The sequence below is a fragment of the Phocoena phocoena genome, chromosome 16 (genome assembly GCF_963924675.1).
Source record: "Phocoena phocoena chromosome 16, mPhoPho1.1, whole genome shotgun sequence".
Classification (NCBI taxonomy): domain Eukaryota; kingdom Metazoa; phylum Chordata; class Mammalia; order Artiodactyla; family Phocoenidae; genus Phocoena; species Phocoena phocoena.
Window position 1 is genome coordinate 54,091,314 of NC_089234.1, and position 141,203 is coordinate 54,232,516.

The following is a 141,203-nucleotide window of genomic DNA, read 5'->3' on the forward strand; positions in this document are numbered from 1 at the left end:
CCTGGGTATCCTTGCAGCCGCGGGCACCCTTTGACACAGCCTCCTGGAAGCCTGCTCTCTCTGACCATAGGCTGTCCTTGGGCCGTGTCTCCTGGTTTCCTGTTGATCTCTCCAACAACCCATGTAGTTCTGCCCACCCAGCAGGAGCCCCATCGGGCTCAAGTGGTCAGGCCGGCGTATCCCACTGTGCACAGTTGTTGCTGCGGCTACCTAGAGGAGTGTGGCCTCCCAGCTCACCCCACTCCTTGCCAATGAACCGAGAACTCTTTCCTGAAGGGAGAGCCCGGGGCACCCTCCATGGCTGCTGGATCATTAAGACAGGCTGCTTTCTGGTCCCTCTGCCCAAACTGCGTCTGGAGCAATCGTTCTAAAACACACATCTCTCCCTTGTGAAATCCACTGATAATTTCCGTCTCCTCCAGGATAAGGAGCAGATTTCTGAGTTGACCGTCAAGGTCTCCACCCTCCCACTTGACACCGTCCAAGGCTGCACCCACTATTTAGGGACATGGGATCGGGAATCAGGCAGCCTGAGCTCACACCAGGGCTCCCTGCTGACTATCTGGGTGGTCTCAGGGGACTCAATTGACATGGTTCTTATTAGAACAGGAGGTTAACGATGGTTCTGCTTATGAGTTTTCGACTTTACAATGGTGTGAAGTTGATACACAGTTGGGAGAGACCGTACTTCTAATTTGAATTTTAATCTAGCTATTTATATGTGTTGTGACCGTCTCTTGTGACGCTGGGCAGCCACAGCTCCCAGTCACCCACGCGATCACGAGGGTAAACAATCGATACACTGACAGCCATGCTGTATCCATACAACCAACTCTGCTTTTCACTGTCAGTACAGTATTCAATAAAGTACATGAGATTCAACGCTTTATTATGAAATTGGTTTTGTGTTAGATGATTTTCCCCAACTGTAAGCTGATGTAAGCCTCCTGAGCACATTTAAGGTTGGCTAGGCTGAGCCATGATGCTTGGTAGGTTAGGTGTTTTTAAATGCCTTTTCGACTTAACGATATTTTCAACTTAAGATGTGTTTATGGAGACATAACCCCATCGTAAGCTGAGGACGATCTGTACATCCTCTGCAGGTTGTTGTGGGGTCTGATGAGATGCTGCAGGTCAAGCACTTAGCGCCCTGCCTGGCACAGAGAGAGGGTGGAAATGATCTTTTCAGCTCAGATCTGCCTCTCAGTCAGCACGGCCACAGAGCCCATGAAGGACTGACTTCAGGTCAGGGGGTCTCTGTCACCCCTAAGCTCTGAGTGAAGAATGAACAGAAGGGCCACCCTCAGGCTCTGTCTGCCTGTTGAGGGATCAGAGAGGCGGGTCCAGTCACCCCCGGCAGGAGTGGACGTGGTCCCCTGAGCCAGACTTGGCAGAGTCACCTTGAGGGCTGAGCGCCGGCAGAGAGGTGGAGGGAGGGAGAGGGAGGGGGTCTGTGTGCCTGCGGGTGTGTGTCTGGGGAAGGTCGTGTGGCTGGGGCTCGGGGCTGCTCGCCCTCCCATCCTCAATCCCTGTTCCAGCCCCATCAGGCGCCGCGGTTGGACGGCTGCTTACTGCCCAATCCTGCCCCCGGCCCGCAGGCCACTCTCTAGGAGGCCTTGTTTGCTGGGGCCCCCGAGTCCCGCCTGGCGCCAGCCTGGCCCGCTCAGCTGTGCCCCTCCCCAGGGCTTTCCCCACAAGCCATCTCCTCCAACAAAGAGCCAGTGTCATCGGGAGGGCAGGTGCTATGCAGGCAGGATGGCAGCCAGGCCTGCAGGATTCTGGGCAGTCAGATCACAGAGGAGTGTGACCAGGGTCTGGCTAGTCGGAGCTAGGGCTGGCAGGCTCTTCATTGTTTTCGCTGGTTTTGAGCCACTGCCCCAGAAAGAGTTCGGGGAGGGAGGCAGGCATAGGCTTGGGCTGGGGAGATGAGGTATATTTGCCAAGTCGTTGGCTACAGGTTAGATGAGGGCCCCCCAGGACGGGTGCAAATTCTCTACCCTCCCCACTATTGGCCCCAGGCCCCAGCTCAACCCGAGACCAGCAGCAGAGAGCTGGAGTCCACCCGCTTCAGCCAGGAAGGAGACCACCCGTCTGCACAGCAGACTATTGAAACTCCTGCTTGGGCCCGCTGCCCACTTCTCTGCTGCTAGGTTGGGCCACCTGCTGGGCCCACAGGGCCAGACTTCAAATATCCATAGCTGGCCTGTCAGCCCTGGGGAAGGGGTCCCCACCCACCGACAGGGGGACGGTTCTCTGTGTATAGGCTGGCCACAAACAGGATTTAAGCCAATGGTGGGCCGGGGCTGCTGACTATCTCAGGCCATATCAATAAGGGCCAAGTACCTAAAATGAGGGAGGTGAGAATCACCTTTGCTATTTGCAGCTCACACTCGTGGGAACAGAACTATTTCCAGATATTAGAAGTGTCACAGAACAAAGACAAATAAATGGACGTTTCAGAGAGTAATGAATGAAAGCTACAGATTTTAGGACAGCGTGAGGATAAATAGAAATCTGTCAAGGATTTCATGTAGGTTGTGTTTTTCCCACCAGATTATAAGCTCCTCGGGGGTCTTGTTCATCTCAGTAATTCCACCACCATCTCAGTCTCTCACTCCCTGTCATCACTCAGCTCACAGTGATGGCAAGAAAAACAGGATAGACCAGTGGGTGGATAGATGGAGGGGGATGAGTGGGTGGGTGGATGGATAGGTGGGTGGGTGAAATGATAAACAGCCAACTTCTCAGACAGGGCTGGCTGAGTAATAACTGTCTGAATACTGCCCTGGGAGGAGGCCAGAGAGAAGCTGCCCTTATCAGCACAAAACCTAGGCTTCTCAACGATTTCTTACAGAGGACGCAAAAGGCACTAAAACATAAGAGATGGATAACTTAGGCTTCGTTAGCATTAATAACTTCTGTTCAGCAAAAGACATCAGTAAGAAAATGCAATAAAGAAGTGAAGCCAGGGCTTCCCTTGTGGCGCAGTGGTTGAGAATCCGCCTGCTAATGCAGGGGACACGGGTTCGAGCCCTGGTCTGGGAAGATCCCACATACCGTGGAGCAACTGGGCCCGTGAGCCACAACTACTGAGCCTACGCATCTGGAGCCTGTGCTCCACAACAAGAGAGGCCATGACAGTGAGAGGCCCCCGCACCGCGATGAAGAGTGGCCCCCGCTCGCTGCAACTAGCGAAAGCCCTCGCACAGAAACGAAGACCCACCACAGCCAACTATAAATAAATAAATAAATGTAAAGATCTTTAAAAAAAAAAGAAGTGAAGCCATATCTATATGTGATGATGGATGTAGACTAGAATTATTGTGATAATCATTTCATGATATATGTAAGTCAAGTCATTACTCTGTACACCTTAAACTTATACAGTGTATGTCACTTATATCTCAATAAAACTGGAAGAAAAAAACCCACAAAATTCAAAACTAGATAAACTAAAGAAGTGAAGCCACAGACTGGGAGAAGATATTCACAATGCATACAACTGACAAAAGTTCATATCCAGTAATATAAAGAACTCTTATAAATCAACACAAAAAGGCAAACAGCCTGGCATACAGTGGTCCAAAGACTTGAATAGGCATTTCACAGAAAAAAGGTACCCAGGTAACCCATAAGCATATGAAAAGACACACAGTATGATGAGTCATTAAGGGAAAGCAAATTAAAGCCCCAGTGAGATAGCATTATACAGCCGCTTGGATGGCTAGAATTAAAAGGTTGGTGAGGATGTGGCATGGCTGGAAATTTCATACATTGTTAGTGGGAGTGTATAATTGGTACCATCACTTCAGAAAACTGTTTGGTACTTATCTACTAAAGATAAAAACGTGCTTCCCTATGACCTAGGAGAAATTCCACTCCTAGGCGTATATCCAAGAGAAATGAGTATGTACATCTGCACAAATACTACATTTGAACGTTCATAAGAGCCCCGAACCAGAAACAACCCAAATGCCCATTAACAGTGAAATAGGTACACACGTTGGAATACATCCATACAATGGAGTACCACCCAGCAATAAAAAAGAGCCAACTACTGATACATACAACTACATGGGTGAATCTCACAGACATTATATTGAGCAAAAAAAAAGCCAGAGTGTCTACTGTATGATTCCATCTGTAGGAAGTGCAAGAGTAGATAAAACTAATCTAAAGTGAGAGAAATCAGATAGCGGTTACTTTTGGGGTCAGGTTAGCGGGAAAGGGGTGTAAGGCGCCTTCTGGAATTCTGGAAATGCTCTATATCTTGATCTGGGTGGTGGATGTATGTGTAAAATTCATCAAACTCTACATTGAGGATGTGTGTTTATATTATAGTCATTATATTATTATGGTACACCTCAATAAAACATTAAAAAAAATACATCCAAGTTTCCTTGGTTCTGGAAGAATTCAGTGCACCTGCCTGGACGCGGGGTAAAGGGAGAAACCCAGAGGGAACCCACTCATGGTCCTTCAAATATGCACAGTTCTTGGGACTCAGTAAATCATCTCAGAGGAATTTTTTGAGAAGAGACGGAGTCCTTGGTGATGCAGAGGCTGGATCAGATGACAAGGAGAGGATACTCTTAAGGGAAGTCCAAGGGGTGGGGGAGATGACGACAGAGTGACACACAACTGGGACTTTCCTGCCAGCTCCGCCCCAGGCCATCACACACCTCACCTGCTGAGGCCCACAGAGGGAGGGGGCTGGGTTTCTGTGCCTCCCCACCCTCCTGTACCGTGTTCCGAGGGGTAGGGTAACTCCTCACCAGCTTCCCATCCACGGTCTCTGGGAGGGAAGTGTCTGTGTTGGCCACTGCACCAGCAGCTGCCTACCCAGCTGAAATCAGAGGTGCATGAGAGTGTAACCGAAAGTGGGGTCCGGCTGCTCACCACTCGAAAGCCAGTAAAGAGGCAAGGTTAGTGGAAAGGAAAGTTTGCTTTATTTTGGACGCTGGCAACCCGGGGGGGTTGGCGGGGGAGGCAAACGCCTATCTAAAGGCCAATTCTGCCCCCACTGACAATCAGTGGGCAAGAGCTTTTATAGGCGGAGGGAGGGGGCTACATGAAGAAGAAGCGCAGTCAGCTCTGACAGTCATCTTGAAATTGGTCATCGGTGGCCTGACCGGCAACATCTCGATTGCTTTAAGTACATTTAGTCTTCAGTTCCAGGGTCATTCTTTTCCCATTTCTTTGAGGCCCGTTCTCAGAATTGCGGCAGCTTATGTCGCGGCTACAGTCTGGTCGTCACGTAGTTAACTTCTTCCACCTGGGGGCGGGGGTTTCAGTATCTATAAGACAGCTCACAGGATACGGCTCAGAATATTATCTATAGCCCTTGAGCAGGAACTAAAGGTCCTTGAGTGTGCTTACTGACTAAACTGTTATTATTTGGTCTCTTTTGAGTGTTTTCCTTTGTTTCTGCATTTTCTCACTTCTCGGATTAAACTTATTCTTTGGCTAAAGTTTTCCCACAGACAAAAGGCAGCCTGAGGACATGGGGGGCATGGACCATAGGGTCCTGCTTCATTTCAGGAGGAGGTGGGAGAAAGGCAGGCCTTGAGCTACTCCTCTGCCCTCTGGGACTTTGGTTGTCTCCTTGGTTACATGGGGAGGTTGGGCTATACCTCTCAGGTGTACCCTGGAAGTTCTGATGGTTCCCTGGGCGCCCCAAACCACTCATGAGCCGAGGTGGCCTGCCAAGCCTGCACCCTCCTCTCCACAGTGCAGCAAGCACATCTGAAAAGCCCCAAGGGCCCCCCTCTGTGGACCTCACAGAGCTGAAGTCATCTCCCGTGAGTCAGGGAGCATCGCAAGATGGTAACACAGGTGGCAGCTAGAAGCCCTAGGGGTGGAGCGGGAATAGGCTGATGGCCAAAGCGTCACAGGTACAGAGAAAGGAACCCAAGAGTCACACTCGTCTCCTTCCTCTCCCCACTGCCCCCTCCTGTCAATCAGGGGTGTCCTCTCCATCCTGCTCTATCAACCTCCTTAGCATCCCTCTTGCCCACCCTCCCTCCTCATTCTACGACCGCTGCCCCGGGTCCAGGCCACAGCCCCTCACCTTAGAGACTGGAGGAGACCTCTCTACGTACTCCAGCCTGAGCGCCTCAGTCAAACCTCCTCAGTGCTTCCAGGAGGTGCCCCCCACCCCACCCCCAACTTTATTCAAGTATGATTTACATTCAGTGAGATGCGAGGATCTGAAGAGTAGTTTGAAGAGCTTTGACAAATGTGTAATCCTATGCAACCAGAGCCCCAATCAAGGTATAGAACATTTCCATCCACCTGGAAAGTCCCCTTGTACTCTTTCAACCAGCCATCCCACACGCAAAACAATCTCTGTTCTGATGAGTTTTGTGAGTTCTTGAATTCCACATACAATGGAATTTCATAGTAATTATGCACAACTTATTCCTCTATGTCAGGCTTCTTTTATCCAACATAATGTTTTACCCTCATCCATCTTTTGGACTAGTTGGATAAGGTTCCATTTTATGAACATAACTCCACCTGTTTATCCATTCTCCTTTTGATGGACAGTTAGGCTGTTTGCAGTTTTTTCTTTGTTTTTTACTATTATGAAAAATTCTATAAGTTTTTGTGTGGACATATATGCTCATTTCACTTGAGGAAATGTCTACAAGTTGAATTGCTGGGATATGCAGTAGATATATATTTATCTTTATAAGAAATTGCTAAACTTTTCTGAAGTGGTTGTACCATTATAAACTCCCACCTGTAATGGATGAGTGTTCTGGTCACTCCATATTCTCACCACATATGATGTTGTCAGTCTTGTTCATTTTAGCCATCAGAGGATCTTTTTAAAAACCGCATCTCAACAACCCAAATGTCTGTCAACTGATGAATGGATAAAAAAATGTGGTAAATCCATACAATGGAATATTATTTGTCAACAAAAAGAAATCAAGCACCAATACATGCTACAACACAGATGAACCTTAAAAACATTATACTAACTGAAAGAAGCCAGTCACAGGGGATTCCCTGGTGGTGCAGTGGTTGAGAATCCGCCTGCCAGTGCAGGGGGCACAGGTTGAGTCCTTGGTCCAGGAAGATCTCACATGTCGCAGAGCAACTAAGCCCATGCACCACAACTACTGAGCCTGTGCTCTGGAGCCCGTGAGCCACAACTACTGAGCCCACGTGCCACAACTGCTGAAGCCCATGCGCCTACAGCCCGTGCTCCGCAACAAGAGAAGCCACCGCAATGAGAAGCCCGTGCACCGCAAAGAAGAGTAGCCCCCTCTTGACGCAACTAGAGAAAGCCCGCGCACAGCAACGAAGACTCAACACAGCCAAAAATAAATAAATAAAATAAATAAATTTAAAAGAGAAAAAAACAAGAAGCCAGTCACAAATGACCACATATTGTATGAGTCCAATTGCATGAAATGTCCAGAAGTGGCAAATCTATAGAGACAAAAAGTGGAGTGCTTACCTAGGGCTGAGGGGATGGGAGGGCTGAGGGATGATAGCTAATGGGCATAGGATCTCTTTCCAGGGTAATGAAAATGTTCTAAAGTCGATTGTGATGATTCACAACTCTGTGAATACACTAAAAGCCATTGAATCGCACGCTTTAAATGGGTGAATTGTATGGTCTGTGAATTGTACCTCCATAAAGCTGTTTACAAAACCCACCACATTTAACTAGCCAGCTACCCCCTGCAGTGCCCCAGTGTCCTCAAGGTAAAGACCCAGATTCTCAGACCCAGATTCATCAACATCCTCTCCCTCTTCTACAGGCGCAGTGGAAATTCTGCCATTTCCAGATGTGCTGTATACTGTCACACCTCTGAGCCTGTGCACAAACTGTGTCTTCTTCTTAATCCTTGTTCCTCCTCATTCCGACTCATTCTTTATGGTCCAGCTCACCTGACAGCCTTCTCTCACCCCTCTTCTGATTGCTTACCCATTTGTTCATTCACCCACTCATTTATTCATCAAGTAATTATTAGGCACCTGCTGTAGGTGGAGCTACCACTCCTTCCTACTATGAATTGCATTGCAACACATGTCTTCTGTTAACTTGGCAACGACAATGAAGGGCATCCTGTCCAAATCACTTCACTTAATTCCTCAGTTTCTTCCTAGACCACAGAACCGATGGGGAGACATCTCAGTTTGAAGACAGGCACACACACACACACACACACACCTCTGTCACGTCTGGCCTCCCACAGTTCTTCCCCTTCCTAACAACACTCTGACTTCCTTTGGAGGAAATCTTTCTCCCACTACAGCTTCTGAGTTTGTAAATCAATGTGTCCAGGTGCCTGAGCCCTACCGTGTAAGCCAGGGGTCTGCAAAACTTTTTTTCTTTTTTTAAGATTTTTTTGATGTGGACCATTTTTAAACTCTTTATTGAATTTGTTACAATATTGCTTCTGTTTTATGTTTTGGTTTTCTTTGGCTGCGAGGCACGTGGGATCTCAGCTCCCTGACAGGGATCGATCGAACCTGCCGCCCCTGCCTTGGAAAGCCAAGTCTTAACCACTGGACCGTTGGGGAAGTCCCTGCAAACTTTTTCTTAAGGGGCCAGATAATACATTCTTTATGTTTTATGGGCCAAGAGGCAAAACTGAGGCTTTGACGTGGGTACTTATATTCTGGTCTTGAATCACCGTAAAGCATGAGGGATGGAGAGAAGACGTCAGATTAAAGAGATATTTAGGAAGTCAAGTCATCAAGGCTCGGTTGTTCAGGTCATGGGTGGGATGAAGAAACTGCTGACGAAGAAAGGGCACAAGAGTAACATCTAGAGAACCCAGTGTTTGCTGTGTTAGGTGGGGCTGTCCAGAAGCAGAGCCTGAGATTGGGATCCTTGTGAAGTTGATTTATTGAGGGATTGCTATTCAGAACAACCGGCAAGACAGGGAGGGGTGAAGCAGGGAGAGGCTAGCGTTGGCCTGGTCACAGATCAAGGACTTTGGAGCATAAACTATACCACAGTGACGTCTTCCCTTAAGGCAGAGGGCCAGCATTTTATACTCTGTACTAGCCATTGTTTGTGGGCTGCCCCTGAGGGGTGTAAGTTCCCAGATGAGGCAGCTCTTGTTGCCTCAGAACCATCTCTTTTCTAGAGAAAGGGGGGATGTAGGCTGAGAGCCCACATTCATGGCAGCTGGGGGTGGGCGCCTCGACCCTGAAGAGGGATGCGGGCAGAACACCACAGTGTTTCCTACAGTCCTTGCACTGCTCAGACCCACCTGCCGCTCAGGTTAAGTTGATCTCACCTGCCTGTTGACAGACAAGAATTATCCTTGGTTTGGGATGTATAGGGCAACCCGAAGGATAGCATGCAATCCTCACAGGGTGTCATCTCCAAGCTGGTACCTCAGCTGCATCTTTACGAGGCCATTCTACCATCTTTCAGGTCTGCAGCCTTTGCGTGGTGCGGAACCTAGGATTATGGATCGATGGTCACACAACCTTTTCTGCAATTCGGACCTCTGTTCTGCAATGATATTGCATGAGAGCCCATGCCAGTGAATCAGACACTCTGTGAGCCCTCAGGTAAGGGTGCTGTCCTCAGGTTCCATAAGATGGAGAGGCAAACCCATACCCAGAAGATGTATCAGTTCGGGTCAAGGCGAATCACTGCCCTCCCCATGATAGAAGGGGTCCTATGTAGTAAACTTGCACCGGGTGGCTGGCTGGTCTCCTCGTGGGATGTTATTGTATCAGGGGCTCATCTTTGGTCTCTGTGGGTGACAGGTTGGACATTCAGCAGTGGCAGTAGCTAGATCAGCCCTGGTGACAGGGAACCCAAGCTGTGGGCTCATATCTAACTTGATCTCTGTCTTCCTGATACTCTGTTCTCCATGGCACTCCCTGGAGGCCCACATTGTGTAATCACGAGATGGAGAGCAAGGAGTGGGGACAGAGTCTGGCCAAGTCACCCTGCCTCCTTGGTTGTTTGGTGCCTCTTCTGCACTGGACACTCCCTGGCATCTGTTAAAATGTGCTACGTGGATCCTCACGTTTTGCCCACTCCCAGAGGTCTAACCACATGCCTCTATCCCAGTCCTCCCATCCCGGATAGGCCATTCTTGCTCTTTCCAGGCCTCTGACCAGCTGGCTAAGCTATTTGCCCTTGCCCACGAGCACGTGTACATCTTTTCTCAGTGACTTCTCTCTCCGTGCAGAATAGAAGACCAGGCTCACTGTCCAAATCTCTGCCCATTGGAAGAACGCCCTCTCACGGGAGTCTTTCAGCCCCTTGAGTGGGGCTGTAGTGCAGGCTCCGTCCACACGTGGTTGGCACCAACATACAAAGTGGCCTCATCTGTGAACCACGCTCAGGAATCTTCCTTGTCTGCCAGCTGGTTATAATAAGCCCTCCACGCGGCAATAGATACCTGCCAAGGGGAGGTGCTGGGGCACCACACCATCTCGAGTCTTGGGGTCTCACTTCTTCCCTACTAGGGGCCTGACTTTGGTACAGGAGAACGGTCTCGTTGGAGCATCCAGCCTCTCTGAGTTTCTGCCTATGATGAAGTCTACGCCTCCTCTTGCTCTTTCTGGCCTCCGGCTGCAGAAGATAAGCTCAGCGCTTCTTGCCAAGAGGCTTCCGTGGACTCTCACACTTCGGGTTTTTTTTTTTTTTTTTTTTTGCCCTTGCCACGTGGCTTGCAGGATCTTAGTTCCCCAACCAGGGACCGAACCTGTGCCCCCTGCAGTGGAAGTCTGGAGTCCTGACCACTGTACCGCCAAGGAATTCCCACTCACACTTTGTTTTGAATGGCTGATGAAGAGATCTGGGACTGTCATTTCCTTTTTTTCAATGAATCAGTGACACTTGGCAATAGTCACTCAGTTGCACAGTCCTAATAGTTATTCTTTCCTCCCACCTCTCAAATGCCAGAGACATTGCATCAGCTGGCACAGCCCCCTGACCCGTGTGCCATCCCAGGTCACTGCAGGTGAAGATCATAGCAGAGGCACGGCTACCCCATGCCCGCGACTGTCACCAGTGATGGCACCTCATTCACATCTGGTCAGTGACCCGCCTCCAGCATCTTATTCTCAGAGGCTGCCTCCCAGGCCCCCTCCTGGCACCCACTATCTTAGTCTGGTTCCCTAGGAGCAGAGCCTGAAATGGGCCTTCAGATTCTCGTGATTTACTGAGGGAATGCACTCAGGAGAAACCTACAAAGGAGACAGTGAGGGTGAAGAGAAGGGGAAAGGGTAGGGTAAGCATCTGGCCTCAGGTGAAGTCCAGCCCTGACCTGATCCACAGGGAACGCTACCCACACTGCAGCAAAGAGGCTGTCATCTGGTGGCTTTTAACAATCAGTCTTTGGCTGCGGAACCCTCGACAGGGGTGCATGTGTGGGGGCAGGAGTGGGTGACGTCCCAGGCAAGGAGGTCCCTGTCTGCTGAGGACAATTGTCTGGTGAAGAGAAGTGAGCTGCTGACAGCCAACACCCTCAGCCTTGGAGGGATGGGCGCCAGCCAGAGAAGGAGAGCCTGACGGACCGCCACTGTACCTAGTGACTGTGGAACCCATGAAGACGATTAAGAAGGCATGGTCAGGGGGACTTCAGGAGCGCTGACCACCCAGAAGAGGGGGCTGTCATGGAACCCAAGAGAAGGAGGTTTCCAGGCAGAACTGGCAACCGTCAAAGGCAGCTGTGAGGTCCAGTCTCCAAAAGAGGCACGGACTTGAAAAACCAAGGGGTCGTAGGTGAGCTTGCAAGAGAAGTTTCAGAGAACTTCAGAGTCGTGGGCTGCAGGGTGTCAAGGATGATGGGCGATCAAGGAAAGACGGAGCAGTCTCCATGAGAAGGAGCAGAGAGAGGCTGGACAGCAAAGGGTGTGGGTGCGGCTCTTAGACCCGAGGCCCAAAGCTCCAGGCCTGCGGAAGGGGGTGGGGGAGGGTAAAGGGAAGGGGCTGAAATCCCTCCCAGAAGAGAAGGAGGTGATGGTGTCAGGGGCTGGGGAGGGGCTTTCCCTGACTGGGGAAGGGACACCACATCCTCTGGGCCTGGGCGGAAGAAGATAAGGCCGGGGCAGGATGGAGGTAGGTTTGTGGGTGGGGGAAAGTTAGTGGGGGTGTGTGTGATGGGGGTGTAGCCTGCTTAGAGCAAGGTGGGCGTGGTGGAGCAGGGTGCTGGAACAGAGGAAGAGGGAAATGGGTGGACAGGTGGAGACACCCTGCCCTGAGGCCTCAGTGAGGCTGGAGACCCTAATTTGCCCTGGCAGCCACCTGCAGGCTGAATGACTTTCCCTGCCAGCATCCTATGGCCTTTTGTGGCAGGACAGTCATTGGATTCAGGGTGAGGGCTTTGCAGGGTGTGTTGGGAAGAACGGAAACCCAAGACCCGTGGGCTGCAGCATGTGCTGCATGGTCCGAGTGAGGGGAGGGAGGGCGGGAGGACAGCGGAGGGCGGAGGGGGCGGTGGCAGGAGGCTGAGCTCCAAGCCGCCTTGAGCCAGGCCCTTGCTGGGCTTTTCCCACGGGCTTTTCTCATTCTAGGCCCACAGAAGGAAGTAGCTGGTCTCAGGAGGAGTTAGTGGGATGGAATGGGCGGGTCTCCATGCAGCCTTGCTAGGTGGCCTGTATTCAGCTGTATCCCTGGCTTCAGGTTCTGAAGCTAGAATAGCAGGAAGGTTTGCATTTTATCGTGAATTTAGGGGAGATACGGCCCTGCTTCTCCCTCTCCACCCCCTGCTCACTTCCTGCCTTTAAGGCAATGGCATTCAAGCTTTTTGCTTTTAACCACAACCCACAAGTAAGAGTTAATTTTACATCATGATTCAGCAGACTCACACACACAACTGCAACAAAAGTTTCACGATGCAATCCTCACCCTTACTTTGTAGGGTACTCTTGATGTTTTCTGCTTTATTCTCATCTATTCCTTTAAAAAGTGCTGGTCACAACCCACCAAACTGATTTCATGGGCCACTCAGCGAGGCCACAGGGAAGCATTGCTCCAAGGCAGTGGGGAGCTGGGGGCCCCTTTGGGAAACCGTCATTGATGCTACTCAGCCCTCTTCCAGGAGTGCCTGTTCTCAGAGAAAACACCTCTTGCCGGCAGAGGGCAGTGGCCACGAGATCCCATTTTTAATGTAAATTCTCCTTCTCCCCTCCCCTTCCATCTCCCCCCAAGAAGGGAAACTGGCCACCCCAGAGAAGGCCCCCTATTCTCCACGGGCCGTCCCATGGCTGATGACACCCTGCTCCCCCCGCCACACGCACATATTCCAGGGGATATATTTTGGGGTGCCTGCCAGACCCCACTTCCTTCTTTGGACTTGTCCTTACCCGGTCTGTGTGGAGGGAAGGCTATGACAGCCACATTTGCTTATGTCCTACGGCCCGAGGCCAGAGCTGAGTAAAGGGGGGGACAGTGGTTGGCTGCTGGGCCCTGAGAATCATATTCACTTCCCCTAAGTTCAGGAGGGGACAAGGAAGGGCAGTCGTTTGTGTGCCTGAGGCTGTAAAGACAGTTAGAACCAGGGCCCGGCCAGGGGCTGTAGCAAAGTAACCTATGTAAATTGCAGTCATGGGCAAGAGGAGACCCAAGGTCCCCTTCAAGGGGAGGGGGGCAGGGGTGCCGAGAAGTGGGGTGGCCAGAGAGAGGTGGCCAACAGGAAAGCGTCTGTATTAACTTGACAAGGTACCTGTTCCTAACTCCAGAGAATCCACAAGGGCTCGTCATCTGAGCCCGGCCAGCATCGTACACCCGCCCCGAGTCACACTGGGTCTGAGTCTCCAGCACCCCATATAGGGCCTGGCACCGTTCAGGGCCCCCTCCCCAGGACCAGGGCCTGCTGGAGACGGGGTCCACCAGGAGGTGAGGACACTGGGCTCTGAACATTCACCTGAGCCAGGTTCCAGGGCGACTTCCGGGACCCCTGTGTCAGGGGCTCCTCCATCTTAGCACCCGAAGCACCTGACTGCACAGTTTTTGTTTTGTTTTGTTTTGCAGGGTGATCGGGCAGGGGTGGTGCTAAAAAGCAAAATCAGAAAACACCCAAACCGCCCCTTAACATTCACAAAATCGCTAGTTGGCCGAACCTTCGTTTTCGTCCATTTATTTAGAAAAAAATTAACATGGGCAAATGAGATACCTCAGTGTTACAACAGAGTATAGAAATGTCTAGCAAGAGTCAAATAATTTGATATTTAAATACAAAAGAACCACATGAACACCTAATATACAGGTTTCATCTGAATACATATTTATTAGATAAATATTAGAGGTTGTCACATCATCTAACTACATACAGCTTTGCAAGACTAGAAATCACAATTAGTTTTCGGACCAGTTTAAAGTATGAAATGATTGCATTGTACAGAGATGTACAGAGACGATGACGGTCGCAGTGGGAGTTACTTCAGGCTGCACGGTGGGTGTGTTCATGTGTGTGTACGTGTGAAATCACCTGCGATCATGATATCAAAAATTATACAAAGTATGAATTTGGTTACAATTTTCTTCTGAAATCCCCGTTTCTTTTCATTATTTCCATAGCACCCTAAAAATACACAGGTGGCAGGACTAGTACACTGAAGCTAAGTAGTACATGTAGGTAGAATAAAAACAAAACGGAACAAAAAGAACTCCTTTCTACACAGAGTCAGAGTATATTACATGAGTGAGACAGATGCGGAGAGAGACCTCACAGACGCTAACAGACAGGGTCTAGTTTTTCCACGTGAAGATGGAGTTCCAAGCCTTTTTTTTTGTTTTGTTTTGTTCCGGAAAATAAAAACAATACACATTCCGAGGGAAATGAATGCATCTGTTAACATGTCTCTATTTCTCATTTACATATGTACACACGTCCCTTGAGTGGCTGCTGCCCACGTCGCCCTGTCTGGATGGGTCAGGCCGAGGGAGCAGACGTGTAGCTCTCTGGGGGTTCAGGGCTTCCGTTACGGAGAAAGCATTAGAAGTTTCTTAAAAAATAAAAATGGCTACAGGAACAGGATACATGGGTAAAGCTTCAAACCAAGAAGATGGGGTCGATTGCTTGTACTTGGGCCTTCCCACCTGCCCGCCAGCGCCCTGTCCGTTCTGTGGAGTGGAGACAGAAACATGCCTATGGGCTGGGTGGATGCTTGTCATGGAGAAGTGGCTTGGCTGAGGCATTGTTTTTGCTGAGGTTACTTATGGCTCCAAGTAGTCATCCGAAAGGATCAGGGAAGCATCTCCCCAGAGTTCAGAACCGCCCCTGCTTGGGGAGGCTGTCATCACCTGAATGTGTCACCAACTGGGGCTCGCTACAGCCCCGGACGCCTTGATGCCTCCCCCCACCCCCCGACCTGGCTCCAAAACCGCTCTGGAAGAGGACACGCCCAGAGCGCGGGCTGCAGGCACCACGGTTCTGGAAAGCTCTTTGCTGAACTTGCTGGTGGAGGCTCGCTTGGGAGGGGACCCAGGAAACCTGCCTCAGGTGCCGAGCCCATGGCTTCCTCAGAGATGGCTGAGGCAGGTGCCTGGAGCCTGGGCTGTGGGGAACAGATTGACCCTCTGTGCTAGAAAGCTGTGGATGGGTCAGTGAGCAGAGGGGGACACCCCGATAACAACCAGAACGGACCCCAGGCCTTTCTGAGAAAAAGTTGCAGAGCAGGAAGTGGGAACTTCCAAGGAAGGCATCTGTAAATCTGTCTGGGGCAGAACATTCCCAGAAGGCCCGACACAGCTGGGGCCTCTGGCCGCTGGGCAGAGACGGCCACATGCTACCTGGCGTCGTCTTGTCCCCACCAGCCAACTGGGGATGGCTCCAAACGGCGGGTGGCCTGGTCTTCTAACTCACTGTACAGCCACCCACGCTCTCAGTCCCTTCTTCTGTACAAATGGCCCTGGTTGCTTTTTTGTTTTTGTTTGTTGTTTTTCTTAAAAAAGGGACTCGGTCTTTGTCGTTGAGTCAAGGTATTTTAAAAACACCAGCAAAGGCTATAACCAGGTCATGAAAATGTTGAATATTATCAAAGACGATACTAAAATATTCACAAAGATATTTACAAAAGCAATTCTTAAAATAATTGATTTGTATACGGAACACCACGCTGTTTGAAAAAACCTCTGACAACGGGACAAAGGAAAAGGGGTGGGGATGGGACGATGGCAGCTTTCCTACAGAAAACCTTGGGCCGGGCCGTCTGGTACAGCGACTGGAAGTCAACAGCTGGGGCCAACGTTCCGGTCACATCCAGAGGAGTGTTGGGGGTGTTCCCCCAACCCCCAACAGAGAGGGAGACGGAGACTGAGAACACAGACAGTGGACGGGGGAGCAGGTGAGGGCCTTGGGCAGCAGCAGGGGAGGGGCGCGATGAATTTACAGAGGGGACGCAAGTGACCCAACGGCCCAGCGTCACCGGCCATGCGGCTCGGCGAGCACAAGGGAGCCTGGAACAAAACAGACTCACAAGAAGCTACCCGGGAGACTCCGAGAGCTAGCAGTTAGCTGGATGGAGCGAAGCGTGGAGGGGAAACCAGAGGCTGCTTCTGCTGGAACAGGAGTGTGGGGTGAGCTTTCGAGGCCAGAGGGACATGGAGGGAAGGAGAGGCTGGCAGCCAAGCGCGGGGTCTGAGACAGCCACACAAACACCACGCGACGCTCGAGGGCACATCCTGGCACACGCGGCGACAGACTGGGCTGGAGCTGGGGGCAGCCTCGAGCACAGGGACAGGCCAGACCAGACAGAGGAGCCGGAGAGAGAGAGTGATGCCCAGGGTTCCTGCTGCTGAGCCCCTGCATCCCCTGCCTTTCCACCACTCACCTTGCCGTCTGGGTAGACATAGGGGCACTGGGACAGAGGGAAGAGGGTGTCCCACGTAACAGTCTTGGAGAGGTGGGCGAGGGGGGAGCAGAGGAAGGAAACAGGACGCATGGAGAGAAATGGGTCGCTTGCTGTCCAAGTCCAGTGTTCCTTTTCCCCAGATGACTTTGCAGCCTTAAGATGCTGTCGTTTAAGAACAGGGGGTGGCTTGGAGCAAAGTTGTAAGTTGGCCATTTCTGTTGGACTCCAAATCCGGCTGGCGGCACTCCCCCCTTCCCCAATTAAGGGCACAATAACTTCCGCTGGATTCTTTCTCTCTCTGGCCCCCCTAAGGCTGGGCCCTGGCCTGAGTCAGAGGTTGTGGAGCCATCCTGGCTCTGAGGAGGCCTTGACTCCCTTTTCCACCGGTCCCCAAGCAGGAATGGCTCACCCTCTCCCAAACACAGACGCTTGTCTTTTTTCTCTCTGCTCTCTGAGAGTGTTTACAGGGTATCCTGGCTTAGAGGTCTGGGGTCAAAGCGATAACCTTGGCCCCTGAGAGAGTTCTCTTTCCCAGAGGTTTGTGCTTTTCTGTGGTGGGTGGTAGTGGTGGTGGGCAGGCCGCTCTCACTGCCACCAACCTCTGCTGCTCCTCCAAGGCTCGGGGCCGCTGGGATACGGGGGCCCCTCCCTCAGGTTCACAGTCACGTGGAGGCGGCTCTGGGCCAGGAAGCAGGGAGGCCGGGTTACAGTTTAGAAACTGGAAGAACCTGGGGGGCACTGGAGGGTCATCTGGAAGCCGCTGTCAGCGTGTGCCCCCTCCCCGAGCCAGCGCCCTGTCTCGAGGGTCATCTTTGGGGCCTGCTCTGGGCGTGGGCTCCAGACCTGCACCGCCTTCACAGTGCACCCTCCCGCCCCTAGGCTCTGAAGGCCGCAGCAGGGGCGGTCCGAGGGCACGGGCTCCCGGCAGGAAAGTGTGTGGGGCAGATGGGGAAGGAGGCCGCGTGGGGAGGGGTGGCCCCGACAGAGGGGTGGGCTTCAGTTGTTCTCAAAGAGAGACAGGAGGTCATCATTACTATTGCTCGGCAGGTCAGGGGGATCCAGGTACGAGAGGAGCTCATCAGGGTTTGTGAGTTCTGGAAGGAGCTGGAAAAGAAGTAAAGAAGCTCAGATGAGGTGTCGGCTGAAGGCTGGGCCGGCCCAGGGCGAGGAAGCAGGGCACCCTCGGACCTGTTCGCTTGCCCTCTACCTGCCTCCTGGGGTCCTGGTTCAAACAGGGGAAACTAACATTGCCGGTGGTCCCTGGATGCATCCAGGCCACCGTGCTAGTCTGGGGCACACCCGTGCTTATTTCAAGTCTGGAAGAGTGGAGCCCTCGGCCCACCAGCTGGGAAGGCTCCTCACGCACAGTGTTCCTGAGACCCTGCCACAAGGGGCTGGGGGTCACTCATGCCTCCCAGGAGAAGCCATGTGGCTTTGCATGTAAGGCTGGTGGGTCTCTGCGGCTCCCAGCACCCCACACCTCCCCCAAGAGCTCCCGGCTCTTTGCTGAGCCCGCGGCTAGCTTGGCAGCACTGCTCTTCCCTGTAGACTCCGGGAAGAGGCTACAGACCATCCCTACCCTCTACTGTGAGGTCCTTGAACTCTTTCGGTCACACAGGGGACCCTCATCAATCTAAAAGCACCTGCCCTGGCCTGGCATGGGGAGGAGAGTTGGGCAAGAATCCAAGATGGCCCCAAAGCTGAGTGAATCCCATTCACCAGAGACTCTTGCTGGGACCAAGGGTGACTCTTGCTGGGGCTGGGACGTGACCAAGGAGAGGGCAGGCCTCCTCTCTGGGAATCTAGAGCCTGGGGGCGAGGGGTGGGCGGGGCAAGGGCCGTGTCCCTCGCTGGCAGCCCTGCCCAGCTACCCAACACCCATCATTCAGTGTCCCCCTCGCCCACCTTCCAGACCATTCAGTTCTCAAGGGGGGTGATCCCTGAATCTCAGCTGCCCGCTTCTGCCTCAGTCACACGACGCCCCCCGCCCCCGCCCCCCAGTGTGACCCGAGGCCGAGCCTTCTGTCACCCCACGTGGGGGCCTCTCAGAGTGAGCGATGGAGTGAGCAAAAGCACAGGGCATGGACAACACACAGACTAGAAACTGGAGACACACACCAGCGAGACAGACAGAGGGACCTGTCCCTCCAGCCCCTCCCCTGCCTTGGGCCAGAGAGCGGCAGATGCAGCGATGGCAAGCCGATGTCGGGGAACGGGAGGTGGGAAGAAGGGGGGGATGGACCCTCCTGTGCTGCCTCCAGGACCGGCCCAGAGGGACTCTGTGAGGGCCTGGGGGAGGGAGGGCAGGGCCGCGCGGCAGGACTGTGGCCAAGGGGACGGGGGCGGGGCCGGCAGGGTGGGGCAAGGGGTGTGGCACCCTCGCTGAGGCTTGCCCACTGTGGGGTTCCCCGGTCCTGGAGCCACAGGGGAGGCAGGTTGGCGGGGCCCACCCTCCACCCGCCCACCCGCTCCTCACCGCTGTATCTCTCCTCCACCCCGGGCCTCGGGCCCTCGACACCCGCCCCTGCTCTCGGGCAGTCCCGGCCCCAGGCCAAGACACGTGGTGACCCCAACTTACATCCAGCGAAGGCTCCGGCATGTCGGACGCTCCCTGCGCTCCGGCCTGACCCTCTAAGGCTGAGGAGGGGTTAAAGGTCAGGTCACTGTGTGGATGGTTGCCGGGAGCGGCCTGTGGCGGTTGCCGGGGAGGCTGGGAAGGAGGAGGAGCCCCACTGTGATGTAATGGAGGCCCTGACTGGCTGCTGGGGTGTGGGACGTGCAAACCTTGTTGCATGGAGGGATGGGGCTGGTCAGAACTGCCAGCATGTGGCATCTGTGGAGGAGGAGAGAGCAGGAAAAAGAAAGGTGAGGTGACGAGGTACAGCGACGAGATGCCTGGAGAAATGAAAACCAAACAAAACCAGGAAAATAACGAAACCCCCAAAACAAAGCCACCCCTCTACAAAGCTGAATGCTTTTTTTTTTTTTTTTCTGCAGAGAAACAAACAAACAAGCAAACAAATCCTCCCCCAAAAACCGCCAGTCAGGGAGGCTGAAGCCATGTGGGGCAGGGAGGGAGGCGGCCAGGGGCTCTGAGACTAGCAGAGACCCTGAGATCGGGGCCCAGGCCCCTGGGAGCCCCTCTGTCTCCCTAGCCCGGACACCAGCACAATGAACAACAGCAAGGGCAGGATGGAGAAGCGAAATGGGCATGTTTCCGGGGAGCAGGGAGGCGGGCGGGAGTGCTGCTGGCGGCGTGGTGCAGGCCCGAGCCGGGGCGGCGGGGAGCAGACAGACGACAGCGTGGGGCAGGTACGCAGCTCATGGGGGCCTGCGCCTCCACGCGGGCCCTGGCCTGGGGGCGACACGAGGCACGCCGGCTCCGGGGCAGCGGGGCCTCGGTGTACGCTCTGCCTGCTGTCCCGGGGTAGGACGGAGCTGTGCCCAAAGTAAAGGAGGCGACCTGGGGCTTCTGAGTCCTGCCAGACCTTCCTGCTGGCCACCCGCCTAGGCAGCAACAGGCGTGCTTCTCTCGTAGATAACCTAGGCGCCCCCCCCCCCACCCCGCGCGTGTCCTGAACCGTCGGGGCTATGGGTGGGCAGGGGACACGAGTGGGTGGGACTTAAAACTCGCCCTGTAGGTCTGTTTGCTGCCTCAAGCCACCCTGCCTTCAGAGTTCAGGTCTCGGAGTGAAAGGCCAAGTCTAAGTCTGGGGCCCCACCCACGGCATCCCCAACGGTCCCCGGGCCCCCCTCACACTCTGCGAGTGAAGGGAGCTCACTGACTGGCCAGGCCTCTCACTTGAAATGGGCAGCCAGGTGACTAAATGTCTCCCTGGTCACTACCCTCCTCCCAGCCCTGTCTTCTGGGCCACACAGAAACACTGACACTTCTTTCGTGGGTTTGCAGACTGCAGTGACACCATCCCTGATCTTCTCCAGACACCAGTTCCTCTTCCTGTTTCTCCTAAAAGCTGCTCCCCAAGCCTTGCTGTGGGCTGGCCCCTGCCCACGGTCCAGGTGGCCCTCTGCAGCACAGTGCCCCTCCGGCCCGGGCCTTGAGAATGAGGGATGACCATGTGACATGAAGGCTGCTGACCCTGGGGGAACCACTTGTGGGGTGCACACAAAGTAAGAAGAACCAGAAGCGGCAGGTCAGCCCTCACAGCTGTCGGCGAGGCCAGCCTGTGACGCTCCACAGCGACCATTCTGGGAAGTGGGGGGGCAGTGAGGGGCTCCACACTCCTGGAGCAGCCCAGCCCCAGACAGTCCCCAGATCTGCTGACACAACTAACGCCCTCGGCCCTGACATCTTGCTGGATTATCTCAGAACCTAGAGGGACAAGTGCTCTCTGGGACCTGCTGACACACCTGTCAACCTCCCACCTGGCACGGGAGAGCCTTGGGTGGGCCAGCACCTGGTTGGAGCCCTCCCACCAGTCCGTGCGCCTGGGAATCCTTCCTGGCCTCGTGCTCAGCCGGGTCAGGCTGCTCTGGTTGGGCAGGTGGGTTGTTGACCTGTGACCGCACCACACCACCTTGCACAGCTGTACCTCTGGGTCCAGTTCTCATCTAACAAAAGCCCAGAGACGGACAAGGACAGTGCATATCTGAAAAGCTTCCTGGGGGGGCTGTGAAGTCAACTCAAGGGCTTAAGTCCCTCTGCGAGGACCCTGGTGGCAGGGCTGACAAGGCAGGAAAAGGCCTTGTTGGACGCAGAAAGCACACAGCACCCCTGCTGCCATCTTCCAGTGCTGGGAACTGTGAGGAGACAGAAGGTGCCAGATCAATGTGGAGCAGGGGTGTGATCTGGGTGACTCCTGGACATGGAAGGCTGACGTCCTGGGGAGCAGGGCTGGGGAAGGGGGCCAGGAGAGACGCCCCCCGAAATTGGAAGCCCCGTGGGGCAGAAAGTAACTTGCGAAAACATGGCAGAAGGCTGGTGAAAGCAGCTATTTCCAACCTGGCATTCGGGGTTCCTGCAGGGAAGCTGCTGCAGTGCCCCTCATTTAGAGTCCTTCTGGTTAATAGTCACTCGTGCTGAGCACTGGTGGCTCTGGTGCACAGGACAGTCCCTGGCCCAGTGCTGGATGTTTCCCAACTCCATGTCAGCTGTGGGTAACACAGTACAATCCATAGGCCCCTTCCTTCCAGGCCACATGATGGAGACTGGGAGAGCTTGGAGAGGTACCTTCGGGTGTAGGCCCAACTCCACTGCCAGGCATCGGCGAGACCCCTGGACCCTTCTCTCTGGCTGCTGTGGCCCAGGACCCACGGCCAGGCCCTCAGTGACTGCCCCTCCTGCTAAGATGAGAGACCAGGGACAGAAAGAATGACTGAGGCCTCAGTCTCCAGCCCTTGGGCCTCGGTTTCCTCAAAACCCCAAGTGTTCTTCCTCCATCCGGGCACTGCCAGAACTTTTGCTCCATTAGCTTGAGGCCTGTGTCTGTCTTGCCTACACCTGGTACAAGGCACAGCCGGGAGACCAGGCTCAGAAAACGTCTGCTAGATCAAGTGCAATCATCCATCGCTGCCTAGGTAAGGACTCGGGAGGCGGCCAGGCCTCCCACCACTGCTGTCGGCGCCACAGGAAGGGAAGGCCTCTGGACAGCACAGGCCACCTCACCTGAAGGGGCTTTCTCAGCAATACAGTGTGCGTAAATACGTGAAAGAGGACGAGAAGTGGATACTCTTGGGATAAGTAGAAATCCTAATGTTTCTTTTTGCAGGAGGAGGGGATACCCTGAAGATTCAGACCCCTGGGGAATAAGTGCCTGGGTCTGGGACTAAATTCTAGATGGTGGATGAAGTAGTGTGTGTAAGAGGGGGAGAAAGGGGATGGGGCTGTGCGTGTGTGCGTACAGGATGTGTGCCGGGTGTGTGGGGGGTGTGGGCCTGTATGTAGGGGGTGTGCGGGCATCTGCATGTGTGCACGCAATGTGTGTGCAGGTAAGAGCTTGAAGCTTTCCCCATCTGAGAATCTGATGTCCTGGGTGAGACGGCCAAATCCAAGGACACTGATGGGCCACGACCCCGCCTCAGTCAGGCCTCCCACGCCCTCCTGGGTCCCGAGACTCAACTCTCAGTCCTCCCCTTTGCCTGGTAGGGAACTAGGCAAACATCAGAAAGGCCCAGGGGAGCCCTCTGTCCCCGTCAGCCCCACACTGGGGCTGGGGGCACCGGGGAGGTGGACGGTCAGCGGCGAGGAAGAGGTACTCACAGTCTCCTGCATGGGGTGACTGAGGGGCTTCTCAAGGGCGGCCATGTTGTTGGGCATGTCCGGGGGGTGGGAGAGCTGGGGGGGTCCGTGCATGAAGTCGTTCATGGACGTCCCACCGGGATTCCCGTGGGGGAAGTCAAAGTTGCCATGGCCCTGGTAGCTGTTGCCTGGGGAGGGAACGAGATGGGGAGGGATGTGACCCAGAGGGAAGACGGCCACCCCAGGAAACTCAGAGTGTAAAGGAGGAACCAAGGCCCACCCTCCTGAGAGGCTAGAGTCGGCTCCTGCAGCCGGAGACCTCAGGGCCGTACAGCGGGGCAGCGATGCAGCCTTCTCCTGCGGGCCTTAGTACCCCAGGGCGTGTGCCGGTGTACAGCCACAAGCAGGGCTAGCGTAGGAGGAAAGGGTAGTCGGGCTCCTGTGGCGGGACACATGGAATGAGGCCCCAGTCTGAACTTTCCACAGGATCTGCTGAGCGAGCCCCCCAGACCTGCTCACCCACAGCCCCCATGAGGCTGCCCTTCATCACTGGGACCACCCAGGCCCAGACGGGGAGGTCGGAGTCTGCCAAGTCCATAAAGAAAGCTGTGCCAGATTCAAGATGACACCCTCAGAGCCAGCTGTCTGGCCTCCCAAGCCGCTGCTTCCTCCACCACGTGGCCGCGGTGAGAGCTCAGAGGATCAGCACACTGGAAAGCTGGGGCGCTCAGCATGCTGTGGGACTCTGGCTAGGTAGGCTAACCTCTCTGGGCCTTTAATCATCCAGGACCCCTAGGAACCTAAGAGCAGGGGTTCTGCAGGGAGCTGCCATGTCCAGTGTTTGGGGGGCGGGGGGGGGTACTTTCTGGGAACTGAGGGCAGTGCAGTGCAGCTTGCTCTGGGCAGCAGGAAGTGAGGGGGCAGTGACAGTGACCTTGGTGGCCGAAGGCTGGTGGCTCCAGGCCCCTGGACCCCGTCTCTGGAAGGGTGGGAGAGTTGCAGGGACAGGGACAATACGTAGATGTCAGAGGGCAACACGGGAGGGCCAGGAGCGCCAGGAGGGGTGTAGTCTTAGTGGCCCCAGCAAAGCAGGCTCTGAAGCCCCTAAGCTTGGCAGCTGCCGACCAGGGAGATCCAGCAGTCAGGAGGGAGGCTGGGCAGCGGGGGGTGCGAAAGGCGGGAGGCCGGCTCTCGGGGCAGCTCCTCACTCATGCCTTCCCAGCTGGGTGCCAACCCACAGGGCTGGCTGGATGGAGTGGGGGAGGATGGCATCGCACAGGCCGCTGTATCCCCAATTTCAGCGACGTGGTATTGTTTTTTGGGGGCGTGCATTACCTCTGCCTCTTCACACCACACCCTCCCTGCACCTGCCACCATCCCCAGAAATCCTGGGCCCCTGCTGGGGCTTCTCCCTCCCTCCTTGTCGGCCATCACCCACCTTGGCTGCTGTAGTCGTTGGAGTTGGTGCCCCCGGGAGGGGGCGGGAGTGGATAGGGGGACGGGCCGGGGCCCAGGGCTGCGATCATCTCCATGACATTGGGCATGATCATCTGGCTGGGACTCATGGTCTTGAACCGCTTGGACGGGATGCCGTCAGGGTCATCCTTAATGTGGAGGTCCGACTTGATGGGCACTGGCCGCCAGCTGCATGTGGGGTCAATGGTGACCTCTTCAAACTCGGAGCTGGGGGGAGCAAGGGGGCAGAGCTGAGCCTCTGGGGTACCGGGCTTTGGACATGAGGGCCTCCAGCTCGGACAGACACTGAGATGTCCTCGTCCAGGCTCCCTCTGCCGCCATTCCCACCACGTTCTGCATAGGACAGAAGTGTGATGGATTTTTATAACTTTTGAAAGATGGGGAGACTGAGACTAGGAAAGCAAGTGGCTGGGCATGGGGCAGCGGGCCCCAAAGCCTCCACCCGAGACGCGGCCATGTCAACTTCCTGCTCTGGCTGAGGTTGGTCCTTTCTGGAAAGTTCATTTGCCCCCAGCTACAGAACCCCTTAAAGTGGCAGAGAGGTGGGGGATGTGGGAAAATGGTCTGCCGGCCAGTGGGGGATAGGGTATCAGGGGTGATCACACACTCACCTCATGCAACTCAGGTCAGCATCCCGCCCCCCCACCTCCTCCCCCACCCCCTGCCCTAGTGTGGGGAGGCCCACTTACTGTTGGATGGCATTCAGGATGCCCCACATGTACTGATCTACCTCCAGGCCCTCGAGCAGAGCGGTTTTACTGGAAAAGGAGAGAGGGGGCTTGGCCTTTGCTCCTGGACCCTAGCGGGTGAGGCCACAGCCCACTCCTCCCCTCTGTGTCCAAGAGACTCGGGCCCTGCCACTGGTTCCTACTTGGGGGCACCGACAGGAGAGGGCAGCCTTGTGACCGCTTGATACCAAGGGACTGTGCACAGCCCCCGTGATCTGAGCCCCTCTGCTGTGCTTGGGTTCTCTCATCCGTGTTTAGGGCAGGTGGAGGTGGCTGGACCCCACAGAGCAGGGCCTCAGCTCCTCCTGGAGCCCGGTGACGTAGCTTATGCTGAGGTGGGCATCACTCACTTGCACACAGGACACCTCCAGGTCCCTCTCTCGCAATTCAGCTGCAGGTACGACTCCAAGTCAAAGCACTGTGGAGGCCGGGAGACACAGACAGATGAGAGCAGGGCTCTCAGAAACCTGTTAAATGCAAGTGCCACTGCCTCCGGGACCCTCATGAAGACGTCCCACCAGGGAGGGAGACAGGTGATGGAGAGACCCAGGGTTGAGAGGGGTGATGACCTTGCCGATTTTCTGCTGTGCTAACAGTTTTCGGGCCACGTGGAATCCCTGCATACCTGTGTCCAGCCCTCCTACCATCCCTGTGCCCCAGAGGACCCATGGCCTCTGAGAAGCCTTCCTGGTTCCCCTGCAGCCACCTCTCACCGATCCTGCCCCATGACAGCCCCTCTCCCTGGCCTGGCCCAGGCATGGAGGACACACCCCATCCAGTTCATCAGTGCGTCAGACAAATAAAGCGACCAGACCTCTGCTGCCCCCTTTTTCCCGGGGATGGGGGTTAGCAGGGCTGGGAGGCTCCCGACCCACTATGAAGCCCTCAGGGCCAGTTGTGAGAGGGTGGGGCTGAGGGTGCGGCTGGCCTGGCCCCACGGCAGCCCCCACCCAGTGAATCCCACCCACCTGGGCTGCCCGCATTTAGCCACCCAAACTGTGACAGTCACTCATCCCACAGCCACTTCCTGAGTACCTGCTCAGGGCAGGGCCTCGGGACACAGCAGTGAACCAGGCAGAGGCGTCCCTGCTTTCAGGTTCCCTATCAGCCGTAGTGGCCGTATGCGCAGAATTTCCAGCGGGCATCTCACGTCTGCCAGGGCTGGGACTGTCTAAATCCAGCTCTGTAGCCCCCTGGGAACCTAGCTCTGAGCACACAGAGAAGATGCTCAGAGGATAAATGATGGCAGGAGTGAGTGAGTGAAATCAGCTCCTGATGGTCATGGCATCCTTCCGGGGTTGCAGACAGGCCCTGCTGCCCATCCCCCCGCCTACTCCTCGCCATCGCAGCCAGACTCCGGGACGCTCTCCCTGGGACTGCTCACCTGGACGTGCTTGCAATCGTGGCCTCGAGCAGGCAGCTGGATGCGCCGGAATGTGATGGGGCACTTCAGAGACACCTTGATGGCTGTCTGCTCCACGCCGTCTTCCCCATTGAGGGTCGTGTTGCCTGACGAGGCAGCCACGCTGCTGAAATTCCGCTTGACTGTAGGGCGGAGGCACAGGTGGATAAGGAGGGCAGGGCCGTCCTGCACACCCCCCACTCCTTCAAGTGGCTGATACACACTCTGATTCTCCACGCCCCCCAACACGGGGAGGTCTCATGAACAGGGGCAGGGCACCCCCACCTGGGCAAAAGGCAGCTCAGCACGCCGGAGGCCCTGGGCCTCCCAGTGCTCTGGAATGACACTCTACATGTGACATGTGTGAAGTGCCCCTGGAGGTGGCTGCATCAGTCCCCCAGTCTCTGCAGTTCATGCCCTGTCTTCACTAGGAAGGCAGGACTTTCTGCAAACCCTGCAGAAACCCAGTCTGGCACTTCACTGACTTTCTGGGTCAGTGGGAGAGCCCCACAGGCACTTTTGCACTTAATTCTCCAAATGTGGTAATGGCCTGGCCGGATTCTAGGGCTCAGGACGTGAAGAAGCACATTTGAAGGGGGGAGCAGTGATGCGCCCCCCTCCCCCGCCCCGGCCCCCAAGTGTCTGCACCTGGGAGTCAGAGCCAAGTCGCCCCTTCTTGAGTTAGGCCTGGGCTTTTGAGGTGGAATCCACCCCTGTGCTTTTCTCCTGATGAAGAACCCCCTCTTCCAGTTCCTCCCATCCTTCCAGGTGATCACCTCCTCCAGGAAGCCTGCCTGGCCTACCTCCACCATGGCGTCTTGTTTTAATCTGCCCTACATGCTGTACTCACAGTACTGTGTGCTCATCTGATCATCCCCACAGCCCCAGAGGAGGGGCATCGGAGGGGGACGGGCTAGTGCCAGGGAACACTCAGGGCCTGGTGGTGCCAGGCCCAGGGGACAATGAACGTGGTGGGACTGGGGTCTGGTTCCAGCTCCCGAGCCCCCACTCACTTTTCGTGATGCAGTGCTCTGCGGGCAGGAGCCGCTTCTTGAGGAGGCCTTGCAGCACGGAGCGCACGGAGGGCCGGTGGACCAGCTGCAGCACGAAGAGGTGGGACTGCCGAGAAAGAGCAGAGGCTCGGTCACTGCCGCATGGCCCCCACGCCTGCCACCTGGGCCTCCGCAGGCCTAGGCCGCGGAGGAAAAGGGCCCCACGTCCATGGTGATGCCCCGTTAGGAGAGGGTCCCCTGGGACCTGGGAGAGAGCCCTTGAGGCCCAGGATGTGTCCTGGGACCTGCGAGCTGGGGACCCAGACCGGGGTCACTACCCGGGGGCAGCTGCTGCTGTCTATGCCAACAAGGCTGACTCTGATGCTGATAGACCCCTGGGATGTGGTTATGGGACACAAGGCATCAAAATCCGGGCCAAACTCACTTCCTAGCCTTGGCCCTCCTGCCCCTTGCCCCGCTGTTCCCCATCATGCCTCCTCCACCCTTCCCGCCAGAGGATGTTGTCCTGTCTTCATTCCTCCAGGAAGCCTTCCAGGACTGCAACCCCCAACAAGCCCCCGCAGGCTCCTCACTCTGACAGCATCCCCAGTCCTGTGACTCTTATCCCCGGGTGGTCGTGGCGCCCCAACCCTCATAAGGGCAGGATCAGAGCTCTTCCTTCTCCTCCAGGGAGGCCAGCAGAGTGGGGCAGGTACTCTGCAAATCCCCGGACAAGCCCTGAGTGTCAGGCCCTGATCTTGGGGGACAGGAGTGTGGCTCAGACGTGGTCCCAGATCAGTGAGTCACAGGTCAGGGGACACACATACACAGTTCTGAGACAGCATGGTTGAGTGACAAAGGGAAGGAGTTAACTCCAGACTTGGTGGAGTTGGTTCTCAGGGGAAGAAGTGATTAGAATATAAAAATTTCTTGCAAACGAGGCACGAACGGAACCTAGCTTTGAGGGACACACAGAACTTCCTCAGTGGAAGAAGGTGGTGGGCACGGGGGATGGTGTCCGGGAGGAGAATCTACACGAGCAAAGGGAGGTGAGTGTGTAGACCAGATGGAGGCTGCGGTAGGAGAAAAGGCCAGGCCCTCGGACCAGAGCACGGCGGCTTGAATTTCACCCCACGGCCCTGGGGGGGACTGTGGCACGTTTCTGGGGTACTCCTGAAAGATCACTCCTGGGGAAGGGGGATGGAGACCCCTGACGCAGCTGAGGCCCAGAGGAGGCTGAGGATCTCGGGCCCGCCCGCACACTCACGCAGCAGCAGGCGGTGACGGTGATCTGGATGGTGTTGCGGCCCGGCTGGCACACGTGCTTGAGGTGCAGGGGCTTGTGGGATGTCTTGTTGTCGCCACGCTCGATGGTGAGGGGCGTGGCGTTCACGCTGACCTGCACCGAGGCTGGCCAGTTGGTGTTCATCTGCCGGTCCTCGTGGTGGTAGCACTTGAACTGCAGCTCCAGGTCAGACCTGGGGGCGGGGCGAGGCTCAGGGCGGCTCTGCGAGGGGGCTGCCCATGGCCTCCACGACCCCTCCCTCACCAGAGCCCCCCACCGAGTCACTCGGCACCCTGTCCTCAGCCACGAAGGCTCCCCCAGCCGCCTCGAGCTCTCCTCCTCTCTCACCCTGGACGTTCCCCCTGCCCAGGCCTCCCATCAAACCCCATCCCGACGACCCAAATTCCCCCCATGCCTCCCATATACTGTTCAACCACAGCCCCACAGCTCTGGCCACAATCCGCCTCAGTCCCCTGCACGGAAGTACGCCTCCTGTTTCCCCAGGACAGAGACAGACGGACAGACGCTAACTCAACGAGGCCAGCTGGAAGGCTGATTATGCCCTGAGCTCCTGTGGGAGAAGCAGCCCTGGCCAGGGGCTGCCTGGCTCAGTTCCCGCCCCCCTACCCCTGCGGTGGGCCCCAAGGACACGGCACCGAAGGAGTCCCCACAAAGCCAGCAGGGCCAGTGGCCGAGCCACAGAAGGTCTCGCAGGCGACGGTACTCACGGCTAAGGAGCAGCGGGTGAGCAGGGCCCCTGCATGCGGGTCCCTCTACCCTTTTGCCTGAGTGCACTCCCGTGCCCTCCTGCCCACCCCAGCTGCCTCTGGCCTGCTCCAGGCAACGGGCCAGCTGTGCGCGCACCGTGGTGTGTGCGCACGTGCCCAGCTCAGACACGTCTCGTGCCCTCAGGGTGCTCACTGGGCAGCTGAGGCCTTTGGTCACTGACACAGTGAGGCAGTGTGAGTCCTGCCCGCGGAGGAGGAACCGAGGGTGGAGACACCAATGCGCTCTGGTGTCTGAGAGACCCGGGCCCGAGTCCCAGCTCTGCCCCTTGCTAGCTGCGAGGACCCATCCAAGCTAATCACTTCTCTGGCCTCAGTTTCCTCACTGTCAACGGGGCAAGCGATGCCCACTCATAAGATCAAAAGAGATCAGGTATAGGAGGCTCAGGACACAGAGCCTGGCCCAGCAGGGGGCCTCCAGACCCCTCACTCCAGCGCCCACTGTTTGAGCAGCAGCCCCACCCGGTGGCCAGCTGCTCGCCATCTGCAGGAAGGACCCGGCCCTGTTCCTGCTCCTCTCTCTATATTCCTGGCTCTGACCACATGAGCCACGTTCGGGGCCAACCCGGGGGCCCTGCTGGAACATCCTCTTGCTCAGCCTGAGCTAGCCACGTTTTCCTCTGGGAATCTGTTCTTGACCACTGTCTCATCAGGACCGGGGTGGGTGACAGCAGCTCCCTACCCTCAGGCCACGGAGCCAAGGCAGATTTGTCTGTCTCCCGGCACCCGCGGGTTCGCTTTGCCACCCCCAGGGCCTTGCACACAGCAGGGCCCAGTCAGCACTGGGGCCACCTCCACCCGGCTCGGGCTATGCTGTGCCTTGACGCTCACCTCCACATCAGCGTCTGGTGGACTGTGGGCCTCAGGTGAAAGACGTGGTTGCTGACGGCCAGGTTGTGCTCCAGGCGGAAGGGCTCCAGCACCACGCCATCCCGCACCGGGAACGTGAGCCGCAGCTCGTCGTTGTGGTTGGCTGCGTGGGGGAGGGGCAGGTGAGCCGCACGGCCCTCGCCCCGGCGGCACACGACACGCACCCTCGTCTGCACGCTCTGGGCGCGCGGGAACAGGGCCACGGCAGCTGGGCTGTGTGCTCAAGGGCATACCAGGCAGCCCCTGGCTTCTTCCGGTCCCTCCGACCCCATCCTGACCATCTCTGCCTCCCACTTCCCACTCATCCCCCCGCTCTGCATCCCCTCCTGTCTCCACCTGCCCCCTGCTCTGGAAGCCCCGGCTGGCTTCTCCTCCCAGCCCTTTGCCACAGCTGAGAGGTGCTTTCCCTCCCAGCCTCCAGCCGCTCAGGCAGGTGGAAGGAGGCCTGCTCTCACAACCCCCGCGCCCAGCCCCCAGAGGCAGGCAGGCAGGCAGGCAGACTTCCAAGCCCCCTGGCTCCTGGCACACTGTGGCTGGATGCGGTGGAGCTGGCTTGACGAGGGAGGGAGGAGGGAAGGAGAGAGCAGGGCGCTCACCTGGGGGTGGGGGCAGAGCACTCATATTTGGCTTGATGTCCGGTGGGAAGGGGGGTTTAACGTCTTGGCTGGGGGACAGGTATGGGGGGATGCTGCTCCCGGGGGTCATGGGGGGCGTGGGGTTCCCTGGAACAGGCGAGTGGGGGTAATTTGCCACAGGAACCGGCCTGGGAGGCTGGAGGGAAAGAGAAACCACATATAGGTTATGGGCTCACGGGCATAAGGAGGGACCACGGCTGCGGACACGTGCCCCACCCACCCTAGGGTCCTAGGGCTATGGCCCTTGCTCCCCCGAGGGAGGAGAGCCCCTCAGGAAAGCCCCTTCCTCCACTCTGGCCACACTCAGGCCTCTGACCCTATGGGAAGACAGGTGGGCCTGGAAAGGTTCTCCCCACCCTTCACTTGGGTCATGGCACCAGGGGGATTGTAGGGTCCCCAGCCCATTTGACCAATGAGGACACAGGCTCAGGGTGACGGGGAATTCGCCTAATATAATCTTGGGAGAAGAAGGATGCTAGGAACAATGCCAGGTCTCCCGCTGCCCACATCATGGCTCCAGGCCGTGTCCTTCATCGCCACCCCACCCCACTGGGGTCCCCAGATGGAGTCAGGCGTGAAGCATCTCCAGGAGTCCCTTCCCTTCCTCTCTCAGTCCCCACCTTGTTTTCTTCCCAGGACTGGCCAGATCCACACTCATCCCTGGCCCACCCATCTGAGATGCAGCTCCTCCAAGCATCTCTGGGCCCTGGAGCGGACGACCCCACTAACGTCCAGAAAGGCTGGGGCAGGAACGGTGAGGCCCCCTCTAACACAGTGCATGTGGGTTCTAATTCCCGAGATGGAAACTGAAACATACCCTATTGACGTTCCCTTGGCTGTAGCTGCTGTAGCTGCTTCCAGAGAAGGTGTTATTTTGTCCATTAAACTGCTCTGGCTGGTAAAGCAAGATAAACAGTGCCGTGAACGGAAGGCAGAAAAGCTACCCAGCTCTCCCTCCTGAAACGAAAACCTTCCAGGAGGACAGGGGATGCTGAAGAGGCCCGCCCAGCGCTGGGGTGGGGAGTGCGGTGGGGGCAGAGCACACCACTGCCACGGTCAGTGTTCCGCCTCTCTCTGCCCATAGCTACTAATTGAGCAAGTTTAAAAAAATAGCAACACCTCGCGTGCTGCAGTCGGGCTAAAAATAGTAAGCCCATGTAAGCCAAGGGCTGGGTAGTCATGTAAGTTGGCGTGATTCATTGGCAAATAAGTGTAAAATATTTCCAGAGTCTTCCTCACTCCTGAGAATGTACTTTATAATGATCCCAAAGAAGGAAAGAGCTATACGCCTGAAAACACTGATTATAGTACTATTTCAAAAGTGAAAACTCAGAAAAAACCCAGATGTCCAACAGAAAGGATAAAATGTGGTGTGGCTCCCCGGAGAATGTCAGGCAGCCATGAAAAGTGACAGCCACGGGGACTGTAGCGATAAGGAACAGGCTGTGTTCAAGTGAAAGAAACAGATTCAAAATCACAACCGTAATAACATCTATACAGCACGGTTGATGCCCACACGCGCGGGGACAAAGTCTACAGTCAAACGTAAATATATCGGGGTGGGTGCTTTTACTTAAAAAAATATATTTCCTTCATTGTTATTATCTCGTACGTGCTATAAATAGTAAAAGGAGAAGGAAAACCATCATCTGAGCCCCACGAGAACAGGAACCAAGAAAAGCCAGTCTGTCATTCTGGCCGCTGCATGCACAGCTCTGAGCACATGAGATCACATCCAGAGATCTCCGCCTGCCCCCTGGTGACCCCAGGGGACAGCCAGGGTCAGGATGACACAGGCAGGGGTGGGGAGGTGAGGTGGTAAGGAGGGAAGGGGCCCGTGGGGTGGTGGGACTCACCTTGTAATACTGCCCCATGTTGACTGTGGGGGGCGGGTACTGCCCGGTGCTCGGCTGGCTGGGCATCCGCTGCCCGGGGTAGCTGGGAGAGGTGAGCGGCCGTGGGGGATTGGGGGTGGGGTACTGGCCTGGCTGGGTGGGGAACTGGCTGTTTGGTCCATATTGCTGGTTTCCGTAGTTGGGCTATGGTGGCAGAGAAAGGAGCGGGGAAAGGTCATCAGTGTCTCGAAGCCAAGCTGCCCACCAGATGCCAGGACGCCCCACCTCCTCTCCTCTGCCCCTGCTGTTTTCCACCCACCCAGAAAATGCCCACCCCACCCGCAAAGGAGACCAGCTGAACCAGATGGTGCCGGGGGCCCTTCCTGCCCTGACATCCAGGGACATTACATCGGCCCGTCTGGCTCGAGGGCCACCTCCCCATGAAGCTGTCTTTCTCAAAACTCCATGCCCCTTGAGCTTGGCAGTGCTTCCAGAGCCTCTTGCTCTCGCCATCATGAGGGTGCTTGATTCTGAAGCCCCCTTTGGGTCTCCCCTAGTGCTTAGGATGTGACAGACAACAGGATGCACTTCCAGAAAGGTGATCCCCAGCCCTTGCATTCTGAGGCTGAACCTGGGAGGCACTGTCCCCATACCCCACACGGAGCACAACACACTGATGTTTAGTTTTGGGCTACTGGTGCAGAGGTCGGGAGAACCAGGCTGGTGAAGGGACAAGGCAGCCCCTTGGGGGGAAGCAACAGCTCCAGAGAGGGGCAGGATCGCTGTCCTGGGAGAGCCACTCCCACCCTCCAGTTGCTTCCCTGTCTGTAAAATCAGGTGACCCGCAGGGCACCCCAGGCCATTACATCCTGCAGAGGCAGTGCTTCTTCCCCATCTGTGAAACTTCTTGTCTATTAACTCTCTCCTGCCCTCTAGGCTCAGAGGTCCAGGAGACAGGTGTGTCTCCGTGTCTGGCAAAGAACAGGCCTGCAGTTAATACTCGCTCAACGCATGGGGTAAACGGCAGAAGAGGGCGAAGTCTGCATCCGCGCTGAAGAACTGCGGAGCTCCCGCTGTTGCGATACGGCGGCTGCTCTGTGTGATGGTGAGGTTCCCATCACATCACTGCAGGACAGGAAGGGGAGCTGGGGCCTGTCCACTAGTCCCTCTGCGGGACCAGGTGACCTGAGCCCCGCTCCCGCCCCCAGGTTCCGACAACTTAGAGGTTCTATGAGTGTGTACTGAGAGTTGAGGCCAGTCTTCCCAGACGGGGTCAGGACGTGCAGTCTGTGGCCACCGGTGTCACAGCCCAGCGTCGGGCATTTTGTAGCTGGGTAGTACCAGCAGTCTATTGAGGACTTAGTAAAGATAACTGAGAGCCTTTGGTGTGCCCTGCTGTGACAGGTAAGAGCTGGGGAGCTAACACCGGTACAGGCACAGGGCTGACGTCAGGCCAATGACCGGAAATTCTGACCTTTTCTGTGATCGCCTCCTTGGGTGCCAGCAGCTGAGGTTGGGCCTACAGACGCATTCCCAGCCCAGCCAGAGGGAACGCCGGGAGTCTGAGCACAGAGGGGGCTGAGAGGGCCCAGAACTCATGTGGGGGCTGTGCGTGGGAGTGAGGCCCACGGGTCGAGGCCCTCCACCCCCAAGGACAGCCAGGGCCTCGGGAGCTGCCATCCTTCTCCAGCTTCTCCCTGAGCTGCTGCCCACCTGGAGGGGGTCTGGGCCTGACCCCGGCTCCTGGGTGTTTGAGGACATCCCTGACATCTCCCCTCTTGGACCGAGGACATCCCCATCAGTGTCCAAGCTGCATTCTAGCCCAAGTAAGGGTGGATGCTGAGGGGAAGCACATAGACCTTCAAGGAACTCAGGGTCTTTGGGCTCTAAACGCACTGGAAGCCCAAGCAGAAGGCACAGTTCTGAGACGGGGTGAAGCCAACCTGAGAAGAGGTGTGTGCTAGCAGAGCACCGGGTGATGCTCGGGAAGGGCCCTGTCCAGGTGAGGAATCAAGGTGGGCCTCTCGAGGAGCGTGTGCAGGGGCCACGATCCTGGGGTCTCTGTGCCTTCTGCAGGTGAACTACATCCTTACCCAGGTACCCACATGGGCCATTTGCTGCCAACCCGTTTTCTGGGTGCTCGCTGAAGGCTCTGTGACACCCCCTCCAGGAAGTCCTTCTCCTGACCTCACGCTGAGTTCCACACACCCCAAGGTGCATCATTCCTTTGTGAGTTCCAGCTTAGACCTTATCTTTCCTGCTTAAGTCTTGGTTCCTGGAGGACAGGAGGTGTGGGTTCGCTTCCTTCGATCTTCACTGATCTCGCGGCTGAGGTGGCTGGGCACCCCAATGGGCAGCCTTCCTCCCGACAGAGCCCCAAGAAACATGCTGTCTGCCTTCCAGTCACTTCTCCCATGTGCACGGCCTTTAGATCTTTACAGGGTTTTGTCTCATCTCTCGCTCTTGGGTGTGAGGTGCCCTCATGTGGGTGCAAGGAATGTGGACCCAAGGAGGCTTAGTTCCTTACCCAAAGTCGCCCAGCTAGTGTCTATGTCAAGACAGAAGAGAATCCTAACAGCGGCTACTGCTTGTTAATAAGTGCCTGCCCATGCCGGCCCAGGGCCAGGCGCTTCACGTACAGCCCCCCTCACTCAAGACTCCCAGGCAGCCCCAGGAGGTGGGCTGGATCGTCACTGCCTTTTGCAAAAGAAAAAACGGAGGCTCCAGGAGGTGACGTCACTTGCTCAGGGTCTTCTATATGGGAAACGCCAGAGCTGACCTTAACCTCAGGAGCACCTGACTCCTAAGATCCTGCCTTCTAGTCCAGGCTTCCCGAAGGTCAATCCATGCCCTTTTCAAGGGACTACCCACAGCACCCGTGTCCTCCCCACCTCCCACCCTGCCCACCGGCTGCCAGCTATCACACTCACCTCTCCCGGGTATGGCCTCTTTATGCTCTGAATGGGAAGGGACTGGGGCCGGGGGCCCGGGTAGGTCTGCTGGGGCATCCGCTGCCCATGTGTGCCAAAGGGGCTGATGCCGGGTGGCCGGGGTTGGTTCATGCCCATGGGAGGGCCACTCATCCCCGAGGGCGTCATGCCAGCCGCCATGCTTGCAGGGTTCATGCTGCCCCCCATGGAGGCAGGCCCCCGAGGCCCGGGCTGGTTCATGAATTGGCTGTTATACGCCTGGGTGGGACCCATCTGGAAAGAGGAACAGACCTTCAACGGGAGAAGAAGAAGAAAAAAAAAAAAAAAAAAGAATAAAATGCCACATGCATTGGAAGTGCAGGGAAGGAAGGAAGGGCGGGGGAGACGTGGGGGGCTCGGGGTTGGAGGCTGGGCACTTTCCTGTGCGGCTGCAGCTGGCGACCAGGTCCCAAAGGACCACCGGCCTCGTGGGCTCGCTGCTGCCCTCTGCAGGCCATACAGGAAAGGTGCAGCCCGAGGGGTGGGGTGCAGTCACTCCAATGCACAGGCAGCGTTTCCAGGGAGGCAGGCAAGGAACGGGAAAGAGGGTGCAGGGGTGGGGAGGGGCATGGGAGGATGGAGGTGGATAAGGATGGAGGCAAGGGCCCCTTTCCTGGAAGCCCCAGCCCCGCCCTTGCTCCTCAGCCAATGGACACACAACCTCCATCTGCAGTCTGAGGCGGCCTCGGCTCCCACCTGTGCCCACCTGCCCTGCTGTCCCCATCCTGGACTTCCCACCTCCAGGCCTGTCCTGCATTTCTGCGGGGGAGGGGGCTCCCCCTCTCCTCACACCCCACCCCATCCTTCTGAAGGTCAGGGGAGCAGAGCTGGGACCTGGGCAGGATACACAGATGGGATGACTAGGAGAGCACTGGTCTTCAGAGGCCACCGGGGGGGACAGACTGGTGACAAGGCTACTTTAGACATAGCCTGCTCTTTGGTGAGGAGAGGCCCAGACTGCAATATGGAACATCTTTCCCCATACACAGACACACACGAGCCACCAACCCACACAGAACAAACACAAGCTCCCAAACACACCCCCACCACTCTCAACCACACCGATACGCCCACACCCTAACACACGCCCCTCCTTGTGCTTCCAAGAAAACCTAAGTGCACCCTGACGCCATCAGCTCCCCTCGGCACGCAGACACCAACACCCCGGCTCTGATCCCCGGGGCTGTCTGCCTGGCGTGTAGCCCTTACCGGTCCGTACTGGTTTATATCCTTATTCTGTGTTTCTTGCAAGGCTGCCACAGTGGCCGTAGCTGTGGCCGTGGCCGTGGCTGCTGCTGCTGCTACCGCGGCTGCCGCAGCGGCGGCTGCCGGCTGAGTGAAGTCAGCGGGCGGCCTGGTGTGCGGAGGGATGCCCATGCCAGCAGGGGCATTAGGACCCCCAGGGTAACTGCGAGGGAGAGAAGAAGGAAGAGTTAGATGCTGCCTGAACCTCAAGATGAACCCATGACACGCCCGCCTTGGGCGGGGAGGGAGAGGTCAGCCCGTGCCAGGCCCTTGTGTCCACAGCTCACAGAGGGGGGAGGTCCAGATTAAGAGCCCGGCGGGGACGGGGGCCTCCTGGGGGTTGTCAGCCCCTCGTGCCACTTGGCAACCACCAAGCCGCCAAGCTGCCGTGTTCCTGGAGCCCCACCCGGGTGCTAGACAGCCACTGCTCCTAGGCACTAGGTCATGGCGCCCTCGGGCACACCCGTCAGCCCACCTTCTGGAGGACACCTAGCCTCAAAGAACCCGAGCAACCGGCCCAGGGCCTCTGGCAGGGGAGGGCAGGGTGGGGATGCAGCTGGGCTTCACCACGAGGCCCTACTGCGCTGACACGTGGCAGGGCTGCGGTTGGCCCCAGGGTGCCTGGCAGGGGTGAGGCCACAGGGCAGCCTTGGGCAGAGCAGGGCGGGCGGCGAGAGGAGGAATGGGGTGCCTCTGCCCCACCCCATGCCCCTCCCTGCCCTCCCCCTCCCTTGGACCGAGGGACCCCAGCCCTGCACCTCTTCCTCCACACCAGCAGAGCAGAGCTGACCCTCCTGCCGCCCAGCTCTCAGCGTCTCCCAACGTATAAAGACATGACACAGAGAAGGGGCATTTGAGAAATGCAACTGCAGCCCTTCAACTCCACGGGCTTGACGGCTCTCAGAATGCGCCCCGGCCGTGCAGCGTCTGGCCTGCCGCCGGCCCCCACAATAAAGGATGACTGTGCCCCGCAGGCAGACGGGATACCTGAGAAGAAGGGGAGCGCCAGGCTCCCCATGCTTCCCAGGCCAGGAAGCCCGTGCTGGGATTCACACTTGACTCCTAAGCCTGCCTGGAGGGGAAGGGCAGGGCTGATGTGCCCCTTGCGAAGGCTGCTCCCTGCTCACCTGGCCCCGAAGCCCCCGCTGCCAGGGTAGTTGGGCCGGCCGTACATGCTCTGCGGGATGTAGGGCTGAGCGGGGCCGGCCTTGGCCGAGAATTGCTGCTGCTGCCCAGCAAACTGTGGGGAGTTGAGGCCGGGGTTGCTGGTGGTCATGCCCGACGCCATGGGGTTGCCGCCTGGATTCATGGGGTTGTTGGCATTGGCCATAGGGTTCCCGAGGACCTGTGGGCAGAGAGAGGGGCTGTCACCCAAGTGGGTACCCCAGGTGGCATGAAGATGGAAAAGGAAAAATGGCAGGGGTGGGGGTGGAGACAGAGGCAAAACCGGAAGGACGACTGAGGAAAAGGAGGGGGGCGTTCATTTCATCTGGGCACGGATGGTTGCGATGGTATATACATGATTAGAAGGGGGTAACCCAGCCCGGAAGCAGGCAGCGGAGATGAGCAGCCTGTGATGGAAGGCGGTGAGGCTGGTCCAGCACCAGGTGGCAGGTGGGAAAGCTCTGGACTTCTCAGCCCTCCTGCCCTGCAAAGCCGCCTGGATGCCCAAGGGTCAAGCCACACAGAGGCCCTGGGCTGCTGCTCTGTGAGGGCAAAGAGAAGCCCAACCTACCAGCTCTAGAGGGCGGCAGGGTCCTGGCCGAGGGGCTCCCTGTGGCCCAAGACCACAGGTAAGTGCACTGGTTCCCTCCAGGGCGGCAAGCGGCCCTGAGCCTTTCACGTGGCCATGGCAGAGGCCCAGCAGCAGGGAGAGGAAGGAGTGGAGGAAGGAGGAAGGAACAGGAGCGGGAGGCAGGGTAGACTAGGGATGTGAAGTGGAGTTTGTCACAAGTTTTAGGCTCAATCTTTTGAAATCTAACCCAGGCCGTCCAGGGTCAGAGACCCCAGGTGTTGGAGCCCTGAGGCCAATAACACAGGAAGTTCTCCTATTTATCCAACCAAAGTAAATGCCGGCCAGGAAAGAGCCCCTTGCTGTGTGTCAGGTGAAAAACATTCCCTCAGGAAGGCCCTAAGGTTGGTTGGGGCAGTGCACAGGGGCCAGGGGCCATCCTCCTGGGGCAGGTGTGGACCCATCCTGGGTAGAGCTGTGTCCACAGCTGGGTGTGCCCTGAAAGCTGGTCTTTCCAGCTGGGGAGAGCCTGGGAGAGTGACCAGGGCTAGCATAGCATGGTGACCCGAGGGCCTCAGGGTTCGAGGGATGACCCCGCCTGGGAGGGGCTGTTGCTGGGGGCAGGACAGGCTCTTACCTGGCTCTGGGATGTGTTGGTCACTCCCCAAACCGTGGTGACCACGGAGAGGGAGCCGGGAGGCTGGTTGGTGTTCTGCTGCCAAGGGACAGAGTCATAGGGGAACGACCCATCACTGCAGAGGGAGACAGGGTGGGGATCCTCAGGGGCTGCAGACACAGGCGCAGACGGAGGCATGCCCCATCTACTAATCCCACCATGCTCTGCGGCTCCCAGCCAAGCCCAGGTGACCCCCATTCTCAGTCAGTTCTGGATCCCCCTGGCACGGTGTCCAATGCAGAACAGGTGCACACTGTAAGGTGACCGATCGTATGACAGCGACCTCTCCCCCCATCACTGTGGACGCGCCACCCCCATGGCTGTCTGTCTCATCTTAGCCCAAGTCCACAGGCCATGCTATGGAGGAAGAGAGACCTGCAGGCTCACTCTAGGCTCTGCCTTCGACCACGCTCCGCTCTAAGTGGCTCTCCAGAAACAGCTCTGGTTCCTCCGCACCAGCTTCCCCTCAAAGCTTCCCCGTCCTTTCTCAGCAAAGGTCAGAAGGGCTCCAGTCTAAGTCTCGGTTCTTCCCCTTCCTCCTGACCCCTCAGAGTGAGGTGGCCGCCCTGCCCGGCTGATTTGGTCTTTGCAAGGAGCCTCCTTATGTCAGGTTTTCTTCCTGGATGACAGGTACTGGCCTACCTGCTGTGCTTCCTCCCCTGCTCCCACCCCGATCTCTCGCGCACCTCCCTGCCAAGCCAATCTCCTTCAAACACCTAAGACACTCGGCACAATCAAAGACCTTCCTTCAACGGCTTCCAGTGTTTACACACAGAGTCCAAACTCACACAGCAGAAGGGTTTACCCCATTGCTAATCCCACCCTACCCTGCTTCCCATCTTGGTTCCCACCTCTCTGGGAGCCCCTGGCCCCAGCTGTTCCCCCAGTCTCCTCTGTACTCCTCTGCAGTACCCACCTTGTTTGATGACATCTCCCGAGGAGCCCCCAAAGGTCAGAAGGCCCGACGCCCAGCCCCGCATACCCTAAGTGCTCAGAGGTGGCTTTCTATTAGCTGCCATGGTACAGATGGAGAGTGAGGTCCAGCAGACCCCAGGGAGAGGAGCAGAGGCACAGGCTCGAGAAGGAGCCAGCGAGGTCACGGTATAAAGAACCTGCCAAGGGTGCCACCCCAAGGAGTGCTGGGCTGGGGCTTCCTCTTCCCTGGAGCCGGTCCTGCACTGACTCTCCAGCGCCTCTTACTGAGAGAAAATCCCAGACACGGCCCCAGAAAGGGCAGAAGAGCAGAGCACTCACATCTGCGCTACCACCTCTGCCCACGGCATCCCGCCGGGGGTGAGGCCTGCAAGGTAGCACTGCTGGGTAGCCGGGGAGTGGGGGCAGGTGGGAGACGGGGCTTCTGGAGGAGGGTGGCTTGGTCGGAAAGCACCTCATGCCTCTCTCTGTCTGGCTTGTGCCTTCAACACAGGAAGTCAGCAGAAAGCAAAAGCTGACTCATACCCCAGCCGAGCAGCCAGCCCAGGCCCTAGAGGTTGGGGCAACTGGGAATGGAGGTGTGGGGAGCCAGCCCAGAGGTCAGACTTCCCGGAAGGAGGCGCAGGACTGCATGCCAGGTGGGCAGAGGGGCGCCGGGGGTCTGAGCCTTGTGCCCTGCTCTTTGCCAGGCGGGGCCCTCGGTCGAGTTGGGTCAGACTGGAGGGAGGACCGTGTCACTGACTGCCCATGCTGTCTGTCTCACCTTGCTGCCCCCTTGCCTGGCCACCCCCTCTGCTTGGCCAGCCCCTGGTTTCCTTCCTGTCCCTGCTCAGAAGTCACCTCACCGGAGCGGCTGTCCTGACCTCCTGGGAGAAGAGGACCCCCCCAGCCCCAATCCCTTTTCCTCTCACTCTGGCCTTTTTTTGGTACTGTGGGTACAAGTCCTGCACCTGCCCCTCCCTGGCTCAGGGCCCCGGCACAAGTTTCTGAGCCTGTGCGCACTCAGTCTCCTCGCTTGTTAAATGGGCGTAAGAACAACACATTCCCACCCCCGCTCTACTCTGTGTCTTCAGACTGCAGGTCATGACACAAGAGTGCGCTGTGACACTGAACCATGAGGGGGAGAAAAGAGGGAATAAAACAGAAAGTAATCAAGTGTGAGCGCATAGTAAGGAAGAGTATCATCCCTTGAACTGACTTCTTGATGTTACGCACCAGCACACGTGTGCCCGGGGTCTCGGGGTAAACGTGTGCATTACTGTGGATCTCAGGCCGGCTAGTCTGAACATGGGCCCCCGTGGCCTAAGTCTGACGCGGCTCAAAGAGGAGACTGCAGACAGAAAGGCTTCCTTAACTGGAAAGTGACACAGGCTTTAGCATTACTCATGATTTCTGGGGGGAAAACAGCAGGTCTAGAACTGCAGGGAGAGGAGCCGTCCTCAGGGAACCAGCCTGACGGCCCCCTGCCTCTGCAGGCCAGGTGTGACGTGGGCCAGTGGAAAGGGTGTGAGGCCCAGATGCACAGGCCAAAGGTGACCGACAGCTCACACGCGCTGCATCTGGGGGGCACCGCTGGGGGGTCTGGGAGCCCAGAGAGCCCGGATGGGGCAGAGAAGCAGGGGAAAACAAGCAGGGCCTGCCCCTCAGCACAGCTGGGCTGGAAGAAGCCCCGCTCTCCCAGGAGGTCACTGGGGACCCGGGGGCACCAGCTGGTCCCAGGGCTGGCACGCCAGTCTCACAGGGAGGCCCTGCAGGCTATGGTTTTAAACAACAAAGAGGAGACCCTGGACACCCACCCTCCTTCGGGGCCCTCACCTTAGGTGTGCCTGGACTCAACACAGGACCCTAGCAACCGAGCAGAGCTTAGGCCCGAGTCTGTCCTCTCTCCCCAGAACTCCTGCCCCATAAGCTCCCACCAACCCTCCAGGCTGAGGTCTGGTTCTGGCCGAGGTGCACGCCTGGCAGGCTCAGGAAGTAAAGCCCCCAGGGAGCCCCTCCGAGCCTGGCGGGGACCCACAGCTGCTGCCTCACCTCCTCAGGCGGGGAGGTCCCGGCTCCCTGGGATACAGGCCCTCGAGCAAGCTCCCAACTGCCCTGCAGCTCGTGGGTGGACCTTGTGGGCGGAAACCGGCTCCTTCCTGTTTTGTCCCCTCCGCCCCAAGCTCAGTGAGAAGCAAACTTAACCAAGGTTCCCAAACTGGGCATTCCGCTGTCTGGCTGGACGGTTCACCCCAGAGCCCAGGCGCACACCTGGCGTGTGCGGGGTACACGTACGTGTGCGCGCGCGCACACAGGCCCTGCTGGCACGATGCTCTCCACGAGTGCGGGGGGGAGACAGGCACATGCTGTAGGGTGGTCTCGGGGACCCGCTCGCCCCCACTCGCACCTGCTACAAAAGCAGAAGTGGCAGCCGCACCGACAGGGCTGTGACTCATCTCCTGGGGAGACGGCTCCTGCTGGCGCGGAAAAGGCACTCGCCCCCATGGGCCCACGGTGGCAGTCAGCCCTGCCGACGTCTCTGCCCAGACTCAGACACTGCTGTCGGGGCGGGGGGCGGGGTGCTGCCTGGCTCCCAGTGCCCGAGGGTCAAGGACCAGCCAGGCTCTTGGGCCCTACCAGGGTGGGAGGGGCTCAGGGTGCTGAAGAGGAGGCCTAGGGGCTTGGGGATGGCCGGAGGCCGCGTGCCTCCTCTGCAAGCACTATTTCCCCAGCAGACATGCGCAGCCCAGGTCAGAGGTCCCTGGCATTTCAGGGCTGCCCACTGGGAACCACTTCCCTCCACCTGTCCATACCTGGTTCAGAGGGAGGCCAGCACCCCTGGGATCTGAGAACCCACTCTTAGTAGTCCTGCCCAGCTCTGCACACCTGCAATCCAGCATGGTCTGGTCTCATGCCACAAGCCACCCGCAGACACAGTCCTGTCCAGTCAAACCTGCCCCAAGAATCCTGTTCCACCTACAGAGGCACCAGTGCCAGAAGCCACCAGCGTTCTCAGCAGTGCTCTGCCAAGCAACTCCCAACACAGGGGCAGCTGCTTCCCTACCTCTGTGCCTCTTCTCGGACTCAGATGCTTCGTCCTCACCCTGAAAGATGCCACTCATCCTTTCCAGGCTCCTCTTCCAAAGGCTACCTCTTCCAGGAAGCCCTCGCCCCATCCACTGGCCTGACCTCCACTTTCTCCTCACATTTCTGGGGCCCAAGTGGGAGCCTGAGCGAAAGCCCTCCTGCCTTTTTCCTTCTGCCCCGGGAGCCCCAGGTTCTCCGGCTACCTGTGCCTGGCATGATGTCTTCACACACCTGCAGGGCTCAGGACGCTTCTAATAAAAGTGCCAGAAAGAAACACCACCTCTCTGTGCTTGGCCTCAGAGGGACGCCTTAGAATGAATGAATGCATTCATTCATTAAGCCTGACTGCTGGCCACCTACAGTGTGCCTGTGACCACATGGGCACCCGGCACCCAGGAAGCGAGAGGTCCTGCCCTCCGGGGGGCGGGGACAGAGGCCTCAGTGTGCCATCCCTCGCCACACCCAGGGATGAGAAGAGCCCCTCACTCAGAGGGCGGCCATGAGGATTAGGTGACCTCACATGGGTAAGGCAAGGCCTAATACAGCCGGGTACCCTCGAACTACTGGCTGCTGTTACCACTGTCATGGTCCATTGAGTGGTTTCTACATGTAAGGAACCGCGTGAAGTGACTTTCACACAAGAACTCATTTAATCCCTTGAAGTGGGCTCAACAGACACATGCCTTAGGATCTGAGGCTCCCAGGTTCCCAGAGGTAGTCAAGGGTAAGGTTGATAGTGGGCCTGGCCACTGTCCCAGGGAGCTTAGGGTCCAGTAAGGTGGCGCTTCCCTGTACAAAGATGGCGATAATGCAAGGAAGCATCCATTACCAAGGCCATCTAGAAGTCCATGAGAACTCCAAGAAGGGGCATAACTTCCTAAAAGTTCTTGGGGAAGCCAGCCAGTGAAGGCACACAGGAGACGTAAGCTATGCTTCAAAGACTGGCCGCAGACAAAACCCAAATAGTGTCCCAGGAAAAAAACACTTTATACATCAAATCACTAGCTTTGGCCTGGACTGAGTATATTGGCAAATATTCAAGGACTCTGACTAAACATTTTTTTAGCTAATAATCAAACGGCAGAGGGAGGCCTCAAAGCACAGTGGTTAACTATCTGGGCTCGGAACTTAGATTCTTTGGGGTCAAACCTTGGCTCTGGTAGGCCACTGATGATTTCTATGACCTGAGCCGTGTTACCTAAGTCAGCCTCAACTTTCTCATCTGTAAAGTGGGACTAATACTAATATGCTTAGGATGAGACATACAAATACAGGTAAAATTCTGCACAGTGCCTGGCAGACAGTCTCTGCTCAACTGTACCTATACTTTTCTCTCCATTTCTCCAGCTCAGTTGGGGTGTAGGTACCCGTATTTACTTGATGATATAGTGATGGTGCTTGGAAGTTTTGCAAATAGGCTATCAATGGGAGGGGGTGTTATTAACATTCCTGCCTGTTGAACATATGTTCCAAGCCTCTGAGGCTTTCCTTAGTGTTCCTCTGCCTTCCTTTCTCTCATAAACTCCCATCTATACTTCAGAGCCCAGCCTGGATGCCTCCTTTTGTGACTCTCCTAAGCAGACCACCAAGGGCATTTTACTTTGTTCCCTGAGCACTTCTTTTCATATATTTTACAAAGAGCTCTTCACACTGTAGTTACAGCAGACGGTTTACATGTCTGTTTGCCAGCCCCATGGGCACTGACCAATGTTTGCTAAATATGAGAAAATGAGTAAAGAGGGAGTGATGATTCCTGGTTCCCGGGCACCTCCTGTGAAAGTGTCTACACAGACATTCATGGAGGGAAGCGGGAGGGAGGGCTGCATTATTTCTTCCCTTGCAGTTCTCACAGCCACTTTATTTGGGAGAAATAACAAATTCCTATTAAGGGTATCGCCAGACCTTAATTAATTTCCCTCATCCGGCTCTATGGGTCCCGTCTCTGCGCAAGGCTGTAGTGTTACCACTAATGACACACCAAGCCAGTGAGGAGCTGACGCTCCCACCATCTTTAATTTAGGGGGACCATTAGCAGCTCTCTCCATCATCACAATTAGTGGGGGCTGCTTCCTTCCCTCCCTGCGGTGAAACTCAGAGAGGAACTGCTGCAGCTAACTGCGTATTAGAGGGCTTTAAATTTTTTCAAGAGGAAGGAGAAAAGGAAAAGATCCTTGCGTCTTGGCAATCTGGAACTGACGGATTTACAGATCCTTCAGTCTCCCTTTCATTGCTTTTTTCTTTTTTCCTGGGGGCAAGAAGAGGGGTCCATTACAAACTGAGCTTTCGGTGTGGCTGTACAAAAAAGAGCTAAAAATGAAAAGCGGTGAAGGTGGTGTGATGGGACCAAGGAAAGAAGAGGACCGGCAGTCAGTTTCGCTTGATCCCTTCTTTGTTGGTTGACCGTGAATGAGCACATCTGAGTCTGATGGCCCCAAGCTGAGGGTTCAGAGAATAATGACTCGTCCACGGGGCTCCCCGTGTCCAGGCCTGGCAACAAGCGTTAAGTCCTCTGCTGCTGTCATTCCATTGCTACACGTGAGGCAACGGAGGTAGAGAGAGGATACAGAGCTGCTCAAAGTGACCCAGAGAGAAGACAGCAGAGCTGAAACTCAATGCTGGGCAGCTTGGCTCCAGGGCCTGTACCCCGCCTGCTATACGGCGTGGAGCTAAGGGCCCTGCTCAGGACTGGAGGGGAGCACAGGGCCGTGCCCAGAATCCGAGGGGAGCCCCAAGGCCCCTCCCAGGAACCTCTCCTCTGGGGGTTGCAAATCCCTCACCTGGAGGGGAAGGGTGGCACCCCTTGGTCTTGGAGGCTTCCCCAGCTCTAGTGGACGTTGACTGTAATCAAATTAAGAGTATACACAAGGTTTCTGAGGCTTTCCATTACTGCTGTAGCACATGGACAATGTGCTCATCACAAACGGCTTTTTCAGCCACTCACTAAATATCTGGAAGAAGACAGAAATATTTGTTGGCAACAAGTCTGGGTCACTGCCGGGACTGTGAAGGGATCCTGCTGCCTGGCCGCAGGCCCGAGGCCCCTTCCTGCCCTGGGCTGGCCTCTCCCAGCCTCCCTTCTCCTGTGCGGTGCTCTGCGCACCTCTATAAAGTGGGAGGACTGCACACCGACGGCTCAGTGGTCAGGACCAGACGGGGACGAGCCCACAGGCTGCTCCACGAACCACAGCGCGAGCCAAACGTGTGGGTACCCAGGATTCCTCCTAACCGCTGGCACGCTCAGAAGCTGGCTCCAGGGGTCCTGGGCACAGGCCCCAACTCACAGACTGATGCTGTGGGGCCGACCTCCATGGCCTGTAATGGATGTGACCGTGACACCTGAACTACAGAAATACAACAGTCACAGCCTCCTAGCCCACCGGCCTGGGGCTTCAGGCCTCCTGGCTCCCTCACGCTCTCCTGTTTGCTTGTCCTCAGAACCTTCAGACAAGGACCCCTGCGTCTTGGAATAGCCACACACCTCTGAGCACCGAATCCTGAACACGCAGGGTCCCTAATCTCACCCCCCGCCTGAGGTCTCCTTAATGAAAGGGGAAGAGAAGCTTCCTTCCTCCAAGTCATTCAATACAGCTGTGGAGGAGGGCGGGCAGAAGACTTTCCTAGCTGTGACAGTATTTGACTTTCTCTTCCACTTTCTTTCCTTCTTGTTTGGGAAATTACATGAGGGACTTAGAAGGTGACGCACCCCATTGGACTTTCTCTGGAAATAAGGGACTCCCCACCTTGGGGAAATGCATGAAGTTATAGGCAGAGAGCAGCCGATCTCTAATCACAGGCCACAATGTGCCCTAGGAACAGCCCTGGTCGGAATGGACACGGGTTGGGCCTTGTTCAACAGATGATACTTCCTTCTGGTCTCAACTGTCCCACTATAAATCGGGAAATAGGGCGAGGTGTGGCTTAGGATCAGGTTAATGACCAGATACCACGTCACTGGTCTTGAATGGCTCGTGGGAGGGTGAAGGGCAGAGCGCTGTGTGTGGTTCGGCGCCCTGCCCCTTCCTGGCTGTGTGTTCTTAGGCAAGTCATTGTCCTGCTCTGGGCATTTCCCTTCCAGTTCTGTCCTTGGGGTGTAGGATATGGTCCAGAATGCCTGTCACCTTGCTGTGTTGTTACCCATCAACACTTAGCACGTCTTCCAATGCACACAGCTCTCCCTTCTCTGAGGGGCTGCCTGCTTCACCCTCTCTAGCACTCCATGGGCACATACAAGGGGCTGAAGAGGGGCGTGTGTGTGTGTGTGTGTGTGTGTGTGTGTGTGTGTGTGTGTGTGTGTGTGTGTGTGTGTGTGTGTTTAGCAGGGCACTGGGTACCAGCCAGTGGCTCTTTAGCCCATAGCACTTCTTGGGAAAGCCAGTTCGAACTCATAGGATGCTATCTGCCCAGCTTCCAGCCCAAGTCCTTCAAGGTCAAGGCCCATATCCTCTGGGCCTCTTGACTGTCTCACCCTGGCCATCTTCCTCCTAGAGAACCCCAAAGTCACTCACCCTAACCCTGCCTCCACCTGCCAGCTCCCAATTTTGCCTCACTGAGTCTTATTTCCCCAACCAGTGAGAGTCAGCTCCTGGAGCAGAGACACCCTTCATCTGTTTAACCCTAGGACCAGGCAGTCTCATGCTTTCAGCTCAACTCAGCAGAGACCTGGCCAAGGGCTGGCTGCGGTCACGGCCAAGCGGGTCTGTGGCAGGTCCCCGGAGGGGCTAGCCTGCCATCAGAGGCAGCTTTACTGAAATGACCTGGAGAAGGGATGGCTGAGAAGGACATGCGACGTGGGATCATGAGAGGCAGGACGACTCTGGCAGGATGGAGAGTTAAGGAGGTAAAAGGTAGCAAGGGTAAATGCAAAGTGTGTAGCATGGGTTGCACTCAGCCACAGCCTGTACCCAGCGGCTGAGCAGCAGTTCAGCTGGAGAAGACCTGTGGCTTTTTAGCCGAGCGGGGGGCAAGGGGGGGAAGGTGGACGGAGGAGGGTTTTGCCTCTCTAGAGCAGTGGTTCTTAACCACAGGTGATACCTCCACCCCCCAAACATGTGAGAGTCCTTTAGCAATGCCTGGGGGTCCTAGGAGAATCGAGTGGGCAGGGACCAAGACATGACATGCTCTGCAAACCCCTGCACCATAAAAAACTACTCTGGCCCAAATGCCAACAGTACCCCGTCCTTAGAAACACCTACAGAAGGGGGCTGTTCTAAGCATCAGAGCTGTCAGAGTCCTGACCGAGGGCGTAACGAGGCAGTGACCCTGAGAAGGGTCTGACCGAGGCAGGGAGCCAGCCACATGTTGGGGGCCATCCTGCTCGGGCAGGTGCTGGACCGAAGAACTCTAAGTTCCCTTCTGGCTCCAGGAATCAACTAACTCTAATTCGATTTACAAAGCGTGGCCAGTACCAGACTTCCCGGCAGCGCCTCAATGGTGGGACCCAGGTGCCCTGCAGCGCGCTCTGGGCACAGGGAGAGCAGACAGCACGACAGGCCCTGTTGTTCCAGGGTCAACCCGAACAGCGCTCGCAGAGAACATCCCCAGCTCAGCGAGGGACGTGGAGATAATGAACTGGGGCACTTGCCGGTCCTGACCACGCGCTCCTTCTGAGGCTGGTGAAGGGCAGACTGGACAGTTGCTCAGTGCCTGATGGCCTCTGGCAAGCCCAGTCCCACCTGTGATGCTGGGTTTCTGGTGGCCCTGCCCAGTGCTGATGGTCCAGCCACACAAGGCTCCTGTCTGGAAGGCCTGGGCTGTGACCACCAGCCCGGTGACCTTCCTGAGCCCCTTCCAGCCCTGCCTGAGACTTTGCTTAGGAAAGAGGGGAGGCTCTGGGTTCAGGAAGGCTAACTTTCTGCCATAAGTCTAGAACCTGAAGAAGAGACAGCTCTCCACCAAAGGGACAAAGCAGTCAGGCTGGGTAAGCCCAGAGCTTTCAGCCTCTGTTTTGATGGGGGAGAAACAGCACTCACCCACGAGGATTTCAAACATGACAATTGCATTTAGAAAACATACTATCCTCCCGGCTGTTCAGGGGCACCCACCCCAGTTCTCCCACCTGAGGCACATTTCCAAGGAGACCTGGGGGCCTGAAGGGGGGCTGTCCAGCATCCACCCAAGCGGGCCCCGGACCCACCCCTGGTGGCGCATATGCCCACTCACCTGTGTGACAGAGTGGGTTTCATGGAGCTCATGGAGTTGAGGGGAGGCTGCATGGGGAGTTTCCCAGGGGGGTCGCTCTGGCGGCTCTTCTGATGTCGGAGCAGCAGGAGACGGCCGAGCTCCTCGCACCAGGAGGACAGCAGGGCTGCAAGGAAGGGCGGGATGGTCAGCGGGCTCCTCGGCCACCTCACCCACCCAGACTGGGTGCTCCTGACGCTGGCTTCGCCTCCACCTTGGTGTGACACCAGGAGAGTCACTAAGCCTCCTCAGGAGGCCTCAGTGTTCTCGCCTGTATAGTGGGGCTACAGCACCTAAAGGAAGGAGGACTGAAAAGCTGCTGTTACTGTAGGAATGGATCAGAGGAGGGCTGACCACAACGGCAAAGAGGAGAGAGTCAAGACGACAGAGCAGACAGCAGAGGTGGGGCCAAGAGGAGACCGGAGAGGGGCAGAGGGGCCAAGCACAGACCTGTGCCCTGGGTCCAGGTCAGGAACTGCTGGCCGCCCCCGGCCGTCTCAGTGAAGCCCACCCCCCTCGGACTCTGGACAATGGGCTCAACATGGCTTCCTCCCCATGGGTAGGACCCCAAATCACAAGGTTTAAACAAAATCCGGATCCTTCCTGGAACCTGTTGACGTTTTCCCAGGAGTGCCTGGGTTCTCCCTCACACTCCTCCCCCAAAAGTGCCCTGCCCGCTGAGCACGCGTGCACCCACCTTCCGGTCAGGACTGCGACAGGTCCCTGCCCTGCTGGGCACAGATGCTTGAAAGGACAAAGGATTTCCAGGGCAGAGTGGCCCTGGGGCTGAGCTAGATAGAGTCTGCCAGGGGCACCAAAGGCAGAAGCACAGGAGAACCCTCCACATCCAGGCTTAAGGAGGCCTCGGAAACCAAGAGAAAAGCAACCGGAATGAACTGGGTGCTGGGGGACTTTCTTTCATCCTGAACTGTGCCGGTGCAGCCACCAGAGGCCAAAAGCACCCTCAGGGTCAGTGTTTCTGGCCAGTCCTTCCAAAGCGCATAAAGGAGCTGGGGTTTGGGGAAGTCAGGAGTCAGGAAGGCTGGGTTGTCACCACCTCGCAGTGTGACCCTAAGGAGCTCACAGACCCTCTCTTGGCCTCAGTTTGCCAGCAGGGAAAGAGGAGTAAGGACCCCTGCCCTGCCTTTCCTCCAGGGCTGTGGTCAGGGGCAGGAGGGGAAACTGCGGAGACCGTGGAAGCAAAAACGGCCGATCACAGCCCAGCCAATGCCTCACTCCTGCCACGAGTAATCAGCCAGACTGATGTGATAGTTCTGGAACGCGTCGACCTGGTCAGGCAACCAGGAGCCTTTTGAACCAGGACTGCTCAGCCACTTGGCTGGATGCAGAGCCCACTTGCTTGTTTCCAGGGTCTCCCATGTGGACGCCGTGCAACATGCTTCTGTGTCCTTTTCTCGAATCCACCCCACGTGATGCAGGATATCAGCTCTCATCCCCATCTACAGGTGAGCGGACTGCTTCACTGCTCAGGCAGGTGAAGTCATTCGTTCACAGTAATCACAGTCAGAGAGAGGCAGACACACAGATGGTGCCCCTGCTGCCCATCCTGGTGGTGAAGCCCAAGGCTGAACCAGAATGTGGGGGAGGAGATGAAACTCTTCAAAAGGCCAAAACCAAGAGGCCAGGGCCTCTAGCCCCTCTGATTCAATGAGAAACGCTTCGGGCCTCATCTGAATCACACCCCTTACCTCGTTCAGCAGGCACTGGGGGAAGACGCACAGACACACAAGGCCCCGGGGTGGTAGCACAGGGCTGCCACTTCAAGCCACTCAGATCCTGGATAGGCTGCCCCATCAGCCCAAGGCCCCGAGAGGCAGGGCTGGGGGCCCTCTGAGACCCTGCCAGGCTCCGCCCATGCCCATGGCCCAGGCAATCTCTGTCAGGAGTGCAGAGTGAGTGGGGCCCAGCATCTTTAGGAGCAGCGGGAGAACCCCCGTCCATCGAGTCCTGCTGAGAGCTGGCTGGGAGGGAGGTGCCCATGTTCCCAGGGGTCTGCTGGGGACCAAAGGACAAAAGAAGGGCAGTGGTTTTTGTGAGAATGGGGTGGGGTGGTGAAGGGTCCCGCCGGGGTCACCAGTTGTGCAAAACTGCTCGACCAAAGAGGAAAGCGAGGCCGAGATACAGCCTGTGCCCTTCCCAACAGGGCAACCGTCTCTCCCTCCAGGAGGGGGTGCCAGTGGGCGAGCTGCGTCTTAAAAGCTGTGTCCTGCCGCTCTCTGGGGGCCTCACCATACCACCACCTGCACAGGGAGGAGGGTGCCAGAGAGGAGAGGCACCACCCCCCCGGCGTGTGTCTACCCAGAAACCGTGGCAAAACGCCCCTGAAGCGGGTGCCCAGCACACATCTGCCTCAGCTGGAGGGAGAAGCGGTCTATTCAGCGAGGCTGGAACAAACAGAAATGAATTTCCAGATTGCTCCATTCTTCTCCCAGGCCCCTAGTTACCGCTTCTTGTGCGGGGGGGCACCGGGCATCTGGAAACTCATTTGCACGCCAAGCACGAGGCCCGGCGGATCACAGCGATGGAGGGATCGCTCGGCTGCCAGCACAAAGGATGGCCGCAGATGGTGCCGCCTGCTGCCCGCCCTACCCATGGCCACCCCTCCCAGCCCGCGCTCCTCCTGGGGGCCAACACGCCATGGGAGGGGATGGGGGCACAGCGGGGCATTCAGAGCTTTCCTCCTGTGTCACAAGCCACCCGCCTACTTGGTCAAGGACGGCCCTTGTCTTCCTATTGCTAGTGGAGTGGTTTTCTGCAGACAGAATAAAGGGAGGCTGGTGGTGTAGAGGGGCCTGGCTGGGGAGGGTCTGGGATGCTGTGAGCAGATGTGCTGTGGGTATTAGGCAGCCAGGACACAACACAGATGCCAGGACAGCCACAATCCTACAACCAAGAGGGAAAGGACAGGGAGCGAGGGAGGCACCACCTATCACCCCCTTGGCCCTAGTAGCCAGCTGGCACAGAGGCCACGTGGGCAGACGCATGGCGGACGGACGCAGGGCAGGCTCTCATCATGGTGCAAACCAACACAAGCTGTTCTGAGGCAAACATCGGTCAATGATAACACATGGGGATTTGCAGCCAAAAAATCAGAGACCCAGGAGAACTGACAGACAGAGGCAGGTAGAGGATTATGCAAGGACAGAAAGACAGCCTGGCGGGGTAGGTGTCTGGGTGTGCATCTGCTCTGTCTGTACACGGCTGAGCCAAGCACGCCTCTCTGATGAGGTGGCAGCAGTGTCTACACCACCCCAGGAGAGGGGAGGAGAGGGGACCGTGGGACAGTGGTGAGCAGGCTGTGGGACACGGGGACTAAACGCCCTGGCTTTGGAGTTCCACGGACTGAGCTTGAATTGTGCCCTGACACTCTTTAGCTGGGAGATTTCACACAGGCTGCTTCACTACTTGGAGCTCAGTCTCCCCATCTGTGAAATGGGCTTAACAGGGGCTTGCCTGCCTCAGAGAGTGGACGTGAGCTGTAAATTGGTGCTGTCAGTCAACCGCATGGGCATCCAAGCAGAAGCCAAAAGGGAGGGAGGGTGGGCGGAGGCCCAAAGGATCCTGTAACTCACAGCAGCCCCAGAAAAGTAACCCCTCCATCATACACCCACCTCTGCATTCACAAAGCACCCGAAGAGCTGGTGAGGCACGGACTCCACAACCCATCCCAGCTCAGTCTCTACCACCCATGTGACGCCTTGAGCAAGTCACCTAAATTCCTGTGCCTCAGTTTCCTCACCTCTAAACTGGGGGGGGGGGGTGGTAATTCTACTCCCCACGTCACAGAGCAGCTGTAAGGATGTGTTGTGTTACCACCACAAAGCACAGGAACAGCGTCAGACACGGAGTAGGTGCTCTACGTATGTCTGCCACTGATACAAGGACGATTAGCATTTTTGACCTTGGTTGGTAGATAAGTGACCAATAGGATGGCCTTTGGTGTCTCTGCCCACTTCTGACCACACAGCAGCAGCCCTGAGGGGTCAGTGGAAGGGAGAGGGGATTCCAAGCCAGGGAGGAGACACGACAGTTTGACCTCTCATGCTCCCACTACCTGCACTTGTCTGCAGTTTATCCAGGAAGCTGCAAGGGACACCAGGGTTCCATGGACTTAAACAACGAAGTCATCTGCTAGCAGCATGATCAGATGAACCAGTATGGGGCTGCTAGCCTTCCTTGAGAGAGGCGGCAGACGGAAGAGGCTGCACGGCTGCCTCTGGGAATTGCCTGGGCTCCAGGGAGGGAGGGTGGAGCTGTATCCTCCAAACCAGCAGAGTAATCGGCAGACAATGAGCCACTTGTGGGTGGAGGGGTGGCAGAGCCTGGAGTCTGGGAGTCGGAGCATCAAAGGGGCAGACAAGCTCGCCCGGGCATATGCAAAAAAACTGCCCCTTGCCAGGCAGGACTTGGGCTTAAGAAGGAGCCAGAAACCAGAGGCAGCCATGTGGCCACACACACACACACACACACACACACACACACAAAAATAAGCAGCATTTGTTTCCTATGGAGGTGAGCATACAGATGTCAGACAGTGAGAGGCCTGGATACTCCCTCCCGGTAAGGTCTGGGAATCGGGAAGGGATGGGAGCATGGGGGTGCAGGGAGGATGAAAGGCAGTCTGGGGAAGAGGGTACAGAGACCTGGGTGTAAGGGCCGGGCAGGAGAATTATCAAATGTGCTGCAGCCTGGGGAAGCTACATGCAAAGTGAAACAAGTGAAACAAAGGCGTATTAAGTATCAAGGGCATCTCAGCAGCTAAAAGGCTGCTGGAGAACAGAGGAGCTCTGAGTGTGGGAGTGTGTGTGGGTGAGAGGGTGCGTGTGTGAAGAGGGAGGGCGGGGGAGGAAGGGATGAGGGCTTCTGAGACCCAGGGATGGGGCAGGACCCAGGGGGGGCTCAGGAGGTATGCCTGCCAGGCGGCGGGCCCTCAAACCACACTTCTGGGGGAGATGGCGGAAAGGAAGTCAGAGTGAGGCAGAAAAAGCCCCTGGGAACATGCAAACGGGGTTCACTGGTCAATGAAATATACTAATGACACATTTTCAAATGCTTTCATACCATCAGCTTACTCTATCCATACAAGACCCTCTGAAGTGGTAGCAGAAGCTTGGTGGTCCCCTTTCCCAGCAGGGAAGCCTGGTACGGGCCTTGCCCGGTGAGTCAAGGCAGAAGAACCAGTCCTCCACGCTGGGCTCCTCCCCCTTTCCCCTCCTTTCCTCCCTGGCACATCTGAGTTCCTGTTCCCATATCCACTCGAATCCCCAGGACCACCTCAAGCCACCTCCAGAAGATGGGCACTGCCCCCTGCCCCACCCATGGGTCACTGCAGCCTGATCGTCTTTGCAGTCTGTCCCCTCTGCTTCTTGCCTGCTCGTATCACCTTCTGCAGCTTTGTCCTTCCTCTCCTGAATTATGACAAGCACGTCCTATCATTTATCTCAGTCTCCAATCCCGCCTCCTGCCAACCTGCCCTCTATAAGGCAGCCAGAGGAATTTTTCCACAAATGTATCCTGTTCACCTCTTTCCAATCTGTGTCCCCAGAGGCTGCACAGGGCCTGGGAGACGGTAGATGCTCAAAGGATGCTGAAATGAGTGAGAGATGGGCTACCCCGGGTCAAGCTGGGGGTTCTACAGAGAGAGCATGAACCCCGAGGGCCACAATGGGATTCGAGGGGTTCACTTCTGCAACCCTGGCACCCAGCACAGGCTATGCAGCCAACACACGACTAACAGATGGAATTGCAGCTACGTAACTCAACGTGCAGAAGAAGACAGGAGAGATGGACAGACACTGGGCACGCTGCATCTGAGACCCAGTCGATCAGGGTAATACCCTGGGCACCCTGTGGCTTTTAAACCTGACAGCAGCTCCCCACTCCTCAGGGGTAGGGACCCGGCCCCTCAAGACCATCAGCCCTGAATGGAATCCTATCACCATGTGTCCAGGTTGGGGCTGTCATCAAATAAAATCTACAACCAAGTCAAGTGACACCCATCAGTGGGCCACTCACTCCAAACTGGGGAATGAAAGGTAACAAGCAGTTTACGGAAACAGCATCCATTCATATAACCTGGAAGGCCAGCTGCAGCCCTGGCTCTTCTCTACTCATGGGTTGGCACTGGTGTTCCTATTGATGCGTCAATCACAGGGATGACCCCAGAGCACCTCACCCAGGGCTCCCTGGGGATCCTGCTGTTGCTCCTCCTCCCGCCCCCCCCCCGCCCCGGGCCCAGGCCACACCCTCCTATCCTCTGACCTTCGTCTTTCATCTCCTAAAACATGGGGTCCTGCCTGGGACCACTAACCAAGGAAGCTTGTTGGGGGGGGGGTGGTCAGAAACAGTGAAGACTCCTGCCTGTGCCTGGATACCAGGGTTCTACTCTACAGATCTAGCAGAGAAAAGGAGGAATGGTGAGGGCCCAAAAGGGGAGGGAGAAGGGGGTTGCCGAGATGACACAGGCCTGGGCTCATCTCTCCATCTCATCTGTAAAGTGGGGAGACAGTAAGAGGAACCTCTCTTCACAGGCCTGGCGTGAAGAGCCCTAAGATGAAGGAAGGGCCTGAGCTTCAAACCACATGTGAGAGATGGCAACTCTTGTGCCAGAGTCTCAGCTGGAAACTCGGAAGCTGTGAAATGTTGACTACCTTCTGCTTCTAGAAGGCAGAGTGGCCAAGAGCACAGACTCCAGCCAGGCTGCCTGGGTTCAAGCCCCAGCTCAGCCACTTAGCAGCTGTGTGACCTTGGGTAAGTTAGTTAACCTCTCTGTGCTCTGGTTTTCCCTTTGGTAAAATGGGGATAATAAATATTACCTACCCCCTAAGCCATCAGGAGGATTAAACAAGCTAATACACGTAAAATGCTAGTATGATGCCAAGCATACAGGAGGAACTGTAAGAAAGAACTGTTGTTTCTCTTATTAGGAGGTTTCTCTGTCTCCCCGTCTACATACTGCTGCTCAAATAAAATACAATTTCTTTCACCCATGTCCAAGAGGATCACAAAAAACGCTTATACGTCTTGGGCCCAGGCTTACACCACCTCCTTCGCACCGGGTGCTCTCTGAGCGGGCAGTGTTGCTTCCAAGCACCCAGTGGTGCCCACACCCAATGTTTTTTTCTGCCAGACACTCTGTGTTGGGCAGACCCGAGACCCCACGAAACTGAGCCCCAGTAGCTGCTCACTCTGACTCGGCTCTGAGGTCACACAGTGCAGGCGGCCAGCCTGGGCAGACTCTTGCCTCTGGAGTGCCTGGGCGGCGGGAAGACCTTCGGCCCCTCCTCAGTCCCCATGCGCCTGTGTGTCCAGCAGGAGGTGGGACAGGAGCCAAGGTCAGGATTCCTGCTGTGATCCATGACCCCTGAGAACAGAGCTGTCCACGGAACTGTTATCTGCCCATCCTCCTCTGTGCCCACCAGCGCTGGGTGCCCCAGAAACAGAAAGGGGCTCCTCCCTGCTGGTTCTCTTGGACCATCTCCTCCAAGGAAATGGTACAGGATGCACATGACCACAAAGGGTCAGGGCCAGGGGCAGCGACTCAGAGCCCTTGGGCCAGGGGCAGTGGCTGTTCGGCCTCAGGAAATCAGACATCTGTTCTATGTGGCCACCGACCCAGCGGGCAGCCTGGGGCTACGTATGTATCTGCGAAATGGGGTGACAGCACCCCACTACGGATGGGAGGACCTAATGGGATCGTGGGGGGCACACAGACAGGCTTTTCGTTTTCCCAGCCATCTGGTGCCCTCTGCCTCACTGCACAGCCTCACAAGCCCCAGCGAGGAGCTGGCCAAGGATGAGTCTGTCCATGTGTTACGAAGCAGAAATGGAGGCCCAAGAGGAGGTGATTCAACCACAGTCACATCGCAGGACAGCGGCCCCACTGCTGGTCTGGGATGGTTTCCCTTTCATCCCCAGTCAGGATGTCACCTATCTGAGAGCAGACGCATCCCCGGGAGACGGCCGCGCGCCTCCTACCCACCTCCTACTCCCATGAATCAGCACCACCCCAGTGCATTGTCCCTGGCCTGCTACCAACTTCCTGTGTGACCTCAGGTAACTTCCTTCCCTCTCTGGACCCTATGTAAAAGAGGGGCGAGAGCTTGTGCTTTCTGAAGTCTGTTGCCCCATGACTCGGCCCTGGCCTCACAGCGAGCTCATGTCTCTCGAGGCTGAAGCCAGCCTCAACCCCTTCTCAATCCTGCAGGTGCCGTGGGTGGGATGAGCTGCTCATCCTAGACCCTCCCCCTCCCCACCAGGGTGGGCTATAGACAGAAGGGATTCCAGAGCTCTCACCTTGCCCAAGGACCCCATTTACTAAGGCCTTGAGCCCAGAGCAGCAAGTGGATCTGCTGAGGTCCAAGAGCCAGTGTGTGCAAGACGCAGGTGTGACAGGGCCCAGTAGGTGGGCAGCCTCAGCAGCTTGGGCAGCTGAGGGGTTAGAACTTCCCCCTGGTTACGGGAAATGTCATTCCCTGGGGGGCTGTAGGTTGGACTTTGGCGGCCCTGACAGGTGACCCCTGGAACATAAAACCAAAGATGTTTTCCTTGGGGGAAAATCTCGCTCTCCTGCAAAACAGCCGTATCACTGCTCCAGCAGCAGCAGAAGCAGCGGCACGCTGTCCTGAGTGTCGGCTCCTTCTGGCTTTTCTAGATCGTTCCCACGCTTTTCTGCCTGTCCTGTCACGTCCCATCACCGTGGGTGAGAAAGTCAAAACAAGGAAGGATCGACTGCTGGCCCTTTGGCTGAGTGACCCTGTTCCTCTCCATCTCTGCCTGCCCCCCTCGCCCACACACAAGCCCCACAGGCAGGGTGACCACCAGATGAGTGGTGCCTGGTCCCAGGATTCACAGAGAGGCCCACGGCCTGCCCCGCCCAGCCCTACCTGCTTCTCTGTGCTGGGCAGATCCTGCCATCTGCGGTCCTATGGTCTGGGCCGGCAGGAGAGGACCTCTGGCATGCTCCACCAGTGTTCCCACACCTGTCCCCCAGGGCTGGTTGGGTTGGCAGGAGCTGGACGTCTCCAAGCTTGTGAACTCACCCTAGGAAGTGAACTCTGGGGGATCTCAGAGCTGCTGCTGGCAGGGCTGATCCCCAAACCAGTTTGGCCGTCCCTCAACCCTGCGGAGCGACCCAAGAGATGTCAGACGGGTTGAGCCTGTCCGTGGACTTTAGGAAAATCCCAGCCTGGAAAATTCCTTGTCCAGGTCACACCACCCTCTGGGCCTTCCTGGCTAACTCGGATTCAACTGAAAATACACCCGAAACAAGCTCAAGGGGGTGTTTTCATCAGAAAAAGAATGCCCCTTTCTTCTTGGGGGTGCCCCTCAGAACTGCCAGCCTGAGGGATGGGCCTGGATAGGGGCACTGGCCAAAGCATTGCTGTCTGCAGAGACCAGCTGGCAGGGAGCTGCCACTGTGTACTGCAACCCCGTGGGGGGCCGGCTCACACACCCCTTGCCCCCTGGACTGTCATAAGCCACCTGGCGGTGGGGAAGTCACAACTCCCATCTTAAAGATAAGGGGCGAGCACAGAGAAGCTAGGTAACCTGGCTCAGGACACACCTGAGTTTGTGGCTGGCCAGGACCAAGGGGGGATTTTCCCATCTTACTTGGACATTTGCTGGTGGTGGGGTGAGCGTGGGACTCTAGACCATCTCAGCTGGAAATTACAGCAAAGCATTAATAGCTGGAGAGGGGAGGGGCCCCGAGCCACGCCCACAACAGATCGAGGCCAGGAGGCCTCCGTGCACCTGCACCCCATATGTCAGAAGAACACGGGTTCCAACAGGACTGACCTCTTTGGCTACCCAAGGATGGACAAGAATATCCATGGGGGTTGGGGGGCAGTGCGTGCCTAGAGCCAATAGTCTCCCCACCTCCATCTTGCTCCGAGGCAGCAGCTGAGCAGGACAGAGGAGACCCAGAGGCCCAGGCTGGCGAGGATGGTCCCCCCACGCCACTGGCCCTGGCGTGACACTCCCAGTGCGTCTGCAAGACAAGACGGGAGCCACACCGTCTGCCTGCCTGCAGAGCTCACGCCCCGCGTTCCAGCAGGTCACCTGGGCAGCCTGTTCTCTCCTCCGTGGCCAGTTTCTCCTGGGGGTTAAACACTACTGCCTGTTGCTCCCTCTCAGGGAGCCCGAGGGGTAAGGAGGGATTACGGGAATCAATTTCTTCCCTGGGTACTTCACTTTTCTGAGGCTTCCCAGCTGGGTACTCACAATCTGGCTGTGTCCTCCCGCTCCCAGTGTAAAAAGGAGTGGTCGGTGTGAGGCCAGGCCCTTCCCAGGGTCAAGCAGACCCCCGAGAGAGACCAAACACACAACCACCCACCTTTGTGGAGGGCCAGAGGGCTGTGAGTCTGAGAGCTGAGAGGCCTTGCTGAGCACTCCCTCCGTCCGCTCCGGCCCCCACGTTCAATCTCAGGACCTTGACTCTTCCCGTGGGAGCCAGGAGCCAGTGACAAACCCCAGGACCCTCAAATGGCAGTTTCCTTGCACCCAGCCTGGACTCATAAAGCCAGGGTCAGAGCCTTAGGGAGGTGCGGACCGATCCCAGGGCAGCCTTCTTTCTATAAAGGAACCACCTGGAAAACTTACCAGCCCTTAAGAGTGGCTAAGGGGATGTGTGCTGTGGTGACGGGGGCAGGAGAGAGATTTGGGGCAAGCGGCACTTTGCTGGTGATCCTTGATTATTGCAAATTGGGTTCAGGGCACTCACTGCTCTTGGAGAAAGAGCAGGTTCAGGAGAAACCTGCTGACCAGACCCCCAGCTCCCCTGCCTCTAACCATTTGGACCCCAACCCTCCCACTCCTTCCCGGCTTCCCCTGGTTGAGTGACCTGGTAACCTCCAAGGATCTCAGGTTCCCGGCACAAGAAATGCAGTCAGTGATTCCTGCCCCTGACTCTGGGCTTGTGAGGGTGAGGCCTGAGCACTGGGCAGGCGGCTTAGAGGCGGAGGCAAAGCGCCGCTCCACCTACAGTCACTCTGGAAATCAGCTCAGGGGCACATGACCTGGCCCCATGGGCAGCATTTGGGGGCCGATTCAGATGCTGCTTCCGGACCCCGCATTGTGGGAGATGACAACCTTCCGGTGGGTTCCCTATCCAGAACTGTGTTGCAGGGTTTTCTCTCTTATCCGCTTATCTAGCAAGAGCAGCTGAGAGCTGCGCATTTCAGGTGTCTATGTCTTGGCTTCCTAATCGGTCACTCCACTCCTTTTCTGAGAACCCCTGAGTGTGAATGTTTGACGGAGCCCTGGAAACCACCCGTGCCTGGCTGGCACAACCCCTCCAGGTGCCCAGCAGGGGTTGGCGGTGGATGACCCAGCTGCCCAAAGCACCAAACTGGCCTCCATCTGTCCCACTAGGCTCTCCTTCTAAACTGCAGGGGTTCCTGATGTATTTTGGAGACTATCTGCAATGCTTTTAGCAGGCTGGCTACACGTTTTAGTTATGTATAGGTAGACACCATTCGAAGAAAACCTGACATAGAGACTGAATTTCTAGAACACTTAGGGGGGAGGGGGCAGGAATCGAGAGAGGAGTTTTCTCTTTGCAGAAGCTCCTTTATGTGATGAAATGATTCTCTGTGAGGTTCCGTTCAATATCCAGCTGCCTTGTTGCAATGAAAATAAGAATTGTTTATACGAATTCCATTTACATCTACTGCTTCCTGGCTGCACCTGTTACTCAGAGTGTAGCACACCTGGGTGATGTCTGGGTGACTGTGGCCTGGACAGCGAGGCCCCGGGGCAGGACAGAAGTACTTGGGTTTCTAGGCCAGGGGTTCTCGACCTTGCCTGTGCATCAGAAGCAACTGGAAGGCTTGTTCAAACCCAGAGTGCTGGGTCTCACTCCCGGTGGAGTTTCTGATTCAGTGGGTCTGGGGTGGAGCTTAAGAATTTGCACTTCTAACCAGTTCCCAGGTGATGCTGCTGCTGCTGGGCCAGGGAACCCCGCTTTGGGAACCACTGCTCTAGACCGAGGGGTGAGCTCAGTTGCCATTTTCTGCATGAACAGAGTGGGAGGGCACCATTCCTCCCTCGCCCCTTCACGCAAGCTCTCCGGCCAGGAGGGCCGTGGGCCTGGCAGATGGCCTCTCACCCCGCTGCTGACTTCCCCGTTCTTTGTGTTCAAGGCTCTGGAGGTTTGACTCTCTTCCCGCCGTTGGTCCACGAGAAGGAACTCTGGGCAGGGAGTCAGAAGTGGGCGAGCCTGGGTTTAATCCGCTGTGTGGACTGTGTGGTCCCGGGCAACACCCTGGTAGGTGTGTGCACCCCAGTTTCTTCACCCGCACGGCAACCTATCTCACCCAGCTGTTCTAAAGGTGTAACGGGGGCAACCTTGACAGTGGCTCCCGCGGGCCAAGAACTTGATTCAGGCCAGGTGCTGTTCTGGGCACTTTGCATGCTCTGTCTCATTCAGGCTGGTACTCTAGAAGTAACTACTACTGCCCCTGCACACCGTCTCCGCTCTACCACTCCCTAGTGCATTAGCCGTGTGGCCCTGAACCCTCTCTGCCTCGGGGCCTGCCTCACAGTGGCCCTAAGGACTGAGCTGGCTCCTGCAGGGCTCAGCCCACTGCGGCTCTCAGGAAGTAGCCCCAGGGCAGCTCCAAGTAGGCAGGCGGGGGCAGACAGCAGCCTGGGCCATCTGCAGTTCAGGCCGGCTCCGGCTCCATGTTTCTCTCCCAGAGCAGCTGGGGGAGGGAGCCGTCGTTTGTTTAGGCCTCTGCAGTGTTTAATCACCACTCAGCTCTCCCTCCCTCCCTCCTCCCGCCCCCAGCGCCTGCTCTCTCCCTGCAGGAAACAGCTCTCTGCCTTCTGCCTCTGAGGGAAGCCATGAAAAAATTAACACAGCGCCCAGAGAGGAGGAGACACTGGGGCAGGGAGGGTGTCAGAGCCAGATGACCAGCTGGTGAAGACCAGCTGGTCCCAGCCGAGCAGACACCAGTTGGGCAGGCTGGATCCTGAGGGGGCTGTGAAGGGCCAGCAGGCCACAGCGTCTTGGATGGCCATCAGCCTGGGGGTCCAGAGCAAATCCATCTGTCTCTGAGGCAGCTGGAATGCAAAGCCTGGGCCTTCCTGGGGTCCCAAGCCGTTGGAGAACTTGAGGACAGGGATAGATTCTCTGCCTCTGCCCTGCAGAGGGCCAGGTCATCCAAGGACATGCCCTCGGGAAGGTCAACTCCAGGCCGGGCAGAAACTCAACACACTCTTTTTCTCTGTTCATTTTCCTGACAATCCTGTGATGTCAGGATCACTACCCCCATTTTCCAGGAGGAAACGGGTGCTCAGAGAGGTTAAGGAACCCACCCAACGACAACCAGCCAAAACAATCAGCAGAGTGGGATCTACTGATTTTTAATTAATAAAATGACTTTTTATTCACCTAAGTAATGCACAAATAGTCTCCTTAGAAAGCTAACATTTCAGACAGAGGCCAGAAGAGGGATCAGGACCCACATTTGCTGGCCTCCAAAGCCACAGTTTTGCTAGTACATCTGATGGTTCCGCCTCACTGTTACATTTCCCCACCCTCCCTGCTTTACTTTTCAATGGTAATTTTTGAAGACGTAAGGTGTGTATGTGATTAAAAATATACAAAAGTAGAAAAAAGGTATGTCCTGAAAAATGCAGTCTCCCCTCCCCAGTCTCGTATCTTAGTTCCTCCCGCCAGGGGAATCAGGCTAGTGTATTTGGTTTTCCTTCCAGAGTTATTCCACCATTTACATGTATCAGAGTCTTTGCAACATCTGTCTGGAAGTTTCTTGCCCTGGATATCCACGTGGTTCAGCCCTCACTGGCTTACTCAGTGAGGGCTTCCCTGACCTTTCCAGTTTGTAGATGGCAGTACCATCCCCGCCACCTGACTCCCTCTATTACCCTCCTCTGTTCAACCCATCTCTATGGCACTTACTACCTTCTACTTTTTATGTCATTTCTCATCTGATGCCCCACTGTGTGGTCCTGGGCAAAGAGCAAAAGCTCTTTCCAGTGCAGGGGTTTCCATGTACTGCAATCACTGCCACATCCCCGGTGCCCAGAACAGTATCTGACACACAAGTGACACTCAACGTTACCAGAAGCCCTGGGCATGGCTGGTATGGGCAGACCCCACCGTGACACAAAGCGTGGCGCGTTATACATGCTGGGCTCAGCCTCCTTTTTAAGAGCACAAGTTTAAGCTCAAACTGATTGTCATTCCTAGAACACAGGACTGTGCCTTTTCTACCTCCTGTTTCTCCGGAGGACCCAGCCTGGTCTGGGGCACACAGCAGGAGCTCAGAGCTCACAATGAGCAGACCAGAAACTTGATCCCTACCTCACACCACAGACCAAAAAAAAAAAAAAAAAAAAAAAAAGCAAAATAATACATTGTCTGGAATATGATATAGGTGAATACCTCCATGACCTTGGGATTGGGGAATATTCTCAAAGAGGACACAACAACCACTAACCCATAAGAGGAAAGTTGAGAATTTTCCAACATAAAAGGGAAAAACTTCTGGTATACCCCTTGAAGAGAGTGAAAAGGCTAGCTAGCACAGGGGAGGGGAGAGTCTGTACGAGACAGAAGGTACATAGTGTGTGGTGAGGCCCTAGTTCAGGGGCTCTGGGGAGTCATGCTCCCCTAGACTGTCTGCAGCCACCCAGGAAGGCTTCTCAGAAGAGGCGGAAGGTGACTCCATCTCACTCCTCCCCCAGCTCCGGCCTCTTCCTCCTCCTCCATGAAAAACAAGAGATTTAAGACAGACGCAAGAGCCCCCCTTCCTTGCCCCACTCAGAGATAACCAGGCAAGAAAAAACAAATGAGAGCTCCCAGGAGCCAGCCAGGGCCTTGAGAAGCTGGGTTTGACAGGGCAACAGCATTTAGCAAAGCTCACATCATCTATCACTGAGGCCCGGTCATTTAGATACTAGGCATTTGATTAAACTAATATGGGCGGCTGGGGCGAGGCATGGCTGGGCGCTTCCTACCCTCGCCTACAAATGAGACTGTCATACACAATCCGATTACCTTGACTGCCACATTTATCTCGGGAGAGGGGCCATCCATCACTCCTCAGCAGTTGACTCTGCGCATCCTCCTGGAGGAGGGGAATGAAGCGTGCCCCCAAGTTTCAGCAGGCAGTGTCTGTTCGGTCATTCATTCCATCGCCCTCTCGGCAAACACGGCCCCAAATGCTTGCCCTGGGGTAGGTCTTAGGGCTGGGCACTGGGATGCAGAGCAAACACAGCCCTTGCCCTTGAGGGTCCCACAGAGGGTGTGTGGGGAGGTATGAGATCTGGCAACAAAGGAGAGCTCAGTGTGTCCTACAGCTGAGGGGCCCAGGCTTGCACGCCAGCTCCCACTCCTCCAGCTGGGACCCTGAGTGTGACGTGTCACTGATCTAGTCCTCAACTTCGCACCCGTGAGAGGGGATGATAACACAGGGCAGCCTGTCCAACAGAACTCCTGCAGTGATGGAGATGTTCTATCTTTGTGCTGCCCAAAACAGGGGCCACGGGCCACGCGCGGCTATCGAGCACTTGAAACGTGGGCTGCTGTACTACGAGCTGAGCTTTACGTCGTATCTAACGTTACTTCATTAAATCTAAGCGTGACCGCCCACACGGGGCTCTGGCTCCCGTGTAGGACATCGCAGATACAGTGGTGGCTGTCTTTTCAGGGTAGTGGTGAAGGATCAAACCAGGCAGCCTTAAAATGCCCAGCGCAAAGCTCTGCACATGACGCATGCTCACTGAAGGGTGGGCCCCCTCCTTCTCGGAGGGAGGGCTGGATTCCAAGGCCAAGGATGACAGCAGCTGCTATCTGATAACATGCTCACCTCTACTGTCCAGTCGTCCAGCAGGGCGGGCACAGTCCCGTTTTAAAGAAAAAGAAGCAGAACTCAGAGGTAAGGATGGCACAAAGCATGACGTGGCAGACACAGAACTTGAGTGCAGGTCTTTGCAGCTTTGAACTCCCCTTCTTTCCACCGGACACCTGACTACCCAGGAGACATGCAGCAGGAGCAAAGGCTCAGGGACGGGGCACGTGAGGGCAGGTCGGCTGGGCAGGCGGGGACCGCCACGGTGTGTGGATGCCACGTTGAGCAGCTTCTTCTCTGGACTGGTTTCCTCTCAATGTCAGCGCGGAAGAGGTGGGTGCCAGGCACACAGGGGCAACTCAAGAGTCGCCCCAGCCCCTGCCCAACTCACCCCAGCCCTTCAGGCCAAGCCCAGGGCAGCCCTGAGGTCCCTCCCAGTGCAGGACAGAGCTGGGGCAGCCGACAGAACTTTGGGTTCTAAATATACCAACTCTAGATGGGGCTCTGTCCCGAGACTTTGGCAGAGAGCAACCAGACAGGGAGCCTCGGTGATACCTGGACCAGTGAGAGAGCCCGGGGAACCCCGGCTGCCTTCTGCGTTACAGGATGCTGGGAAGCACAGGCTGGAAGGCTAGCAGACATGCCTCAAACTAGCTTCCGTACCAGGAACCTGAGCTCTGAGTGGGTCAAGTGTTCTCAGTGGGGGCCTGACCATCCCTTACAGGGCTGTAGTGGGGATGAGAGGCACTAATGGACGTGTGAGCAGAACTCGGCACCCCCAAGTGTCACTCACTGGGACCTGTTCAAATCACTGGTATTGTCCGAGCTCTCAGAGCAGGTCAGAGACCAGGTGAGACCCACCCCACCACAACCAGCCTGCATCCTGTAGGTCCGAGAACGCTGGAGAGATGGCGCCTAGAAACAAGCACTCCAGCAGGGGCCTGAGACCTCACCCCCACTGGTGGGCTGTGTGACCTGGCGCCAGCTGCATCACGCCTCCGTCAAAAACGAGAATAAAATCACCAGCACGCGCTAATCCTTCCGCGAGGATCAGATGGAACATGCAGAAGCACTTCTAACCTGGATTTGCACAAATCTGATAGAATCTAAGTGTGCCAGTGGGCAGGCTTTCCCGGTAACTTCAGAGCAGCCTGACCCTGGAGAGAAATCACCTCCCAAGCAAAGACAAGCCCCCTGCAGAAACGGCTGGCGCTCAGGAGTCCAGTCTCCAGACATTCAAGAGACGGCCTGCTGGCAGAGGACTTCTCATAAAACCAGAGGCTGGAAAGGGGCGGGCCCAGGTCAGTGGAGGCCTGCTTTGCGAGCCCCTCCTGGAACTCGCTGCAGGGGTGGCTGGCAGACTCCCAGGAATGGGCTGCCCTGGTTCATGAGGCCAGGCACAGGGGCTCCAGCTGGCCTGGGAGGCTGCGGAGGACGCAGGGGACACGCTGCAGCTGTAGGAGGGAGTAGGCCGCCCTGGACAGAAAGCAGGAGCCTCCTGGCAGGAGACCACCACTAGGCTGGGAGATGGGGAGGGAAGGCCGCAGGGTCGGAGCCAGGCCAGAAGAGCCTAGCGGGATGAAGTGACCTGGAAGAGGCAGATGAGGTGGCGCTGGGGAGAGGGGAGATCAGGGGAGCTGAGGAGGCCTCCCCGGAATATCCCGTCCCCCCAGACTCACCCGTCTCCACTCTCCCAGTCAAAGGCATGCTTGGACGCTCGCACATTAGTATAAATGAGTTTATAACAAACGGTGCCAAGATGGGCAAGGAGCAATAACTGAAGCAAAGAGAATGAGGTGGGGGAAGGCGGTGGGCAGCTCGCCCTCGCAGGTCACCTCCACAAAGGCAAGGAAGACAGCAGTGGGGACCCTGGCTGTCAGGACCACCAGCACTCCCCCTCCCCCTCCCCAAAATGCCAAAATGCCAACACTCTTTTGTTGCCAGTTAAACCAATTTGGGGGTAATTCTGCAGGCAATTGTCTTCCTATTTACAATGCAGCTCAGTGATTGCATGGAGGCTGATGGTTCAGGCTGTAATTGTATGGTAATCACTTCTGTTTATGATCAATGCGGAAATCACTATTGTTTTGCAGCAGGCTTGTTAAATCAAAAAAGTGCAGGGGTGGGGAGGGAGGGTTTATTTCTGTGAGTTGGAGCCCCGGGAAAATGAAATTAAGCAGAGCAACCCAACGTGGGGGGAGGTGGCTCTGATGGCAAAGGCACCCTCACCAGCTCGGATCTGAGAGAGACAGGCAGGGACGCAGAGACAGTGAGAGAGAGATGCAAGGTGCAGGCGGAGAGACACAAAGGAGTAGAGACACAGGGAGGCGGGTAGGGATATGCCATGGGAATGGCCAGGCTCAAGATAGGGACGGTCAGGTGTTCAGATACACACAGAGGGGCCAGACAGACCCTACAGCTCATACATGCAAAGATGCCAAGAGAGACAGGAGGACCCCTTAGACACACCCATACTTTACCAGACCTGCTCTCACCTATTCCTAGGCAGGTGGGGACAACCCAGGTGCCAGGTAGCAGGCCAGGCACTACCTGCCCCATCTGGGATCCGCCTGCGTGCTCCTCGCCCTGCCCCAAGGCCGCCTACCTGCCGGCTGAAAACAGGGTGGCAGATGGCACCTGGGGGGCTCAGGTGGCAGAAGCAAGGCAGTGTTGCGAGCGGTGTGCTGTGGAGAATGGGGGTGGGGGCGGGAGGGGGGAGCCGTCCACCTGGCGGGCAGAAACCGGAACCTCCCGGAAGCCGCAGGGTACAGGCCTGAGCTGGGCGAGGGACAGCGCCTCCCAGGGCAGCCACGGGCACTCCATGGCACCCCAGGGCCGAGCCAGCCCAGGCTGGAGGCCAAGGCCTCCCAGGGAGCGAGCAGGCACCAGCTGTGTGTGCAGCTCCAGCTAACCCCTGGGCTGCAAGCGTGTTTATTTTCTACTACACGCTCTTCCTCCCCAGCAAAAGAGATCAGGCAACATATTGAAAATCACGACTACGGCCTAAAATACTAAGTGTTTGGTTTCTAAAGCCTCCAGGCTCGATGCCCCTTTTCTCTACCTGTCTGAACCGCCCTCTGTATTTCACGGTTCAGCCTCCCCTCTCCAGGGGAGCCTTTCCTGGGCCCACCCGGCTGGACGCTCTTCTCCTGGGCCCCACGGTACTGAGTGTCACACGGACTGTGATGCAGGACCGTGGTGGCCCACAGACCGGGCTCTCTAATCAGCTAGGTGAATCAACAGTGAACGGGTGACAGGCAGGCTGGGCCCTATCACAGGTGACCTCCCAGTGACTAGTGCAAGAACAGCACTCGGCAGCCTTCCCACCAGCATCCGTGTGGGCATGAAGGCCACCCAGACCCGATGAGATGGCTTCCCTCAAACCCAGGGTGCCTCGACTCTGCTGTTGCTCCCTGCATGCTGTCCTCAAAGACAGCCAGGGCCCTGGAATGAAGGGCAGTAAGCCTGGCCCTCCTTGAATGGAGGAGAGGACCGTCCCCCATCCCTTTGAGGGACCTCCTGGGCCTGGGTTCAGGCCCTGAACTTGCCCCGGCCCGGCCCTCAAACAGGCTACCCCCGGCCGGGCTGGGCCCTGAACTGGGGCGCCCTGGCTCCTAATTAGGGGCTCAGCAGGGCATGCCAGGCAGCCTCTGGAAAACCTTAGAAGTGGAACAATCACTCGTAATTGGGCTTCCAGGATTCAGCTTAAGAAAACAGACTGCTTCTCCCCTGGGGACTTTGCTTCTGAAGTACATACAAACAAGCGATAGTTGTTCAACATTAAAAACGAGGTTGGCTAAAATGAGAATTTAATCTACAGTGAAGTTGTCTAAATGGAGAGGGACCTCGGAGGGCCAGGAGTTTGTGTGTGCACGCGTGCAGGCCTGCACGTCCACACAGGGCATGCTGGGTGATCAGCAGGTGGGTCGCCTTGTAGGGTCACAGGATCATCTCAGGAGCCCCTAACCAAGCCCCTGATCCTATGGTCTGGACCCCACACCGCCTCAGGCACTGCCAGGGAAATGGAGAGGAGGGTCTCTGGCGGGCACCAAAGACTCACACTCTGAGGGTGGAAGGCCAGGGCTGGAAGCCTCAAGGCCACCCTGACGACCCGCCCGCCCTCAGCCCCCCTGTCTGCCCAATGTTGGCAGCGACTGTATCCCCCCCACCCCCCGGGAAGAGATGGTACCACACAGGTGGAAGCACTTTCCTGGACCCCGAAGAGCTCTAGAAACATCAGAGAAGTTCTACTCCCTGCTCCCACTCGTGACCTCAGAGCAAACATCTGACCTCTGTTTACTTAGTACCCTGAAGTCAGGACCTTGGGTGGGGAGTGTAAGGTAAGGCCACCTGGCCGGGGTGTTCTCCCTCCCCACATAATCCCCCAAAGAGGCAGAGCGCTCCAGGTGCGTTCGCAGAGCCGGTGACAGGAAGCTGAAGCTCAGGGGGAAGGCGCCAGGCCAACCGAGGGAGATGCTCCCTGCCCAGGAGCTGTGCCCGGGAGATGGGACTGTGAGGGTTCAGAGACCCAGCCTGGACTCTAGTCCCCACGCCAAGGAAGACAGGAATCAACCAACCCATTTTTCAGATGGGGAAAGTGGGGGCCCTGAGAGGCGAGTGACTTCCCGGCAGTCTCCCGACTCTACAGTGCCTTGATACACTGACCATCTGAAAGTCTCTCTCTGCAGGAACCTCTGAGAATATTCACAGAATTCTTCTGCCATCCCTGAGACAGGCAGAAAGGAAGCTGTGGATAGCCTGGGCTGATTTCACCAGGAAGCCACGAAATGCCCTTTCCTGAGGGTCTGGGAGGGCCCAGAGTCATCTTCCCAAGGATGGGAAGGGCCTTCTGGGGTCAGCTCCAGCGAGCCTTCCCAGACCCCTCCCCCAGTCCCTGGAGTGGTGCGGTGAGAAAGGCTGCTGGGCCAGATGCCCTTGGCCACGTCTGAGGAGGAAGAACATCCTAGAGCCTTGGAGATGCTCCGCCTCTCAGAGCTCCACGTCTGCCCTCTGGTTTGAGTGGGCTAAGGGCATGCCTGCACGGGAGAAGGGGCAGGACAGGGCCAGGCGCAGTGACTGCCTTTGTCCTGGGCCCCCAGGCCAGTAGGAGGACCGTCCCTCCTACCCCAGCATAACACCAACATTTATGAAACACATCCCTTGTGCCAGGCACACGGACTTGGTGGGTCCTCACAGCCATCTCAAGGTCACTGCTATTACCATCCCTGTTTCTGCAGAGGCTGAGGTAGCAGAGCTTCAGAGCCCGAGGTCACACAACTGCTAAGTGGAGGGGCTGCCCAGCATGGTAGGGAGGGGTGGTGCGGGCGCCTGAACGCCCCAGAGGGATCAAGACGTGTTCATTCTTACACACATAAGCCATCTGGCTCCCAAGGTGCCCCTCCCACATCACAGACACTCCCAACAACCCCCGTGTTCATGAAGCTACACAAACCCACGAGAACACCGTCATATACACTCATCCAATAATCGTTCAGCTTGTCTCGTCCCGTGCGTGTCCACACGAACACACGCGTGTCCAACCGCAAGAATACACGAGGTATGTACGCAGAGGCAAAACCCACGTAACATTTTCCAATGTTCCATCTTATGCTTTGCTGCAACATACCCTGCCGGCCCGCCGCCCTGCAACAGGCGCACTAGCGCTCCACGTATGTTTCCCGCACAGCCGGGTGTCTTCCAGCGCTGCCATCTTCATTTGGGGACTTTAAGCTCCCAGAGGGCAGGGACCCTGTCTCTCTTCACATGCCCCACAGTGCTCCACCCAGAGCCAGCTCTTCATTTGTTCATTCATTCATTCAAAATATATTAGTGTGGGCTTCCCTGGTGGCGCCGTGGTTGAGAGTCCGCCTGCTGATGCAGGGGACACGGGTTCGTGCCCCGGTCCGGGAAGATCCCACATGCCGCGGAGCCGCTGGGCCCGTGAGCCACGGCCGCTGAGCCTGCGCGTCCGGAGCCTGTGCTCTGCCACGGGAGAGGCCACAACAGTGAGAGGCCCGCGTACCGCCAAAAAAAACAAAAAAAAAAAACCCAAAACCATATTAGTGTGTAATTTTGTCCATTTGGATGCGGAACATACAAACGCGAAGGAGCTATAGCCATGAGCTTGAAGAAATAAAACATTCCCGTGCAAACCGAGGGCTATAACTACGGCACAGTGAACCCAGGGAGGGCACAGGCGCGTGTATGAGTGAGCGGACACGCGTGGAGGGCGTGCGTGCAGTGCCTCGGCAGGACACCTGCTCCAGGACTCCTGTTGCTGCAACAGGCCTGTGAAAGAAGGGGACCCGCATTTTTCAGAGGAGGCAACTCAAGTGGCAGAGTGGAATCACAAGCTCCAGATCACCTGGGTGGGGTGCCAGCAAGGCTTCAGGTAACAGGTTTAAGACCAGGGAGGCATCCAGCGAACCCAGCCTCTGGGTGGCCAGGCCCATCCAGAGGCTAGGGTCTGTCTGGGCCAGAGGGAGCACCACAGGGAGCACCGCACACTCATCAGGATGCCCCAACTTGGGAAGAAATCACCACTGCGGAGGCTGTAACCTGAGGACAAAGATCCCATCCAGGTCATCACACGTACTTCTCAGAGAGGGCACAGCACCGCGCGGAGCTCTGAGAGGATTATCGGCCCCTGACAGGCCTGACGCTGGGAGGCTTATTTCCAGGCAGGTGGGTTGCAGGGGTTTGGCTCACAGGGTGCACGGGCCGGTGTGGGGTCAGGAGGGCGGCCGGGCGGTGATGATCCCTCTTCCCCACCAGGCCCGTCTGTTGCTCACTGGCGCCACGGGGCACAAACATGGAGAGAGAGGAGGAATCATTCCTGTTTCAAGGGTCAAAGCGGCCTGGACAGGAGAAGCCAGGGCCTGTGCTCAAAAAAGGAAGCGATTGCTTGGCGCTTTGCCCCTTTCCCTGTCCTGATGCTGACCTCTGGGTGCCCCCTTCTGTGGGCTGGGCTGTCTCCCTGGGGCAGAAGTCACTAGAGACCCAGTGGCAAGGCTGCCTTGGGTCCAATAAAGTGGGGGTGGGGGCTTTCTCTGCTTTGGGTGCCACTGCCCTGAGCCCCCCAGGATGGTGGTATCTGTCCTCCCTGCAGGGGCTTCCCCAGGACTGCCCAGGAGCTTTGGGGACCTGATGTTGGCAAATGAAAAGCAGACACACCTGAGGGTTGAAGCCACAAGCTACTCTCAGCAGTGAGGGAGTCCTGAGCCCGAGGCCAAGAGCTCTCAGGGCCCCAGGGGAGATTGGGGGGTGGGGTGGGGGGCTGTTGACTCCGGGGTTTCTCAGGCTGGGGGCAGGGGGTGGGCATTCCGCACGTTTGCCAGGTCACTGGTGCGGGAGGAGAGGCACCCCTGTGCAGGCACAGGAGCAGGTGAGATGGGGGGGCATTTGGATACTCTTGGGCTGTGATGGAAGATGATGAGGCAGGGAAGCAGGAGGATGTGTCCCCAGAGGAACAGGCCTAGCACAGACACAAGGAGACCCATGACGGAGCAGCAAGGACAGCTCATGCTTACTCAGGGCTGACCCGGTCCCAGCACCGTGTTCCAAGCTGTGGCTGGAATATGCTCTTTAATCTTCCTAGGACCCAATGAGATGAGTGCTAGTCCCCCATTTTACAGATGAGGAAACTGAGGCTTAGAGAGGGTTAGAGAACCATTGTGTGGAGGGGACAGGAGAGGAGGGGGAGAGATGCTGGTGAGCAAGGCTGGGGAGAGGGGCCTCTGAGGTGTGAGGGTCTCCAGCCTCTAACAGGGGGGAGCCACAGGAGGGCCACGACCTCCCCATCTGGAATGCACCCCCCCCGCCCACCTCTCTGGGAATGCCCAGCCCTCACCTCAGCTACTTCCCCCCATGGAGACAAATCCCTCGGAAGCCACGTGGCCCGGCCCCCCAGCCCCAGCTGCCCTTGCACTCGCATTGCTCGCAGCCTGCTCCCCGAGACTGTTGCCGCCTCACTCTCCAAGGCTGGGCCTGAGTGCTGTCCTGCTTCCCGAAGCCCAGCACCCAGCACCCAGCACCCAGCGGCTGTCAAGCCCTGGGGTGAGAGAGGAAACAGCGCACTGGCTCCTGTGGCTCTCCCCCAACTCGGAGAATTTCCTTTCACTGAGTGCCTTTCCGGGAGTCCTCTGGACAGCTGGAAGCCAGGCCTGGACCCACGGGCCTTATCCTGCCAGCCCAACTCCTTCAGGGCTACTGGGCCCCGGGAGGCACCTCAACATGACGCGGCTCACAGGCCCTCTGCCCAGAAAATGCACTCCACACGTGTTGGGGGGGCTCATGGACCCAAACGAACTATCCGTGGACCTCAGAAGGGAGAAGTTCTTGGGCAAGTTGCCCAGAGGGCTTCAGGAGTCCAAGGTGTAGATGTATATATAGGTCCTTCCCCAAGAAGGCAGTGAAAGTGGGCGCCTGTGCTGGCCCACTCACCCTTCCTCCAGGGCTAGGACACCAGACGGCTGCCAGCAGGGAAGCCCTGCGGCTTCTCATCAGGACAGAACAAGTGGCCGGCGCACTGCACCCTTCGCTCTCCCCTGGCCTTCTCAGGCTCTCCTGTTAACAGCAGCCACGCAGGAGGCAGCACGAGCCCCTGGACAGCCCGCCCTCCACCCTGCGCGGCCAGGTCTCTGGTCACAACACACAGTGCAAGGGGCACCTTACAGACAAGAGAACTGAAGCCCGTGGTGTGGCCGAGACCCAGGCTCTTGGGCTGGGGAATTCAAGAGAAACCGAAAGCCCAGCTGGTCTGGGAGCTGATCATACGCTGCGAGGGTATGAAGTCAACCTGATAGTAATGAGAGCTGCCACTTACTGAGCAATTACTATGTACCAGACACTAAGTGCTCAAAGCCCCATCTCATTTACCCACTGCCGCAACCCTGCTGGGCAGAGGCAGACACAGGCAGCTGTGTTTTATTCATTAGGAGACAGAGACTTGGAGAAGTTAAGTGACTTGCCCAAGGTCACCTGGTAAACGACAGATGTGGGTTTCATAATTACTCCCCGACGCTGTCTCGGGAAGGACTCTGGGCGGCCTCACTGAAGAGCCCAGGGTGTGGGTGGGAGTGGGTGAAACAGGGAAGTTCTGCGGGGCCCTGTGCTTCACAGAAAGGACAGCGGGGAAAGTCCAGGGCCCCGTGCACGGAGAGGGGTGGGACCTGCTAACAGAGAGGCAGGCAGAGGCCCCGGGACCCTGCCTCCCTACAGATCTGTGATGACAGAGCTATGAGGCTCCTTAGACACCCTCCAGCACTGTCCAACAGAACCTTCCGTGATGACGGGAACATTCAACCACTGCACTGTCCAATATGGTAGCCACCAGCCCCACGGGGCTACTGAGAACCTAAAATCTGGCTAGTGTGATTGAGGACCTGGCATAGAATTTCATTTAATTGTATCTAATATACACTTAAATAGCCACCTGTGGCTAGTGGCCTTTCGATCAGACAGCATGGTAAACCCAGTGATTCTTCCTACAGGTGGGGTCCCCAAGAAGGATGAGGGCTCCCTCACGTCACATGTCAACTTGGGAAGCCAGAGCTGGCCCAAGAGCTCGGACCTCTCTGTTTCTTCCTGGGTGATTGCTGCAACCCACCTAAGCCCGGGCTGGTCATTTAAGAGATGTATATTGAGCACCCTGCACCGATGCTAGTCAGGGGCGGCCTGTCCAGCGATGTACAACCTAGTGGGGATGACACCCGGTGGGCAAACGACCACATGAAACAGACTGATGTAAGGTTGCGGGTCCCAGAAGCACAAAGGAGTGGAAAGGACTGCCAAGAGATGGGGTCCTGTGTCTGTGTGTGTGCTGGGGTCAGGGGACCAGGGAAGGCCTCCTGGCTGGTGACGTTCGAGCTGGGCCTGGTAGCAGCAGGGTGGAGAGGTGACAGAAAGATGGGCTCCTCCCTGGGCTTTTTTCCCCTCCCCTCGGAAATGTGGCCCCCCATTTTCCACAGCCCTCCCACACATAGGGTCTGAACCAGGGGCTGTTAAGTCTCCTCTGCTCGACTACAAAGCTGCCAATCGGGTCACACTCTTGGGAGGTGGAGCGGGAGGGTGGGTGCCTGTAAGTCCCGGGCCGCACGGGAGGGTGTGCGACACCTGTCCCCTCCAGTCCCAGTCCCAAGGAACCACCCGCATGGATTTAAACCCTCCGGGGGCGTGACCGTAACACATTCCTTCCGCTCCCCCCACCCCCCCGCCCAGCCCCTGAGGCACTAGGGGCAGAGTCTACAAACAAGGCTCTCTCTTCCCCAGGAGAGAACAGAGGGGAGGCCTGGACAAGTTCTACCAAGTTCCTCAGAAGAGCTCCTCAGAAGAGCTGGCTGCCCTTGCCCCCCACCACGGGCGACCGCAGGACAGGAACCCTGCAACAAAACGAGCTTTCCATTGTGTCAGCAGAGACAGGGACGTTCCTGCAGCAGAGCTCCAACCTCGCAGGGCTCCCCCACTTCCCTGGATGGATTCCTGCCTCAATCCAACAGCATCCCTGCTCCCAGAAGCCCTTGGAGTCCCAGGGGCCTCCCTGGCTGCCCCCTGCCCCGGGGATAAGATCCGGGCTCCTGGGATAAGATCTGTTTCAGCTATGGCCCCACCTCCCGTGCTCACCTCTGCCGCTTCGCCAGGAGGGACCGCCTCCCTAGGTGTGCCACCTGACATTCATTCCCCTTCTCACCCCAGACCCCAATCCTACCCATTTCCAAAATCAAGGGCCACCTGGGAAGAGTTTCAGGCTACCCCAGCCCCAAGGGTACCACCTTCCCCTCCTCCTACAGGTCCTAGGGTGTGGAGCGTAAGACTATTCATTCAATTCTCCTGGCCACCCCCCCCCCACCCCCGTGCACCTTACTGTCTCCCGCTGCATCCTCAGATGCTGGCAGCAGGGAGCACCCAAAGGCAGGGCCAGACCTCCTTCAGTCTCCTGTCTCCTCACATCGTACACACACCCCCTCTAGCCCAAGACTCCAGTAGTTCAACTCCTGGAGTGGAGTCTACCTTTCAGAGATGAGACAGAGGGCAATGTTCTCAGTACAGAGATGAGGACAGAGGCCCCCCACCAGAGGGGAAGTGACTTGCCAAAGGTCACACTAATTTGGTAACAGATCATAGATGTTATCACTTGAATGCTAGGCCCTGGGAGCCATGCTGCCACCAACAGTATCAGAATTACCTGAGGGGGCTTTACAAAACCAAAGGCAAATCACAGAGGCTGGGCTCTACCCCACAACTACTGAAACTCCAGGGTGACTGGGGAGCCTTGGCTTCAGGGAATGTGGGTGTCCTGGCCAAAGTCCAGACCTTCATTCACCAAACATGCACCAAGCACCCACTACTGCCCCAGGCCCGGCACTTGTAAGGCCTGGCCTCCCCCCAAGGGTAGGTGGAGGCAGTCGGAGAACCCAGAGGGCCTCGGGGGCTCCAAGCAGGAGTCCGTGCCATGTCTACAGCTACTGAGAGCAAGGGGGCAGGAGGACAGCAGAGTGCTTGGCAGGCCCTGCCTGGCGCTCTGGGTGGTGGGGTCAGGGTCTGGCTCTGTCAGTCAGTTTTGAAGGGCACACGGCACATCAGACTCTGGGGATGAAGCGTGCTGTGAGCATCCCCAGGCGGCCCACCTTGGCTCCAGGGAAAGGCACGGTAAGCAGAGGCCCTGAACAACACCTCCACCTCACTCAAGGGGACTGGAAACCTGGGACTGTCCCCAAAGATCCTCTCATCTCTCAAGCTCCCCTGGATGGGCCTTGAGGACCCCCGCTTGGGGGTGCTGGGGTCCCTGGCAGAGAGCCAGCCCCTACTGAGACCTCCTCCTTTGGTCAGCTCAGGGCCCAGGGGAGCAGGGGGCTGCAGTGAGGCCTGCTGCAGGGGGGAGGTGGGCACCTCAGGACACAGGGACAAGGCCAGAGACAAAGTGACCTCACAGGGATGGAGGAGGAAAGTGAAACAAGGCACAATTAGATCTTATATAAACCCCAAGTTCAAAACGGCAGACTGGGATTTGCAGTGGAGCGTAAGAGAGCATCAGTTCCACCCCAGGCCTACCCTGCCATATGACCTTGGGGCAGGAAGTCACTTGGCCCCTCTGGCCCAGAGAGGTTGGAAGTGCTTAGAGGGTAGGGGCCTTGTTTTTCCCTGAGCAGGCTCCCTCGTGAGGCTGCCGCCTCTCTGCCAGGCCCTGGGAGAGTTTCCTCCTGCAGCTGCGGCTTCAGGGAAAGCAAAGGGGAGAGTGGCACCTCGAATGGCCCGTGACATGAGGGGCAGCAGGCCCTGGCAGGGCGGGAGCGAAGGGCATCTTGTGTCCGTCAAATGTCCCCCACCCCTTCTCCCCTCGGGCCTGGGGCCTGCACACATCCCTCTGCGGTGGTGCTAATGAACCTGGCCACAGGCCCACCGATGGGGTCCTTCCCTGTGGAGAAGAGCCAGCCTCTCCCTTGGGACCAAAGCCGCACAGATCAAGGTAAACACCTCCCTCACCAGGGAGCCCGTCTCCCTCTCCTTCCAGCTCTGACAGCTCAGAACTCTCTGTTCCTGGGGACACGAGGCTGAGCAGGCCCTCCCGCCTGATCGATGGATGACTTCACAAAGACTGACGCCTACCGGGCACCAAGACGGTCCTCAGGGAGGTCTGAGGCTGCTCCTGGGACCGCTGCCCACCCTTGCCCCCTGGCTGACCTCTGCTGGGTGGTAATGCACTGGCGGAGGAGTCGGAGACCTGGGTCTCACGCCGCTCGCTGGGTGACCTTGGGCAAAACTGAATCTCGGCTTTCTCCCATGCTACGTGGGAGCACCTGGCTTGTCTATACTCTCCTTACTGGGAGGCTGTCAGAAAATGCAGTGCTAAGAAAATGGAAGGTCCCTGTATCCAATGGACTCTTCCTGCACTGTCACACCTGTGGCCTCTGGTCTAGTGTCCTCACCTCACTTCTGTCCTAAATCTCCATCGTTCTCGGCCAGAGCTGCCCAATGGAACTTGCGGCCGCAGTGGAAATGTTCTATGATCTGAGCTGCCGAATCTGGTAGTCACTAGCCACGTGTGGCTGCTGACCATTTGAAATGCGGCTGGTGAAAATGAGAAACCGAACTTGTAATTAATTTAAGGGTATAAACAGCCCCATGCGGTTAGTAGCTACCATACTGAACGATGCAGTTCTAAACACAGCTCCGCCGTCCTTACTCCCTGGCACGTGACCCTGAAAGAGCCATGAGCAAGCTCCCAGGTAGGACTCTGGGTGAACATCTGTGGGAGCTCTCAGTCTGCCTGGCTAACATCAGACTCGGAACTCATCTTGGAGTTCCCAGGGACTGAGCTCAGCCTTGTTGCTTAGTACGGAGCCAACACTGACTTACAAGCAGAAGCGCTCTTTCAATCTCTCCATCACCTCCCCACTCCCACAGGGAAAGCAGCACGCGGCCGGCTTTCCGCTCCTGCGGTCACTCAGTAGTCGCTGAGCACCTTCCGCCTGTCAGGCACGGTGGCCGGCACTGGGGTATATACTGTGACGAGTAACACATGGCCCCTGCCTTCAAGGAGCTCACAGTCAAGGCCACGCTCCAGTCGGAGCTGACTGGCTTCCTCTGTCCCCTACTGGGTGTTCTAGAGGACATCAATTTTGCCATCTGAAACGGTGCTACCAAGTCTCTGAGTGCACAGACTGTCGTGAGAACCGGGAGGCAAAAGAGAGAGAGGTGAAGGGGCTCTTGTTGACGAGGAGGCTGTGCAGGGAGCAGAGACAGCACTAGAAGCAAGTCTCAAACTCCGTGCAGGCTGCTGCTTCCGGTAAAGACCCAGATTCTCACCAAAGCATCGCTGTTCGGTGGTTTCTCACTAAGGAAGTTCAGGGTAAAAATAGCTCAGGAGGGGACTTGAATCCTGCTAGTTGGGGGGTAGTCACTGCCTGGCTAACACACAAAAAAGGGGAACAGGCTTACCAGTAGCCACGTGGACTTCAAGACTCACCCCCCACCACCACCACCACACACCTCCTGCTGACGGACAGAGCTTTCTGCTCTGTAGCGGATGGGAGATGAGCTTCCGGCCCAGAGCTCCAGAACTGGAAGGGGCCTGGTTCCTATACACCTTCTGGGGTCACCCTGATTTCAGGGTGCCATCACCTTGCCCACCCCAACTCATTCCCCAATCGAATTTCTGGCCCATTCTCAAGGATGGCCCATTAAGAAGCTCTCTGGTACCAACTCCTTGCCAGCCGCCTCACAAGACCTTCCTGCTGGAGGGGCTACCAGCCATGCCTAGCACCCACATGCCAGTCCAGCCTGATGGTCAAGGACAGGGGACCCAGGCCCCCATCCTGAGAGTGATGGCCTCCTGAAGCCCGTCTATGGAGGTTCACTGGTACAAAGGGTTAGGGCAGGGAAAGACAGCCTGATATCTCCTAGTCTCACGCAAGCTGGCTTCCAGCTGGACTCAAGAAGTGGGACCTATCTAGTGCTCCAGGCACCAGTGCCTGTTAAGACCCCAACACCAAACCCACGTGCTCCTGACCACCAAGACAAACCTTCAGCCCAGGCAGTCCTCTGAGAAACCCTCTCTCCAAGGTCTTAAACGAGGTCTCCACAGCCTGGTGTCAGGCACCCCAGAAAGGCCCCTTCCTGCTCTCTAGTGCAAACCCATCTCTCCTCCTCCTCCTCCTCCAGCCGGCCTCCCAGCAAACACTTGTCAGAAGTCTGTTCTGCACCCACCACCTCTCGGAAGGGCGCTCTGCCGCAATGGTGTCACCACCAGCGCCCCTCGGGGTCTCTGGGCGCTTTCAGCATTAGGGCTGCATCCTGACAAAGGAGCAGCTTGAAGTTAAGAACCCTCGGCCGCTGCCTCCGCGGAAGGCTTCCTGGCCGATTCTTATTTTTGCAATAGCAGCCGACTGAGGACGGAGCCTTGTAAAATGTCTTCTGGAGAGCCAACACTTCACCTTCGAGAGTAGGGGCCGTAGGGGAGCACCCTGGCCCCGGGCCCCGAAGAGAATGAGAGGCCCCTGTGTGGGCGCACAAAACGGGCCCGGTGCACGCCGGTGCCACTCTCGCGGCCAAGCCTCGGGCTGACACCATGCAGCACACGGCGCTACCCACAATGCACCGGCCCTCCTCTGTCACACACAGGCACGCACACTCATCCCCGCTCCCGGAGGGAGCCCGGGCCCGGTCCGCGGGTGCCCCGGCGCCGGCCCCTCCAACCCCGCACTTACCTGTAAGTTGCACCGGCCGCGGTACCGCCCTGGCGCCCGCAGGGGGCTGGGGCCCAGCCGGGGGCGGCCGCAGCGAGCGACTCCGGGCAGGGTTCAGCCGGCGCCGAACAAAGGCTGCACGCAGGCAGCGGGCGCCGCCTGCATCCCCGCTCCGCGCCGGGGCGGCGGCGGCGGCGGCGGCGGCGCGGGGGCCCGGTTGGCTCCGGCGCCCGCTCGCTCCGCGCTGCCCGCTCCGAGGGCGCTCCGGCTCCCGCGCTCCCGCTCGCTGCTGCCCGCCACCGCCGCCGCCGTCCGGCTACCGCACAGCACACATCAATTATTCATCGCCAGTCTCCAGCTTCCCGGGCGAAACCAATCACAGGCGGAGGCTCCGTTAATGGGGCCGCCGCCGAGGAGGCAGCCAGCCGCGCGCCCGGGCGCAAGCGACAGCCCTCCGGGGACGGGGATGGGCCGGGGGCGCGCGGGGGGCGGGGGTGCACTGGGCGCGCCAGCGAAACTTCCCACGGCCAGCGCCCTGCGCCGCGCGCCCGTTCCCCGCCGGCGCGACCACCCACCCTGCGTGCGCCCGCGTGGGGCTGGGGGCTCGGGGGAGGCCGGGCGCGCCGAGGCGGGGGGAGGGGAGGGAGGAGGAGGAGCGCGGAGAGAAGATGAAAGGCTAGCAGACCTGCCTCGGCGTCTCCAGGGAGCCCTGGCTCGCGCGCGCCCTCCCCGCCCCGCGAGCCTCCCGTCCGCACCCCCGCCCCCCAGCCCGCCACCCGCACTCACTCGCGCGCGCAGACCGTCGGCCCAGCCACTTTGCTGCGAGGGAACGCGAGCGAGTATGAATCGGAGGCAGCTCACATTTCAAACTTGCACGCAGGGGTGGTGCTGGTGCACGCCGCCGCCGAGCGAACGCACGACCCGACAAGCAGCGCTCCAGCCTCCGGGCGGGGGCGGCGACCAGGCCCCCTTCCCTCCCCCGCCCAGGCAATAAATTGGAAGCAACACTTGTGCAAGTGGGTCTCCCGGAACGCTGCCGCCCGAGGGGGCCGCCGGGAATGCGCAGGCGGTGGATGACTTCGGGTGTCTCCCGCCCCCCAGAGAATCCTCCCAAGTGGCCATGCTAATGAGGGTGGAAGGCAGGGTGGGGGCGGAGGAGGGAGCTGGCCTGGAGGCGGCCTCTGCCCGGGGGAGGAGAGGGGGCGGGGCGGGACTGGGGCATCCGGATTGCGACCTGGTTTAAAGGATTTTCGGAACGGGTTAGGGGGCGGAGAAGGCAGGCGGCCTGGCATCTTCCCTAGCACTGATGCCCCTGCCGCCCCTGGGATTCCCCGAGGCAAGGTGAGCGGGCGCACGTACGCTCGAGCTCGCTGACTTCGGGGAGTTCCTGTGCCCTGGAACCAGCGGCGGTAGGGAAGCCGGGGGCGGCTGCTGAGCGCGGCACTGCCCCGCCCCGGGAGCTGCTGCCTTCCTGACATTGCATCCTGTGGTGGCCACGGCCTCTTCCTTCCAGCCTGTCTGTCGCAAGACCTGCTGGCGCTGAGCTGAGCAGACACACCTGGAAGCCCACCCGCCGCCCTACCACCCCAAAGGGTTCTTCGCTCCTTCCTCTTTCGTGGGCACTTCCCATCACCACGACCCTCTTGGGAGAAACTTTGTTTTAAGCCCCTTCCCCCAGCCCACCTGCAGTGAAGGTTTCTTGAGTGTCGACTTAACTGCCCAAACAATTAGGAAGGTAAGTGGGGCCCCATCATTCACCCTAATGAAAGGTAACCAGAACTACCTTGAAAAATCTCGTCTGTATTAGACTGCCCTGCACTGCTCTCCTTGCCATCGTGGGTAAATGACCAGGTCAGCTAGCCTTTGACGTTGCTTCTCCTGTTCTCCTTCCATCACTCCCGATGACACCCCCCCACCCCCGCTTTTCAGTCTGAGCTCTGGCTGGCCCCTGAACTTTCGTGTCTGTCCTACTGCCAGCCCTGGAAGTGCCTGAAACAAATCACATATCTAGAAATCATGTTCTTGCGCCTTGTTTGACATAAATCGTTAGCAGGCTCTAATCCCACCCACTGCCACTTGAAATATCACTTTCAGAGATGGCATTTGGAAATGCAGTTGTCATGGGCTTTCCCTCAGAGGAGCTGGTTAAATGGATTAATTCATACTTTATAACTTGCTGCCTTTTGGACAAGAACTAGCTTCCTGCAAGAGAGATTAATTTGCATCGCCTTCCTGCAGGGCCAACCCGGGGGGCAGCCAGGGTAAGGACTTTTCTGCTCTGCCCAAATTCCAGGCTCTGCTCAGTCTCCCCTCCTCGGAGGAGCCTTCCCTCATCTTGGGTTACAGTGGCTTCTTTAGGGACAGTCGTTTATTCACTGAGACATCCATTGGGGCCCTGCCCTCCCAAGCAGCCCCACAGGGGTTTGGGAACCCATGAGGGAAGAGCCCTGTGGCCAGTGAAGACCCTCCGTCTTTCTCTTTGGTTGGCCCAGTCCCCATTGCAGATGCTGCGTACCACAGACTCCAAAGCCCAGTGCTCAGCCAGTGACACCCAGAAACTGAGGAGGCACGACAACTGGGTCCACGTTTCAGAAGAAAACACTGAGATGGATGTCCCTAAGACCTGTTTTCTATCATAAATCTGGTTTTACCATGATGTCAGGGCTCGGACCTCGATTATACAGAATTCAAAGCTGCCAAGACCTCAAATAACCAGAACGCCGTTCTTCTGGATCCTTCCCTCCCAGAAGTTCTCTGCAATGATAGTTCACTATATTTGTCTGATTCTTAGTGCCTTTGGAGCCACCAAAGACCCAAATGTTTGGAACTTCCAGGTTCATTCTTGAAATACCTGGTATGTGGTCGTACCATGTGGCTCCAGGCACTGAATTCAGAAAAACCACTCCTATAGGTTGAACCAGAATTTGGACTGGAATTGGGCAGAGGTTTCCATCAGAGGAACACAGACCTGGTGGCAGGGCCTGGGAAACTAGTGACAGCCCCACTCCTCCCCCACCTCCCAGCTCTCCCTGGGACCTACTCTGGAAGGAGCCCCAAGGTGGGGTGAGAGAAGAGTAGTGATACACTTATTTAAACTTCACAGGCCTGGGACCAACTGACTTTCCCCAGGTGAGAAATAAAAAAAAGGTAAATACTGTCCACTAGCAGATTTATGTAATTAGGAAAACAAATTGTTTTCAAGAATCCATTCACCAGCCCTCACAGAAGGCCTCCTGGCTAAAGCGCGCGTTTTCACATGCTAATTCCAAGGCCTGTTCGGTCCCATTCAAGCCCCAGTCCGGCTCACTAGGTTAGCAGGCTTTTAATACTACAAGCCCGGAGTCTGGAGAAATATGGGTACTCCAACCAGTTCCTGCTTCAGAAGGGTTTCTCTCCACTTACTCCACGTTCCAACTCCACTTTTCCAACTTCCAAAGATTTGCTCAAAAGCCTGAGGCCCAAAGTGGCCCGCTCCACCCCCTGGGCGCCTGCCTTGATAAGGATCTATAGGAAAGCGGCCGCAGACAAAGGCACTCTCCACCTCCGAGCGCACTCGGGGAGCTCTCCGAGTGACCTCAGTGAGGGGGGCACAGCCCGGAGGAATGACTTGGGAGGCAGAAGAAGGAAGAAGAAAGGGAGAGCTGCGGCCCTGGTGCCGTGGCTCCTTGATGAATGTCCGGGAGCCCTTGGGAAGCGTGATTCAGGGGATCAGTAGCTGGTGGCTTCTGCTGCGGGTGTTTGAACTCCTCCTGCCGTGGGCCCTGGCGAGAAGGACCCGCCAATAAATCACAGCACTGCAGCCGGGAAGGCAGCCTCAGCTTGCACTGGAGGGAGCGGGAGGGAGGATGCTTCACCCAGCTGGGGAGCCTGTCGTGCAGAGCCTACCTCCTCAGGACCAACCAGGCCATGGAGGCCCCGAGGTGGGGGCAGGGGGCAAGTCTGTGGTGCCTGAGGAGCCTCCTCCAGGCCTCCCCCAGCTCACCTCCAGAGGGATGGGCTCCTGGATCCTGTCCCAGCCCAGGCCAGTAAGTATGAATGAGCAAAGCCACCAGATGTAGGTCCCCCTGGGGGGTGGGGGTGGGGGTGGGGGGGGTAGAAAGTGGTTCCCAGGCTCAGGGCTGGGTCACCTCCTCTGTAAGGCGGGGGGCTAGGGGCATACACAACCCCAGCTCCCTCCAGCTGAGACTGAGAGGCAGAACAATGAACCCCAGAGCCACGGAGCCAGGTCTTCCTCAAGCAGGGCTTGCTGATTCAGCAGGTCTCAACAAGGATCCCTGTGACTCAGAGATGTCACCCATGCGGGCTCCAGCACTCAGAGGGAGAGTGAAGAAGACAGCAAGGCCCCAGGTGGTGTCCACGGGAGTGTGGCAGTCGTGAGCTCAGGCCTTGGGAGCTGCTTGGCCACCTGTCTCCATTCAACTGATCCTTCTCAGGGAGCATGGAAGCGCGTGCAGGGCATAGAGTGGGTTCAGTAAACACACGCACACATACTGGAGGATAACCGGCCATGAAGCATCTGTCTCACTGCCAGCGCAGCTGCCCCGGGAAGGCTCAAGCAGCTGCACTGGGCGTGAGTTGATTCAGGGGCTCTGCCTCCAGGGACCTTTTTCTGGGGCTTCTGCCCACCTCGGAGGGGTCAGGACACAGACTCCCGTGTCCTTTGATAATACTGTTCCCTCTGCCTCTTTCCCTTCCTCCTTCACCCTGGTCAGCCTCCTTAATTCTACATGTACAATCTCAAAGAAGGAAGGCGCAGCTGACGTTCAGCTCCCAGCCAGCCAATGCAGGTGTCTCTGCCAGGCCTCGGGACCCTACCCGCACATGGGGACAGTGGGAGGGCACACTCCCACTGCGGACACAGAGCTGGGAGCCCCAAGCTGGATCCAGGCCTCTCCTCTGTCCACAGTAATAGCTCCCACTGACACAGTGCTTGCTGGTTGCCAGGCACAGTTGTAGGCGCTTTCCAAGTATCAACATGCCATCCTCACAGACAGCCCTCTCTGATAAGGTGTGATTATCATTTCCGCTCTGCAGAGGATAACTGAGGCACAGAAAGGTTTAGACGACTTGCAGAAAGATTTAAACTACCCAGCCATCTGGCTCTAAATTCTGCACCAGCAACCGTAATACCGTATTCCCAAGATGGGACTCTAGAGAGAGTGGCCATCAAAGTCACACAGCGAGATAGAGTTGTGATGAGAGTCATGTTTTATATTCTTTCCAGCACACCGCATTGCATATATGGAAATGTCTTCTCTCTTTGTGTTTCTTTTTCCTGTTTAGCCTCTGTGCGATTTAACCATCCACCTGACATTCCAGACTGTCCAGGGCTCCACCTGAGGGGGGGCATGGGGGTCACGGTGGAGAATGAGACCTATCTGGCTCAGAACCTCCTGTCACTGCTCCCCACCCCCTTCCCGGATGTATCCTCCAGCAGGGCCCTCAACCCACACTCAGGCTGCGTTCCCAGAAGTCTGCATTTGGCATCGGCCCAAATCTTATAATCATTTCATTAAGAAAACAAAACCAACCCCTGCCCCACACGTCCACTGGCACCACCAAGAAACCCTAGGGTTGTGAGGTTATTGGGGATCCAGGAAAGCTTCCTGCCAGGCTGGAGGAGGAGAGAGGATGGGGGAGGGAACCCAGGAACCAGGCATGAAATGGTCCCTCAGGTGGCTTCCGTATTTAAGAGCTGCCTGCCCCTCCATCCACTCAGCTGGGAAGGCAGCTGTGCCCAGGCTGTCTGCCCATGCCACTAGGATGCCCACAGCCTCTCAGCTACACAGAGAGGCCAGAGGGGTCGGAGCGGAGACAGGAAGGAACTGACCATGTCCCTGCTAGCTGAGGAGTTGTGGAGGGTGGGGATGTGCCTGGAATTGGAGGCTGAGCCTTAGGAAACAAGTACTGACTAGCTGGTGGCCTTGGACAAGTCACTTTGGCTTCCTTGGGCCTCTGCCTCATCCTTTGTAAAATGGGAGCGAGGCCAGTTAATACCAGGTGCCAGGGAGGATCCAAGGAGATAACAGCGATCATTCTCAAGAGGCTGAGAGGCCGTGGGGTTGTGCGTCCCCCCTCCCCCAAAAGGTGCTGAAGGGCTACCCCCCAGTACCCGTGAACGTGACCTTTTTTGGAAACAGGGTCGCAGATGATCAAGTTAAAATGAGGTCATTAGGGTGGACCCTAATCCCATATGACTGGTGTCCTGATAAGAAGCAGAAATCTGGACACAGAGACAGACACACACACAGGGAGAGTGCCATGTGAGGACTGGCGTTCTGCTGTCATGAGCCGGGGAACTACCAGAAGCCAGGAGAGATGCCTGGAACAGGTCCTTCCCTGGTGCCTTGCGAGGCAGCACGGCCCTGCCACCACCTTGATTCAGGCTTCTGGCTTCCAGAACCGCGAGACAATGCAATCTTGTTGTTCAGGCCACCCAGTCTGTGGTACTTTGTTATGGCATCTCTAGCAAATGAATACCCACAGCGATGCTGCCAAAACCGAAGTCGCAGCTCATCATTCCTCTGCTTAAACCGCTCTGGCTCAGTCAGTGTAAAAATCCACGTCTTTATGATGCCCCCACAAAACCCTGTGTGACCTGGCCCCTGTCACCTCCCTGACCTCATTTCCTTCCCGTCTCCCTGCCTGCAGGTTGCGGACGCCCCCATGCCCTTCTCCAGGTGGCCAGGCTCACTTCCTACCTCCTGCAGGCCTCCACCCAGGGGACACCTGAGTCTCAGGAAGCCTTCCTCAGCTGCATTGCCCATATCTGCAGCCCCTCCTGGCGTCTGCTACCACTCTTTCCTGACTTAGGCTCCTCCTTGGCACTGATGACTGATGTATTTCAATTATTTCTCTTGCTAATGCTATCTCCCTTGCCAGAAATCAGGCTCCCTGCCAACAGCGACTTTTGTCTGTTTTGCACATGTTCTATCGACAGGATCTACAATATGCCAAGCAGATGCTTGATATCTGCTGTGTGAATGAAGCACGGACCAGCTACCTGAATGAATAAGTGAATCAAGGAATGAATGAGTGAACAGTGGGGTCTGCAGTGCCCTGCTCCCGCCGCTTGCCAGCCCAGAGACTGGGTCCCCAACGTGCTGTCTGCAAGAATGTGGGTTGCCTCTCAGTGGAAGCAGCCTGTTCAGACAGGAAGCTCAGGCCAGCTAACAAAGGGGCTGCCAGAGGTGATGAGGAGCTCGCCACCCAGGACCCTCATGAATCTCTTCCCATTGATTTCTGGAGTCGCCTTTGAAGGGATGGGATGGGACGGCCAAGGCAGCGCGAATGTCTGTGTCTCAGCAGTCCTGGGGCTTTATTGCTTCTCCCAGGACACAGCTTTGACGGGGGACTTCCGGATGGCCCCCAGTCGGACTGACATAAGCTCCCTGCAGATGGAAAGGCAATTTCCCTTCCTGCTGAAGCTGTCAGTCTGTCTGCCTGCCTGGCTGGGCGGCACACCTCCCTGTCTGGCCTGGGGAGGCCAAATTTCACTCCTGTTGCTGCTGAGACAAAGGCTCCTGCAGGTACCAGGAGGATGCCGTCCTCCTCTCTGCAGAGGAAGAAATGGCGCTCAGCTGGGGGAAGGATTTCAGGCCACACACTCTGATGCTAGGCTGGGGGGCCCGGCAAGGCTGAATGCAGGCTGCTCCAACAACCACATGACCCCAGTGTGCCCCACGACCTGCAGGGCCTGTTACGTGCACCCCTTTTCCTTTTCCAAACAGGGTCTCTGCTTGCCTATTTGGAACCCCCAACTCTCAGCACTGAAGTAAAGAGAGCCTAGTCTTAATTTTCGGATGAGGAAACTGAGGCTCAGAGAGGGACTAGGGCTTCCTCCAGTCACACAGCAAGTTAGTGGTAGAGCCAGGACTAGATCCAGGTCTTCTGACTTGTTCCAGAGCCCCAGGCCATCTCTCCATGTTTCCACCAACGGTAATGTCAAGGATGTGCTCTGCAAACTGTAAAGTCCTAAACACAGGAGGACTTACTATCCTAAAGGGCTCTTGTCCATCCACTGTCTCTTTCTATGAGCTGGGGTTCACATGGGGAGGGTCTGCCCCACTCTGTTCTTCCCCCTCCTCACAAGGAGGTCAGGGGCCAGACCCTGGACCCTTCAGTCCTTTTCTCATCCACAGTGGGAGTCACATGCATCAGAAGGAAGGATGGCAGTGTTGAAAAAAAGACGGGTTTGGGCTCAAAAGAAGGAAGGACCTCCTGACAGTCAGGGCCGCCCAGGGTGGGGGCACCTTGTCACCTGAGGTATGTAGGCTGAGGATGGGGAGTTGTAAAGGGGATCCCACACTGGTAGGCTTATGGTTTCTGAGGCCCTTTCTGTTTTGGGGTGCTGTGATAGGTGAGAGGAGAGGAAGGGTGCTCGAGAAGCATGCCCAAGCACCTCAGCGCATCCTGGGCAGCAATACAGCCGTTTTATGAACTTCCTAAGCCCATTAAGGCTCGCCAGGAATCCAGTGTCACCTGGTGAACTTCCCACCCTCCTCTCCTGCAGTCCCGTGTGAGAGGACACGCTCCCAGGTGCCTGCTCCCTTCTAGCCCTGTACTCACAGCCCATGGCAGCCCAGGGGGTCTGGTGACTCCCCTCACACCTGCAGTGTGGTCCCAGGTGTCCCCCACCCCCGGGGGGCTCTGGACGTGAGCAGACAGGCCACGAAGGAATGTCTGGGGAAAATCCAAAGTGGCCGCCAGGGCAGGGCAAGGAGTAGGAGGCCTGATGTTGAAATCAGGATCCTCAGAGCTGAGCCTGGCAGGCGGGAACAGCACACCCCTTAGCCTGGAGGTCAAGGTGTGCTCTCCCCTCAAATTCACACACCAGTCAAAGTGTTGAATAGTGGCTGGGTACCAGTCTGCAGCTGGGAGGAGAAACTGCCACAAATCCAAGGGTGGCAGGGAAGCGGAATCCCACCCTCGGTGGTGGGGGGGTGGGTCTTGTCCAGGGGGAGAGGAGCCAGGACCCCTGTGATGAATCTGAAAGGTGGGACAAGCCATGGGCTCACAGTTTGGGTTGGGGCTGTCAAGGAGGGAAAAAAATCAGCCCTGGGGATCTCAGCCCTGAAGTTTGGGGCTAAGCACACTGCCTCTTCCCTGCCTCAGTTTCCCCATCTGAGATGCATGCAGTATTTTGGGATGCATGGTAGGAAGACACAACTCTGAGAGCAGCACTGCTACTGCTCCCCCGCCAGCAAAGGGAGCCCACGCCCCCGTCGGGCCCCGGACAGACCCGGGAGTGTGGTGTGTAATTGAATTTGGCCTAATTACCTAATTGTCCTGAGGAACAACCAGGACCGGCAGAAGCCTCAAGTGTTGGGGGTGCTTGGAAGCTAGGAGCCAAGAGGCAGCCTCCAGATTCCCTAGGCGTTCAGGGGGGCAGTGCCAGCATCACCACCTTCACACCCCTTAACCTCTCAGTTGCTTGGAGCCCTGGGGAGCAGGTGGCAACTGTTCCCATTCTACAGGTGAGGAAACTGAGGCTCAGAGAGAAGCATTTTGCACAGAGCTACCGAGTCGGAAGAAGTAGAGAGAAAATTTGAACCCACATTCCTTCTGCACCTGGGGCCTCTGAACGTGCTGTTTCCTCTGCCTGCAATGTCTTTCTCTGTCCTCGTCTTCGGGCAGATTTTCTCCTTGGAGCCTTCCTGCAAGGGTCATTTCCTCGAGAAAGCTTTCTCTAAGCTCCCAGACTCACGGCCCCCTCCACGTGTCTTTTTGTAGGGCCTGTCACAACGATTACATCATCGTCGGAGGGCATTTATTCGAAGTCTGTCCTCTCCATGGAGCCCTGAGCTCCTGGAGGGTGAGGACCACATCTACCTCACTCACACTGTCCAGGCATCCAGCATAGGCCTGGGACGCTGTGGTACTCAATTCACGTTTGCTGAATGAATGGATGAGTAATCTCTAAATTCTGTGTTTTTTCTAGATGCAATCTGCTGGTTTCCTGCTATCACTGGACTGGGCCTTGGGGGTGGGGGTGTCATCTGCAAGGACTATTACACCTGGGGCTATGACAGGGGTCTCGCAGAGTCGCAGGGGAAGGACAGAGGGGCCACTCTATGAGGCCCCGAGCTGGGAGCTTCAGATCTGACATCCCACCACTGGGAGATGAAGGGACCGGCCCACGGTCACCCAGGCTACAAGCAGCCAGAACTGGAAGCCAGGATTCTGAGCCTGGGACCTGGCCTCACCACCCCCTCACCATGCTATTTTCAAATGGCAGACTGAATGAACGAGGCTAACAGACAGAGACACGTGAAATTTAAGCCAAAGAAAATCATGTGAAGAGTGGAATTTCAGGTCTTGTGAAACAAGGCAGGAGAGAGATTATTAGATCCCTCCACAAAGGTAGCTGCCCATTGGGCTAATTCACAAGGCAGCCCTACTCCTGGGATGCATCCAGGCCTCCATTCATCCAGGCTCGGGGTTGTCAAGCCTCCTTCCTTCTTTTGGGAGGCGGTCTGACCTGGTACCCAGGTGTGCAGGAGCGGGACTGCCTGGGTCGAATTCTAGCCCTGCCACTTGCTAACTGTGTGGCCTTGAACAAGTAATTAACCTCTCTGAGTCTCCGTTTCTTCTTAATATCTTTATAAAGATGAAAGGAGAGGAAGTCTCTGCAGTAGTTTTGCCCGGCACCTGCAACATGGTAAGAACTCAATAAAACTTCACTCCTTAATTGATTCATCGTACTAGGAAAGTAATGGTAGTATTAGAAGCAATAGGCCAGTGTGAGTAATAGAAATAGGAGTAACAGTAGCTGGCATGGGAGTAACAGTGCTACTGGGAGTAACAAGAAGAATATTAGTGGTAAGTACCGCATCAGGCCGGTCCTACTGCTGGTATGATGAGGGATGCTGGAAGATTGCTCCCTCTCTCTGTGCCAGTCTCCTCTCAGATAAAAATAGGCCAGGTGATCCTGAAAGGCCCTCTGCACGCTGACATTCACATCAGAGAGTAACAGTAGCAATTAAAATGATACTACTACGGATACTTACTATTTATACTTATTATATACCCCCTGTACTCCAAAAGGGCACTGTCCTCCTTCTTCCCCTTCCCTCTCCACTACACAGTATCCTCCGCCCCGACCCAGTCTTCTTCCTCTCGCGGCTGATTTTTGGGGACAGGGTACTCTTCACGCACGTGTTTTGCCTCAGGTACTGGGATATGGCAAATGGACACCAAGTCCTCACTCCGTGCGAGGCACAGCTTCCCCTGCACCATCTATCTAATCCTCAACATCTCAAACACCACAAACAACTGGGAGGGATATATGGTTATCATCCCTTGTTCCCTGATGCTACCGCTAAGGATCAGAGAGGTTATGTCAGTTACCTGAAGTCACACAGCTTGAAAGCAGGGAACAGGATGCAAACCCAGGGTGGCCTACCTCCGTGGCTGGACATGCCACGTGGGTGATTTCTATGCTTCAAAGGTCCTGTCGCCCCACTGCCACCCCATTCAGGTGCCCCTCACTACCAACCCTCCCCTGCTGACACGGCACGACACTTCTTTCTGTATTCTATGAAGATGACACACTCCCATGTACTCCACAGACAGACCCTTCCTCTTCCCATCAGTCATGCATCCATCTGTCCCCGCTTGATCCTCAATGATTTAAGTTCCATGCCTCCACTGGCCACCTGAGAGCCAGCCCTCAGGCACGGCTGGACTGGCCAGCAATGGGTCTTCAATAAGAGGTAATCGATGACATTAAAAGACTCGGGAGAGTTCTCGCAGAATTGGAAGCCCTGGCAGTGGCGGGTGTGTGTCTCACACGGCCTCAGGTGGCCCCCTGCGTGGTGGCTGCCCCGCTGGGGGTGCTGGGCTCTCTGATCCCCCAGGGCCACCCTGTAGTTTCCGCCTCCTGGCTGTGTGGACATGTGGGTCTTCCAAGCTGAGGAAGCCCCTTCCGCACAAGCAGGGGGCCTGGGACCCAGACCCCGAAGTCTAGCCTTGGCCAGTGCTTGGGAGGGAACAGACCCCACAGATGGGGTTACCTCCCCCCTCCCTGTCCTCTCTCTTTAGAGGGGCAGTGCCTTTCTCCTCTGTTGTTTTTCTCCTCCCACAGTTCTGTCTCCACTTGGGGTGGGAGGAAAGAACCAGATGCAGAAGCCCTGTCCCAGGGGGTGGGCACAGCCGTCTCTCCCCTGAGACGTTGAGGAGCGGCTCAGGGTCAAGCACACAGGGCGGGGCGCCTCGCTGCACTCGCAGCTTTCCCATGCAGCTCGATGGCACACCAATTTCCTGCCGTCTGTGCCTGGGGAGGGCGAGCTCCCATTTTCTCTCTTCCCAGCCCCGTTTGCACAGACGTGGGCCCTTCGCACACGCAGGCCCCTTGCCTCCCGGCCTCCCGGCAGACGCTTTATTGGGAGGCAGTGATTCTAAACATCTGGGCCGCACATCTGAGAGTGGGCTCAGGACCACACAGAGCCTGGAGGAAATGGGAAGACCTGCCATAATGTCACCTCCTCGGCTGAGGATGCTCGGGAGGGGGACAGCACCAAACAGCAGCAGGCATTTCTGGGGGAGCCCAGGGCTCGACAGGGGCTGGACTGGGCGGTGCATCCGAGGACAGTGAGCCTGGGGCCCAGAGTAAGGGGCTGCAGGTGACACCTAGGCAGAGATGAGCTGCAGCCAGTGGGACCAGTGGTGCATGGTGCTGTGGTCCCAAGGGGAAAGGCGGGGAGACAAAGGAAATGAAGGAGAGAGGAAAGGAGAGGGGAGAAGGACAGTGAGGGAGAGAGAAGAAAAGGGAGGGAAGGAGAGAGGGTGGGGGGGGTGAGACATAGGTAGAGGAAGAGAGAGGAAGAGAGAGAAAGAGCCAGAAGGACAGAGAGGTGGAAGATTATTTTATCTTGTTCAGCATAGAGGCCACACGCTTCCAGGCAATGGAGCCACCCCTGACAGCCCACCAGGAGAGAAGTGTCCTCCCAGAGGATGCACTGTGGACACAGATGGACCCAGCTCTGATCTCAGACCAGCCACTCCCCAGCTGTGTGACCCTGGGCATGGACTTCACTTTTCGGAGCCTCAGTTTCCCCATCTGGAAAAGGGGCCAGAGCTCACCTTCGTGGGCTATTGTAAAAGTCATGGCGCTCACCTGTGTGAAGTGATGGCAGAGCCCACGCTATCCCTGAACTGTCCCCGGCTTTTCCAGCTGCTCCGGGCTGGGAGCTCGCTGCTGCAAGTGGCTGGCCCCCAGGGGGTTCTGCACACCACCACCCCTTCAGCTTCTCCCTTGGCTGATGTGGGTCTGTTGACATTGTGTTTTTCCTAAGCTGTCCAGGTCTGTGAGCTCCTTGCAGATACACACAATCTCTAGGGTTACCTAAGTGCAGCTCACAAAATCTGCATATAATAGATGCCCATGCACGTCTGTTGAAGGGGTGAATTAGTTTATCCTTTGCACCAAGTTTCTGCTGTCATTTTAATTATGTGCCTGTTTCAAAAGCAGAGTCCTAATTTTTCCCCCCAGTAATTCCTGTTTCCTGCCAGAGACAATAGTGGCTCTTCATCCCAAACAGGTGAGACAGGGTCCTTTGGAATTCCCTACAGGAGTCCAGCCCCGGGCAGCGTTTCCCACCTGGCCAGTCTCAACAAGCCAGAAAATGTGCCTAGGAATATAATGAAGCATCTGTTAATAGCTCTTCAAGGAAAGTCATTGGCTAGAGTTCCTAAGCTCTGGAGTCTGCTTCTCTCTGGACCCAGGAATAGCAAGGGCAGGCACGACTGAGACAGCGATGATTCCTTCCAGCCACCTGCCTGGCCGCCACCCCGTCACCAGTGAGGGGAATTACCACCTTGCAGAGCTTCCACTGCAAAACACAAACACCTGGTTGCCCGGGCAGCACCTTGCCACAGTGACGTGATCCAGATGGTCCCTCGAGAGGAAGCTGGGTTGCCAAGGAAACAGAATTGCTGCCGCTCCAGCCAGGAAACCTGGATTCTAGATCCTCTGGACCCCAAGCTTAGAGAAGTGAAGTGATTTGCATAAAGTCACACAGCAAGTACGTTTTAGAGCCTGTGCTGAGATGCAGGACTCAATAATCAGAGCGATACGTACGGAGCCCTTCTGAGATGCCAGCCTGAGTTAAGTACTTTGTACCCATTACTTTGTGAGATGCTGGGAGACATGGCTGGGGTTACACGTGGCATGGAAGCCGTACGGAGCCCTTCTGAGATGCCAGCCTGAGTTAAGTACTTTGTACCCATTACTTTGTGAGATGCTGGGAGACATGGCTGGGGTTGTTACACGTGGCATGGAAGCCGTACGGAGCCCTTCTGAGATGCCAGCCTGAGTTAAGTACTTTGTACCCATTACTTTGTGAGATGCTGGGAGACATGGCTGGGGTTGTTACACGTGGCATGGAAGCGATGGAGCTGAGCTGAGCCCGGGTCAGCCTGACCCTGAAGCCTGAGCTTGGACCCCTGTCCCATGCTGCCCCCTCTTTGGTTTCCAGATCTTGGCTCTGCATGTCCTGAGACCAGCCCTATCCCAACAACTCACTGGACCTGACTCAAGGGCCTCTGAAAGCATGGAGGCCAGGGCTGGGGGCCTGCAGGCTGAGACCACAGTTTCCAGGGCCTGGTCCCTCCTAAGCCCTCACTCTGCTGTGCAAAGTGACTTGGGTAGATTATGAGGGATAAGAGGATGGGGGGCTGTTGGCCAGGGTCTTCCTTCCTGTCCTTGCTTGCCAGATGGGCCCTGGGGACAGGCTGAGTGTGACACTCACAATGAGCCTGATCCCTGAGAGAGAAGGCACAACCCAAGAAGGAACAGAAGAAGGAGCGAGGCTTGGAGTTGGGGCAGGCAGGTCGACACCCTCCCCCTATTCTCTTGCTTTTTTCCATCTTCTCTTTAGTCTCAACTATCCAAACGTCTATCCAGTCAGAGCCATCTACCCAGTCTTCCCTCACCTTGTTATAACAAGGATTGGAGTTACTCTGGACAAGTGAATAAATCTCTTTGTTCATCAGTTTTCCAATCTATAAAAGGGGCTGGTTCTTCATGTGAATCAGCACTGATGTTCATAAAATACCCAGCACAGAGCCTGGCATGAAGCAAGAGCTCAATAGATGGTCCTTTATTTTTTTAGTTTTATTCTTTTGGGGCCGAGCCGTGCGGCATGCGAGATCTTAGTTCCCCGACCAGGGATCGAACCCTTGCCCCCTGCAGTGGAAGCGCAGAGTCCTAACCACTGGACCATCAGGGAATTCCCAATAAATGGTACTTTAAATGTGACTTTCTCTCTTGAAAGAATTTTGAGAAGGACTGCTGGGAGACTTGGAGAAACAGAGGCCCTCAAACCTCCCCAGGCCAAGGCACAAACAGGTTGCTGCTGGGCCCTGTCTAGCCTGCCTCAGCTGGCTCTCTATTCTCCGCTCCTGCACGCTGCCCGCTTCCCTCACTGGGGCCCAGCCTCCTCTTTGTGGGGGAAAGAGATGGCCTCTTAACCCTATGTGACCCTCTGCTGTCTTGGAGACAGCTGTGGCCTTCTGGCCCTGGAGCCTCAAGAAGGGGCCATTCCCTGGCCTAGGTTAATAGGACCCCGCTTATCTACCTACCCACTTGGAGGTGGGTGTGGTTGGCATTGACCTTGGCCCTACCTAAGTAGAGGATCCATATTTTCCAGACCCCAAAACACAACATAGGGGCAGGCACAGGGTTTTGGGCTACCTCCAGGTATGAGAGGCGTCCTAAGAAAGGCCAACACGTTGGAACGTAAGATTGCTAACATGTATACAGCACTTAGTATATGGCAGGCCTCATCCTAAGCACTATACATATGTTGGTTCACTTAATAAATGACTTTTCCAAGGTAACACAGCTGGTGAGTGGAGGGCCGGGTGGTTTTCACACCCCAGACATGCTGGTGCAGAGTCCATGCTTTTAACCACTACTCCTCTCTGTGAAATAGCTGAATGGTTTCTGGAAAAAAATATTTGAAATTGGGGCTGACCACGGAACTGTGACAATAACAGCTGACATGTACTGAATGCTTACTATATGCCAGGATCTCTGCTCCTCACTTTGCAAAAGACCGTGAGTACTGCATGAGTTCAAAGATGAGAGGGTGTCTCACCCACCAACAAGGACAAGTCATTGTCAAATACTTAATATCTCCACCTGCAAGCAATTCAGGTGATCCTGACAAGCTCGCTTGAGTATTAACATGTCTTTCCCAGCATTTAATTGCAACCTGCACATAGAGTAGGGGGCAGCTTATGGCTTCAGGGTTAGATATTCTTGTTTGAATCACAATTCGGACCTTGGTCAAGTCATTCAATCTTCCTAAACTCCAGTCTCCTCGTCTGTAAAATGGGGCAGACATGGGTCTGGGATCATCATGGATGGTGCACACAGTGCCGGGTACTGGGAAAACGCTGCCCAAATATTTGCTATCATCATGATTGAAAGGGGCTATAAATCAGATTCTTTTCCTAATCCAGCTGCCCTGCCCTGGCTCTGTAAGTCTAAATAAACAAGGCTAATGATACCTGCACCATCATTAATTCCTGTGTCTGTCTGTCTAACCCAGAAGGTATTTATAAGGCCATGGCTTGCAATGCTTGCTCTGAAAGTTCCATAACCACCTCGCCCACTTTCTGCCAAGTCCCTGCTCCATGTCACTCTCACACCGTCGAATCCCCTGAAATCCCTCCTCTGGGGGTGAGAAAGCTAAGCTCCAGCTTAAAACCAAAGCTCTGGCTTCCTTAATCCTCTTACCTGGCCCTTTCCTCTGCAGAATTAATTGCTACCCATGGCTTTATTAACCTCTCGGGCGGCCACAGCATCTTCAGGGCACCCTGGGGCAGGTCCTCTGTCCCAGATGCACCTTTGGGCCGGACGGTGGAAGGCAGCGCTCTGGGTGCAACGTTGCAACACCCTGGTGCCTGAACGGCGATAACCCCGTGGCCCTGCATCACCCCAGAGGCTGTGCATCTCCTTGGGGACACCGGCAGAGAAGCAAGGATAGCCAGAGCTCTGGCCCCACTTCTGCCCCTGCTGAGGCCACCTTCCCACCCCTCAGAGCCTCAGTCTCCTCCTCTTTAAATGGGAAAAAGCCCGCCGTGGGGATCTCACGGGGCTGGACAAGAAAGGCCGTGTAAAGGGCTGTGTCTGTGTGTAGGATTACTGTCATGTCTCACCCCCAGAATGGGAGCATTCATCGATTTCAAACCCGAAGAGCAGGGACTGTGTGTGGTGCATTTATATGTGTTTGTGGCCCCCGTGCTTGGCACGGAGTGGGCCTGGCACAAGACGCCTGTCGTTCCCTGCCCTGAAAATTTCTGTTTAGTATTTTTTATTTTGAGAGGCATTCCCACGCCCAGGATTTCATTATTCTTCCCGCAGCCACGAAGGTAGAGATGGTATGGATGCGTTGGACTGGGGAAGAAACTGACGCTGGGGGTGTTGGTGTTGGTGGGGCAGGGCCTGCCCAGGGGAGGTGGAGGTGGAGGTGGAGGGTGGTACCCAGCCCCCATGGCTTTGTCCACGGCTGTCCGCTTTGTCTGGAGCACCCTCAAGTTGGACAAAGGGATGTGGCCCCCAAGACGGCTTAAGGTGGTCACGGGACCTGGCGAGAAAACCACTGCCATGTCAGCTCACTTCCCACGTTTGGGATGTTGCTAGTTCAAGGGGGAGAGGGTCAGCTTCCCAAATCCTGGGCTCCCTTTTTAACGAGCAGAGTGCCGGCCCAGGCACCTGGAGCTACACCTGGATGCAGGGCCAGCTCTTTACTGTCTTTATTTGGACAGTTAGCATCTAAATGTGGCAAGGGGGGCTGGTCCGCCAGGTACGGTGGCCATAGAGAGAAGATAGAAAGTTTCCTTCTCAAATTCCTCTCTTGAAGTCAGAACAAGTAAGCAACAACATGGAGAATACAATCAGAAGAGTATGGCGGGGGTGGGGATGAGGTTGGGATGCAGGGGACGGAAACCGGGTGCCTTGTTGTCGGCACTGTGGATGCCTCCTCACACACCCTCTGCTTACGACAGGCACCGTGGCTCTTCCTGGCATCTCCGCCAAGGTGAGTGCCGAAGGGGTTCATCCACACCCTGACCCCAAGGAGCCCCCAGCCAGTGATGGATGCCAGATGCTGGATGAACACCTCCTCGCCCTGGCCTCTCAGGCTGACTGAGGGGCGCGTTCTACTCTGTCTCCGGGAGCTCCCCACGGCAGGCACAGTGCTTCACAAAACACTTATCCTCCTCCTTCCCTTCCGCGTCTCATTTCTCTGCTTCTCTACTGGTGCTTTCTGGGCTCCTCCTAAATAAATCGCTTGCACTGGAATCTTCACTGCGGGGTCTGCATCTGGGGAAACCCAAACTCAGACACACATCGTTTGACTGAGGTGCCTCCAGGGGCCTCTCCTTCCTCTGTTGCCTCACAGACCCCCATCCCAATCACGTGTGTGGAGTCCCAGCTGGGGCTCTGGACTGGAGTTGTGAGGGTCCAGGTAGGACAAGCAGCCCCATCTTGAGAGGGCTCTGCACGGCCTGTCAGGGTCCCGGCCCCCAGGACCCCTTGCCATGAGCCAATGCCCTCATCCCCCCACCCCCTCTCCTTCCGGACAGGCCAGGAAAGCAGATCTCCACCGGCTGGGCCTTCAGGCAGCCGTGTCCTTGCACACCCTGGCTCTGTGGGGGGAGCCAGCGATGAGCTAACCCCACAGAAGAGAAGGAGGCAGGAAGAGTAGCCCCCCAAGCGAGCAGGGGCCCGCCCCCCAGGCCCTCGGGAAGCAGAGGGCTGTGCTGGGGAGACTGCTGAGTAGCCCGAAGACCAGGGTGCTCTCGCCTCCCCCCACCCCTGCCAACTCCAGCCAGACGCCAGAGGAGCCCAGGGCGACCATCGACCATCCTGACCAAGACAGAATCCATGCTCCCTGCAGAAAATATGGGAAATAAAGCGTCAGCTACCTCCCCCCACCCAGATAGCTCCATGATTTCTAAGCTGACGTTTTGGTATATTCCCTTCTGTTTTCTGCTTCCTCTGCCTAACCAAATGTATATTTTGCTTTTGCACCTGGTCGAGGTCATACTGAGCATGACATTTTGTTACCCTTCTAAAAAGAAATTAGTATTACATCATAAGTATTTCCGGATGGTAATCATTTTTAGGGGACCTCACTTTTAATGGCCACTGAAATACTCAGTTCCCTTTTCCAGGGCCTTGAAGCTATTTCCAAATCTGCCTTCTCTCGTTCTTCCATGGCACTGCCCCCCTCCTCACTGTTCACTCCGGACATGCCAAGGACCATCGCACATCCCTCTCCCCAATTCCTTAGCCCGGGAAGCTGTGTCCACAAACCCTCTGTCACATGAGCTCCTCCCCACTGTTCTTTTTCTCCAAGAGCAGAGTGACTGGGCCTCAGCCCTCAGGGAGCTGGGGGAGGGGAGGGAGCCAGGGGCCACTGGCCCAGGACGACCTACCCCACCTGCTCACACAGGGTCACTCAGAAGAGGGACAGCTCCCTATGCTCCAGATCTAATCACGTGGAGGTCCAAGTCGTGCTTCCAGCCCCGGAAGTCATGTACCTGGTCTGTCTTGTCCCTGTTAGAGCCTCAGTTTCCACCTCTACAAAATGGGTGTGCTGATAAGAGCCCCAGTGGCCTCGCTCACAGCAGTGACTCGACAGAAGGTGAGTGATAAGCAGGTTTTGTCCTTTAAACAGAGCTGACCGCGAGTCAGTTCCCAGGGGCTGGGTGATGAAATCCAGAGCCCTTTCCTGAGCAGGACCTGACCTGGAGTGCAGAGGCGGCCAAGCAGGAGGAAGGAAGCCAAGTCCCTCCCTCACATCCCAGCTCTGCTGAGCTCAGATGTGGTGGTGGGGGCTGGTGTCCAGGAGGAAGTCTGTCCCCGGCCTCGACAAGGCGCCCAGCCGGGTAGCCTGGCATTTCAAGGGTGAGGGCCCACCTGCCGCTTTCTCTGGGGGGAGCCAGCAAGCGTTAATTTGCACCCACCAATCCTGCCTGCTCACTGGGCGGCTGTGAGCCGTTTTTCACGCAGAGCTGCGCACAGCTTTGTCTTAGAGAGACAGATCTGGCAGGATGTCCCTGAATGAGGCCATTTGTCCTCCCCGGTGATGGTGATGGGAAGGCGGCTGAGTGCTATGGGGTGGGCAGAGGCGGAGGGGGTGGAGATAGGCCATGGGGGAGGCGTGAAGGTAGAGATAGGAGCTGGGATGCCAAGAGAGGCCAGGAATGTGACCACCACCGTGGGGGCCTGAAAGCCCCCCATTCAGCTAGGTGGGAGCAAGAAGGATTGTTTTCAACGACAGAGGAAAATGGTTTATGACCTGCCTTCTCCTGCTTAAGGAGTCCTGGGTGGGAGTGATGAAATGACCTGGCTGGCCTCTGAGGTCTGTGCCCCATCCGAGTCCTCCGATGGAGGCGGGACCCTTGCCATTGGTCTCTGGGGTTGGGTCTGTCTCTGAGCCTCAGGGCTGCTTCATAAGTTGCTGCAGAAGCTCCCCGGGGATCGAGGGCTTCCAAGAAGGACCAAGCTTCTCCCGAGCCCCTCCTGAGTGGATCACAGGCCACAGACCGGGAGGGGCAGAGCAGGGGCCCCATCACATTCCTGATTCTTCACTCCCAGGCTGGCCGGGGGCCCAGGGCATGCCTCAGTCCCTTCCTGTGGTCTGCTATCAGCTCCTCTGGGGGCCGTCAGCACACTGGAGAAAACAGACGGGCAGATGTTTGCCAACACACAGCAAGTGATCCACTTTGCCTGGGTTTCCACTCCTGGGCCCGGGGCTCAGGCTGCCGTGCTGGGATGTGAGCGTGTGTGTAGAAAAGAGGTAAGAAACACACATGTCCACAGGGCCCAGCAGGTTTCCAAATTCAGGAAATGCTTGGGGTGTGAGACAACTCGGGAAGCACGGCACTTATCCGAGGGGTCAGCCACCAGCCAGTCCGTGCCGGGCTGGGTCCAAGGTTCCCATTCAAAGGAAGCCAGGCATTTGACTGGACAGTACAGTCTTCCAGAGAGCAAACGTTGGCAACTAATATGCATTTTTAAAAACTGCTGAACGGCCGGACCTCAGCTGTCTGCAGGTCACGTCCAGCCCACAGGCAGGTCGTTGACAACTGCCCTCTGCTTGTGCCTAAGAAGGCTGGCCTCCTCTTCCTCGGAGGTTTCAGGGGCTGCCTTTTCAGCCCTGACCTCTCTCCTGAGTTCTCTGGCCCCTTCTCCAAATGCCTACTGGTCGCCTCCCCCAGGATGCCCCTGGGATGCCCTGGCACCTCCCAGACCTGCGGCTCTCTCCACATCTTCCACTCTGCCAGCGGCCCCACGCCTCTCACCCCTCAGAGGGAGCCCGGAGTCATCATTCAGGGAGGCAAGAGGGGCGTGAGGACGGGCAGTGGGCCACCCAGGCTCTTGTCTGGGCTCTGCCCCGCCTCACTGTAACCTGGGGCAGATCTCCCTTTCTCTGGGCCCTGGGCTCCCCATCCCCTGGGTTCTGACATTCCCTATTCTATTATTTTAACCCACCTCTGGGCTGTTCACAGGGGCAACCAAAGGGACAGAGTCATTCAAGCGTGGACAGTCGCAGAGGCACACAGAGGGCTCTTGGGGACCTTGGACATGGTAACTGCCTGGTGCTTGGTGCCCACGAAGCCAGCAGGCGTGGGCCTCTCGGTGCCAGGGAGGCTGACATTTCAGCACTGCCTGCCAAATTGCCGAGAGCAGGCAGGCAGCGACCGGGGGGCGGGGGGGCCTGCCGTGGCCTGGAGGGGGGGACAAGGGGAGGCACAAGGCAGGTGACCTTCTGGACTGAGGCAGAGGAGGGAGCTGCTGGCCCCCAAGGACCTTCCCAACGAGGAGGATGCTGTCGTGCGTGCTCGTGTGCGCGTGCTGCCGTGTGCGAGCACACAGGCTAAAGGCTGCACCAGAACAAAGAGCTGGGGGCTGGGTATCAGAGGGGCCCACGTGGAGACGCCTGACTTGGCTGTTTGCTGCAGTGTCTGCTCTGCGCTCACGCTCCATCTCTCTCTCTCTCCCCCCCTCTCTCCCTCTCTCCCTCTCTCTCTCTCTCTCTCTCTCTCTCTCTCACACACACACACGCACACCGCATAGCACTGCCCCCAGGCCTGAGCACCTGCTCCAGAGCCCACCAATGCTGGCGCGCACAGCCCAGCCCAGCGCACTGCCATCTCTCCTGACAAAGCACCGCTCTGCTTCTCGCCGCGTGAGCTCATCCCACCGGCCCTCTGGCCCTAGCTTGGCCTCCTGACAAGACAGACAGACAGGGAGACAGAGTGGGAGAAGGAGTGGGGGAGGCAGAAGGGGAGACACACTCACGCACGCACACACACACACGCACACACACACACAGACATGTTCACCGCCACATATACACGCACATACACATCACAACGCAGGGAGAAAGTCAGAGGCAGCGGGAAAGGGAAGGACAGACAGAGACAGACAGCATCAGAGACCCTCAGAGAGAAAGGAGAGGGAAGGACTGGGAGGGTAAAAACTGCACTAGCCAGTGAGGCAGAGTGGGAACCCAGACGGAGACAGGAAGACGGGAGGGCGGAGAGGCTGCAGGAGCTCTGGGGACAGAGCGTGTTCTAGAACTGCAGAAGCCTGGCTGGGAGAGGCCCAGGTGGGCCCCGTAGTGGCCGCTGTGGCCACTGCACACACACAACTGACACCACGGGGACTCTCCCAGCTGTACCCAGAGGTGGGCTTGGGCAGGTCATGCACCCACCCACAGAGCCTCAGGGAAAGAGAGGGTGGGAAACAGCCTCACTAAGGCAGAAAGGGCCTTAGAGAGGTGGGGAACCATGTTGGGAAAAAGAAAGACAGAAGTAGAGAAGGAAGGCCAGAAAATATGGACTTGGCACCCACGGTGTGCCAGGTATTAGCTGGGCCCCTCACTTCCACGCCTGGGCAATTTCATTTAATCCTCCCGGGCAACCTGTGGGATTGGCATATAATCCCTCTTTACAGATGAGGCCACAGCTCTGGGAGGTGGGCAATGTGGAGAAGATGGGGGCCAGTGCTGGAGTTGCTTCTGGAATCTGGGGTCACTGCTGTGTTCTCTGTGGTCTTCACCCCTCTCACGGTCAAGCCTGCCCCCCGTGGACCCTTTATCCCAACCAACGAAACTAGGAGCCGAAGTCTTCCCCGTCAGACTGGTGCCCTGCCTTCCCAAAAGACGGGTCAAGCAGGGGGATGACCGGGACCCTGAGAGCCGTGAGGCTCGTACTTCTCAAGAGGGCAGGCGGCCTGGGAAAGGTGGTTAGTCATGGCTCTTGGGGCTGACCTGGGTTTGACTCCTGATAAGTGAATTCAAGTGACAGCTAAGCCGCAGGCCCTGTTGGGCCTCAGTGTTCTCAGCTGCAGAATGGGTACACTGAGAACGCACCTCGTGGGCCTAGGGCCTATCATGTGACTAGATAGACACATGCATGGGAAAGAGCTCTCTAGACTGTAAAGAGCAGTGCACAACTAGGGGTACAGATGGGGAAGGAACAAATCCCTTGTCTCAGGAGAAGAAGTGATGCTGGAAATACCACTTAGAGGAGGGCAGGGCCACGCTAGAGAGATCTGAGTGAAGCAAAGAGCTCTCCCAAATGGAATAGCTTCTCAGATCCTGGCCCAGGTGATCAGAGGCCTCCTAAATCTCGGTCCCCAACTGGTCCCAGAGTCAACAATGATGCGGTGGGCACAGCTCCAGGCCTGGATTCAGGAGGCCAGGACTTCAAGTCTCTCAGCTCCATCATTTACGAGCTGTGTGACAGCAGGCAAGTCACAAGACCTCTCTGGGCTTCAATTTCCTCATCCATTAATGTAGAAAATACCGTGTCTCACAGAGCTGGGCATTGAAGCAAAATGTGGTAGAGCACCCAGAACGTACTAGCGGGGGTGTGAGAGACCCTTGAGGGAGGGGTTACACATGGACCTAGGGAGCAGCTGGGGTTTCTGGGACAGCCCATTCTCCTGTTTTCCTTCGACCCCTCTGGCCACGCTCTCCCTGTCTCGGTTTTGCCTTTTACATATCCCTTGGAGTCCTCCCTTTGTCTCCACTCCACTCCACAGGAAGCGGAACCTTCCTGGTCCAGCCACCATCATCCTCACCCTGACATCCCAGCCATCTGCCAACTGGCTCCCTCCATCCACACCGGCCTCCCCTGAGCAATCTGTTCTTGTGCAGCTCGAGCGATCTTTGCAAAATTAGAATTTAGCCACGTTCCCGTTACTCTTAGGACAACCCTCAAGACGGGCCCTGTGTGTCTAACTGCTGCTGACTTCTGCCCCAGGGCTCTGGAACCACTGGCCTTCCTTTTAGTTCTGCTAAAAAAATAGCCACGCTTGCTTCTACCTCAGGGCCTTTGCATAGGCTGTTCCCTTTACCTGGGCAGTCCTTCCTCCTTTTCTTCCCCTAGTCAACTCTTACTTGACCTTTGGGTCTCAGGGAAGCCTTTCCCCACTCCCAAGTGGTCTTGTGGCATCCCTGAGACCGCTCCTTCATGGCCCTTATCACAGCTTGAATTTACGCACACAGTCACACATACAGCTGTGATTTTTTTGCATGTCTTTTTTTAAAAGTTGAAGTATAGTTGATTTACAATGTCGTGTTAGTTTCTGGTGTACAGCAAACAGCTGTGATTATCTGGTCGATGATTTTCTCTCCCTCTAGACCAGGCATCAGGAAATTTTCCTATCATCTACTTTCATAAAGAAGGCTTTCTTGGAACTAGCCACACTTATTTGTTTACATATTGTCTATGGCTGCTTTCGTATTGCCTGCAAGGTCTAAACTATTTACGATCTGGCCCTTTACAAAGCAAGTTTGCCGATCCCTGCTCTGGACGGTACGTTTCCCGAGGTGAGACCACATCTGTTTTACCCCTCAGCACAACCCAGCCCCGGCCCGATGCCTGCAAAGAGCAGGCACTAAACAGCGATATGGATGTATATGCTTCTTGGATAAGCAGCAATTTTTACCTTGTCAAAATTGTATTGACTTAAGTTATTATTAAAACTGCAGATTCCATCAGGAACAGACGTCTCTTATGAGATTCCAAGACCGTTTCCTGGCAAGCAGTTCAATACAATAGCGATATCCCAACACAGGCTGGCACGTCAGGGATCTCCGAGCAGCTATTGGCCAATGAGACCTTCACCACCTTTTATAAGTGACGTGCCATCCACGTGCATGGACCGTCATAAACACAGCAAAGCACAAACCCGTGTTCAAGCAATTGTGGGCTGTGCAGACTGATGAAAACCCATCATGAGACATCCTTTAAACGTTTGCATTAAGCTGTTTCTATATACACTCCAAAGAACTGATGGACGGATTCAGAGAAAACGTCTGTTTTATTGTTATACAGAGGAAATAACGGACTTTTTTCTTTTTCAGTGAATTGTTCAGGCTCCATAAAGGACGTTAACAACATCTAGACACTGCTCGGCACTGACCCCAGCAACGTAGGTCTCACCGTCATTCCTGCCTTCCCGAGGAGATACACCGAGGCTCAGAGGCCACACACTCAGCAAGTGACAGGGCTGGGTTGTCCAGGTCTGTTCAAGTAAAAGCTTACACAGCTTCCCCTGCTTTTAAGCAAGGTAATAAGGATGGAGGGACAGGTAAAGCTGCACCTTTAGTGTGCTTAAAGCCCTCACAGACAGAATGCTGCCTGGTACCTTCCGTGGCCTCTGTTTACTATAGAGTCAGCGGGTCCCGTGCCGGGACAGGGTTGCAATGGAGCATACTACACAGAGCAGTCTTTTAGAATCCTGAATGTACTGATTCATTTTTATTTTAATTTGTGTTTTATTTTAAATTAAAAACATCTTGAATGAATGCAGCGGAGCCTCAGGGTTAAGGATGCTGATTCTGGAGTACAGGCCTGGGCTTAAATCCCAGCTCTGCCACTTCTTAGCCGTGTGACCTGGGGAAATCTCTGCAGCTTCTCTGAGCCTCAGTTTCCTGGGCTGTAAAATGGGGATGATCACAGCACTTACACCAAGGGGTCACTGTGGTGATGGAATGAGATGACGTGCATCTCCCTTTAGCCTGTTTTTGGGGTGTGGTGTGCCCCGGGCCCCTTGCTGGCCCTGAGATGAGGGAGAGGCCCTACTTGTGGGCTCAAGAGGCCAGCACGTGAGCTGCTGCTACTCGGGCGCTCACGCCATACCTGGACCAACTGAGCTGCCAGCCAACAGGGGTGGTGACAGCCTTGGGTTTAAGTCCAGTGCCCCACCCCCACTCCCGACGACACCGCGGAGCCCCCGGCCGTCACCTACCGGCAGACTTCGGAGTGAACTTGTCTCGGTTTGCAGCACACACAGCCAGCAGTCTGTAGCCGAGGTCCAGGTCGAACCCTTGCTGAGCTGCCACCCGACTGACCACCTGCCAGCAAGAAGGGGAGGAAGGGCAGGGGTGAGTCACTGTCCACGCCAGGCCTCTGAATCCACAGTGGCAGATGTGCCCAGTTCACAGGCGAGGCGGGCAGGCTAAGGCAGGTCCCCAACGTCAGGCAGAACTGGGACTCAAACTGCCTCGTTCAGTCACTCAGCAAACACTGATAAGCACCTCCTCCATGCCAGGCCCTGGGATCCCGGGCCCTGCCCTCAGGGGTTTCCAGGCCAGAGGTAGGCCTGACCCCAAAGCCCAGGCCCTGCCACTTTCAAATCTGGCCCCATTCTAGGAGCTGGCGGGGGGATGCTGTACTACCGCGTTTTGCGTGGCCCCAGGCCAGGGTCTCTGCTTCCCCAGTGCAGCTCTTCAAACTTCCTCCAAGGAAGTCTCCCACGCCTCCCACCTCTCCTCCATCCCTCACTGAGCTCCAGCAGCCCCCACCGCGGGGCACTCGCTATCATCAAATACTCCAAGCACGGTCCCCACCCAGCCAGCGGCATCGGTCCCTCCTGAGTCAGAGTCTGCACCTGGGGAGGAGCACTGATTTAGGGCTCACCGCTTCCCAGGAGCTCCAGCTTGGAGCTGCCCAACGGACAGCTGAGAATTCCCCAGATGGACACGCCTTCTGCTCCCCAGCTCCGTGCCAAGCGCCCTGCAGCCTCTCAGACCCGAGTCCCCAAACTGCAGGGCTGTCATGCTCAGCCTGGGGTCTGTCTCCAGCGCCAGGCGCTGGCTCTGCATTCAGCTGTGCATTCAGACCGGAGGTCCCACCCATCCCCTTGTGAGCCTCAGATGTGTGGGCTGGAAGTGGGAGAAGCCAGGGGCTGGGAGGGCTGTCGGTCCTAGGGGGTGGGGGGCAGTGAGGTACAGGACGCTCCTGGGGCCCCATGAACGGTTCCACAGGCTCACACCTGTCCGTTCCCAGGCGTCCCGCCAGCCAGACCTGCTCCCTCCTGCCTGGCTTCCTCATTAACAGCCGCCAAATTAGGTTTCCTTATTAAGAAGAAAGGACCTTGGAAAATGGAGTCGTTTCAGGAAGCAGCTGGGGCGGCTATGGCTGACTGGGAAAGGAGTGCTCCCAGATGTGGGGCTCATTCTTCTGAGAAAGGGGAGCCCCTAGAGATCACCTGCTGCAGAGGCGCTCGGAGGTCCTCTGAGGGCCGAGGCTGCCATGGGTTCTGGCCCGGCCCCTGCAGCCATTAGAACAGTTCCCCATTATATGCTTTATATTTTAGGGGTTCATTACAAGGGCTCTAGAGCTACGAAGTGTGGGAAACCCACTTATCTAGGCCAACCACCTCATTTACCATATATGGACACTGGAGGCCCAGAGAGAGTGTCCGTGTTGCACCAGGAAGGAGCCAGTGGATCCTCCCTTCCCAGGACCACCAGAGCCTCTTGCCCTGCCTCCCCACCTCCATCTCCTGGGAGCTCCCTGTGCAGGGAGGAAAAAGGACTTTCTCAGGTTAGAATGTTTGCTCAGCTTCTCCGCTGCAAACAGAAGCCCCTGACGCAGAAGTCGTCTGTCTCCCCAGGCCTCTTTCCCACGGGCTCTATCCGCCCCTGTCCTGCAGTTCTTATGCACCCTGCCCGCCCCCCTTGCACGGTCCGCTACATGCACGCCACGTTCCAGAGTCACTGAGCCATCCCAGGGCCAGGTCTTCTTCAGTGTTAGTCTCACTGTCCAAGCAGAAAAACCAAGGCCCCTAATTCTTTACAGCCTGTTGAGTATTTCAGTTCTGGAGACGGACACCGTACATCGGGGAGAAGGGGTCTGGAAGGGCCACTTCAGCTCAGATGTTGACTGTGGTGCCCTCACTGGTAGGAGAGCCTTGGGGTGGGTGCGAGTGAGCACAGGCAGTCTGTTTGGACTTTTGCATCAGTGAGGCTGCTGTTTGTGGGCTATGTTGACACAGTGCTGTAAGGAGAATGCTCGCTCCCAGGTACGAGGGCTAAGTAAATGTTTCCTTCCTAAGCAGTGAGGTGCCGAATTCTCACAACAGTTCCACGAAGTGTTATTACTACCCCTGTTTTACAGATGAGGAGACCGAGGATGAATAACAACCTGAGGTTACAACGCTTGTTTGTGAGACAGCTAGGATGCAGTGCCAGGCAGTCAGGCTGCAAAGCCTGGGCTCTTTCCACGAGAGGACTTCTTTTTCAGCCCACAAAGGGTTAAGGCCATAACTCCCAACCTGCCCTCAGGCTCTGGGTTGAGGGCAGAAAGGCAAAGGTCCTTCTGTTTGGCCAATACTGGCTAATCCTGTTGCTCTGGTTCCAAGAAAAAGAAAGAAACTAGCTACGTTGAGCAAGAGAGGCCTGGTACTGGTTCTAAGGGCTCTCCTGCAGGCCTGGAAGTATCTGTCACTAAGTGCCCTGAGCCCAGTGTTCAGAAGGGTCATTGGTTCCAACAGTCTCCTTTTACCAAGACAGAGAGGGTAGGGCCTGGCTGAAGGTCACACAGCGCAGGTGTGGCAGAGCAGGCTAAGCTGGACCCTGCGATTCTAGAGTACCTGGTGCAGCCCCTGGCTTCCCCTGGCCCAGTCTAAGGACCCCCGGAAAGTCCGGTGAGGTGAGTCTGACAGACTGTTGTGGGGAGGGCAGGCTCAGCTGAGCAGCCTCCTGTCGCGTTTCAGAGAGGCCTTCTCCCACCCCAATGGGCGTAAAGACCCCTCGGTGAAGACCTCTCCCCAACAAAGGCCTGCAGTGAGTGGCCGCAGAGCTGCTGCCCTCTGCAGGCTGCCTGGGTCCAGCCAGCTCGGCTCGGCCCAGCCCTCAAGGTGCTCCTAAAGGCTGACCAGTGGAGCCTGGCTGTCTGAGACCTAGACCCTGGGGCCCTATAGGTCAGGGAGTCCAGCCCCTCATGCCACAGAGAGGGAAACTGAAGTCCAGAGGCGAGAGAGGGGGCATATTCAAAGGCATGTGACAGTTTCGTTAGTCCCATAAAGGGATGTGTTGTCTTGAAGAGCAGTGAGCCTCCTGGCCATGAAGCAGGACAGGCTGTCTGGGAAATGCTAAAGAAGGGGTTTCTGCTCCCAGCCGGTGGCTGGACTCTGACTTTCTATGAGGCAGTCAGGGGAACTGGCCTGTGCTTCAATCCTGCTCCATCCTATACTGTGCAACCTAAGGCAAGTTACTTAACCTCTCTGAGCCTCAGGTTCCTCTTCTGTAAAGGTACAAGGATGTCTCTCATTTCCAAGGTTGTGTGTGATGGGCTCTGCCAGTTCCATGTGTCCCAGTTCTGTCTCATGGCTATACCCTAAGCCCCTCAGGGCAGAGCCCTCATTTCCTACTTCGCTACCATTCTCAGTACTGGGGTGGACAGGTATTTGTGGCCACTGCTGCTGCTGCTTTGGAGTCAGGCATGAGACAGAGTTCTGGATCTGCCAATTATTCGTTGTTGTATCTCACCCAGGTGATTTAACCTCTCTGGGCCTCAGTTTCCTCATCTGTGGAATGGGTACAAAATCTCCTTCTTGCAAGGATGACAGCCAGGACCAGGCACACAGCTCAGTGAATGCTGTCTGTGACCATACACCCACGGCTTCAGCAGTGAACACTCTGAGGCTGTGGGGAATTCCTCCCTGGAGAGACGGGGAGGGCATTGCTGCTGTGCTAACTGGTTTCTGTCTCCCTTTCCCACCTCCTCTCGTACCCGTCTCCCCTCTCCTATGCTCTGGTCGCCTCAGCCTTTTTTCTGTTCTCCGAGCAGATCAAGCATGTTCCACCTCAGGGGAGGAAGGAGGAGCAAGTCCAGAGAGGCCTGACTTTGAGGGGGACCTCCAGAGAGGGGGCTCAGCCCTGCTGCTAAGGGAGGGGCCAGGGAAGAACCTGGTCCTGAAGGGTAAGTAGTGCCCGTGCTGACGCCCCTTGGGAGGGGCCGTGGGGCTCCTGCACTTCTGCATCCTGGCGCCAGAGGGCATGAAGTAGAGAGTGGGGCGGGGGGCTGCCAGAGTCCCAATGCTCTTCATCCCAGAGCCTGGCCCTGGTGTGGCAAAGATGTGTCCATTTACTGCCCAAGGCTAAGTGGTTTTTAATTTATATCCTCCAGGTAAGCCGGATCCAGAGGAATTTGTTTCCAGAGGTCACCCAGGGGATGATAGCAACCTGGAGGGCTCAGGCTGCCCCCTGAATGGGAAGCGGTGCGAGTGCGTGCGTGCGTGCGTGCGTGCGTGTGTGTGTGTGTGCGCTGTGGAGCGGGACGGGGGGTACTCGGCAGCCTCGCCCTGCCTAGGCCCCTTGGGATCTCTCACCTGTCCTATCTCATCCCTCCCCATGGGGCACGGCTGGGGCTGGGGATGCCCAGGGGGATAGGAGGACTGGCAGCAAGCAGGACCCTGGGGCTCCTGGGGGGGGGGTCAGTGGTACCAGCCTGGGACTGCAGCAAGCTGCTCCCCTTCTCTATTGCCTTGTTTGTAAAATAGCATTGATAAGCCTTTCCCTGACCCCTTGCAGTGTCTTCATAAGGATGCAAGGAGACAGTGCCAGGAAAATGCTGTGGGCACCAAGGGTGTCTTCTATGACCCCCCCCCACCCCCCAACCTTTCTTGCTGCTGGTTCTATTGTGCTCCAAGTGACAGTCAGACTCAGGTCTCTATGGCTGTGACCAGTGGGCCAAAGTCCCCTTTCTGGCTAAGCGGCAGGTCGGGGGTTCGGGTGGGGGTCAGAGCTGGCCATTCAACCAAGTGTATGCCTTAAACTGGGGTGCAGAGCTGGCACTGGGCTTTTGTCTACACAGTTTCCTGTGGTCTCATCCCCTGCCAATCAGATCCTACAGTTTTCCTTGGGCTCCCTCCTCCAGGAAGACCTCCAGAATCCCTCCATCCTACCCTCCAAGGATGCTCCCCTTCAGAGCTCACACAAATCACATCCCATCCCTCACCTGCTTAAGACCCTTCAAGGGCTCCCCATTGCCCTTCAAATCATCTCCAAACTCTTCTCACTTAGCTTGCGGGCTCTGTGTTCGTTGGTTTCTGCTTCCCCCTTTGACCTCATCTTGTACCCCTCTCCCTCTCCTGTGCTCCAGACATCTGAGACTTCTGTCTGTTCCTTGAACAAACCAAGCCTCGGGGCCTTTGCACTGGCAGTTCCCTCTGCCTGGAGCACCCTTCTCTCTCATCTTCCCCTGGCTGACTCCTTTTTGCTCTTCAGGTCTCAGCTGGAGGTCACCTCCACCAAGACTTTTCCTGACCACCGCCCTGCCCCCTCTTACAGGGCGCTGGATTACATCCTTACATACTCCTTATGTGTTTAGCGTCTGCCTCCCCATTGGAAGGTAAGCTGTTTGAGAGAGGCCCATCGTGCTCACTGCACACCCCTCGGGGGGCCCCTGTGCAGGACCTGCCCACGGCAGGGACTTGGTGAATGTTTGTTGAATGAAGAGTTGAATGACAGGGCTGGGGCAGGGCCAGTTTCTAGTCATCTCCTGTCCACCTGCCCAGCCAGCCTGGCCAGGGCCATTGTTGGATTCAGCCTCAGGTCCCCACCTCCTAGGCAGGGCCAGGCTTGGGATGGGGTGCTGGGGGAGCGTGGCAGCCCCCCTTCCCCCTTCACTTACGGCTACCAGCAGCTGGGATGGGAGTAACATCTGTCTCTGCCCGCAGGGCTTAGCCTGACTCAGGATCCCCACAAAGAGGATTAAGGGAGCTGGGTGAGGGAGGGGGAGCTCAGGGGGCTGGAGAATAAGGAGGGCTGGGCAGTGCAGGCTGCCGCCCGATTTGGCCCTGTGGCCCTGAGGGAGCCAGATGGTGTCAGCTTCGGACAAATGGAGGAGCCCGGGGAGGGTCTTGGCTGCATCCCTGCTTCGCATCCCTAATGGCCAGAAATATCCCCTCTAGAGGCAGACGGGTCTTGACTTGAATCCCAGGTCCACTTCTAAGTGGCTGTGTGAACTTGGGAAGTCAGTCACAACATCTCGGTTTCCTTCTCTATGAAATGGGGAAGAAGACAGGACCAGACTTCTCTGAGGACACAGTGAGAAGGCGTATCCAGCGGGCCAAGCTCAGTGTCAGGCACAGGACAGGTGTTCTGCAGTGATGGCCTTTCACCTCTCTCTTGTCCTGGAGGTTCTCAGAAAACATGGTGCCCTTGAATTTTACTTATTGTTCCCGCCTAACCAGGCATAAGTCTTGGCCTCTCCTCTCCAAGCCTTGGGGTAGCTGGGCTCCCCAGCAATGTGTTTACCCACGTTCCCTTTAAAGCTGACTCAGGACCCTCTGAGCAGCTGTCCTCACTGGCCGCAGAGGTGCCCTCACACTTATGGATATAGGCCACGTGGCTGGCGACAAGCATAAGCTTTGAGCTCCTTCCGCGTGGCTGTCGGCCAGCAAGCTCCGAAGCTTGGCAAATGATACCGCTAGCTCTGGGCCTGGCCTCTGCCCAGCTTGTATCCTAGACCTTTACCAAGCTGAGCTAATCTCAGTTCCCTGGGTTCTGTTGCACATCTGGGCCTTGGTGTGTGCCATTCCATGTGCCTAGAATGCTCTCGCTATCCTCAGCTGCTTGCGCAGACGTATCAAACTCCTACAGATGTAGAAGTGGCTCCTTTTCTCAGTTTTCTGCAACCTGCCCACCACCCAGGCCGACAACACTTCCCTTCTCTATGCTGCCTCCATTTTGTACACGATTTTTTTCTCAACCGTCTCTTTCCACATCTGTCTCTCCCCTAAAGAGGGAATCAGGCTTGGCAAGGTCTTACTCATCTTCAGTTTCCCAGGACTTAGCAGAGGGGATTGTACATGATAAACGAGGGATCAATCAGTGTTCATCTGGATGGATGGATGGATGGAATAGGAGCTCAATAAACGCTTACATGAATGGATAGATGGCTGGCTGACTATAAAAAGAGCTCAAAAGATGTTTACCTAAGTGAATGAATGAATGACTGGATAAAAGGAGGGCTGAAAACCCTTCAAGAGTCTCTCTGCTTTACTTATGATGGAACATTTACTCCCATCAGACTTGGAACTCTTCAAAGTAGGATCTGTGTCCTTCTCACCAATTGTAAAGAACCCATGTCATCCCGAGGACTCTGTCTCCCCATCAGACCAGGTTCCCTGCGGGTGTATGTGTGTCAGGGGTACACACAGAAGGGCCCTCCCCTCCAGCAGCAGCCTGGACAGGCGCACTAGTCCCTAGCCATCCTCCCTGGGTGCAGGCACAGGCGGGGCGAGTACAGACTCACCGTCAAACAGCCCATCAGGCTCTGCTCAAAGGGCCGCTGGAAGGCTCGCGGGTCTCCGCACCAGTCCAGCAGCTCCGTGGCAGCATTGTGGAAGTTGGCAGGGTTCTGTAAGTGCTGTGGGAGAGGGAAAGGAGAGGCAGCATGAGGATCCAGGAGTGAGGCCAGCACACGCTAGTGTGAGAGCGTCTGGGGCCGCAAAGACCCCAGGCATCCCTGGGGAGGAAACACACAGAAAGGGGCAGGCCACGAGTAATGGGTTTTCTCAAACTCCTTCTCATCCACCTTCCCTCTGCACCTCCAAGCCCAGCCCAGTTCCTGGTGGCGTGGGGGATTCGCGGCCCCATCGCAAAGATAGAAAAACCAGGGTTTAGAAAAGGGCACTAATACTAGACACTAAAATGTCTTCTGGATGCTGGCAGCGGGGTAGGAAACCCTGTGGGCTTCAGGAGGGTGGCATGTAGCTCCCATCCTTGGGGCTGCTGGCTCTCCCTGAGTCAGGACAGACTGGCCCTGGAGATTCCTTCTTGATGAGCACCCACCCCCACCCCTGCCCCAGTAACCACCACCACCATGCTGCCTGCTCCGGCTTCAGCAAGCCCTGCCATAGCCAAATAGTCAGAGCAGGGGCGTCAGAAAGAGGCCTCCAGGCCACACCCAGCCGGGAAGGTGCACTCAAGCGCACTTGTGCCCAGGTTACTGTCACACCGTGGTCAGGTGTTATGTGGCTTAGCCACCCCTATTCCCCAAACCCAGATTTCCTGGGCTCAGTCTGGCTCAGCTCGGGGGTGCAGGCCCCACCCAGTTACGGGGTCTGAGTTAACGGAGAATGAATTCTGGTGCCAGGGCCTCTAGATCCTGCTTCAGAGCCAGGCCACGGGGCTGACAGGGGTGGAGGGTGGCTTCCATGGCTACCCCTTCCTTCCTTAACACTTATCCGTGTCTTCCCAGGCCAGGCCGGACTAGGCACTGAGTCCAGGGTCATGAAGCAGGTTGGGGCTGAGCTGGGACTCCAGGGCTGGGTGCGACCGCCTGTGGGTCCTCCACCAGGACACCTAGAAGGTGTCCACAGGGGTTGGAGTGTAAGCCAGCTGCAAAGGGGATGGTGGTACCTTCTGGGATCCCTGTGTCCTCGGTGCTGGGAGAGACTGGGAACATTAGCTGTCCCCAGGGCAGTGGCTCTCTCCCAACTTGCAGTGAGAGTCTGCCTCAGAGCCAAGGCAGGGAGGGGTCTTAGGAGCTGCCAGGTCTCAGAATTGGGAGGCGAGCCGAATGTGCTGGGGGAGCCCCTGTGGGGCTGGTGCCCTGGAGTCATACTGCCTTCATCCACAACTATCTACTGACCTAGGGCAACCCCTCCCCTCTCTGAGCCTCAGTCACCCCATCTGTAAAATGGGGATGGCAGATCACGGCTTGGTGGTGGGAATTTTTGTCTTGCTTAGGGTTTCATCACTGCTATTACAATGTGGTTTGTGAAAGGCAAGATTTAAAAGTGGATGGAGGAAAGTGAAATGAATTGGGGTATCCTCCCTCTGTGGGAGCAAAGGGAGAGGGAGAGATGAAGGAGAGAAAGAGGGCAAGCATGCAGCGACACAGCCCTCCGTTAGGGGGCCACGGTGAGGATCAAACAAGACGAGGCTTATACGGCCCCTGGCAGAGAGCCTGGCGCGTGGGATGCTCCCACGTGGGGCTGCCCTTGGCCCCGACTCTGTCTCCCAAAGGCTCCGCTGTGTACTCGGCAGCTCCCGCCCTAGCCCCACACACGGCTCTTTCTGCAAAGACAGAGCTCCCTGCGTGTAATCTTCCTGCAGAACACGGGAGGACATCCACGGCTAGAAGCAGACCCTTTGAGAGGGCAGCACGGGCCCTTGCCTCTGCCGCCCGTGCCCTCCCTAAAACCTGCCCCCTCCAAGGCCACGGGCGGCATCTGGTCTCCACGTGGAAAGCCATGCAAATCGGTTAACTCCCTGCCTAGCAGTCTCCCTCTGCTAACTGACTTATTCCGTTTATTTCCATGATGTCACACCCAATTAGCAGGGTCAGCAACCACTGCCTGGTGCTCTCAGAGTCGCCCACCTACAGCACTCCCACCCTCGGCACACCTCTTTGGGGCTCTGGGCTCCCAGTCTCATGGGCCCAGTTTTGTTCTGGCCCCCAAGGGTCCAGCCCACCTCTGAGCTTCTCCACTCTTGACCCAGCCAGTTCACGTGGCCTTCGGCATGGGCTATGGGTAGTGACTCATGGGCGCAACTCACTGGTAGAAAGGACGTCAGGCACCCCATTCAGTAGCTATTGCTTTGTGGCTCTGTGGCCTTGGCCAAACCTCCTGCCCTCTCTGTGCTTTTGTCATCTGTTTTAGACTACAAGGTGGCTACGTGATGCAGTGAAATGAACAGGATAGACCCGGACCAAACCCCATCTCGGCCACTGAGTCACACAGCCTGGGTGTGTTCCTGAGCTCCAGATCTCTCATCTGCAAAACGGGGTGGGGACAGCTTGCAGTGCTGCCGCAAAGTCTAGAACCAGCATACGTCATGACATCCCCACTACAGAGCAGGTGTCTGGTAAAGAGTGCTATTGCCCGATACGCTAGGACCTCTGTACAGTTTCTTGTTTCTCCTGCAAGCTCCTTGAGAGCAGAATTAGGGCCCCATTCACAGAATTAGGGCCAAGTCCATGCATTAGTGGTTAGTGAGCAGCTAGCTGGCCAAAGGATGGTCCATCTGCAGAGCTGGCCAGCAATCTGGCAGCTTCAGAACGGGTCCCCAGTGGAGAGGCCAGGGCTGGGTGGGCTGAGCTTGGCTACCCTTTGATGATATGGGGATGGGAGCACAGATTTGAATCACAGGCAGAGGCCTCCCTGGCTGTGGCTGTTACTGGATACTAATACCTCATCCCTCCCCAGGAAGCCTGCCCATCTCTACAATTTCTCAGAAGATCCTCCTGGGCTATATCCACTGGCCTCTGAGTCTGTTGGAGCAGGAGCTGGGGACACCAATGCCCAGATTAGGAACTGGCTACCCAGACCAAGTGATGAATGCATTTTATCAGTCCATCTGTGAATCAAATCATCCATCCATCCATCTACCCATCCACCCATCCATCCAAAAATCAATCAATTCATCCATGCATCTATCTACTTGCCCACCAACCCATTCATCCATTTACTACTTTATCCGTCACTCATCCATCCATTCATCTACCTATCTTCTTATCCATCCAGAACTTATCCAACCACCCACTCATCCATTCATTCATCTATCCATCGTCTATATCCACCTACCATCCGCTCACCTAACTGCCTTTCCACTTGTCCATCCATCCACCCATCCATTCATTCCCTTAGCTATCGATCTGTCAGCCCACCCCTCTCTCATTCTTCCCCAGCGTATCTGGGCCCCACCCTGGCCTGGACTCTGATGACTTACAGAGGAATACGGCACATCCCCTGCCCTTGAGGAACTCAGCCTGGTGGGAGACCTGATGTACACCTTGCAGGGCTTGTATCTTAAGGGAGAAAGAGCAGGATGGGTGAGGTAACCGGGTGCCCAGGAAGCACCAGGGCTCAGAAATGGGAAGTGCAGATACTCAAAAGGGCACCTGGGGTTTGGGGAGGTTGCTGTGCGGGAATTAGCTGATTTGCATGGCTTTGCACGTGTTGCCCAGATAAGCCCGTGGGGACATGAGTAAGGCATGTTGTAGAGGGGGCACTGGTTCTCCCTGTACTGAGAAAGGAGAAAGGCAGCTGAGACAGAGGCCTGGAGGGAAGATGGATAGCCAGGTGCTCGGGAGCTGGTGCGTGCCAGCAATGGCTAGAACCGGAGTGGGTGGACAGGGAAGGCTGCGCCATAGAAGTCAGGCAGGACCGAGAGTCGGGGGCTGTGAGGCCCCCGATGGGAGCCACAGCTCCACCAGCCAGAGGTAGGCACAGCCAACACGCATCATCCTCAGGGCACGCAGACCTTTCTCTTCTAATTAGGATATGGGACATCTGAGAATTAACAGTCTTCAGCCAGCCGCGGTCGCCCTCTGGGGCAGCTGAGGAGCAGACATCAGTGCTGAGCTGTGTGTGCCTGGAAGTGCGGGAGTGGGCGTGGAGGACACAGGGAGCTCTGGATAGCCCGGGGTGGGGTGGGGGGGCATCTGGACAGCCTGCTCACCCTCACAGGTGTGCCACTCTGTGGCCCAAACGCAGAGCTCTGTGTGTGTGTGTGTGTGTGTGTGTGTGTGTGCAGGGCGGGCCGGGGGAGGGCAGTGGAAGCGATCCCTGGCTTTTCAACAGCTCTGGGACCCAATGGCTGGGTGTGCACCACGATGCCCATTTACAGACGACGGGAGATGAAGCGGTGACTTAATCAAGGTCAGGACACCAATGAGTGGTGGAACGGGGGTTCAGGCTCGCTGACTGGTAAATCTGAGTCCTGTGAGCCATGCTTCGAGAGGGCTGCTCCTGGGTGGGCTTCTGCCCCCGCTGGATCCCTGGGAGGCCCAGGGACGAAAGGGCACCCTGATTTCTGCAGGGAATCAGACGCAGAGAGAAAATACAAGTTGTGAGCAGGTTTTAGGGGGAGCTGTTTGCCCAGCACACAGAGGGCTTTGGCATAGGGGCTTGACTGTATTATTGGGGGTGGAGCCGTTGACAGCTGATCCCTCATGGGCAGAAGAAACTGGGTCAAAGGCAGAGCTGGGAGAGAGTCCCGCAGAGCCTAGAGGCGGAGGAGAAGGAGGGAAGGGCAGAGGAGGAGCCCATCGTCTGGTTTCTATTCTGTGACGGGGAACAGAGGCGTAATTGGCGTTTGGGAGAGCTGCTCTGCGGAGTTCAATCTGTAACAAGGCTTCAGTTTCCTCTCCTCAGACCCGGCCCAGGCTTCCGAGATTGCTCTGTGCGACGCTAACGGGACGGAACACATCCCTCATTCCTGCCGACTAGCCTCAGCTCTACTGGGCCCTGGTGTTCGGCGGGGAGGGGGCATGCTGGGTGGGGGTGGGACTGTGAGCTCTGCCCCTGCCTCCCCCCTGGGGTCCTGAGGCCAGAGGGCTATGCTGGCTACCTGAGCTGCCAGCTAAGCCCGCCTAAGCCAGGGGCCTCGCCACAGCTGTCCCCTCCCTGTCACTGCGACACTGAGGACAAGAGCCCCCGCCACAGTGAGCTGATCACCTGCCACGTGCCAGCCTGGGCTACGTGCTCCGCCCACAATGTCCTCAGAGCATCCTACGAGGTCGGCCTTATTGGACCCACTTCACGGGGGAAACTGAGGCTCAGAGAAACAGAAGGACAGGCCTGAGATTATACCGTGGGTGGATATGTGGAGGAGTGAGGATTTGGGCTCAGGTCGGTTTGATGGCAAAGCCTCTGCCCCTTCCGCCATATCTCCTCCTTCCTGGAGTAAAACAACACCGGAGCCTGTGCAGGGACACTGCTGCCCTGGGCTGCAGGGAGGCTGAGCCCAGAGGGTGGCCGCATCACTCCTGGTCACCACTGGGGGGCATCTGCCTGCCCAAGCGTAACCAGGCTTCTTAAAGGGGGGACCTCTGAGCCCACCGTGAGCAATCCGGACAGGGTACTGGCAGGCGAATCGCGTCTTAAGCTTGGTGTGAGCACAGGCAGGAGGGGGAACTTGTACCCTCTGGGACGAGGCCCTGCTGGCACCTGTGGGGCAGGACTGTGTGACTTTGGGTGACTCCCTTCCCTCTTCTGGGCGTTGGTTTCCTTTTCTGTAAGACGGTTGAATTTCCCAGGACCTTTCCTTTTCTATTTCTTTACAGAGAACCCCTGGAGCAGAGGAAGCGGGGAGCTTGGGTCTGGGAAGGAGATTAGGCACTTCACTGCATCCTCAAAACAGCCCAGAGTGCACAGCAGAGCTCAGAAAGGGCACGGCGCTGGCCCAAAGTCATACAGCTGGGAAGGGAAGGGAAGGGACAGGAGAGAGCCGGCCTTTGAGCCCAGGTGAGTGATTCCAGTGTGAGGCTGGTCCGTGCCAGCTACATTCTCGCGAGGTGGGCAGCTGGGGAGACTTAGGCAGTCGGCCTGGCCCACTGTCACCTCCACCCAGCACCTTGGGTGCTCAGCTACACAGTGTAGAGCATCCCCACTGCTCTGCCCGCCTCGCCTGCCCTGCCCTCGCCAGCGGGCCTGGCTGCCAGAGGCGGAGGGGCAAGCCCGGGCCACACACCCACCTGCTTGATGCACTGCAGGCGGTCATTGGTCTGTTGGATGTGCCTGTCCATAGAATTCATTCTGGCCGTTTCACTGGGTTCTACCCGAGAGCCATGAACGTTGTCCAGCCTGTGAAGACAGAGGAGAGTGGGTGTCACTGGGGTTGTGTCAGGCCCGCTGGCCTCATCGCCACCCTCCTGCCCCGACACAGGCGTGCTGGCCTCAGTGGCTCCCAGCGGGTTCCAGGGCCCTTCGTGAGCTGTGGTGGCCTCTGCCCCGGGCAGCCCCGCGCTGGAAGGAGGAACTGTGGCCACGGCCAGCCAGCGCTTCTCCACGCTCAGCCCTGGGGGAACCCCATCTGGGCTGAGGGCAGGAGGCGCTCCTGGGTGCTCTCTGTGGGTGGCTCATGTGGGCACTGGGCAGGCGTGTCCACCACGCATTTCTACACACACGTGCGAGTTGGGCGGCGGTGGTGGGGATGACGGCTCCACCCGCAGGTTCCCGGCACAGGGCTTACCCACTCGATGTGGCTGTGTGTGTGTGTGTGTGCGCGCGCGTGTGCACAGGGATCTTTCCACATGACGACCTTGACTGCACGTGTGGTCTAAGCGCAGCAGCCCCGTCATAGGTGCCCTCCCCGAATCCCCCACGCCTTAGAGTTTGCAAACCACAATTCCATGTTTCCCCTTTGCCCTCCCGGGAAAGAAGGAGGGCAGCCCTCAGCACCGCCCCCCTTTTCCAGATAAGGAGACTGAGGCTCAGAGAGAGGAAGGGAGTTACCCGGGGTGGCACAGGGAGCCTGTGTCAGAGCTCGAACGAGGCCCCGGCGCTCTGACTGCCAGTTCACGGCCGAGTGGGTGGGGGACACAGCTGTCACACTCAAGAGGCTCACTCTTCCTGAATGGCGCTGGGCCTGGGGCACATGAGCACGCATGTGAGGAGGCCCCTGGAGCCCCCAGGCCTCTTCAGGGAGGCCTCGACTGCAAAGGCAGAGATGGAGATAGCGATGGAGGAGGAGAGGCAGCGAGACAGAGAGAGAAGAGAGAGGTTTCACCTCTGGTCCCCCCACTGCTCATGGGTCCAGGTCCTCGGACCAAAGCGTAAGTCTGCTCGTCACTGGTTGTTTGCCCTCCCAGAAGCCAGGCTGCAGACACATGGGTCAGACACAGGGTGCTCAACAGAGGCCCCCAGCACCTGGCCTTCTCTGCTATCTCGAAACGCTGCCCCCTGAAGGCCCCTCATCTCCGTCCGCGTCACCAGGTCCCATCTACCAAGTACGTTCTGTAGGCTGGGCCCTTGCGTTCTCTTCTTGACTCCTCACGCCTGCTCTGTGAGACTAGAAGCATCTCCATTTTGCAGATGAGGACACTGAGGTCTGAAATCTGCCAAGTCCCACGGCTAGTGGAAGCTTGGACCGTGTCTGCCTGTCTGCTCCCATGCCCTGGTTCTCTGCCCCCAGCACGGGCACCCTGGCTGGGGAAACTGACACCATGCCTGGCCGCAGCCTCGCGAAGAATGCCCTGTTCCTCTTCCAAGGAGTTCTTCACTACACAGCTCCTTTAAAGCACTTCTTGTCGTTCCATTTGTGCTTGAAAAGGCAACTCATTTGCGTGGTTCAAAAATCACGGGTGTCCAGTGAAGTGCTGGCCTTGTCCAGCCCCCAGGGGCCTGCCCCCAGGGCCCTTTCCGGAGAGAACCAGTGTCATCCGTCTCCTTCTGAGGGACTCATCTTAGAGAAGCAAATATCTATGTGTACTATCCCCTGCCACTCCTTAAAAAGAAAACCCATAAAACGATAGCATTCTTTTTTTTTGCGGTACGCTGGCCTCTCACTGTTGTGGCCTCTCCCGTTGCGGAGCACAGGCTCCGGACGCGCAGGCTCAGCGGCCACGGCTCACGGGCCCAGCCGCTCCGCGGCATGTGGGATCTTCCCGGACCGGGGCACGAACCCGCGTCCCCTGCATCGGCAGGCGGACTCCCAACCACTGCGCCACCAGGGAAGCCCAAGCGACAGCATTCTGTACACACCATCTGCACCTTGCTTTTTTCCTCTTAATAATATCTCTAAGTTTATTCCACATCAAGACATAAAGAGCCTTTTCATTTCTTACTGGCTGCACGGTATTCCCAGGCACCGATGAATCATTTATCCAACTGCCATCTGAATGTCCACCCGTGCCAGGTGCTGTCCTGAGGCCCGAGGGCCTAGAAGAGGCCCTTCTGCTCCAGGGGCTCACACTCTTACCCAAGTGATGAGGCCTGAGCTGCCCCCAGATTTTATTATTGCAAACAGTGTTGAGGGAGCGTCTTTTGTATCGGCCACATCATTATGTGTGAAGTAATCTAGAGAACACACTCTTGGAAGTGGAGTTTCTGGGTCATTTAGGCATTTGTACTTTGATAAATGCTTGTTGGATTCACCTCACCTTGGAGCTTTCCAGCAAAAAGGTAAAAATGGGAGTAGCATCCCCACATTGATTTCTCCTACCCTCACCCCACCAGCATCCCTCCATTCACGCCACTATCACACATTTACATCCCCAGGTATCCAACTTCTCCATTACTTATCCATTTAAATGCCCGTCTGTCCATCCATCCACCCACCCACCCAAACATCTTCAGCCTCCCCTTGCCCATCCATGCATGCTTCCAACTCACCTGGTAAACACTTATCAATATCTATACTGTGCTAGCTGTATGGGGCATGAGAGATGGAAACGAAATCAGTTTCTTGGGTCCGTGGAACTCTTGGTGTAACCCCATATCCACTCCATGTCACCTACTAGGTGACTGTTGAATTCCTCTTATAAGTTAGGTGCTGGTCCAGGCACTAGGCAAAGACACTGTTACTATATCCCCACTTTACAGATGAGGAAACTGAAGCTCAGGGGTTATAGTAGCAGCTCCAGAATCCTGGCTTTCCCACTACAACCAAAACTTTTGTACAGGTACTGGGGATGGGCCAGGGAGGGTGGAGGGTACCACCGTCTTGTAGGTGTGTGTATCAGCGGGGAGAGTGGTGACAGGGTTACTCTCCTTGCTACACCTGTAGGTCCCCCAAGCAGGGGCTGGGTTTCTCCTGCTGAGTTTACCTGCATGGAACCTCAGCCAGTGCTCACATGATGAGGACTCCAGGGACCAGGGACAAACCCTGGTGAGGGAAGCAGGGACGTGGGTGGAGCCCAGAGCAGGAGTGAGCCAATGCCACCTTCGGTGAGGCCACTTCAGTTCCTGGTGCCAGATGCCATCTGAGTGGAAGAGACCCTGCTGGTCTCCCAGGCACCTGGCCTGGTGAGGTAAACGGGGAGGCGGGTCTTTCCAGCCCCACCCAGGACATGAGTGAACACTGGCTGTCAGGGTCCCAATGAGAGAGTGCCATTTCCACAGTCAGTGGGGCAGGGACGCCAAACCAAAGGGACCCATTACACAAAGGTCTCGGGACTTCCCTGGTGGTGCAGTGGCTAAGAATCCACCTGCCAATGCAGGGGACACGGGTTCAGTCCCTGGTCCGGGAAGATCCCACATGCCACGGAGCAACGAAGCCTGTGCACCACAACTACTGAGCCTGTGCTCTAGAGCCCGCGAGCCACAACTACTGAGCCTGCGTGCCTCAACTACTGAGGCCCGCACGCCTAGAGCCTGTGCTCCGCAACAAGAGAAGCCACTGCAACGAGAAGCCTGCACACCGCAACGAAGAGTAGCCCCCGCTTGACGCAACTAGAGGAAGCCCACGCGCAGCAACGAAGACCCAACGCAGCCAAAAAAACCCAGAAAAAAACAAAGGCCTGCGCCAAGTCAGGAGGAGCCGGAAGGAAAATACAAAGCAACCCCAGGCCTGTGCAGGCTTCAATCCCCTGGCTGCAGGCTGCAGCCAACCAGAACAAAGGGCCTGTGGTGGCCCAAGAGGCCAGCAGGGGGTGCTGTTGATGAAGCTAACTGCCCAGGGGGCTAGAAACCTGCACTGTGGAAATCTGGTGAGGGATTAGGTGGCCACACAACACTCTGTCTCTAAGTAGGAACTTTTGGGGGACTTCCCTGGTGGTCCAGTGGGTAAGACTCCGCACTCCCAATGCAGGGGGCCCGGGTTCGATCCCTCGTTGGGGAACTAGATCCCGCATGCACACTGCAACTAAGAGTTTGCACGCCGCAACTAAGAGTCTGCATGCCGCAATGAAGATCCCGTGTGCTGCAACTAAGACCCGACTCGGCCAAAAAAAAAAAAAAAAGAAAGAAAGAAAAGTAGGAACTTTTCCAAGGATGGGCACGGCCTTTTGTCTCCAGTGTCAGAGACCTAGTGGGGCCTTGATAAATGCTTGTAGAATGACTGACAGATCATTTCTGGGGCCTGGGGCTGCTCAGCCCACCGAGGGAAGCCCCAAGCAGGCACCAGGAGTCCAGACTCACCCAGACAGCCACCTGGGGGCCAAGAGGTTGTCCTTCCCTGTTGAGCTGTGGCAGAGGGCCACAGGTTTCCCCCAAGGAAGCAAACAGTAAAGGGGAGATAGACTGTCAGGTTTGTCTCCACTCTGGCTCAGGGGCAATACTTTCTAGAGGCCAGTGGCTGGACTGAGTTGGCTTCTGGATTCAAAGATGCTCAGAATATCATTGGCCAAAGGTGTTTTGAGGTCTCCCACCACCCCGAGTTCAGCTGGTTTTATTCTGGGGAGTCTGAGGCCCACAGGTGCTGTTTCCCGGGTCACACAGCATGTCTGGGCTGGATCTAGACACCAGGGGGCTTTTCTCCCAGGCTGGGGCTCCATGTTGTAGGAACCAAGAAATGAATGGCTAGGCCTGGGACACCTGTGAGACCCAGAGCATTGACAGGAGAGACATCACAGGGACAGCTGTGTGTCGCATAGCTCTTAATCTATAAAATAACAAAATGTCTGGCTAATTAAGGAGATACTCACAGGTGAGGTGACATTTTTAAACCACCAAGATCATTGGGAAATTGGGGTTATTAACACCAGGAATGGATGGGGCTGGAGGCTCCACCCCTGCAGAAAAAGAGTCAAGGCCTACAAGGCTAAAGATTATGGACATGGAGAAAGGAGGAGGGCTGAAGGAGGCATGAGAGAGCTAATAGCTCACTGAGGGGCAGTCTGAGATCTTCCATTAGTTCTGCACCTGCTGTGTTTAGGCACCAGGCCAGGCCCTGTGCACTGATAATTCACTCAATCCTAGAAGGCTCAGAGAGGAGAAGTGACTTGCCCAGGATCACACAGCCGGGACAGTGTTGGGCTGAGATTCAAACCCTCTGCCTTTCTAACCATTAATGTGTTGTTCTTCCAACTCCTCCAAGACTGTCAGGGCCTCCTGGAAGTCCCCACCCAAGTCTGTGCCTCAGCCCAAAGAGACGTTCCCCTGGTTCCACCCAACCTGTCCAAACCCATCCACCTGCTTCTAAGGCCATCCTGGTGCCACTGGGCTCCCTGCCTGCTGGCCAGCGCCGGGAAGTGGCGAGCGCTCAGCGGCCAGCAGAGGTCGCTCTCCGCCGCAGGAGCGTTGCTGGGCTTGGCTGCAGTCTCTCTCCTCCCAGCCTGGACTCCTCTAAGCTAAGAGTCGAGTTGCTACAAATCCTCCGTGGCGGTTGCAACTCCAGTGCCCACCAAGGCCGGGCTCCCTCCCAACTGGAGATCACTGTTGGCCCGGCCCTGGGTGTACCCAGGGCCTCAGCCCTTCTTCTTACCATCTGCCTACCTCCCAGTGGGGAGTGAGCTCAGGCGGTCAACCGCCTGTGGCCCCTGGCCCTCTCTCCTGGTCTGAGCAGCCACCAGCCTGCAGGAGATACACAGCTAGTCAGCTTGGGGGCCTGGAGGCAGCCCAGCTCTGCCACCCTCCTCCAGGCCTCAGTTTTCCCATCTGTAAAACGAAGGCTAGCAGGCTGCTGGCAGCCCTTCAAACTCAACATCTTAGGATTTTGGTGTCAGGAGCTCCAGCTGTTTGGAAAATGCCATCTCAACGAGTGCAGGATACTTGACTTTAGAACTGCGAAGGCTGTCTCAAGGCAGGCCTGCAGGGAGCCTGAAGGCCCAGGAAACTCTGGTAGTACCGCTGTTCCAGGGTCACCTAAGACCGCAGACACTGCCCCTCTCTCTGCTATACACTTTTCCTTGCGGCTTACGCTCGGCTTGACCTAACTGCACGTAGGCAGGTTTTCTGATGGTGACATGTGGGTTGGCCGGTCTTCTCAGCTCCCAGGGGAGCTCTTGAAAGGGACAAGCTTCCATTCTGCACGACTCACCACTGGTGGGGCATGGCCAAGTTCAGCCTCAGAGGAGCCTAGAACAGAAGACATGCTCAGGAAAAGCTAGCTGCTCTCAGGCACGTAGGGCTGCTCAGAGTAGACTGCTGAGAGTCGAAAGGGAGCCTGGGAACCACCGGGTCCTGGGTCCTCATGCAGCAAGATGGACACAGGGAGACAAGGGCAAGCGGGACTGGAACTCATCTGTCGGGGTCTAAGGAGGGCCCTGGGTCATCTCCAGGCTCCCTGGAAGCATCTCTCGTGTTCTGAAACACTGGGGGAGGCACATGGCCCTCAGCAGGCTCCTGCCTAGAAACGGGGAGCAGGGTGCTCTCAGCTGCCCTGTGGAAAGTGGGGTCTTGGAGCCCTGGAGGCAGCTCCCTGGGGCTGACATCAGCAGTACTAACATCAGTGTGTTTTATTTTTCCCTTCTGAGGTCAGACAAGTTAACTGGCACACTTCACACACAAGCACCCAGGGGAGAGGCATTTGCATATGTGTGTGCGCACACCCACATAATTATGTACCCCCTTTGCACACTTACGCATAGGTATATGCACACACTTGAGGGCTGGCCCAGACGTACAGAGCACACACAACTCCTGACAGCTTGCACAGGCAAGTGGCAAGTCCCCAGGGGAGCTGTGTGAGCCGTGGTGTGCAGAAACAATTCAATCACCATGCACGTCTGCAGCTCAGACTCCCCCGGGGCGAGCAGTGCCGTCAACAGGGGTGGGGGGACTATACCTACAGTCTGCAGAGCAGAGGCTGCATTCCAAGACATTGCCAGGGCCAAGGAGCTTGGGACATGCCTGCGCGTCAGCCTGGTGGCAGAGCCTGGGCTTCCAGGGGACCCATCCCGACCAGCCCCTTTCTAGTTCTCAGACTCCAAGAGGGGCAGATGTCGTGGATTCAACAGCGACCTGAGTGTGACAGTGTCACTCTAGGTCCTCCTCTGCCTGGCCCCCACCTCCCACTACTCCCCGCTGATCCTGTGTCCTCCACGTGGGGCTGCTCCCTGCCTCCTGGACTGTGCTCTGAAGATCACACCTCTACGTCTTTGCCTCAGCCCAGAATGCCTGGCCCCCTTCATCCATTAAGGTCTGGTTCAACGGTCACCCGCTTGGTTGGTTTCCCCCAGCAGAGCCACTCACTTCTACTTCTATGTCCTCAGTGCCCCTGTCACGCACCCCCAACTTGGTGGTACTAGACCAGTGGGGTGTCTTTGCATCCAGCTCCCCCGTCAGCTGGAATGTCTTCCAGGTGTGGATTCCCAGAACCTAGCCTAGGGCCTGGTACCCAGCAGGTGCTCAGCAATGTTTATTAGATGGATGGATGGATGGATGCGTGGATGGATGGCCATCATTGGGCCCAGAGTGGCAAGAGCTGAAAACCCAATGACTCAGCCCTAATCAGAGGATCTTAAGATGGAGAGAGACTCTGATAACTCGGTCTGGGGTTTCCAAAGAGTGATGCGTGTACCACTGGTGGAACAAAGACGATTTTAGGCGGTCCATGGGCAAAACTTGTACATTTTCATAGTGAAGTATCTGGACTAGAACAATTATCACTGGTGAGTTCGTGGATATTATTACTTAGGACAGGGTTAAATAAGGGAGGGATGGCAAACCTAAAAGGATTAAAGAACCATTTTAAACATAGTATAAATGGTATGAAAGTGACGGAAGTTAAGCAAGCACTGATGGAGTTTGATGCCTTCCTCCTCTTAAAAGTAAAGGAGCTCAGAGAGGTGTAGCAGCTCTGCAGCCCGCACCAGACACGCTGCCTGGAGGCAGAGGAAGAGGGTGGTGGTGAAGCAAAGACAGTCAGAGTGACTTTGTGTCCTATCCCAGGGAAGTCAGGGAGGTGGGGCAGAGGGACAGACATGAGTGGGGAGAGGGAGGAAAGAGGCAACTCCAGGCAGCTGACCGGGACCAGCTGCTTCCCATTCTTGGCCAGGCAGCTGGAGCAGGCCCTTGGGCCACCTTGTGGCCTTGCATGGGGTGAGGCCCCTGGGTAGGGGGTGGGCCCTGAGAGCCAGACCTTCTTGGCTGGGAGACTGTGGGAGGGCACTTTATTTCCCTAAGCCTTCATCCGTCAAACAGAAAGGTGCATCGCCTCCCGGCCCACTGCGCTGAATAAGTGAAGTCACTCAGGGCAGTGTTCTGAAAAGGGAAGTCCTGATTTGGACAACAGCTCTTCCAAATCCAGGTCCCCCTTCTCAACTCCGGGAGTGCCCCATGACAAGACTCGACCAGGCTCCACACCTCCTGGCCACAGAGTTCAGACGCTCTGGCTTGGCACTTGAGGTTCCTGGAAGGGTGGACCTACTTCTCTCCATGACCCCATCTCCCAGCTCCCGCTCTCCTCTACAGGAACCCCTACTGTCAATGGTCGTTGATGGGACAACACAATGTACCCTGGGCGCTTCAGAGAGGGGGCTTCCTGAGGGCAGCCTTGTACACCTGACAACCTTTTCTGGGACACAAGAGTTAATCCAGAGGAGAGGATGGCTGATTCGGGAGAACACGTGTTGATGCTATGCTGACAAAGGTGCCAACCCACTGTCCCGACCCACCCCTCGCTGTGCTGGGAATCCCAGCTGTACTTGGGGTGTGACTCATCCCCCTGGGGCATGTGACACCTTAGCAGGCCCAGGCCATGCCCTTGAGGCCAAAGCCTCCTGCCGCCCTCTGGCCACACTCCAAGTCCGTGACCTCAGGGTGAACTTCCACTGCCAGCTTCTCTCCCCAAAAGGTGAAGGAGGGCCAGCTTCAGCCCTGGATAAGGTTGCTGGGTTTTCTCTCATTCCCAAGGCTATGCCACCTCTGCTTTTTGTTTCCTCAGAATGAAAAGAGAAACTGAACAAGTACTGAACCCATATGTGCCAGACAAAAGGCTCAGATGCCATGCAGTGGGAAAGGGGGAGGGTGGAAACAGCTCCTTAAGGGCACTCAGAGATCACAGGGTGGGATGGAGCTGGAGATAGAGCCAGGGTCCCCTGACTGCCATCTGGTGTCCTCTAGAAGGCTGTAAATACCCTGCAGATATTCCTACAGCTCCAGCTCTAGGACAAAGAGGTGTTCTCCACTGTGTCTTCATTACCCCAGCCCCTCAAGCCTCCAAATCCATTCACCTGGCATTCTCCAGGAGCTCCAGACAGGGGCAGGGGCAATGGCATGTCCAAGGGAGAGTCAGATATAACTAGATGAGCCCTTAAGAAGCACATAATGCTGTGGTGTATAGGATGCAACTCCTACCTCCTGCACCCATGACAGGCATGGCCAATCAGTCCGTACTCTTCCCACTGGGTCCAGACATGCCCCAGCCAATCCTCCACACACCCTTCTGCCCACCCTTCTTAACCACCTGGTACCGACACACGAGAAGAAAACCTCTGGGCAGCTCCTTTTTTTTTGTGCCGCACCAGGAGGCATGTGGGATCTTAGTTCCTCGACCAGGGATCCAACCCGAACCCCCTGCACTGGAAGCGTGGAGCCTTAACCACTGGACCGCCAGGGAAGTCCTGGGCAGCTCCATTTTTAAAAGGAGTGACCGGAGGCCTAGAGGAGAACTTAGCCTGGCGTCACCAGCCAGTCGGGGCATGAGCAGAGACCTGCACGTGGATTTCCCAAGTCCTGACACCTAGTTCTCTCTTCCCTAAACTGGGAGTCAGAGCCAGGCTCTTCTTGAGCTGACAGCCCACGTATGGACCACTCAGGCAAGCCAGCCACATTTCAAGCAACCTTACATCAACCACGGCCGTACAGCAGCTTGGGGACACTATTATCCTATTTTGCAGAGGAGAAGATTAAGGCTCAGAGCGGGTGGGTGATTACTACCCAGTCACACAGGGACGACACAGGCTGGCCCAGGACAGTAGCTGTTTCTCCTGAGCCTGGCCTTTTATTTTTACGCGTATACCTTTTCTTTTAGTTAGTTCCTATGAACTGTCAGATTTTTAAAAAGATTGATTTGCACTGAAAGTGGTAGATGATGAAAGCAAGCAGGCCTCATGGCTTAGATCTAGAATGGATCTGGGGATCTGCTCAGGTCCATCATTTACAGATGAGGAAACTGAGGCCCAGGGCAGGGGCAGTGGTGGAGGTGGAGCAGAGCCTTGAGCCTCTGTTCTGGGTCAGAAGTGGGGCCAGGGCCACACCCGGGCCTCGGGAGCCCTGGCTGCCCTGAACTTCTCGGCTCTCCCTGCCCACCCATGTACAGGAACCTCCTGCAGGTGCCGGCTGAGGGCAGGCCTGCGGGCCCAGACCACTCAAATAGGGGCCTGCCCCGGGGAGCTCTCAGGGGTCTCGAGGTGGGGGGGTGGGGAAGGACAGGGTGACTATGACAGGCTATGCCAAGCCTGGTGGGAGCAAGGGCTCTGCTCCCCCTGGGGAGCATCTGTGGTTTTTTCTGCAGAAGCCCTGTGACGTCCCCGTGGCTCCATGTGGATTCCTGGCATCCCAGCTGGGCTGCAGCTGGCACACTGACCCCGTAAGTCCTGCCTCTTTCTAGAAGGCCTGTGGTGCAGGGGGTGAGTCAGCTGGGATCTGGTGCCCGTCACCCTGGCTGCCATCAAATCTGCATGCGGGGAATCTCTGGGTATGAGGCTACTCAGGGACTAAACCACACCTGACCCAGGTTGGGAGTGGGAGCCTCATCCCTGGAACCCTCCAGGGACAAGCTGGGCACCCCACAGGCAGCCTGAAAACATGCTTCCTGAATGTCTGCTGAGAGACAAAAATTCACACTAGGTGCTCCAAAATCGTGTGCTGACTTGACACTCTCGCTGTGCAAGGCACTCTACAGTTTACAAAGCACTGATGTCATAACCTCATTTGACCCTTGTTATCATCTCATTTACACGGGCAGTATAGCTTAGCGGTTAAGGTCACCAGGCTGCCTGGGTTCAAATCCTGACTCTCATTTGCCAGCTTCTGTGACCTGGAGCAAAATGCTGTTCTCCGAGTACCTCAGGCTCCCCATCTGTAAAACGGAGGCGATGATAACTAATAACCGTGCCTACTTCGTAGGCTGCTGTGTTCGTTAAATGAGTTAGTGAATAGGAAGCACTTAGCACAGCCCCAAGCACGTGGGCCCTGGCTCTACACAGGACCCAGGTGGGGCTTATCGTCTCCATCGCAGGCAGGAGGAAACCGGGGGTCAGAGAGGAGCCAGTACTTGCTGCGGGGCGGGGGGAGTTAAAAGCCAACCACTCTAGACACTAAAGACCTTCAACTTTTTTTAGAAACCTAGTTTTAAAACTTATTTTTCAACCTTGCAACAACATCTTAGGCAGAGGCTCAGCTTATACAACAATTAGAGGGGGGCCGGGCTCTGGATGGAGGGGAGGGGGCGAGGCTGCCCCCTCCACTAGCCCTCACACCGGGGCCTCTGGGAGCCACCCTGCGCCTCAGTGCCGGGCGCCTCGGAGCACGTGGGTGGCTGAGGCAGGGGCCCCGTGCCCACCGGCCAGAAGGCCACGTTGAGGAGCTGGAGGGATCTGTCCTTGTGGCAAAGGCCAGTTGTGAAAAGTTCCAGAAGGAAGCGGGGAGAGGGTCAGTGCTTTGGGCCGTGTGAACTGAGTACGGCTGCTGCAGAGCAGTGCCTGGACGCCCACATGGGGTCTGTCCAGGTGGGCACTGTCACTGAAGGAGGCCTATTCTGAGAAGAAGGAGGGCAGTGGCCAGGACACTCCAGACCAGGCTGCCTGAGGTCTGTTCCTTGGAAATGGGTCCTCCCTGAGCGAAGGATTCTCTGGTCAGATGGTTGGGTGAAAGCTGCATATTCTACGCCCTCTGGAGGGGAGGAAGCACGTTTCCATGCGAAGGGCCTTAAAGAATCTGGCTTTTCCCAAAGTGACTAGAGAGCAAAATACTTTTCTCACTAAACACGTTTTAAAATCCCATAGAGCTAGTTTTCCCCGGAACCGCCTTTGACAAATTCCGACCTAAGGGGAGTGGCTGTAGGGTGTAGAGGCTGGATGGCAGGGAGAGAGACTGCAGAGGAAGACCAGTCTGTTGGCAGGCTGGGGGAGGGATGCCCAATGGGGTGGTGGACCAGAAACTGAAGTGTTTCTGGTCGCAGGAAGAGAAGTCACAGAGCACCCACTCCAAGCTCTGAAACCCACCGCCCAGGAGGCCTGGGGCCCTGGATTCTGAATCCAATGTTATGGCCAGCTTCATGAGGCCACCACCGCTTAGACGTACCCAACCAACCAGGAGCCCGCCTGCGGGCCCCCGCAGCTCCCCGCCCCGCGCAAGGCTGGCCCAGGTCAGGAGGAGGGCAGCCCAGGTCACTTTCTGGAAGGGCAAAGGCTAGAGTTGGAAGGTCAACTGTGCTGCCTGACGTAAGAGTCTGGGTTGTCTGGGGATGCTGGCACCTCCCCTGCCCCACCCAAGCCAAGATCTCTAAAGGGAGGCCACAGGCCAAGGTGGCCCTCCAGCAGCCACTCAGAAATCTCCGTTCATAATTATGAATAATACCATTAAGTACCTGTGTGTCAGGCAGTGCATCTGGCGTTTTACGTGAATTATCTTTATAACGATATAGGTAGAATGATCAGCACCATCTACAGATGGGAGAAATAAGACTGAAAATGATTAAGGAACTTGCCCAAGATCAGAAGATGGCAAAGCTGGGATTCGGACGCGCCTGTCAGACTTCAAAGCCCAGCATCTATCCCCTAAACCAAGCTACATCCACACCATCCTGGGGCTGGGGGCTGAGAAAGCTTCTTTGCAGATGGCCCAGCTCCAGGCTGTTCTGGGAGAGGCCTTTCAGTTCATTCATCCACTGGGCACCGCCCTTTGCCAGCTCTGCACTGGCTGTGCCCAGCCTAGAGCTGGACAACGTGGACAAGAGCCATCAGTTCTCAGGGGGCTCCTGGTTGGGGGATCCCAATCATGCCAGTTACACGTGCAGTGCTGTGGACACACAGGTGACCTCTCTCTGGGCCTGTTTTCTCAGCCCCTAAAGGATGGGGCTGACTGAGATGTCAGGTACTTTTCCCCGTACTCCCTAAACCCCTGAGGATGACACTCAGGATCTAGTGAGCACTCACTCTGCACCAGGCCATTTCACACACATTATCTCCCCTAATCCCCGCATCGACCCAGGGAGGTGGGCATCGTTGCTCAGACTTCACAGATGAGGAAACTGAGGTCCAGAGAGGTTATGAAACTTACCTATGGTCACACAGTGGGGCAGTGGGGTTGCTGGGATTGGAACCTGGGTTTGACTCATTTCAAAGGCCCCCCCCAGTCTGATGCAGGGCTGGAAGAGGATGCAGGGGGGAATTCCTGCCAGGCCTGGGCCCACATCACCGGGTGACTGTAGCGCTCAGCCCCTCAACTCTCGGTGTTGGTGAAATTCTGGCTGGGTGAGATGATTCTTAAGGCATTTCCTAGCTTTAATGCTCTGGCAGGAGGGTGGGGGAGGAAAGGATTAAATAACAACAAAAAAGTGAGATGGCATCCCTGAGTTCCAGAAGCCCGGAATCCAGGTGAAGGCAGACAAGCTGTACTAACCGACCTGTTGGCAATGCCCACCACGGGGGCTAGACTATGGAAGGCCCAGAGCTGTGCTGGGGGGCAACCCCGTAAGCTTTCTGGAGGTGGAGGGGCAGAACTAGACCTCCAGCAGGGGCAGTGTGGCTGGGCAGAGTGCCAAGATATGGGGGTGGGCTGGGTTGGGGCAAGGAAAGCCTCTCTTATTTTGGAAATAAAACCACACGTGCCCAGTGCCCCTCCAACCAGCCCCGGCCAGTCAGCGTGGCAGGGTGGCATCGGGGTCTTTCTTAAGGGAGAAAGTATTGAAATGAAGCAGGACGCTCACAGTTCATCTGCTTTTCAATTAACTCGCCCCGTGGCCTTGAGTGATTCCCTGCTTACGTTCATTCTTTTGAAAATTCCGAAGTGCTGTTTCTGACCTGTGATTTACTACTGCCGTACATCTCTATAAGCAGCGTTTTAGCTTAAGTGGCAGTTGCATATTAATTACAAAGTTAATTATGTGCTGTGTAATCATGTTGTAATTCATTAGTTTACACTCTGAGAGCCTCATGCTAATAGCAAGATCTGACAGAGGGGTTCAGGAATCACCAAGAAAGATCTGTTGACAACCCAGAATGGGGCTGAAAAGGACTTGAGCCCCATCAGGATGGCTCCTCGGGACCCATCGGCTTGACCTGAGGCCCGGTCATTGTGCCCCTAGAGGCTGTTCTCCTGAACAGAGGGCTGGACCCTCACTGCCTGGGGCTCTAAGGCATCAGGGTCTGGAGTGCACACTGCTTTCAAACCCTTATCTGCTGAGGACGGTGGAAAACCCAGCTGCGTCTTGTTTTTTCCCTCACGGAAGTCCAGGGACGGGAACAGAATTTGTTTAAAATTACTTACGGAACAGAGAGTGACTTCTAGGTGAAAAATTAACTGCTCAGATCACCAAAACAAAGTGGCCCTGAGAACACTGACCGTGAGGCAGACTTGGGAGGGGCCTCGAGAGGCTTCAGGTCTGAGACAGTTCTTCAGATGGGGAGACCCAGGCCCAAGAGGGGGAGGGGCGTGGCTGGGTTTGGGACCAAGGTCTCTTCGCATCCTTTTCCTTCTCTACCATCTCTTCTGAAGCATCAGGGATCTTGAAATGAACCACTGGCCACATTTCTCTACTCCTTTCTTTCCTGTTTTGTTTTGTAGCCTAATGAATTGACCCACAGGGTGGCCTGGCTGTGAATCTCAACTCCACTCCTTACCCAATCTCAAAACCCCGCTGAGGCCCAGGTACCTTGCCTGTGAAACGGGTGTGAAGAAGATGGATCCTTGCACAGGATCAGAAGATGGATGGGAAGGAAATGTGGGTCCTCCAGACCCTGCCCATACAGACTGCTCTGCAGTGTTCAAGAGGATCCTTTTCTAGAACCATCCCAGCTCGTGGAGAATTCCCCATGATCCTCCAATGGCATTTAAAGTCAATTGTGAGTGAAGACAGGCCTACCACAAAAGCCACCCCTCTCTGCAAATCTGTGGATCAAAATTTCAAGCTTTGTTTCATGAGGGGATACAAAGCTGTGACCTACTCTGGACATAGTGATCCGGTGGCTGAGACCCTCTGCTTTCCAAATATAAACCTGCTTGTTTTATTTTTGCTGACAGCTGAACAACAGCAACAAAAGATGTGGAAGTCTGTCCCCTTCTGGCTCCAGTCAACAAGAGGAGAGAAGGACTCTGAGCCCCAGCTGCATGGGAGGAAGATAAATAAGAGAAACCAAAACATGTCCTCATGCTACAGCGGAATGTTTAAAAAAGAGGTGGAGAGCACGAGGTCAGGGGCAGATTTCATTTTCTCTAATTTTAGCAGGGCTGAGGGAGGAGGCAGGATGCTGCCGACTCAACAGGTTTGGGGGAAGCCGTTTTGGAGGGAACTCATCTGCTTGCTGGGGAGGGGGGCGTCTTAACAGCCAAAGGCGCTGTGGTTTCCTTTCCAGGGAACACATTGGTTTCCTTGGCAACAGAGAAGTCCAGCCTCCAAAGTTCTGCCGAGAGACCAAGGCTTGGCCTGGGATGCTCCCCGACGATTATCCACAGCCAAGGTCTCACCATCCCACTCGCCCAGGCAGTGCGCTGGGTGGGAGAGGTGCAAAAATGTCAGCTCTGCAAAAACGTGGGCACCGGTCTCCGTGTCTTCCCCCTGCACTTCTGCAAGCAGCTATTCATCCCCAGATCACCACTTTCCAGGGCTTTATGGCCAAGCAGGTAAAAGATGCTAGAAACAGCTTGGAAACAAGCCTGCGTTTGACAGCACCCGAGGACCTCGAGGGAACAGTAATGGCTCTGGGGCGGGTGGCTGACGGTCCAGCGCGCTTCAGCCTCGCATGGCTGGCACAGATGAATGGCATCAGAACAGAGAAGGTCTGAATTTCTGAAGTCACCTCCCTCTATCCAGGCTCACTCACGTGGCTCCGGAGCCCAGCTTCCCAGAGAGAAATATTTAAACGTCTGGCTGGGAAGACGCCATCCGTGCGGCAGGTGTGGGAGGGCTGGGTGTGAGTGGGAGGAGGATAGGAAGCAGGGAGGGGCCGGTGATGGAATCTGCAGAGCACTTATCCCGAGGGCGCACTATGATAAGTGCCCCACACGCTCTGTCTCATTTAAACACTCTCCAGTTGCCAGGGGAAGCAGTCACAATTATTCCTGGCTGGCTGGAGGGAGTGGAAGGAGTCAAGTGACCTGCCCACGGCCACCCAGTGAGTGGCAGAGCTGTGAGTCATACCTGCCAGTCTCCGAGCCTAGCCTCCGAGAGGGGTGGATGGAGTGACAGGGACAGGGAGGGCGGGGAGAGTTGCTCTGGCTAGCGGTTTACTCCACTGGTGGCGAAAGGGAGACAAAGGTTCCTGGAATTCTCCCTTCTGCTCCCCTCTCCAGAGCCTCTCCCCAATCCTCCCTGCATCTAAACATTCCCCAGGAAGACAGGCCCCAGAGCAGAGCTACCCAGAGGCTCTGACCCAGAGGCCCCAGCCCCTACACTCCACCTCGAGGCAGACGTAGCACTGGCTAACGTTTTCGGAGGGCCTGACGTTGCATCCTTTATAAGCTTTATCTCCTTTAAGGCCAGAACATTTCTAGGAAGTAGGTAGTAATAGTCCAATTTATAGATGAGGACTGGGGGCTCAGTAGCATGTCCAAGTTCGTATAGCTAGCAAGAGGCAAAGCCGGAATTCAAGCCCCAGTCTGATGCCCAAATCTAGGTATACCCTTTGCTAACGATGATGATGATGGTGGTAATGATGATGGCCAGACTTTCCTGAGCTCTCACTACGTGTCTGTCCTGTTTTAAGCACTCTACACACATTTACTTATTTTATTCTCTCAACTGTCCTGTGAAGTACATGTTACAATTAGCTCCATTTCACAGATGTGGAAACTGAGGCACGGAGCTCTATAAGCAACATGGCCAGGGGCACACAGCTAGTAAGATGCAGGGCCAAGGTTTAGATCCAGAAATTCAGGCAGACTCCTGAAATTCATACTAGTGACTCATAAGATGCCCTGTTTCTCCAACCACTGGGACATCCTCCCAGGCTTGAGCCCTGGACTCTGGATGGTTCTGGGATCCTGTAAAGCCAGGTAGCAGTTGTGTTTTTCCCTTCCTAGATTTCAGCTCCCAGGAGAGTGCCTTCTCCCACCCACAGGAACGGCGGGCAGGACATGGAGTGCGTTTCCATGCGTGGATGTGAGTGGGCAGGTGTGTGCACCTCAGGCTGGGCGGCATCAGGGTGCACATGCAGCTAATTTATAACCCCCAGAGAAAACAGAATTGCAAAGCTCACTCACAAATCTTCCCTATCGAGGCACTTGTGACAGGCAAACATGCCGTGAATTCTCAAGAACAGGCAGGCCTCCCCGCAGCCTCTACTCCTGAGACGGGCCCAGGTGACCTGGCCACCTGTGGGTCAGCTCTGCAGAGGTCCGGCCAGCTTAGCCCTGGGAGTGGTCGCCGACCTGGGGAGCCCTGTTCCTGCATATCAGAAACGCTGGCTCCAGGGTCTCTCCTGCCCCCGATTACCCATCCCCCACCCTTGGATGGGTCCCACCCCACTGCCAGCCCTCACACTCTGGTCCTCACTGCTCAGAGGCAGGGAGCAGGGCCGTCAGCACCTAAAAAACTGAGAACACTAGTGAACGTCTCAACTCATACCACATACCTCATACTATACTAAGTGTTTTAAGGTTTGTCTCGTCTGAGTGCACGTCACACACAGCAAGCCTGAGAAGTTATGTGACTTGAGCCCGGGATTCCCAACACCAGCAGTCTGATTGCAGAGCCTGTTCTGAGAACCACTCCACCGTGTTCCCTCAAATCCTCAAAGCTCACTGGGGTCCCTGGACCCTGTCCCTGGCACACAGATGCTCACTGAATTTCCCCCAGAGGGGACAACGAGGGGGCCCACGTTTGGTTCTGGTTGGGGTCACCCCTCTGATGTTAAACCCCATCCCAGTTCCCAGAGCTGTGAACCACGAGACGTTTCCAGCTTCTACATGCTCAGAACTGGTGCTGCCCACTCTTGAGGCTGGCTCACACTGACCCTTCTAAACCCAGCCCTGGGGGCACTGTGATGACAGAGCGGAAAAGGGACGCATGCTTTCTTCCCAAACCTTGCTCCACAGGGCATTCCCTAGCAGCGGGCACGGTGACTATAGCACACCGAATGGGGGACCCAGCACTCGGGCCCTCTGTGATCTCCCAGCCAATTCTCCCGTTGCCCCACCCTCACAGGTGGGAGGATGGGGGAGGACAGGGCAAAGAGGCTGCCAAACCCGGCAGCAGTTGAGAGCAGGGATAGGCCGTGTCTTGACTCCGCCCTAACCTACTGTGTGACCCAGGCCAGTGTGCTGCCCTTTCGGAGTTTTGTCTCTTCTCTCTGGGAAATGAGGTGGGCTTGCCTGCATGATGGTTGGGTGGATTAACTTTACCGGGCATGAGAGAGTGCTTGACCCTTTTGAGAGGTGTGTACAACCATGCACACACATACACACACACAGCTGGGGTGACATCGGGTTACAGGAGTCCCCATCCCGGCCCAAAGATCACTCCACATCAGGCCACCCTACCCGAGAGGTGTCTCTCGGGACTGGCACCAGGGGGAGAGTCCCCGTTCCTCCTCCTCCAGCTCAGACTCCTTCAGCCCCAAACCTATAATCCCCAGCAGGGAAAATGACAGCCTTGCCCGGCAGCCGCCCTCGGCCGACAGGCGAGGAGCCGGGCGGTGGCCATGGTGGTGGCTGGGAGGTGGGCCCGGGACACACAGCCGCCGGGTCAGGGGAGGTCAACGGCGGGGGACAAATGCTTTGGGGTGGGTAGACACTGGATGAGAGGGAAGAGGGGGAAGGGGAGGGCACAAGACTTCAGGCTTGGCCTGGGGCCGGCCCTCTGCAGGACAAGGCCCAGGGAGAGTCAGCAAGGGGTCATGACCCAGGAACCAGAAGCACCAGGAAGGGGCCTCTGCAGAAAGGTGATGGCCTGGGGCTGAGACCCTGAGGCTGGCCAGGCCCCTGGAGGCAGCAAGGCAAGCACCGCCCACAGGTTGGGTGTTGGGAAAAGCTACAAACACACTGAATCCTGGGCTCTGCCCCAGCCTGCGGGGAGGGTTGGGGAATCGGCATTTTAGAGTGAGCCCCTGAGATCCGGTTGCAGGTGGCTGCCTGGGAACCTCTCGATCTCCCCTGTCACGGGGAGCTGCTGGGGTTTCTCCTGCCTGTGCTGCCTTCCCCTCAGCACCAACCTCCATTTGGCAGCAGGCAAGGCCGCAGCGGTGCCACGGACAGCCGGAGCACGTCTGCTGGTGGCTGCTCACCACCTGTCTCCTTAGAGGCACATGACCCGTTTGTGGGCGGGGCTTCAGGACTGTGTCTGGGTTTATTGCCGCCTGGTCAGCAAGGCCTGGGCCAGCCCCTGAGCACCCCTCCCAGGCTCCTCCCCACTGAGAACAGCTGTCAGGGAGTTGAAACCTTGGCGCTCTCTGCCTCCCCTCCAAACCTGCTCTGGCAGGGAACTGTCACCAGCCCCTAGCGCTGCGGGGCTCTCGTCCAGGGTCACCTGGACCCTCGCCCCATCCCAGTGGGGAATGAAAGGCCCGACCTCCTGGAAAAGGGACATGCCACGCCAGGTCATGCTGCCCTGACTCTCCATGGCCTTGGACAAGTCACATGCCTCTCTAGGCCTGGGCTTCCTCATCTAAAATAGGAAGTGGGAGGAGGCTGGACTTGGCAGCGTGCAGGCTGTGAGGGGAGGGCATTCCGGGTGGACAGAATGGCTTGAACAGCAGCTTGGGTGAGAGAGCCATTGGAAACATGCCCAGGAGACTGGGGTTGAGGCTGGATGCGGGGTTAGGGTTAGGGTCAAGGTTGAAATTGGAGTTGGGGTCGGCACTGGATTTCTCTGACCGGTACTGTCTGAAAGGTTAGTCTCCTGAGGGCGCCCGATACCTTCCAGCAGGGGCCCTCAGCGGCTGCTCCAATGTCTCTGGATCACATGAAGGGACTGGCCAGGCTGACTGCTCGGAGTGGGTGGCAGTGTTTGCTCGGGGCCACTCCAGAGGGCCGGCTAGGACTCCCAGACCACCAGGGAGCCCAGAAGAGAAAAGGGGTGCAGCCAGCCTCCTTTGCATCAGCCTGAGCACAGGGGTGGCAGGGCCAGAGCCTACCCGAGGGTGCAGCTCTTAGACTCAGCCCCAGGGTGACAGGCCAAAGAGCAAGGGGGTCCCCAGGCCCTGGGGAGACAAGGACCCATTTGGGTTTCAGGGCCTCCGGGTCAGGGTCATGGGGATGGCCCAGCTCAGGCCTGGAGCTTAGGACACCTGCCTGGGGCCCCTGCGGGCACAGGCTGTGCTGGGCCAGGACTCTCTGCTGG

General features: G+C 56.6%; 1 protein-coding gene across 1 annotated transcript; it reads right to left on the reverse strand.

Annotated features, from left to right (window-relative positions):
* Positions 1-17,790: 17,790 nt before the first annotated feature.
* ZMIZ1 (zinc finger MIZ-type containing 1) lies at positions 17,791-120,636 on the reverse strand. The gene is made up of 21 exons (XM_065894046.1): positions 120,577-120,636; positions 114,403-114,516; positions 107,105-107,210; positions 49,782-49,926; positions 39,585-39,699; positions 38,343-38,560; positions 37,180-37,378; positions 35,932-36,204; positions 33,023-33,205; positions 31,984-32,061; positions 31,128-31,302; positions 30,493-30,634; positions 28,859-29,069; positions 27,613-27,718; positions 26,582-26,742; positions 25,548-25,615; positions 25,159-25,227; positions 24,432-24,676; positions 23,015-23,181; positions 19,373-19,627; positions 17,791-17,898 (listed from the first exon to the last, which is right to left on the reverse strand). The coding sequence occupies exons 1-21, from the start codon at positions 120,634-120,636 to the stop codon at positions 17,791-17,793; spliced, it is 3,198 nt and encodes a 1,065-aa protein (XP_065750118.1).
* Positions 120,637-141,203: the final 20,567 nt, after the last annotated feature.

Bases quoted from the DNA above. Each gene is read 5' to 3' on its own strand.
- ZMIZ1 (XM_065894046.1), bottom strand. From the start codon at position 120,636: ATGAATTCTATGGACAGGCACATCCAACAGACCAATGACCGCCTGCAG. The intron at 37,379-38,342 runs GTGAGCAGGGAG...TCTCCCTCGCAG, and splicing joins AGCGGGGGCTTCGGGGCCAG to TTACCCTGGGGGTCCTAATG. The intron at 32,062-33,022 runs GTGAGTCCCACC...TTGCTTTACCAG, and splicing joins ACATGGGGCAGTATTACAAG to CCAGAGCAGTTTAATGGACA.